Raw genomic sequence first — 144,179 nt, 5'->3', positions numbered from 1 at the left:
TCAATTTTTATTTTTCATTCTTATTTTTCATCAAGGAAAAATCAATATTTAATAGAGTAATGTCTACAAGCATATTGCTTTATCAAATATAGTGATCATATGGTTTCATTATATAAGAAAATTTCAATTCTGAGTTAAATACAACAATTCTTTCACTCATTCATTCATTCATATATATATTCTTATTTTGGTTCATGGCTATACATACTTACATATTATTGGTCTACTGAACATAAATTAATAAAGTTTTAATACTAAATATCAGCACTTGTTACATAAAAGACATACTGACATCTATGGGTTCAAAAAGAAATTACACCTATGACATAAAAATGTCCAATCACATGAAGAATATGGTTAATAATATACTATCATTTATTATTATTATTATTATTATTATTATTATTATTTTATTTTCCAAATATAAATTCCATTTTAATATCATTTAATAATTATATGGATAATATTGATTGCTATGGTACGCTGTGATATTATAAGTTAGGAAAATTACCAGATTTGGTATAGAATAGGGAATGAAGACTTCAATCAAGATACCGGAGATACGTTAATAAAGACTTTTCATATTTTCAATTGATTCTAAAAAGTTGCAAGAAGAAAAGCCGTTATCCAGAAGTTCCACAAGGTAACAATGCTATGATTTCTGAGTAATAGACTGTGTCAAATACAATTCATGTCACCATTCACAACTACAGCATCCATCACTGACTATGAGTACAGTATCAAAGATGAACTGTGTTATTACGTTCCAGTGGTTTCCTATCACCTATAAGACTTCCATGAAAGCTGGTGAACACTCAGGTAATTGTCAGGACGCTACAACCCTGACATGTGTCCTGTGCACTAAGGACAGGTTATGGTGCTATGTTTAGCAAGGAAGAGTCAATGTAACCCTTGCTGTGCTGACCAAAGACGTCACACCTGTTCCAACACCAGCGTGGATGATTTGAGGATTCCAATTGATTTCCGAGGCGAGCCAACGTAAGTCCAGGTCTCTAAAGGTGACACTGCACAGATATTAAAGCTACATTTCATCTATGAACTTTGTTTTCTTATCAACATTTGAATTTATGGACTTTGACACATGACACACGGTCTCTACATATCTACATGCTATCATCTATTTCAAAGGACTTATATTAAAGAAGAAGAACCAAGATGAAGACCAGATGACATCAGACCTGAGATGCTTCAAGTAGATATAGGGAAGTATTATATATATTTTATATGAATATTAGTCACGGCTTACCATAACATGAAGTTACATATCATTATATTATTGAGAACATATAACAATATTATTATTGATATTATTTATTACATCATTTTGCCAAAGAAGAAAGAAGATTCTATTATTATTTTAATTTGAGGGTTCCAATCAATGTCTGTCACCCTCAAAAGGGGGAATTGTTAAATATTAATTATTCTTATTTTTATTCTGTACCGAGCACATGGTTTCTTGCTGACACTATCAAAAGCTATTTCTGTGTATGTAGCTCAGAGTATAAGTTAACTCCATATACAGAAGACACGTGATCAGTGTTGAACATATATAAACGTCTCTTAGGAGGGTGTGGGGGCTTTTTGTCACGTGGGACGGTCACCTCCCTTCCTTCACCATCATTCTCCATGGACATGAGACAAGACACGAGGAACAACAGCTGTTAGCTACTCCATGCTATGATGACTTCAGACTTCACACAGACAGATGACTTCTACCATTCAGGACCCTGGAAAGATGAGTAACAGGAGAAGCGCTGATATCTACACATGGACACTCTGTTTGTAATTGTTTCATCTACCTTTATGTTTTTGCTGCGATGGTGGATAACTCAATAAACCACTATACTTTCGTCAGAATATCATGACATTTTTCTTTTAAGAATAACGCACCTGGTTAAGTCTTGATTAGATATTTTTGCGCAATAACGATTTTTAACAATGGCACCAAACAAAAGTTCCAGCATCATCACTTTGCCCAATGCGGATTCGCGATTATCACTGGATATGACTTTCATCCAGTCATCCAGGGTCCACGATTGCTTTTCTTTAGTCCATTGTAACCTTGTTTTTTTCTGTTTAGGTGTTAATGAGGCTTTTGTTTAGCTTTTTTGTATGTAAATCTCATTTCCTTTAGGCGATTCCTTACAGTTCGGTCACAGACGTTGACTCCAATTTCCACCCATTCGTTCCTCATTTGTTTTGTTCTGCATTTCCTGTTTTGGAGACATATTGCTTTAAGTTTCCGGCCTTGACGCTTTGATGTCTTCCTTGGTCTACCAGTATGTTTGCTTTTAACATCCTTCCCATGTTGTTTGTATTTGGTCCAGATTGTAGACACAGCTGACTGTGAACAACCAACATCTTTTGCAACACTGCGTGATGAGGAACCTGTAATATATACACACAGACACATATACTATATATATATATAAAACATACAAAGGCACACATACTATATAAACACACAGGCACATACACATGTATACAGGCACACATATTATATATACACACAGGCACATATATAATATATACACACAGTCACATGCAGTGGTGTGAAAAAGTGTTTGCCCCCTTCCTGATTTCCTATTCTTTTTCATGTTTGCCACACTTAAATGTTTCACATCTCCATACAAATTTAAACATTAGACAAAGATAGCACAAGTAAACACAAAATACAGTTTTTAAATGAAGGTCTTTATTAAGGGAAAAATAAATCCAAACCTGCAGGGCTCTGTGTGAAATAGTGATTGCTCTCCCCCACCTCCAAACTATAAATTCACTGTGGTTTATCACATCTTTGGGAAGCTAAGCTAAAATTTCATAGCCACACCGTGGCCTGATTCCTGCCACACCTGTTCTCATTCAAGAAATCACTTAAATAGGACCCGCCTGACAAAGTGAAGTAGACCAAAAGTTCCTCAACAGCTAGACCGGCAGCATGGTGGCTCAGTGGTTAGCACTGCAGCCTTGCAGCACTGGGTTCTTGGATTCAAATCCCACCAAGGACAAGATCTGCAAGGAGTTTGTATGTTCTCCCCGTGCTTGCTATTATTAAACCTCATGCTCCAAAGAAATTCTGGAACAAATGAGAAAAAAAGTAATTGAGATTAGGGTTGAGCGAAACGGATCGTTCATTTTCAAAAGTCGCCAACTTTTGGCAAAGTCGGGTTTCATGAAACCCGACCCGATCCCTGTGTGGGGTCGGCCATGCGGTACGCGACTTTCGCGCCAAAGTCGCGTTTCGTATGACGCACTTGGCGCCATTTTTTTCAGCCAATGAAGGGGCGTGGGCAGAGTGATGACATAGGTCTTAGGGGCGTGGACGCCTATCGCCATGTTGTCGCTTGTGCGCTGTAGCGATTTGCACTGTGTAACACCAGTTTTTCAGTTCAGGGACGGACGGAGGGGAGAGAGAGAGAGAGAGAGAGAGAGAAAAAAAAAAAAATCCCATTGGCTTTGCATTGGGTTTCGTGTTTCGGTCGATCCTCGACTTTTCGCCATAATCGGCCGATTTCACTCGACTCGACTTTTGAGATAGTCGGGTTTCGCGAAACCCGGCTCGACCCTAAAAAAGTCAAGGTCGCTCAACCCTAATTGAGATCTATTAGTCTGGAAAAGCCATTTTTCAAGTTTTAGGACTTCAGCGAACCACAGTGAGAGCCATTATTCATAAATGGCGAAAACATAGAACAGTGGTGAACCTCCACAAGAGTGGCTGGCCTACCAAATTTACCCCAGGAGAACAGCTGTGACTCATCGAAGAGGGCAAAAAAGACTCCACAACAACATCCAAAGAACTGCAGGCTTCACTTGCCTCAGTTCAGGTCAGTATTCATGACCCCACCATAAGAAAGAGACTGGACAAAAATGGCCTGCATGGCAGAATTCCAAGACAAAAACCACTGCTGAACAATAAGAATATAAAGGCTTGTCTTAGTTTTTCCAGAAAACATCTTGATGATCCCCAAGACATTTAGGAGAATACTCTATGGACTGATGAGACAAAAGTTGAACTTGTTGGAAGGTGTATGTCTCATTACATCTAGCGTAGAAGTAACATAGCATTTCAGAAAAGGAACATCATACCAACAGTAAAATATGGTGGTGGTAGTGTGATGGTCTGGGGCTGTTTTGCTGCTTCATCACCTGGAAGATTTACTGTGGTAAATGGAACCATGAATTCTGCTGTCTACCAAAAAATCGTGAAGGAGAATGTCTGGCCATCTGTTTGACTACTCAAGCTGAAGCACACTTGGGTTATGCTGCAGGACAATGATCCAAAACACAGCAGCAAGTCCACCTCTGAACGGCTTAAGGAAAACAAAATTAAGACTTTGGAGTAGCCTAGTCAAAATCTTAACTTTTATGCAATTGAGATGGTGTGGCATAACCTTAAAAAGGCGTATCATGCTCAGAATCCATCAAATATGGCTGAATTACAACAATTCTGCAGAGATGAGTAGGCCAAAATTCCTCCAGAGTGTTGTAAAAAACTCACTGCTAGTTAGTGCAAACGCATGATTGCAGTTGTTGCTGTTAAGGGTGGTCCAACCAGCTATTAGGTTTAGAGGGCAATCAGGTTTTCACACAGGGCCCTGCAGGTTTGGATTTCTATTTCCCTTAATAATAAAGACCTTCATTAAAAAAAAACTGCATTTTGTGTTTACTTGTGTTATGTTTATCTAACATTTAAATTTTTTTGGTGATCGAAAATATTTAAGTGTGACAAACATGCAAAAGAATAGGAAATAAGAATGGGGGCAAATACATTTTCACATAACTGTATATTGCTTTAAGAGATGCAAGTTTAAAACATAAATTAAAAATAAATCTGATCCAACTTCCAACTTAATAAGGTTTTGGCACCAAAAACGCAGCAACACCTGATACCTGCGTTTTTGCAGTGCTTTTTGAACTATCCATTGCTTTCAATGGCTGAAAAATGCTGAAAGAAGTGACATGCTGCATTTTGCAAAAGCGCAGCTCTTTCACAAAGCTGTCAGGAACAAAAAAAAAGCTGTGTGCATGAGATTTCTGAAATTTCATAGACTTTTCTGGTACTGTGAAACGCAAGTGACAATTTACTTAAAAAGCTGCAAAAAATGCAATGTGTGAAAATAGCCTAAGTGAAATAAGCGCTTTGGTTGTAGTTGCACCCAGGCCTTGGAGCCTAGGGTGTGGGGGGCTTTGCACATATAAAAAGACCAATACAATTAAAGGGAGTCTGTCAGTAGGATCACCGCTCCTAAGCCGTCTATATGCGCATGTAGGTCATAGGAAGCTGAATAAAATGATATCATGACATCTGCGATCTGATGTCTTATTCAACAGAAATCCACGCTTTTCTTAATATGGAAATGAGCTGTTCCAGGCTTTGGGTCGGACATACAGAACTGAGCAAAATTTGGACACACCTTCTCATTTAAAGATTTTTCTGTACTTTCATGACTATGAAAATTGTACATTCACACTGAAGGCATCAAAACTATGAATTAACACATGTGGAATTATATACTTAAAAAAGTGTGAAATAACTGAAATTATGTCTTATACTCTAGGTTCTTCAAAGTAGCCACCTTTCGCTTTGATGACTGCTTTGCACACTCTTGGCATTCTCTTGATGAGCTTCAATAGGTAGTCTCCGGAAATGGTTTTCACTTCACAGGTGTGCCCTGTCAGGTTTAATAAGTCCCCTTCATCAGGAAATACCACACAGAACATACAGGCATCACAGGTATAAATAGTTTTGCTAGGTTACAAAAAAAGGGCACCAACAGGTCAGATGACTCAGTGTCAAAGTTCAATGATGACACACAATTAACAATTCAAACGATTAGGGAGGTATATACAATGAAAAAAAATAATGCAATGACTTTTTTTATATTTCTAGACAATATTTCCAAATTTGAAGCATTTAAAATAAATAAATAAATAAATAAATAAAAAAAAAAAAAAAACGATCTCTACTTAAATGGACAAGAACCTGTAAGAAAAGGAATTACTCCAGTTCAGAAGCAAATGCCTTACAGATGAACTACCGTGTGGAATCAACAAGCTGCTTATTCTTATCGAAAATCCATTGGAATCTTTACATTGAATATGGAATAAAATCATGTTTTATTATTTTACATTAAAATATATAACTATATATATATATATATTTTAGATGTCACCCTTTTTGTTAAAGAAGAAAAGATTTGTAGCAAAACATTTTTTAAAAAAGTAGATACCAATGGTTACATCCATTACAGCAGTGGTCACTACAACAAATGGTTAAATAATATCCCCAGTAACCAATTTAACCGTATCAGAAAGAACTGTTCATTAGACACAGACTTCAAAGAACAGTCTAATGTTTTAAAGAAAAGATTTTGTGCCCAGAAGTATCCTTCACATTTAATTAAAAACGCCTTCAAAAACTCTATTAAGTTAAATCAGGGAACATTATTAGAGCAGAAAGAAAAAAGAGTAACTAATAATAATTATGCACTGAATTTCATTACACAATTCTCCACTGAACACAAGGAAATTCGTAAAATTTTCCACAAGAATTGGCACATACTGCTAAATGATCCTATTTTAAATAGAATTCTTCCAAGAAATCCGGGGATCACATTTCGAAGAGCCCCCACAATTAAGGACTTAATAGCCCCCAGTCGCCTGAGATCTCATACAGGGGCCAATGGGTTTCTCAACAGTAATTCCACCAAAGGAATTTTTAAATGTGGCACAAAAAATTGCTTATGCTGTTCCAGCATAAATCATAAATCTGATTGTATAATTTCCTGCTCCACAAAAGAAAAATTTATGATTCCTTTTTTTCTGAATTGCAATTCTGATTTTGTAATATATGTTATTGAATGTCCCTGCGGTAAACAGTATGTGGGGAGAACTACACAGCCCCTACACCTCAGACTGAATTCCCATCGTCACAATATAAAAAAAGGCTTACTCACTCATGGTCTGTCCAGACATTATGCCCTGGTGCATAATAAGGACTTTAAGCTATTAAAAATCAGCCCTATCGATCATATACCTAAGCATGTACCTAATAGATCCATGAAATTAAATAGGAAAGAAGTATATTGGATCTACAAATTAGGTAGCCTAAAACCACAAGGCTTAAATGAAATAACTGAGGTTTTCATCTGAATAGTGCAAATTTTTTTTTTTTTTTTTTTTTTTTAATACTTTTATTTATTTATATATATATTTAATGAAACTACAAAGGTTTTATCTGAATGTGCAGCCCTCCCCCTTTTTTAAGGATTCGATATTTCTATATTTATATTTATATTTTTATTTGTATAGCTATGATAGATTTTTTAATCCTTTGTGCTTTGAGCCATTTAAGATTTATATATACATTTATTTTTATATTTAGGATTATCTTGGAGTTGTTCATTGATATGTTTTGTTGTAATTTCCGCCTTTAATCCATGTAATTCTTTTTTATATATATTTTTTTATAAGAAAATTCTTCTTCCTTTGCCCTGTATTGATGAAATTCCTCATATAGGCATAGTCTGAGTCTGCCTGGGAGAGGAGCGCTTTCACTCCTTTATCCATACAAATTTTACTCTTGGGATTAATTCCTGGGAGATAGAGCTGATTTTGTCAGCTTCACAGGGTGTAATGACCCCTCCCGACAGGAGCACTTATCTCAATCCTCCTTCACTCTGGTGCTGGGTGTCCCTTCTCATGCTGCTGTTCTTTGTGATCACTGAGTGCTGTGTATTCATTCATTCCCCTCTCTTGGCAATGCCATATTGTCTCTTGCTACATATGATATCTATCATTGATCCCTGGACGGTGAAGTGTTACTTTCACTTTGTTTCTGCGCTCACTTCGAGCGCTGGTTACCGCTGCTTAAATTTTTACTTTTATGTACGTGACACAATTTTAAACTCACTAATTATAATCTTCGGAATTTTAGATCACCACAAACTACCACAAATTAATCTTTATATATATATATATAGTTATATATTTTAATGTAAAATAATAAAACATGATTTTATTCCATATTCAATGTAAAGATTCCAATGGATTTTCGATAAGAATAAGCAGCTTGTTGATTCCACACGGTAGTTCATCTGTAAGGCATTTGCTTCTGAACTGGAGTAATTCCTTTTCTTACAGGTTCTTGTCCATTTAAGTAGAGATCGTTTTTTTTTTTTTTTTTTTTTTTATTTATTTATTTATTTATTTATTTTAAATGCTTCAAATTTGGAAATATTGTCTAGAAATATAAAAAAAGTCATTGCATTATTTTTTTTCATTGTATATACCTCCCTAATCGTTTGAATTGTTAATTGTGTGTCATCATTGAACTTTGACACTGAGTCATCTGACCTGTTGGTGCCCTTTTTTTGTAACCTAGCAAAACTATTTATACCTGTGATGCCTGTATGTTCTGTGTGGTATTTCCTGATGAAGGGGGCATGAGACCCCTGAAACGCGTTGAATAAAACCACTGTGAATCAACTTTACTCTCCTGAAATTCATCTTAGCGGCAGCGCAGAATTTTAACTACAAATCTCCTTTTGAAGACATTATTTTCTCTGGTCGGTGAAGACCTGTGGATCTGCAGCAGCCGCTATCTATATGCTCTAATCTCATCCTAACCAGGTGAGCATATTTTGGTATATATTCTCCTCTGTGTAACGTGGATAAGACCCTATTGCGCTCTTTGTCTCCCCATTCTTTTACAATAGGTTTAATAAGTGGGATTTCTTGCCTTATAAATGGGGTTGGGACCATCAATTGTGTTGTGCAGAAGTCTGGTGGATACACAGCTGATAGTCCTACTGAATAGACTGTAAGAATTTGTATAATGGCAAGAAAAAAGCAGCTAAGTAAAGAAAAACGAGTGGCCATCATTACTTTAAGAAATGAAGGTCAGTCAGTCCGAAAAATTGGGAAAACTTTTAAAGTGTCCCCAAGTGCAGTGGCAAAAACCATCAAGCGCTACAAAGAAACTGGCTCACATGAGGAAAGGAAAGGAAGACCAAGAGTCACCTCTGCTTCTGAGGATAAGTTTATCCGAGTCACCAGCCTCTGAAATCGCAGGTTAACAGCAGCTCAGGTTAGAGACCAGGTCAATGCCACACAGAGTTCTAGCAGCAGACAAATCTCTACAACAACTGTTAAGAGGAGACTTTGTGCAGCAGGCCTTCATGGTAAAATAGCTGCTAGAACTCCACTGCTAAGGACAGGCAACAAGCAGAAGAGACGTGTTTGGGCTAAAGAACACAAGGAATGAACATTAGACCAGTGGAAATCTGTGCTTTGGTCTGACGAGTCCAAATTTGAGATCTTTGGTTCCAACCACTGTGTCTTTGTCTGACGCAGAAAAGGTGAATGGATGGACTCTACATGCCTGGTTCCCACCATGAAGCATGGAGGAGGAGGTGTGATGGTGTGCGGGTGCTTTGCTGGTGACACTGTTGGGGATTTATTCAAAATTGAAGGCATACTAAACCAGCATGGCTACCACAGCATCTTGCAGCGGCATGCTATTCCATCCGGTTTGCGTTTAGTTGGACCATCATTTATTTTTCAACAGGACAATGACCCCAAACACACCTCCAGGCTGTGTAAGAGCTTTTTTTTACCAAGAAGGAGAGTGATGGGGTGCTACACCAGAAGATCACCTGACAGTCACCAGACCTTAACCCAATCGAGATGGTTTGGGGTGAGCTGGACCGCAGAGTAAAGGCAAAAGGGCCAACAAGTGCCAAGCATCTCTGGGAATTCCTTCAAGATTGTTGGAAGACCATTCCCGGCGACTACCTCTTGAAGCTCATCAAGAGAATGCCAAGAGTGTGCAAAGCAGTCATCAAAACAAAAGGTGGCTACTTTGAAGAACCTAGAATATAACATATTTTCAGTTGTTTCACACTTTTTTGTTAAGTATATAATTCTACATGTGTTAATTCAAAATTTTGATGCCTTCAGTGTGAATGTACAATTTTCATAGTCATAAAAATACAGAAAAATCTTTAAATGAGGTGTCCAAACTTTTGGTCTGTACTGTATATCTCCCTGAGAATCTACCTCGAGCTTATTTTATATGTAATGGGGAGTGACCAGTGTGAAACATGGATACGTCTGTGATAGTTGAGGGCCGTGTCAGGGTGCACGGTCAATGGAGGCCTTCGCTTTGTGCTAGCCATTCCATCTAGCAGGCCCCAGGCCTTCAACCTTCAAGGCTACGTTCCCACTGTCAGTAATCGGCAGCGCTTTGAATGCAGCACATGTCCGCTGCATCTAATACGCTGCTGGCTTTTGAACGCAGGCGACTTCACATGTATTCATTGAACTGTGCGGGTCACAGTGTCCAACACGATACTAAGTCTCAGTAATAGACATGCTGAGGTCTGGAAAGACGCGCCACATGTCCGTCTCTGCGGGTGAACCGCAGGCGTCTCAGCACGTATAGTGGGCATGGGGTTTCTTAAAATCCCATCCACTAGGCTGTAACATGTGGCCGCTGTGGATGTACACGAGTCCTCACAACCCATGCAGCAATCTCGCTGTGAGGATTCTCTGTTGCTGGCAATGGCAGTCATGTGACCACAAGTGTGTGACATACTGGGGCCACATCCCGACTAGAGGGGCGCAGCCTCGCTAATACAAGTGAACCGAATGAGTCCAGCAGCAGTCTAGCCGGGATATGGCCGTGTGCACAGCGCCCACTTGTGGTCACATAACCGCGGCTCGGCGCACAAGCTGGCTGCCTGGTAGTTGTGCCCTGGTCAGTGCCATATGGCGCACATGGGCTCACTGAGATTCCTGTGCTTTTGATAACGGCTATGTGCCGCATGGAACGGAAACCTCCATAGCCTCCTTTATAATTCACTGGGGTCCCACAGTGACGCGCTGCGGTACTGGAGTGACAACACCCGCACTAAATACTTTGCTAAAAACTTTGTATGTAACAAACATGGCACCCGGCCCCTTTATGGGGAAACCCAGGAAGCATGTGTACGTGACGGGAACTCCGCCCCGGACACCAGGAACCGAAACAAAGGCCCCTACCGCCTCCACGTCCGCACCACTAGCTGAACGCGAACTGCGTCACAGAGCTCGCCATTGCGCATGTCAGTGTTGGAACCCGATGGGCGGAGTTTATTGCGGAAGTGTGACGTCCGGAACCCGGAAGCGTGTGTGACGTGATTACGTGAGCTACCAAAATATCCAGAGCAATCATGGCTGCCAGGAGAGGTGGGAGACGAGCGGTCATTTGGGTTGTGGCTGTGTGAGCGGCGGGCGGGGTCGTGGGGTTCTGTTTTATCGGTGACCGCATTCAGGTCATGCTTTCTGGGTGTCAGATTATAACGCAGCTGTGTGAGCGGAGACTACACCACTTGTGCGGCTGAGGAGCGGGTGCGATGTGCGGGCACGGGGTGTATCGCCTAGTATGTGTGTGTACATAGTGTGTGTGTATGTGTGTGTACATAGTGTGTGTGCTGGGGCAATGGGCTGCGCTGCTGACACCTGTGCTGCACACATGGGGAGTTTTTTTTCCCAGTATAACCAGTGGCTAACACCCTTCACCCCACGTGACCGCATTCTATTATGCTCCATGGCCCCAATTCGCCCTGGAAGGTAAAACCCCCTCTTTTATTATACTCCCCTATGGGGCGGTCCAGTCCGGTTGGCATCTCTGGGCTTGGTCCGGTGCCTCCTCTCTTCCTGCGGTGCCGTCCTCCTCCTGTGCTTCATGGGGATGATGCATCCTATGTCATCCACGCAGTGTTCACCTTTGTGCTTCTGCGCTTTCCTCCCTACCAAGTGCAGAGCCAAGTACTGTTCTGCGCATGTGCTGGAAACGTCTACACAGTTGTTGCCTTCTCACCAGAGCAGAGTAGCTGTGAATCCAGCCCTGGGTTAATCTTAGAAGATTCTGCACATAATGTTTTGCTTCCTCTCTCCTTTTCTCTCTCCTCTTCTTAGACTTCAGTAGTTAACTGATGCCTCACTATGCTAGCAGAGGAAGGAACCTCAGCACAACAAAAGAAAATGAGACTGTAGTTTATTTTGATTTGGCAAGGAGTCAAAAACATATGATCCAAAGTTTCGAGCGGGAACAGTTTTTGCCAAGGACATCCGTTTCGGGTAGGCTGAAATTTAGTTGGACAATAACGTAAATCATAAGAACTCTCATGCCAAGAATACCCTGCTTGCCATGTTTCTTGATTCCTGGGTCCTGCTCCTCACAGGTCCTTGACATGAAAGATCTTATGTTACTGCTCTACAAGACTTCTGCTTACCTGCAACAGATATCCCTGACAAAGACCGCTTCCGGACGAAACGTTGGACCATATCTGTTTATGACTTGCATCAAAATCAACTATCTCTGCAGCATGACCTACAGCCTCACTTTCTTTTGTGGTGCGGAGGCTCCTTGCTCAACAAGTCAGGACCGCGCATCCCTTCCTCAAGCACACCATTTTCTTAGGATGATGTTCTGGACTTGCTCCTTTTAATTCAGTATGCCAGCAGTCTGTCTTGTCTTTGTTGTGCATACCGAGTTCAGGAGGAAGAGGAGAGTGGAATACATGGCTCAAAAGTGTATAAAGAAGTTGATTTCTTGGACAAGATACATTTCCATATATTTGTTTTATGGTTTTATGCAACATTTCTTGAAAGCCCAATTCCCATTAAAGCGAACCTGTCAGCATGATTTTGCTAAGTAAACTATAGGCATTGTAATGTTGGTGATGTCACACTTATTAAAATGATTCCTGGGGGGAAGAAATCCGTCTTGTGTAATCAGTGTTAGGCTGCCGTCACACTAGCAGTATGTGGTCAGTATTTTACATCAGTATCTGTAAGCCAAAACCAGGAGTGGAACAATCAGAGGAAAAGTATAATAGAAACATATGCACCACTTCTGTATTTATCACCCACTCCTGGTTTTGGCTTACAAATACTGATGTAAAGTACTGACAAAATACTGTTGGTGTGACGGCAGCCTAAGGCTATGTGCACACGGTGCGGATTTTACTGCGGATCCACAGCGGATTGGCCGCTGTGGATTCGCAGCAGTTTTCCCTGTGTTTACAGTATCATATAAACCTATGGAAAACGGAATCCGCAGTGCACATGGTGCGGAAAAAAATGCGCGGAAACGTAGCGTTGTATTTTCCGCAGCATGTCAATACTTTGTGCGGATTCTGCAGCAGTTTAAACCTGCTTCTTAATAGGAATCCGCAAAAAAAAATGTGGTAATTCCGCAGGTAATCTGCAGTGCGGTTTACCTGCGGATTTACCAAAATCAGTCCGGAAAAATCCGCAACGTGTGCACGTGGCCTTAGAAGTTTTCAGTTAGGGTACATTCACATTTGCGGTGCGTCGGGCGCAACCGCGGCGACGCATGCACCATGCACCCCTATATTTAACATGGGGGGCGCATGGACATGCGTTTTGTGATGCATGTGTTTTTTGGGCGCAAGCGTCAGGGCGCACAGGACACTGCTTGTTGCATTTTTTTTGCGCTATAAACATGAACGCATGCGTCACAAAACACAGCGTTTTGCGTGCGTTGTGCGTCGCGTCACCGACGCAGCACACAACAACGCAAATGTGAACGTAGCCTTATTGATATGCCCGTGCTCCGGGGCTGGACTGTAGGCAGAGTCTTATCTTCCTACTCTAGGCAAGAGAATCCAAGGAGAGACCTGCCCACAGGCCGCCCCGAAGCACAAACATGTTCCACATCATAGAGACAGACTGTTTGTGCCTGACAATGCCTGTAGTCTAATTGGCAAAGTCCTACTGACAGGTTCGCTTTACATTCTTGTAAACTACTGACCATCCTTGTCCCATTTATACGGGGTCTCTCTTCCCTTACACTTTAGATAAAATGCCACATTTCATGTTCATTGAAGATTATTTTTCTTAACTTATTGCTAATGGGGGAAAATATCTTAGGGCTGGAGAGATGAGTCCATTCCAACTCTGCTGTTTAATGTGTGTGTTTGGCCTGTTGTTGGCTGACCACTAGTGAGCGAACGCACTAGGATAAGGTGTTATCCAAGCATGCTTGGGTGCTAACCAAGTGACTTTGGCGTGCTCGAATAATATGTCCGAGTCCCTGCAGATGCATGTCCTGTAGCTGTTTAACAGCTGCAACACATGGGGATATTGCCTAAAAAACAGGCTATCCCCACATATGTTGCTGCTGTCGAACAGCCACGGGGACTCGAACATATTGTTTGAGCACGCTGAAGTCACTTGGTTAGCACCCGAGCACGTTCACTCATCACTAGTGACCACACACTGCTGAAAATAAGAGTTAACAGGGACGTTGCTGTACAAGGTGCAACTGCCACCTTGTTCTAGTCATCAGTTACTCATGCAGGGCATTGACAACTCATCTATTGCGTCTCCCTCAGGTCCATCTTTATTTTTCTACATAAATAACATAGCGTACATCAATACGACCGCTGCAGCCAATCGCTGGACTCAGTTATGTTAGCATGTATGGCATGTCGTTACTACTGGAAAAAATATGGAGTTGTCAGGAAGCAGTGGCATTGGAACGCGAGGGCATTTATTGTGTGTTATGGGGGGTTCCTCTCTGTTTTCACATTTTCTCCTGTTACTCCTCTCACCTTCCAATGATCCCTGTAGAATGAACACACTGTATGTTTGTTCCAAAGATCCCAGCAGTGATGATGATTCCTATGAAGTATTGGACATTACAGAATATGCCAGACGGCACCATTGGTGGAGTCGAGTTTTTGGCCGGAATTCTGGACCCTTGACAGAAAAGTATTCTGTAGCAACACAGATTGTCATGGGAGGAGTAACAGGCTGGTAAGATGTTCTGTGTGTAAATCGGTAATGAGTCAGTTTACAGCTACAAAGGCTGAATATAAGGCTATGTGCACACGTTGCAGATTTTGCTGCGGGTCCGCAGCAGCTTTCCATGCGTTTACAGTACAATGTAAACCTATGGAAACCGCAATGCGCAGGCCCATTCCAGTGGAAAAAAACGTGTGGAAACGCAGTGGGTTACATTCCGCAGCATGTCAATTCTTCCACTGCGGTTTACACCTGCTCCATAATAGGAATCTGCAGGTGTAAATCCGCAGGTGGAATCCACACAAAATCCGCATAAAAACCCCGGTAAATACGCAGGTAAAATGCAGTGCCTTTTACCTGCAGATTTCTAAAATCCGCTGCGGAAAAATCCGCAGAGCTCCTTTCTACGTGTGCACATTCCCTAAGAGTGTGCACACAACACTAGGTGTACGTCGGTATGCATTTATTCTTGCAGTATTTTGAGGATGCATATTTCACAGATATTTTAGTAGTTGTTTACAACACCAATGGGGTTCATACATGGAAAGGAAAAGCTTAGAGGTTGGGCAGTTCTTGGGTGGTGGTCAGGTAGCAAACGACTGAAAACACTGGACACCTTCAGTCCCCCACTTAATAAAGTCCGTAGCTGTGCCACGTCACAGCGGGGCACTTGAGCATAGTACAGCGTATCATAACGGGCAGCTTGTCTCCAATGACTGGAGCATCTGTGGGGGATTGTCAGTAAGTAAAAAGTGGAGTTTAGTTTTTTTTTTTTTTTTCTTACAACAAATACATGTACTGTTGGGGTATATTTACACACAGAAGAATAGTTAGAGATTTGGCTACTTAAAATAAGCTTCATTTACCAATGAGATTTTCTTCAGCAAGTACAAGGCGTCTGCAAACACCTATCAGATGAATAGGACGATAACCGAACTTTAGCCAGTTTTTTCCATGTGCATCTACCCGTTCAGATTCTCCCAATTTTTTTTTTTTATCCATTTTATTGCTGTTGCTGCTTCTGTCCCCTGGATTCATGTAATGCACAATGTCTTTGTTCATACTTCCAGATTCACCATTAGTATTGCTTTATACCGTTCACTTTTTATTGATCCATGGTTTTTAACACTTTATAAAAATGTACAATGATTTTACTTTTCTATAACCTTGCAGTTTTATTGATTATGTATTATTTTTGCTTTCTTCCATTCAGGTGTGCAGGGTTTTTGTTTCAGAAGGTTGGAAAGCTCGCAGCTACTGCAGTTGGTGGTGGCTTTCTTTTACTTCAGGTAATACAATAATGCTTCGGGCTTGGCAGTCTAGAAAATCCATCTAGTCTCTTCCGTCCACTCAGGTCCTTATTAACTATATATTAACTTGTATCAGAAGAAAATTGTATGTTTTGGGCATAGAGTTTACAGACAGCAATTACTTGGGAAACCTTTCTTCGTTTGGCACAACAATTCTCATAATTACATCAAATCGTTTATAGGTCAGCGAGCCTATCATTGTATATAAGATCTACAAGAAGGGGTTAATTAAACTTCAATTTCACCAAGACAGTCTACATTAGTTGAGATAATTTATTAAAAACTTTGAGAAATTTGTAATTGAGTACTATAGCATTAACCCCTTAGCGACCGCCGATACACCTTTTAACGGCGGCCGCTAAGGGTACTTAAACCACAGCGCCGTTAATTAACGGCGCTGTGGAAAAAGTAAATAGCGCCCCTCAGAGTTGGATTTTCTCCGGGGTCTCGGCTGCCGGGGGTAGCCGAGACCCCAAAGAGCATGATCGGGGTCGGTTTTACCGACCCCTGTTTTGCGATCGCCGGTAATTAACTGTTTACCGGCGACCGCAAAAAAAAAAGCAAAGTGTAATTCTCTGTCCTCTGATGTGATCGCACATCAGAGGACAGAGAAATAGGGGGATTCGGGGACCCTATCATACTTACCGGTGTCCCTGGGTCCTCCTGCTGCTCCTCCTGGCCGCCGGCGTCTTCTGGGGAAAAGAAAATGGCGGGCGCATGCGCAGTGCGCCCGCCATCTGTCTCCATCTGCCGGCCGGCAGGAGAACAGCAGTTGTGGCTAAAATTAGGGCTAGGGTTAGGGTTGGGGCTAAATTTAGGGTTAGGCTTCTTTCACACTTATGTCGGTACGGGGCCGTCGCAATGCGTCGGCCCGACATACCGACGCACGTTGTGAAAATTGTGCATCCGCTGCCCAATCTATGTCCTGGGGAGGAGGGGGCGGAGTTACGGCCACGCATGCGCGGTCAGAAATGGCAGATGCGACGTACAAAAAAACGTTACATTGAACGTTTTTTCGTGCTGACGGTCCGCCAAAACACAACTGATCCAGTGCACGACGGACGCGACGTGTGGCCATCCGTCACGATCCGTCGGCAATACAAGTCTATGGGCAAAAAACGCATCCTGCGGGCACATTTGCAGGATCCGTTTCCTGTCCAAAACGACGGATTGCGACGGATGCCAAACGACGCAAGTGTGAAAGTAGCCTTAGGGCTAGGGTTGGGGCTAAGGTTAGGGTTAGAGTTGGGATTAGGGTTAGGGTTTGGATTAGGGTTGGTGTTAGGGTTGACATTAGGGTTACGCTTGGGATTAGGGTTAGGTTTGGGATTAGGGTTAAGGTTAGGGTTGTGATTAGGGGTGTATTGGGATTAGGGTTAGGTTTGAGGTTAGGGTTGAGATTAGGATTAGGGGTGTGTTGGATTTAGGGTTTTGATTAGGGTTAGGGTTGACATTAGGGTTGTTTTGGGGTAAGGGTTGTGATTATCATTAGGGTTAGTGATTAGGATTATGGATTAGGGTTAGGGGTGTGTTGGGGTTAGGGTTGGAGCTAGAATTGGGGGGTTTCCACTGTTTAGGTACATCAGGGGGTCTCCAAACACGACAGCCAATTTTGCGCTCAAAAAGTCAAATGGTGCTCCCTCCCTTCTGAGCTCTGCCGTGCGCCCAAACAGTGGGTTACCCCCACATATGGCGCATCAGGGTACTCGGGATAAATTGGACAACAACTATTGCAGTCCAATTTCTCCTGTTACCCTTGTGAAAATAAAAACTTGGGGGCTGCAATATCTTTTTGTGGAAAAAAAAAATATTTTTTATTTTCACGACTCTGCATTCTAAACTTCTGTGAAGCACTTGGGCATTCAAAGTTCTCACCAAACATCTAGATAAGTTCCATGGGGGGTCTAGTTTCCAAAATGGGGTCACTTGTGGAGGGTTTCTACTGGTTAGGTACATCAGGGGCTCTGCAAACGCAACATAACATCCGCAGACCATTCTATCAAAGTCTGCATTCCAAAACGGCGCTCCTTCCTTCCGAGCTTTGCCGTGCGCCCAAACAGTGGTTTACCCCCACATATGGGGTACCAGCATACTCAGGACAAATTGGACAACAACTTTTGGGGTCCAATTTCTCTTGTTACCCTTGTGAAAATAAAAACTTGGGGGCTAAACTATCTTTTTTGTTGAAAAAAAAAAATATTTTTTATTTTCACGACTTTGCATTCTAAACTTCTGTGAAGCACTTGGGCATTCAAAGTTCTCACCACACATCTAGATAAGTTCCATGGGGGGTCTAGTTTCCAAAATGGGGTCACTTGCGGGGCGTTTCCACTGTTTAGGCACATCAGGGGCTCTCCAAACGCGACATGGCGTCCGATCTCAATTCCAGACAATTCTACATTGAAATAGTAAAACGGCACTCCTTCTCTTCCAAGCTCTGCGGTGCGCCCAAACAGTGGTTTACCCCCACATATTGGGTATCGACATACTCAGGAGAAATCGCACAACAACTTTTGTGGTCTAATTTCTCCTGTTACCCTTGTGAAAATAAAAATTTGGGGGCAAAAAGATCATTTTTGTAGAAAAAATGCGATATTTATTTTTTTTTATTTTCACGGCTCTACGTTATAAACTTCTGTGAAGCACATGGGGGTTCAAAGTGCTCACCACACATCTAGATAAGTTCCTTAAGGGGTCTAGTTTCCAAAATGGTGTCACTTGTGGGGGTTTCCACTGTTTAGGCACATCAGGGGCTCTCCAAACGCGACATGGCGTCCGATCTCAATTCCAGCCAATTCTGCATTGAAAAAGTCAAACGGCGCTCCTTCACTTCCAAGCTCTGCGGTGCGCCCAAAAAGTGGTTTACCCCCACATATGGGGTATTGGCGTATTCAGGAGAAATTGCGTAACAAAATTTATGGTTACATTTCTGTTTTTACACATTTGAAAATAAAAAAAATGGTTCTGAATTAAGATGTTTTCAAAAAAAAGTTAAATGTTCATTTTTTCGTTCCACGTTGTTTCAGTTCCTGTGAAGCACGTAAAGGGTTAATAAACTTCTTGAATGTGGTTTTGAGAACCTTGAGGGGTGCAGTTTTTAGAATGGTGTCACACTTCGTTATTTTCTATCATATAGACCCCTCAAAATGACTTCAAATGTGAGGTGGTCCCTAAAAAAAAATGGTGTTGTAAAAATGAGAAATTGCTGGTCAACTTTTAACCCTTATAACTCCCTAACAAAAAAAAATTTTGTTTCCAAAATTGTGCTGATGTAAAGTAGACATGTGGGAAATGTTATTTATTAACTATTTTTCGTGACATATCTCTCTGATTTAAGGGCATAAAAATACAAAGTTTGAAAATTGCAAAATTTTTAAAATTTTCGCCATATTTCCGTTTTTTTTCATAAATAATCGCAAGTAATATCGAAGAAATGTTACCACTAACATGAAGTACAATATGTCACGAAAAAACAACCTCAGAATCAGCGGGATCCGTTGAAGCGTTCCAGAGTTATAACCTCATAAAGTGCCAGTGGTCAGAATTGTAAAAATTGGCCTGGTCATTAAGTACCAAATTGGCTCTGTCACTAAGGGGTTAAAGAGGAGACAAGGTGGTAAGACCCATGGGCCTCTGTTGGATGGAATGGTAGTTTGGCCATGGTAAATTCCCAGCCATTCAGCCTCTTGGGGGCCCTTATTGCACCAATTGGTGCTTGCTTCTTAGTGGAACCTTTAGCATAAATTGACTGTTTATGCCAAGCACAGATGTTTGGTGTACCGCTAGGGTGGGTGCTAGCTCTGCTATTAGCGTAGATGGAGTACAGTGGAAACGATCATAGCAATTGGTTTGAACAGAACGTTTTTTTTTTTCCTAGCAGATTCACTTAAAAAAAGAATAGCAGAATTACCTACATTGATATTCAATGACCATATTTTGTGTTTTCTGCCTCTAGATTGCAAGTCATGGTGGTTACATACAAATAGATTGGAAAAGAGTTGAAAAGGATGTAAACAAGGCAAAGAGAAAGATTAAAAAGCAGGCTAATAAGTCTGTTCCAGAAATTAACAATTTAATTGAGGAGGTAAGAAAATGTCTCTTAATCACTCGATTTAAGCAGGGCTGTGGAGTCGGAGCCTAATTTGGTGGAGTCGGTGTCATGGAAATTGAGGAGTCTTAGGTTTGGCTTACCGACTCCACAGCCCTGGTTTTAAGTATTAACTTAACTAGTTGTGCATTCTTGCATCTACCGCTGCTGGATTTGACAAAAATACAGTTTTAATTGCCTTTTAGCTTTTTTTTATGTCAGAGCAGTGATTTCCAATTATGGTTATTTTCTATAGTGCTTGTTGCCAATCGCTGCCAAACCACAGATTGCCACATGTGACAATCGGTCATTGAATTGAATCATTGAATGCATCTTTTTTTTCTCTTGCAGTCACAAGATTTTATCAAGCAGAACATTGTAGTGTCCGGGGGATTCGTTGGAGGATTCTTGCTAGGCCTTGCCTCTTAGGAAGCTGTAAAGAAGAGTGCAGTGAGAAGTGTTATAAAACTGAAAACTATGGAGGATGCCTGTCTGCTAACAGAGATGCCTAGTTTTATTTGTTTTCTTTAGGGTGGTCTTCTTGTACATGCGCACCTACGGACTGCTTGCAAAAAATGGCTGTGGCCTAGTCTGCACAAACATCTCCAGACTGAACTTTGTATACGTTACACACGAACATTATTTGACATTACTACTCATCTTACTGACATGAGTTTGTTTCATGAGCAGTTTTTTTTTTTGTGAATTTATAATAGATATCATCATGATAGGTTTGAAAAGTTCATGTTAGCGACTATAAATCTTTTTTATATATATATTTATTTAACTGTATTTTTTTTCTTTTCTTGATAGTGCCAAAACTATGTACTGTAATGTCATTTGGAGCCCTATTGGTGAATGTTAGTCTTGAAGGAAGAGAAAAAAAACTATACTGTGCAATAGATTATTACCAAGAATTAGACTAGAAGTCACCGAAATAAAGCTATCATTTAGCCTGTGTACCATTGTTTTTCTTCAAAATTGAATGATTTGATTTGTAAAACTGTATACGGTTTATACAAGTAATAGAAAAAATAACAGATTCCAGCTTCTTTAAAAGTCCAAGATTTATTTATACAAAATTAAATGCTAATTGCATGAATCCATGGTGTGATCACAGAACGTGTTTCCAACTCTCTCCGACGTTCTTTCTCAAAGCTCCAGAAAGGACACATGCCAATAATTAATTTACTTGGAAGTTTCTTCCTTTTTCGACAGAATGTGAAGGGTGCAGCCGATCATTAGCTGGTGATTGGATGAATGCAGCATACATTTAATGCTTCCTCCAGATGATGTCAGGAGACAAGGCACATAAGGAAAAGGATGACAGCACTCACTAAGTTTGGACGCTTTCTCCAAGTAAAGTAGCAGCAGTCAGGATAAAATGAAAACAGCGTCCAGTCCAGGTGAAGAAATTCAGAGGCTTTATTCTGCCATAAAGATACGTTTTGACCTGTAGCAGGTCTTTTAACGTGTCTTTATGATGGAATAAAGCTTCTTTGAATTTCTTCACCTGGACTGGACGTTCTCATTTCTCCTGACTGTCAGGAGACAGTCAAGGGGCACAATATAGAGTGCTGAGGATAGGCGCTACTGCAGTAGTAAGATTCCCATCTCCCCACCACCTCTCTTCTCCCTTCTCCCCACAATGCGGACAGAACATTCTTATTGCTAAAATGTGTCCATTCAAACTGTATTGTTCCCTTGAAATGTCCATAAACAAGTGCAGATGGAAGAACAATCAGGGTCTCCCAGTTTCTTCTGTCTCTCTGAGTTTTGAAGTTACATTTCAATACAAGTAATTTCAGGTCCATGGTGCTGTGATCAGGCACACAAAAATGGTGGGCCACAGGTAGATCCATTCTTTTTTTTGTCTTATTGTGTGGCGGTGAGAATTTATCCTTGTTCTAAGGTTTTGCCCTGTCTCCCCTAGATACAGACCCCCAGTTGAACATTTTGTACATATAATTAAGTACACCACAATAGATGTGATTCAGCTGAAAGTACCTGGGATCTTGTAGTCCTGATGTGAGTTGGGAATCTTTATCTTGTCCGTGGTCATTATAAATGGACAGGTTTTACATTTTTTCTGGTTGCAAGGAAAGGTACCTGCAGCTGTTGGAGAGGACAGGGAGCGTCTGACAATGATGCTTCTTAGATTTGGGGGCTGCCTAAAACACTATAGTGGGGGGTCTGGAAAAATGGATTGTAAGCGGGCATCTTTTTGTAGTAAAGGTTGTAATTTCCGTGCAGCTCCCCTTAGCACCTCCAGATTTGGATTGTAGGTAACCACTATAGGTACCCGGTTATTTTCTTCTTTAGCTTTGTAAGGTAGCAGGTGATTCCTTGATATTCTGGTGGCTCTTGTGATCTGATTTTCAATTGTTCTTGGATGGTAGCCCTGATTCAAAAAGATCTTTCTGAGGCGACCAAGCTGTTCATATCCATTGGGTTGGAACATATACGATTGTATCTGATGTCTTGGCTGTAGACAATAGAGTTTTTTATGTGTTTTGGATGGAAACTGTCCCATTTAAGGTATGTTGGACGGTCGATTGGCTTCTGATGCAGGGATGTCAACATTTCATTGTTCTGCAGCTTAATGATAGTACCAAAAAGTTAATTTCAGTGCAGGAGTAGTTGAGTGTCAAGTTGATGGTTGGATGAAATTGATTAAACTGTTCATGGAACGTCTTTAGCTGTGGCTCAGACTCCGTCCAGATCAGGGGTCCCCAACTCCAGGCCTCGAGGGCCGCCAACAGTGTAGGTTTTCAGGATTTCTTTAGTATTGCATTGGTGGTAATGTGATCATCTGCACAGGTGATGATTCCAACCCCTGTGCAATACTAAGGAAATCCTGAAAACCTGCACTGTTGGCGGCCCTCGAGGCCTGGAGTTGGGGACCACTGGTCCAGATGATTAAAATGTCATCAAGGTAGCGGTAGTACGCCAGAGGCCTGATGGGACATGAGGACAAAAAGTCGCTTTCAAGCTTGGCCATGAAAAGATTTGCATACTGTGGGGCCATTTTACTTCCCATTGCTGTGCCAGTCTCCTGTAGATAGATCTTCTTGTCAAATTCAAAGTAATTGTGGGTGAGGATGAATTTTATAAGTTTCACCACAGAATCAGCATCAGTCTCTGTGTTTTCCAGGAAGAATTTGCAGGCATTTAATCCATCCTGGTGTGGGATATTGGAGTACAAAGATTCCACATCCATGGTGGCCAGGATGGTTCCTTCTGGTAGAGGACCTATTGCTGCTAGTTTATTCAATAGGTCAGAGGACAATAAAACATTCACTCCTTATCTAGGAGCTTTCCAATATTTATGGACACAACTGTTTATCGTTCTCCCATAATGACAGTTCTGTTGTGTATAAATATGTGGTTCTTCAGATGTTGTATTATTCTATGCCTGATGAAGAGGCCTGAGTAGTCTCAAAAGCTTGCAATTTACCATCTTTTCAGTTAGCCATTAAAAGGTATCAACCACGGAGGACTCTCAATTAGAAATATTATTCTGATTGGAAGTTGTAAGTCCTGAAGGAACTTTTTTTTAACAGTCTACATCTATCTTGTAATATTACATAGGGTATGTTTGAGGTGATTGTAGAGAATACCCCAACTCTACCTATGAAATACTGGTGTGAAACTATATATTACCAACCCCCATGATAGATGACGTGTGTGAAGGAGACCTTAGCCATCGTGTGACCTACCCCCCGCCAATAGCTGTTAATGAAGCAGCAGTTGCACATGCGCATTCACACTGGAGGACTTAAGGCCCCTTCACATTAAGCGACGCTGCAGCGATACCGACAACGATCCGGATCGCTGGAGAGCTGTCACACAGACAGCTCTCCAGCGACCAACGATGCCGGTAACCAGGGTAAACATCGGGTAACTAAGCGCAGGGCCGTGCTTAGTAACCCGATGTTTACCCTGGTTACCATCCTAAAAGTAAAAAAAAACTAAACACTACATACTTACCTACCGCTGTCTGTCCTCCAGCGCTGTGCTCTGCACTCCTCCTGTACTGGCTGTGAGCACAGCGGCCGGAAAGCAGAGCGGTGACGTCACCGCTCTGCTTTCCGGCTGACCGACGCTCACAGCCAGTACAGGAGGCAGAGCACAGCGCCGGGAACAGACAGCGGTAGGTAAGTATGTAGTGTTTGTTTTTTTTTTTACTTTTAGGATGGTAACCAGGGTAAACATCGGGTTACTAAGCGCGGCCCTGCGCTTAGTTACCCGATGTTGACCCTGGCTACCAGTGAAGACATCGCTGGATCGGTGTCACACACGCCGATCCGTGTCACACACGCCGATCCAGCGATGTCAGCAGGAGTCCAGCGACGAAATAAAGTTCTGGACTTTATTCAGCGACCAACGACCTCCCAGCAGGGGCCTGATCGTTGGTCGCTGTCACACAACGATTTCATTAACGATATCGTTGCTACGTCACAAAAAGCAACGATATCGTTAACAATATCGTTGTGTGAAGGTACCTTTAGGTTCCCACGTTCTCATTTTTCAGTGGAGGTCTTAGCAGCCCAAACCCTTATCAATCAGACATATCTAACGGATCCTGTGGAAAGGTGATGTGTGTTGTTTGAGAGAACTCCTTTCATGTCAAATGGTATAATTCACAAGTGTATACTAAGGCTACACACAATATGAACACTACGCTTGCACGCTTCAGCAAAGAAGGTGTTAAATCATGTGTATTGTGGTGCTGCTCAGGAGGAGGTGCAGAGGCCGTGGCCTCATATCTTCAGGTATCTGCTGGAGCATGTGTTTGATTACTAAGCACCTGCCCTATTGTAATGAATGTGGAAGATAGCTGAAAAGGTATCGCCCATAGGCAGGGTTCAGACGAGCATATAACATTGTCCCTATTTCATCCAGAAACCTTGGCAGACTTTCATCCATATTGTCATCTGTTTGTCCGTTTCTGTGTAGCATTTGTTTTTATATTTGATCAAATAGATTCCTATGTTAATAATGGTAATAAATCTGCTAAATATCGGATGCTGCAAAGATATTTCGATATTTATTTTTTTGCGTGTAAGAGACTTAAATAGTTGCATGCTGCAATTTTTATACACTTAGGTTTTTCACATGGAACATGGCCTGTCGTCTGAAAATTCCTGTTGGTTTACATTGGTCAGTGTGATGTAGAGCACACGTCCGTGTAATACACACGTCTGAATGAGCCCTGAGCTACATTCTCACACCTGTTCATTCATCTCTGTGTGGTCTGCTATGTCAGAAAGACTTGTGAAGACCACAGCCCATAGGATGCAGCTCTAGTAACAAACAATGTCGTGAGATCACTGGGTGGGGACACCGAACACGGGATGCAAGTATGCAACTTTTTCTTCTTTTTTTTCCCCACCTCTTGGGCATTCAAAAGAGGTTGTTCAGTAGTGAACAGCGCCTCTAAGGCCACGTTACATAGGTTGAAATAAGACCAAGGCCCATTTTATCACTAAATTATCTATACCTCACAATGTTATGTACCGAGAAAAGCATCCAGCCCTTTTTTAAAGGCTATTATGGTGTCTGTCATTACTATCTCTTGTGGTAAGGCATTCCACATTCTGACTAACTGTAAAGAATCCTTATTTACAGTAGTTGCTGAAATCACCTTTCTTCTACCGGTAATGAGTGACCCCTGGTCCTTAGTATGGTCTTTGGAAGGAATGTGCCAGTGTTTTGTATTGACCACATATGTATTTATACATATAAAAGATCTTCTGTGATGCTTCTTTTTTCTAAGCTAAACAAGCCCAATTTGTCCAACCTTTCATATGTGAGGCCTTCCATCCTTTGTAATAATCTCGTTGCCTGCCTTTGAACTGACTCTGAACTTCCGAATATCCATTCTAAAATGTGGAACGAAAAATGGATCCCATGTTTTAGATGTGGCCTTATCAGTGATTTATAAAAGGGTAACAATAAGTTGGGATCACAGGATTTTTTTTTAATAGGCCTCTTTCACACTTCTGTCTTTTAAGATCCGTTGCAATGCGTCGTTTTGGGAAAAAAACGGATCCTGCAAATGTACAGGATCCGTTTTTTCCCCCATAGATTTGTATTAGCGACGGATGGCCACATCTCGCATCCGTCGTGCAACGGATCCGTCGTGTTTTGGCAGAACGTCGTCTGAAAAAAACGTTCAATGTAACGTTTTTTGTCTGCGTTGGGAAAACGTCGCGACGGATCGTCGTGACACGTCGTATGACGGAATCCAGCGCTGGAATCCGTTTTTTTTTTACACTGAGCATGCTCAGAATCAGGAATTTGTAGCCAATTGGCCAGACAGGCCCCAAATCTATATAAACCTGGCCTGGGGCGTCACCCCCAGATGTGCCAGCCTGAAGACAGCCAGCCAGTCAATATATTGGTTTCCTTATTTTCCAGTAGCCAATCACATTTGGGAGACTCCCATTTTTAGGCATGGAAAACGGATCAGTCAAAAAAACGGATGGTAAAAACGGATGCAACGGATCCAGTTTTTTGACGGAACCGTCTAGCGGATCCGTCGAAATACTAGATGTGTTGCATCCATTTTTCACTATTTTTGACGCATACGTCGCGCCGACGCATTGTGACGGATTAAAAAAAACGGAAGTGTGAAAGTAGCCTTACTTGTATCCAGAATACACAAGTCCTTCTCCTGTTCTGTAGTCCCAGGTATGGTCCCATTTAATGTATATGCAGCAATAGAATTACTCTGTCCTAGATGCATTACTTTTTACATTTATCTACATTAAACCTCATTTGCCAAGTGTTTACCAATTCAGTCAACTTATCCATATTGCTTTGTAATATAGTTCTGTCAAGGTCAGATTTTAATATCTTACATAATTTCATACCATCACTTTACTCTCAATCCCATCCACAAGGTCATTAACCCCCTTACGACCTTGGACATCCATACATCCAGGTTCCCTAGTACTTACCGGCCTTGGATGTATGGATACATCATGGCGATCACCAGTGCACAGGGGCAGTGCACGTGCAATCGCCGCCGGGCATCAGCTGATTCTGACAGCTGATACCCGGCTCTCAGTGCCAGGAGCGGTGCCCGCACTGCTACGGCTCTTTAACCCCTCAGCATTTAGAAAGCTAGCAGAGGGAAGAAAGCCGCTCTGCCCTTGGATTGGCGCCCCCGCGACGTTATCAGGAGCCAGATCGTTACCATGGCCGACTTGATATTGTCATGTCAACATCCGCATCACCAGGCACTAGCAAGTTAGATCATGCGCAGTGCATGCACTAACTAACTTGTGTCTGCACTGTTTAGGCACATCAGGGGCTCTCCAAACACAACATGGTGTCCGCTAATGATTCCAGCAAATTTTGCATTCAAAAAGTCAAATGGCGCTCCTTCCCTTCTGAGCTCTGCTGTGTGCGCAGACAGTGGTTTCCCCCCCCCCATATGGGGTATCATGCTCAGGAGAAATTGCACAACACATTTTGAGGTCCATTTATTCTTGTTACCCTTGCAAAAATAAAAAAAATTAAGTCTAAAAGTCTAAATTAAAATGTTTGTGACAAAAGGTTACATAGGTTGAAAAAAGACCTAGGTCCATCAAGTTCATCCTTTCTCCACCAATTGTTCATTTTGTCACTAAATTAACTAAAACCTGCTTAAATGTTCATCTTTTCCTATCACATTCCAGAAATTCCTGTGAAGCACCTGAAGGGTTAATTCACTTCTTGAATGTGGTTTTGTGCACCTTATGGGGTGCAGTGTTTAGAATGATGTCACTATTGGATATTTTCTGTGATATAGACCCCTCAAAGTCACTTCCAATGTGTATTAGTCCATAAAAAATTACTTAATTTTCAATGTTTTGCCAAATTCCTGTTTTTTCCCCAAATGAACGCAAGTCATATCGAAGAACTTTTACCCCTATCATAATGTATAATATGACACAACAAAACATTCTCAGAATCACCGGGATCCAAAGTTATAACCTCATAAAGTGACAGAGGTCAGAATTGTAAAAATTGGCCCGGTCAGGAAACCCGCCTTTGCTGCACGGTTGTTTTCCTGGTTGCTAGGAGCAACGTCCTGCTGTAGTGATCCGTAGCCCTGTGTTCTGTCTCCACATTAAGCGATTGTATCTGATTGATAAGATGCTGTGAGATTTTTTTTCCTACCACAGTATCCAAGATGAGCAGCAGACAGGACCAGCCCAGACTCAGCGTCCCGAGACCTGAATGTAGAACCACAAAGTAGTTTATTAAACCCAGATACAGAAATAATACTTTTCTGTAACAAGGTCGTAACTTTCTCTGAATCCACTGATGTCGGTTGCTGCTGTCTTCACAAGCCCAGCACAAGTGGTCCTGTCTCACAGCAATTCTGGCTATAAAATGGCTAGAGAAAGTGACCCACCACCTGCCGTGTGAAGCCTCGCTCAGTTTGAACCATCTTAATTGGAACAAACAAGAGTGAGCGATAAACAAACACTGGCCAGCAGATGGCGACAAACAGCTGAATAATTATAATTATCTCTGGGGGAACAGTACACCCTGGGCTTGTATTCCTAATAGCCAAACAGGCATATTTACTAGCTTGTTACAGATGTGCCTTTTCTGGGGTGGCTGGGGGCAGGTGTTTTTAGCCAGGTGGGGGGTGGGGGGGCATTAACCGTGGACCGTCTCCAGGCTATTAATATCTGCCCTCAGTCACTGGCTTTACTACTCTGGCGGAGAAAATTGCGCCGGAGCCCACGCCAGTTTTTCCCCGCGATTTAACCCTTTATTTTAACAGCTAGAGCCCCCAAATTTTGCACACACACTCTACTAACATTAGTAGTGAGGAATATGCAAAAAAAAAAATGGTGATATGAGATGGTTTACTGTATGTAAACCAGGTCTCATATCATGTCGGGTTTGAGAAGGAGATAGGAAAAGCCGGTAATTGAATTACTGGCTTTTAAGCTATCTAGCGCTGTATGGAATATTAATATATATATATATGTGTCTCACTGACATATATATATATATATATATATATATATATACCCCTATACTATGTGTAGACATTTATTTTAGCTATTCTATTCTATTCTAACCTGTCAGTGTGATTTTACTGTACACCGCACTGAATTGCCGGCTTTTCTCTCTAACACCGCTGCGTATTTCTCGCAAGTCACACTGCTGGTCCGTGTGTAATCCGTTTTTTTCTCGCCCCCATAGACTATCATTGGCGGATTTTTTGCGCAATACGCTGACAAACGCAGCATGCTGCGATTTTCTACACCCGTAAAATACGGCCGATGGAAGCTGCTCCATACCATAGAGAATCATTGGTCCGTGTGCAATGCGTAGTTTTTGCGCCTCTCATACGTCCGTAAAACTCTCTAGTGTGACGCCGACCTAACAGGCTCTGTGGCAATATGGAGGGAACTTTTGAAGTCAGTTGTGCTTGTCCATGTGTTGCCTTTTTTTGTTCCAAACTTATCAATGTGTTTTACGTAATACTTGATACCGTTTACATATAAAGATTTCAGAAAACTATCACAAAATTCTTGTTAAATTATTATCTCTTATGTATTTTCATTTACAAATAGGACAAATTAAATGTTATAGATTGAACTAATAAAAACATTGGCGTCTCTGTGCAGTTGATCAGGGCATTGTACGTTGATCTTTGTCAGCCTGGTGAACACAATTATCTGGTAAATAAAGTTGCATAGCAAAAAAAAAAAAAGCTGAATAGACGGTCACTAGGTAACCGCCTGAGAAACAATGCTGTCTCCATGGCGGCAGCAGATCAGTGACTTACACCGGAGGCTGATCGGTGTCACAGCCCAGACTGCTGATCACCATGGCGCTGCCACTCTTACCAGGGAACTCCTTTAATAAGAATGTAAGTAAAAAGTGTTCGATATGAAGCAGGGAGGAGATCACTGGTCATAAAGTGCATGACCAGTGATTAGTTCTTAGGTTGGGGCTCTATTTGTCTGTGACCTCAGGATCAGTTTATTTTTCTGTCATTTCTACAGGAAAAAAAGGCCATTAGAAAGAGGCTTCTTTAACATCTGCACTATTTACAAAAGGGTTAATTTAACTAAAGGCAATTAGTATGCAACTACTGTAGAGCGGGGCTGCGGGGACCAGCATTTATTATTATTATTATTAATTTTTTAGCATTTACAAGTGTTACTGAACGTGGAAGCATGGCCAAAGACTGTGCAATTTTTAGTACCTTTGCTCTTTCCTTTTTCTTTTTCCTCCCCTACTTCTGGGGCTTATTTTTTGTGGAACAAGTTATCGTTTTGCATAACCCCATTCATTTTACCATGCAATAACGTCAATTTTTCTTGTTTTAATTCTATGGTAAAAATGACCCTGAAACATTATTCTCCCGGTTACTGCGATTATAGTGATGTCATTATAGTGATACTAAACTATCATAGTGTTTGTCCCCCCCGAAAAATTGAGAAGGTTGTAAGAAGAATATTTTCTGATTGTGTCGCCATAGTACAAGACCTGCAACATTTTTCAGTTTTCAACGATTGATCTGAGCGAGGGCAACTTTTTTACATAGCGACCTGACATATTTATTGATAATAATTTGTGGTACATATAACGTTTTGATTACTTATATTACATTTCTTTTAAGGAGGAATGGTGATAAAAAAGCAGTTTTTTTATTTTATATTTTCTAAGAACAGACTTTTTTTCTTAGAACGTATGAATTTTTTTTTTTATTGCTTCATTTTTCTGGGGATAAAAGGCAGTGAGATGAATTCTTATTTTTTAAATCCGGTACCGATATCTGGCAAACATGTATGGCGCAAGTCGGCGGCAGGTGTGTGGAGTCCCCGACGGGGTGAACACGAAGCAGATCTCAGCCCTCGATTGTTAACTGTTACATGCCGCTGTCAATTCAGGCATGTGGGCAAATCCACCATCGGTGCCGATGGGTTGGTATGACAGCACATGGTTCTGTTGAAGACCCCAGTGTCTGTCATCATGGAGCTTCTTTGAAATTCACCCTGTAGCTGGGCTTCAAAGCAGACCATGATTTTTACTATATGCAACAATACTGTGGTCTATAGTACAAGCAATCAGATGATCACAGCTTCCAGACCCCTGAGGGGACTAATAAATAGAGTAAAAAATTTTTTTAGAAATATATGAATAATAAAAAAAATAATTCAAATCATCCCTTTTGGCACATTAAAAATAACATAAAATACACATATGTGCTATCTGTACATCGAGAAAAGTTCGATCTATCAAAATATAAACGTAAGAAACTCGATTGGTAAACGCTGTAAACAAAAATCAATATTGCCAAATTCTTTATTATTTTCCCACAATACTGCAAAAATGCTTTAGGAAGTGATCAAAATCTCATGTCTATCCAAAAAAGGTATCAATAAAAACCTCGAAAAAAAGCCATCACACAGACCCATAGATAGACAAATGAAAATGTCAACACGATTAATGTACCGTATATATAACATGCATTAATATTGCATAGATTTCTACAAATTTCTTATTATTTTACCACTTAAAAAAAAGGACAAGTTTGAAATTGTCATAATTGCATTGATGAGGAGAATCATATTGACAAATCATTTTTACTATACAATGTATGCTGTAAAAACAATTCCCCCAAACAATGTTAGAATTGTTTTTTTCCTCAATTTCTCAACTCGTAAAAGCAAGTCATCATAAGTCTATGTGGACAGAAAAATAAAAATCTTATGGCTCTTAGAAGAAGGGGAGAAAAAAAAAAGGAAATTGTTCATGTCGGGAAGGGGCTTAATACTTTTTTTCTTTTTTTAGTTCCTTTAGGGAATTAACATGCGATCATCCGATCACTTATACTATATATTGGAATGTCTCATTATTGCAGTGTAGAATAAAAATCTTGGTCTCCGATGAAGCTCAGCCTGGAGATGGAAGCCGATACGCCTGAAGACTGGCAAGAGTTACATTTATGTGAAACTGACAGCTGTTTCCCAATATAATCTATGGCCACATTAATGCCGCCCCTTTTACAGTATTCTAGTAACCTGTATATCAATCCCCAACCCCCTGTGCATAATGCAAAAAATACCTTTTATATTTCCCGGTCCGATGGGCATCACTGGTCTTGCTTCCTCTTCTCTTATCGCAGTCGCCTTCTTCTGGTTGCTTCAGGTCAATGATGCGTCCTATGTCATCCACATAGTGTCCCCCAATCGCCTTCCTGCACAGGTGTTTTTTGCTCTGCCATACTGAGGTCAGAGCCTTACTAACTATGTTACTATGGTTCTGTAGATCTGGGGATTTATTATGATGGAATATAGGCTGAACTGGATGGACAAATGTCTTTTTTCGGCCTTACTAACTATGCTACTATGTTACTTTAATGCACATGCGCCGGCTTTTCTTCCGGCTCACCAGTGCTCTTTGTGCTGTCCCGGCGTATGCGCATCACAGTATTTTGCTTTGAATATCCCCTGGATTCCCCATCTGAGTTAGTAGTCACATGACAACATGTTTACGATTTAGAAATCTGTCAACTGAAAAATAAAGCGTTACGGGTATCAGAATATGGCCAAATAAGAAAAAAAAACTTCACAAAAACGTGGCTTAAGTAGTAATATTTAAATTTGCCATTTTTTAACCACTTCACAACCTTGAACGTATCCATATATCGTGGTTGGAACGGGGATCCTGACCTTGAACATATGGATACAACCTGAGCTACTATCCCTGATCGTGGGCACATAGCCTTATAGATGCAGAAACAGTGTGGAAATTCTGCATCATCAAAAACTCACCAAATACTGATCATGGGAACATAGACTTAGGTCAGAGTCACACTAACGTAGAATAGAGGCCCGCGCTATGCGAGACATTACATAGCACTCGGACCAGTGTTAATCTATGGGGCAGCTCACATCACCGTTTTTTTCCTCAGGCGTATTCGACGTGCGTGTAAAATCGCAAGCCAATGTAAGCCTATGGGTACGAGAAAAACTCGGACACCACACGGGCCATCCGTCTAGCTTGCGACAAATACGCACACATTTTCCTCATTTCAGCCCATTGAGTAATTTAATTCAATGGGGAAAAGCAGTGAGAAATGTAAAGCCATACGGATAAATAGGTGCAAGGAAATCACATCATTGCATTGCAAACAAATTACACACAGATAACCATACGGAGAACACTCGTGCGACTCTCGGCAGGGAGACTCAAATCGATTTTTTATACATTTAGTCTGACTCCGGCCTAACACGACAGCTGACACCCGGCCCTCACAGTCAGGTGTTTAACCTCCTAAATGCCGTGATCATTATCGATCACATTATTTAGTGGGTTGGGAGAGGGAGGTGGCTCCCTCCCCTGTCCATTCGGCACCCCCGCAATGTCTTTGCAAGGGCTCGATTGTTGCCATAGTGACCCGAAGTCATCAAGACAACCTTCAGTTCACCAGGCTATGGAAAGCCTGTTAGACCATGCTCTGAGCATGGTCTAAAAGGCATCTGTCAGTTCAGTACTGACAGGTATAAAGCATTGCAATGCAACATACCAGCGATCAGAGTGTTGAAAGTTAAAATCCCATAGAGGGACTAAGTAAAAAAAAGTAGAAAACATTGTAAAAATATATATTTTTGAATTCACTAAATAATAATCATAAAAAATATTATACCCATAAATATGTATTTTTATGTAGAAAAAAAGCACACATATTTGGTATTACAGCTCATTACAGTATAATGATCCCACATAGTACTCAATATAGTATAATGTTCCCCACATAGTGCTCCACACAGTATCATGGCCCCACATAGTAATCAATACAGAATAATGGCCTCACATAGTACTCACTACAGTATAATGTGCCCTATATAATGCTCAGTGCAGTATGATGGCCTAAAATAGTGCTCCACACAGTACAATGGCCTCACACTGTGCTCCATACAGTATGGTCACCACATAGTGCTACATACAGTATAATGGCCCCACATAATGCTCCATACAGTATAGTGGCCCCACATTGTGCTCCATACAGAACAAAGGCCTCACATAATGCTCCATACGGTATAACGGGCCCCACTTAGTGGTCCATATAGTGCAATGGTCTCACATAGTGCTCTATACAGTATAATGGCCTCACACAGTTCTCCATACAGTATAACACACCCCACATAGTGCTCCATACAATATGATAGGCTTTACATAAAAAATACTTCATGGTGTCTTCAGATCCTTTGCACATCTTGGTACAGCGGGTGTGTTATAATTACGTCATTACACCTGCTGCCAAGAGATGTTATACGCAGAGGGGGAATGATGGAAGAGGGAGTATCAGCTTACACTCCATCATCCATCATTGCTTTTAACCGTATCGGCATTTATGATGCCGATATATTTTAAAGTACGATACCCGGTGGGGGCATCATGGGACAAATATACTAGGGGGCCAGGTTTGACCCACGTGTCATTTTTTGACGTATGTGGATTAGGCGATAGCATTTGTCTATTTATCTTTTATTGTAGAAGGGTGCCCGCAGCAATGGAAGAGAGGATTATTGCAGACTCCAGCTTATGTCATTATACTATATCACACATGTAGGAATACTCATTGTTGGGTTTACACCTGCACTGTGAATCCCATTATTTCATTATTCTGTTGAAGAGTGGCAGAAAATGTTAGCATATCAGAGGTATGAAATGCCATTTAAAAGACGCACCCTACTTTACATGAAATATAAAAAATGTTTGTGTCTCAATAAAAGTCAAAATTGAGGTTTTTCAATATGTGTTTCATATACCATTTTTTTTATTACTCCCATTATGGCAAAACTTTATTTTTGATGCCCCTGTATTACTTGAAACTCTAATAACCATTATCTGGTTATCAGGGCCGGCTCCATGTTTTCGTGGGCCCCGCGCGAAAGAGTCTCAGTGGGCCCCTTTAACACATACCACGATTCATAATGCACAGATACAGCAGAGGTATAGTACAGTGACAAAAATGTCCCATATTTCTTACATTACATGAGTGATATCTATTGTAAATTCTATAATAGCTCAGAAACCGGCGAATCCTCGCAGTGCACAGTGCATGTGACTGCAGACTTTTCATATTAGACCGGTCAAACTCTTTAATATTCTGAAAGTTATGTGTTTTCCAGCTTTGTTTTTACCCTTGAGCAGTGAAAAAAATCCTTTTCACTTAAATGAGTCGTCTCATCTGCCTAAATAGGTAAAATTGCAAAGTGATTCTTAAAACAAGCAACTTTGAAATTTACTTTTTAATTAAAAGCATTTTTAGTTCTATTGTGTTCTGTATGCTGTTCCTGGCCACCTCTACAATTTATCAGCTGGGATGTAGAGAAATGGTGCGCTCCTGAAGAAAAAAGATGATCAGTCCTCTGTAAGAAGTACCTATCACCCCCAGAGAAACTTTATTGTGTAAAAGGAAATAAAAAAATAAAATCTCCCAAATAACTAGTTAAGAAAAAAGATGTTTTCAAATTCAATAATGAAATCTTTTTCCCCTTGGGAAATGGATTTCTGGATCTAAGATGAAAAGTCTGCAGTCATTTTATGTGACAGTAGAATCATGACAGTGTGCAATGTGCGCACAGTCACAATACCCCTGTATCTCAATATGAGTGGGTGGTCACAGGACAGTATGCATGCGATATGCACAGTTGTGGTGGCTTGTCTCAATGGACGAAAACTGAGAAAAGCCAGATGAGGTTAGTCAATGCGTGACCGCCCACTTGCATGGCGAATCGTGACAGTGTACACATTGCACAAAGTCACGATTCAGCTGTATGCAGTCACACTGAGTGACTGTAAACTTCTCCTCTTAGATAGAAAACTCCACGTGTGCATTGAGGGGTGAGAGGGGCAGATGACGTCATGTCTCCAGATGTCTGTTGGTTTGCTTGTGTGTGTGACAGCCGGTATCATGCACCAGTCCTATATTGGATCCTATAGGGACAATACAAGGCACAATCTGGGGCACTGATCCATCACTTGTGGAATATTATTTTTTGGCGCTCTGTATTTCTGCACCAGATTTTGAGCGTTCTGACCCAGGAATCTGCAGAAATCATTCCATGATGTATTCTATACTATTAGCAGGAAACTATTGGCCTGATCTTTGTGTATTTGCTGAGCTTAAGGAAATTTAGACAAAATGTTATTCTTTACTCTGCTGCAAAAACCCAGCAAAGCGCCAATGTTTTACCAAAATCACATTAGCCGCCCATCCGATAGCACCAGAACCAGTTCTAATATAGTAAATCTCATGCAAATCACCAAGGGCACTGGGGACTACAATAACCAGAAGGCATCTCCCGGCCTGCGGGATATGACACAAAGTAACAGCAAACATAAAGTGCAGGTAACCCGGCACTAACCACTAGCTCTGCTACATTCCCAGGCCTGGGCACTACAAGTGTCAGATCCCTACACTGCAGCACTCTGCCCCATTGCTGTGCATTTGCTTAGCAGATCCTGCCTGGGTCAGTGCGAGTGTATACCCTATAAAGCGCAGCTCGTGTTTATATAGTGATGTTGCTTCTCACCCCCTGCACGCCTCATCAGCGTCCTGCGCTCACTTTTCAGCACAATTGTACCTAAAGGACCCCCACAACAGCCCCAAAACTGCTCACTCTCCCACCTGTGCCTCTAGCAGCACTGCTGTACCTGCTGTTCTACATCCCGACACTGTCCGGATCCCCCAACACCGCTGCCTACACGGCTCCCTCCCTCACACAGCACGGCATCACCAAACAAACGGTCAGTGGGTTCCCCCATTTGTCTAGGGTCCTGACTATTGTCTGGATACGCTGGGTGATTACGCTGACCCTGCTGGTAATCCTGAATTACTGAAACTTTCGGATGCATTTTTTTTTACAAGTGCCTGATTTATTCACATTTTCTCAGAGCTATTAAAAATAATAACTTTATGATTCTTCATTAATATGTATAGGTGTTGTTTGTTGTCATTTTTAGTACTTGTGACAATTTTAAATAAAGTTGTAGAGTTCAAAAAGAAAAAAATAGAGGGAAAGAGTAGACTTGTTGTTACCAGGTAACCAGAAAAAAAACAATGCCGTCTCCACGGTGGCAGCAGGTCAGTAAATGACACCCAGGTCACTGCTGCTGATCGGTGTGACAGCCCAGACTGCAGATCACCATGGCGCTGCCACTCTTACCAGGGAACTCCTTTAACCGGAATGTAAGTTATAAAGGGTTTCTATTTAAGATATAATACAGATTAACAGATTTGTCTTTTTTCTATATCTTTATGAAACCGTCCTGTTACTGCTCATGCAAACTTTGCTCCCTTTTTGGGTTGTGCATTTTGTCTATATAGCTTTCCATGGGTAGGTGAGACACAGTCAGGCCTGGGTCCTGCTCTGCCCCTGTCTATTTTGAGTCCTGCTGACACAAAGTGAGGTAAACTACAAGCATTATGGACCACCCTGATTGGGTCACCTTGTCGTGGTGGAGGAGCTTTTACGCTTTGTTCATCAAAATAGCGTCAACTAAGTGCCCTATGTTATGTACATGCACTACTGCTATTTATTTACTTCTTCCAGATTATTTGCTCATTTGTTTTTATCTTAGGTCCTGTCTGTTAAATGGCCCCTGTGTGAACGTGCACCAACACATTGCACTCATACCAACAGTTATGGTGGCCCATTTCTTCGGTTTTGCAAAATCTATTGAAGCATTTGCCGGAAATGTTTTTTTTATTATTATTTATATATGCTAATAAGGTGCTCAGTGCACCCTAGGTGTCGCTGAGCAGTTTAGTGCCTCTTCCCACCTTCTTGTTTTCCATCACCCTTGCTGCATCCCTGATTGACAGCTCTGGCATTACAGGGGCAGTCATTTGTGTCTCCTGACTGCAGGTCAATGGCGTAGGCCACATGAGCGTTTTTAAACATGGACTGATTGCACGCATGCACAAATTTGCAGAATGCACTAATTTGATCAATTTTTTAAATCAAACTCCCCTCTTAAACTCAATGGGTGTGTTAAAAAAACTGATGCCGTACAGATACCATCTGTATAGTGTTAGCTTTCTATGGATCCATTGCAATTAGCTGTATTTGGTCTTGTAAGTTTCTCATGCTTCGGCCACCAAACCTGAAAATCAGACAGCACAAGGATGCAACTAGGATGTGTCATGATCCGTTCCAGGGTTTATTAGTGTCTGCCCTTTTTTCTGAATGGATCATGTCAAGGGTTAACTTTGCTCTGCCTCATTCTGGGTTCAGGTTTGCTATTTAGCTCCCATGAATTTTGCTGGCAGTGTCAGTTATAGTTCTGCCTTTGGCGTGTTAACCTGACCCTGCTGGTAGCTCTTCATTTGCCCTGCTGTGAACTCTGACTTGTCCTGTGTCTGTTAACTCCCCCTGTCTGCCCTTTTCCCAGTATTTCTCTGTCTGTCTGCTTGATTCTCTGGTTTTGATCTCCTGGCTTGGTTATTTACTTCGTTGCTGTTTGTCCCTATTGTGCTGTATATTGCCCGTTCTGGTTTACTGATCTCTTGCTACGTTCTGACTATCCGTCTGTCTAATCCTATTATACTGTCGTGCTATCTCGTGCTTTTGACTCAGCTTGTCTGACCATTCTCTCGCCAATTGGTGGCGTCTGTTCTGCTGTCCTGTGTGTGCAGTCTCACTTTCCTCTCAAGCTCCCCCTGGTGGAGGTTGCGCTGTACTGCACTGCAGCAGCCTGACAGGATGTTATCCAAGGATGGAGTTTTTCACGGACTCATAGGCTTCAATTTTTGATGTTGCAGATTTTCTGTAGCATTTCTACATCTTTTAGGTAAATTAGGTTACTTGTGTTTTTTCATTGCGTTTTTGAGTGTTATTTTACAAGCATTTTTATTGAGTTTTCTGTGCTATGGTTTTTACCTATTTTTTGTTTCATGTTTTAAATAAAGTTGCTTTTATTTTTTATACTTCTTGATATTTGCCTTTGACAAAACTTTATTGATACGATCATAAGTAGATTACATGTGTTCTTAGTGTGTTGTCCCAATGGAAATGTAGAAAAAACACTTGGGACAAGCCATCATTAAAATGTAATTTTAGATGCGGTTGCATTATTCTAAACAGAAAATAAAACGTCAAACTGGTCAAAATAATACATTAAATTGATATCAAATGTTGGTATATTATTGAGACTAAATATTTAGAATCCAAAATTGGAATGTTAGAAAAGACAAGCTGGGTAATGATCTGCTATAATAGAGACCAGATTGTAATATATCATTTTTGTTTCCAGCTTGGAAAAGAGAAGTTTCATAAGTCACAACATTTTGGTTACTCCAATGATGTCTCCTTATTGCTGGGTGAAGACAAGCCGGGGATCGGAGGAGAACGGCTTCTTGGACAGAAGTTAAAGCCTAAATTTAGTGTTTTCCCCCGAGGAGTGGGCAGCGATGCTCCATCTTGGGTTGCTTTTGACAAACAGGTTTGTATAGGTGTTTCCCTTCTATGCATGATGAGAGCAACCTTTGCTTGTTTTGTGGTTTCCTACATTGCTTTACTCACTGAAAATGGCATTAATACCATGAAACTTAACTTTTAGTATAAACCATGTTCATAGACAATAAAAATGACATACTATATATACTGCACTCAAATCATATATAACATAGGATAATATGTCTCACAAATAAAACCCGGATTATAATTCACCTTTACGACCTTTACATCCTAATGTCTCTACACGTTTCATCCCCCCTACTGTGCGCGAATCATCAGGAGACATTATTCTCTAATCAAGATTCTCATACTATACCCCCATTAAAAACACATATATAACAATGGTTATGTGTATTTCTATTTATAAATCTTGATTAATACAGACCATATATTGTCCAAATACTAAGTGACTACATGAGCCTCCTATATGGACTCTTTTTGACTTTTTACTCGATACTACATAAATTTTCATGTTTCAAAAATTTTGTTTCCAGTTTTTCACCTTTTACATATCATTAACATGTCAATCAATCTTGTGATTTCCATAATGCCATGACTTTTCCTTCTTGGTTTTACAATTTCACTGTTGAGGTGTATAGTCTTTATCTTTATATTAACCCATTATCTACCAATGTCCTTTTTTTGGAACTCCTAATCTTTAGCTTCTAGCAACTAAGATTTTATAATTTTTATAATTAGGTCCAATTTTTTGTGTTAAGTTTGTAAAATGAATGTTTTCAAAATAGGAAATCATGTCATTGTCATTTTTAATTGAATATTGGGATGCCCTTTTCTGAAAAATCCGTACTTGTAAAAATTTTAATTTGGCAAGTAATGGGTTAAGGTACTGAAAAGTGGAAAATCTCCTTAATAACTTAGGCTACCTTCACACTTCTGTCGGTACGGGCCCGTCGCAATGCGTCGGGCCGACGTACCGATGGACGTTGTGAAATAACTGCATGACGTGGGCAGCGGATGCAGTTTTTCAATGCATCCGCTGCCCATTCTGCAGTCCGGGGAGGAGGGGGCGGAGTTTCGGCCGCACATGCGTGGTCAAAAATGGCGGACACGATGCACAAAAAAAGTTACATGGAACTTTTTTTGTGCTGACAGTACCGCCAAAACACGACGCATCCATCGCACAACGGATGCGATGTGTGGCAATCCGTCGCGATCTGTCACTAATACAAGTGTATGGGAAAAAAACGCATCCTGCAAGCACATTTGCAGGATCCATTTTTTTCCCAAACTGACGGATTGCGACGGAGCTCTAAAGACGGAAGTGTGAAAGTAGCCTTATACGTATTATCAAGATCTGCTAATATGCTATATCATACTAAAGTTAATCATTACATTTATTTTTGAAATAATGTCATATTATTTCATTTTATTACATTACTTCTTATTTACTTTATTTCAGGTGTTATCATTTGAGTCATATTTTGAAGAGGACGTTCATCAGAGGAGAGAAGAAGTTTACCGTGTCCGGCAGTGTAAAATATATTTCTACTTAGAAGATGACACAATTCAAGTAGTAGAACCTGAAATTAAAAACAGTGGAATTCCTCAAGGTTTGTCCTTTTGGATGTTTTTTTTTTTTTTTTTTTAAATACTGGCATTTGAATTACTAGGCTCACATGTACAGAGCAAAATTGTGAGCACAGACCTCTTACAGCTGCACACCTTGTTTGCTAATGAGCTCTGTATTATTCTTTAGATGAAGGGTGGACATTTAATTTTCTTGAGGGGCCACATGAAAGACTGTGACTGTTGGGGAGGGCCAAATCAATATGTTGAAATTAATTCTGTTCAATATTACAAGAACATATTATTGTTTTATATTAATACTAATTGTATTGCTTTTATTAAGAAGATTAAAACCATATCATTTACAAATTTGTATAAAGTTTAGAAAATACAATAAATAATATTACTCCTGTCGCTTAGCCTTTGTACTATGATCAACAGCTATCCCAAAAACTGTATGATGTCCACACAGCCTCCACACACAGTATGATGGCCCCATAGCTCTCCACACAGTATACTGGACCCTACAGCCATTCCCCACCACAAAATGATGATCCTTCAGCCCTACATACTGTATTAGCTCACACAGTATCACCAAATGTTTGACACCAAGCACAGTATGATGGCCCTCACAAAGTATAATTGCCCACACAGTCCCCCACCACAGTCTGATCCCCGACAGCCACCAAATCAGTATGATGGCTCCCACAGCCCCCAAAAAATTATGATCCCACACACAGAATGATCCCCTATAGCTCCCTAAATACACAATGATAACTCTCACAGTATCATCCCATATAGCCTCCAACACGTCAACACGTTATGATGGCCACCACAGCCACCAAATGGTATCATTGCCTCGCAGCCCCTTAACACAGCATGATGTTCCCTAATGTTTCCTCCTCAGTATGATCCTTCACAACCCACAAACAAGGAATTAGGACCCCCACAGTATGATCCCCCACAACCCACCAACACAGTATATTTGCCCTCACAGCACGCCCAACACAGTAAGATCTCCCACAGCCAACACACGGAATAATGGCCCCCACAATATTATCTCCCAAAGACCCCTAAAACAATGATGACCTCTACATGGTCTCTCCACAAAGTATGACCACCCACTGCCCCTCAATACTGAATAATTACACACCAAATAATGATCCCCTCCAGCCCCCTCAACGCAGAATGATGATCCCACAGTCCAATCCAATTATGACCACCACAGTATGATCCCCCACAACCCACCATGACATTATCATGTCCCCCACAGTATGGTCCCCCACTGTCCCAAACACAGAATGAAGAACTCAACAATATGATCCCCACAATCCTCAAAGACACAATGATAGACCCACATATCCCCAACAAAAATTAATGATAAAAAAGCCAAATAAACGTTGCTCACATCACCCCCATGCCTCCGGCATGCTGCTCTGTTCTTTACTGCACACGATGAGGCTCCACAGCAGGTGCCATTGTGCCTGCTTCTCTGAGACAGTCACACAGGCTGAATGGTGGAAGACAGAGCTCACAGCTCCCTCCTCCACCATGATTTTTACCGGTATCTGCATCTCGAGGATGCAGATGCCAGTGTAATTGGGATGGTGGATGGATATGGGGAGAGTGTCCTGTGGGCAGTTGCTTCTAGCCCTTTTGCTGTCTTGGTCTGTGGGCTGATTAGGAACAGCCATACTGCTGGATCTGGCCCGCAGGCTGTAGTTTGCCAAGGTCTGCTCTAGAACCATCACTCCATAATATGGCATGCAATCATTTTTATTTCAATGGACTTAAAGTGAACCTTTCAGCCTTATCTAACCCTATAATTTGTTACCAGAGCTACATCATCTCCTTAACATTGCAGCAATTAGCAAAATAATAAAATGAAATATTGCTACACTCCATTTTTAAGTTGACTGGTCACAGAAGCAACCGCTCGCGCTGGGCCAGCCAATCTGAATTAACCGTTATCACGCCCACAGCCTGCGTTCAGTCTAAGGCCGGCGTCACACTAGCGTATTGCATCCGATATGAGAGCATCGGATGCGATATGCTAATGACACTCGGCTTCTGCTCGCAGCAGAGCAGGAGCCGAGTGTCATGCGTCTGTGCTCCGATTCTCTTGCACAGGGAGGATCGGAGCACAGCTGCGGAGGAGGCGGAGGAATGAATTTCTCCATCTCCTCCATTGCCGGGGTCCGCTTATAGCGCACATCACTCGTATGATATCAGAGTGATGTGCGCTGTCTCACTCGCACCCATAGGCTTATATGGGTGTGAGTGAGCCGAGATTTTTCCTCGGTCCGAGACAATCGCAGCATGCTGCGATTGTCTCGGACCGAGGAAAACGGCTGACAAAAAGTCGTCTGCTGGGAGCGGCCCCATATGTTAACATTGGTCCGAGTGCAATGCGATTTTTTTATCGCATTGCACTTGGCCGTTTTAAACGCCAGTGTGACGCCGGCCTAATGATGTCTTTCCACCGCACCATGTTACAACAATCCTAATAACGTTTTATTTTCTAAAATGAAGGTACGATAATCAGACGTCATCGTATTCCACTTCCACCCCCTAATGATGACCAGTTTTACACTGTGGATCATTTCAACATCAACAAAGATATCGTATTTTACTCCAAAACTTTCAAGATTGTAAACTGTGATGAATTTACTAGAAACTTTCTGCGGAAACTCGGAGTCAGAATAAATCCACCAGGATCAGTTCCTGCAGATGCATACTCTATTATTCGCAAACAGGTAAAAACAATTGCCAGTACGGATCCTGGTTCCACAGTGAGGTTTTGCCATTGTTAGATTTTTGTAGTATAGTATGTGTAAAGCAGGAAGTATTGTCGCAACATTTAGCACTTATTTCTTAAGTAAACTAATGTGGAAATGCCTGTCTCCAACTACACATTGTCATAATCCAGCTATTCGGTAATTCATGCATGAGAGGAAACAAGTATTTTACATTTCAGGATACCTATTATAGTACCGTACTTTCACATCTCCTTTGTGATCTGCACCAGTGATGTCTACTACTGTCACCAGGTGCCACCTTATTCATTGTATAACCAGTTCTAGGGGTGCCATTGGAGACTAGGTCTCTGGGACTTGTAGTATAATATTTGGAATTGAGAGTCCTCAGTGGTTGATACCTTTTATTCTTTGCCTGATGAAGGGACCTGCGGAGTCTCGAAAGCTTGCAATTTGTTACCATCTTTTCAGTTAGCCATTAAAAGGTATCAACCACTGAGGATTCTCAATTCAATATATTATTCTATCTACTGGCTAACACGGTACAAAGATATATATCTTTCCTGGGACTTGTGGTGTTATCTATTTATTATTCTCACTTATACAGCACCATTTATTCGACTCCACAGGGCTTTACAGACATCATTGTCACTGTCCTCATTGGATCTCACACTCTATCAGTATGTCTTTGGATTGTGGGAAGAAACTAGAGTATTCAGAGGAAACACAAACAAGCAAGGGGATAACATACAAACGCCTTGATGATGTTGTCCTCAGTGGGAGTTGAACCCAGAACCACAAGGCTATAGTGCTTACCACTGAACCGCCATGGGTGTACTGTCCAGCTGGAGTAATCATCTCCATGCTTTGGTCAATACGACAGTACCAACCTTCTTATATTCCCATCATACTGCTGGGAGATGCCAGATATAGTTTCTCTTTCCTGGTTTTTATCCATAGATTTCAGCTGCTATAGTTCTTGAGCTTTTTCCTGTTAGAGACCTAGGTCCATTCCATGAATGCTCCTCCATTTTCTGATTATTGTACTTGGACTGTCCTCCTGTTTCTGACCTGGCTTCCTGTCCACTCATGCAATCCTGCACCATTGGCCAGCAGCTGATTCCGTGGCCTTAGCCCATAGGTCCCTGTATAAGTCCAGATCTCTGTACAAAAATTAAAGGGTGAAGGCCTGGGAAAGCCCTTGGATATGTTAAACGAAGTAGCTTGTACTAAGCCTGTCTGTGGTAGCTACTGTATTTTTAGAGCTGCCAGGCAACCACTGACAGACCAACGTTATACTATGCAGAATATGTTCCCCCTAATACAGAGGTCTCAAACTGCATTGCTCGAGGGCCGCAAACAGATCATGTTTTCAGAATTTCCTTGTATTGCACAGGTGATAATGTAATCACCTGCACAGAATGTTTCCAGCACCTTGTGCAAAGCTAAGGAAATCTTGAAAACACGCATGGTTTGAGGCCCTCGAGAAATGCAGTTTGAGACCCCTGCTCTAATATATACTGTGCATACAAGCACATTGTTCTTAGATTTCTTTTGGTGAGCATTTTGATGACTAGTGTCTCTCCTTCCTCTTTGTAGATCGCAGATAACATGAAGCCACTACGCCCATATGAGCGTATGGACACTCTGAAACAATTCCTAGATCATGATAGACAAGTTTTGCGCTTTTACTGTCTATGGGATGATACAACTTCAGCTTTTGGAGATGCAAGAGAACTTATATTACATTATTACCTAGCGTATGACACAGTGGAAATTATAGAGGTCATTCCACCAAATTCCGGACGGGATACTGTTCCAGTCTTTCTCCATCGAGGAAAACTACCTAAGGTAAAAAAAAGTTACTGGCAGAAAAAATGCCCCTGATTTGTGTCGCCTGCAGTTTACTTATGGGTCGCTTCTACAATGCACACGTGGTCTTCAGCAGGTAGAGGAACGTGTGTAACATGATTGTAACACATATGTGATATTATTATTATTTATTATTATAGCGCCATTTATTCCATGGCGTTTTACATGTCAAATGATTCTGAGTTATCTCTGTATCCTTTCCAGCAAGGTTCAGCAAGAATGCATAATCCTGGAGAGATCACGTCTCGCACTGTCCTCAATGTTTTTGGCCCAATGGGACATGGAGGTCGTTATATTTTGGATAATCTTAAAGTAAGATTTTCACATCCTTGTATACCTAATGATATCTTCATTGTCTTTAAAAATAACCATATATTAATTTAACTAGTTAACGGCCGATGATGTACATTTTCGTCATTGGTCAGTAAGCAAAGTATGAAGCCGGCTCAGGAGCGACAGAAGTGCTTTTCGATTGCTGTAGTTTAACCACTTAAATGCCACTGTCAATTTATGACAGCAACATTTAAATGTCACCAATGCTGTCCAGTGCCTAAGAAGGTATGCTGTGCCATATGTCACTATATACTCTCGTAAGAATGACACAAGTTTTGATTTTCACAAAGTTTGCTGCTTCAGTGTTTCTAGATCTTTTGGTTCATTTCCTTTGTTCTGCTTTGTTATAGGGGCAGAACAACAAAAATGACCACAGTGCCAGATCCATCTAATTACAGACATCAACTGTCCTCGATGAACCCCATTGACTAAACGGGGTCTGTTGACTTTAATGTGAGCCGTTTGGGTTCTGTTATGATGTGTGTGATTGGGTTCTGAACACAGCCTCATCACTGGTATAAGCAAAGACTAAGATGAATGTAATACATGCGGATTTGTCTGCAGATTTACTGTGGTTTTCACCTGTTCCATTGCTTTGGACAGGATAAGACTAAGTTCACACAGGGCGTTTTTGCTGCGCTTTTTTTATGTGTTTTTTATGCTACTTTTCATCTGCTTTTTACACTACCAGCAAAGCCTATGAGATTTCAGAAATCTCATGCACACACATAGTTTTTTTTGTCGTCAGTATTTTATGCTTTGCATGGTTTTTTGGACATAGAGCATGTCATTTCTTTCAGCGTTTTTTTCAGCGTTTTTCACATTGACTGGAATGGGTGGTGAAAAAACACTGAAAAAAGTACCAAAAAGGCTGGTATCCTGTTTTGCAGTGTTTTTTTGTGCCAAAGCCTCTTTGGAGTAGGACATTTTTCACCACTAAACTTCATCAGCATTCACAACAGACAAATCTAGCATGCCAAAACCACCACAAAAACCACGCGAAAAACCAAGGAAAACATGCTTTTTTTCTGTAGTTTCTTTCCTGCCAAGAGGTCAGGTTTTGCTGCAGAAAAAAATGCTGAAAAATGTGCTGAGTGTTAACTTACTCTTATAGACATGCTGTAGATTAAAAAATCCTCAGGATCCCCTGAGAGCCATAGTTATTTTTTTGCTTCATTAGAGAACTTCAGTAATATATATTGTACTAGATGGTGACCCGATTCTAACGCATCAGGTATTCTAGAAGCAGTGTTTAAATCCCGCGCCAATATCGCTGATTGGTCGCGGCTCGCCGGGCGCGACCAATCAGCGAAGTGTGGTTCAAATCCCGTGCCAATTCGTGGCAGGACTGCGCCTGTCTCTGATTGGTCACGGGCGGGATTTCCGTTACAGACAAACAGACAGAATTAGACGATTATATAGTAGATGGTGAGTTGTTGTGGATTTTTACTAGGTAATGTGCACAAGAAATCTGCATGAAATTCCCAACCCTTTAAATGGGTTTTCCACTACTATTTGCCTCCTTTCACAAGTTCTAACTCTGCATAACATTTGCTTTTTTAATATATATGGTATGAGCACATCTCGGTCTGGGTTACATACACTGCCTTGCGAAAGTATTCGGCCCCCTGGAACTTTTCAGCCTTTTCCCACATATCATGCTTCAAACATAAAGATACCAAATGTGCATTTTTGGTGAAGAATCAACAACAAGTGGAACACAATTGTGAAGTTGAATGCAATTTATTTTGTTATTTTAAATTTTTGTGGAAACTCAAAAACTGAAAAGTGGGGTGTGTAATATTATTCGGCCCCTTTACTTTCAGTGCAGCAAACTCACTCCAGAAGTTCATTGTGGATCTCTGAATGATTCAATGTTGTCCTAAATGCATAATGATTATAAATATAATCCACCTGTGTGTAATAAAGTCTCCGTATAAATGCCCCTGCTCTGTGATAGTCGAAGGGTTCTCTTTGAAGCACAGAGAGCATCCTGAAGACCAAGGAACACAACAGGCAGGTCCGTGATAGTGTTGTGGAGAAGGTTAAAGCCTGAATTGGATACAAAATGATTTCGAAAACTTTAAACATCCAAAGCAGCACTGTGCAAGCGATCATATTGAAATGGAAGGAGTATCATACCACTGCAAATCTACCAAGACCCGGCCGTCCCTCTAAATTTTAATTCAATTAAGTTCAAACAAGGAGAAGACTGATCAGAGATGCAGCCAAGAGGCCAATGATCACTCTGGATGAACTGCAGAGATCTACAGCTGAGGTGGGACAGTCTGTCCATAGGACAACAATCAGTCTTACACTGCACAAATCTAGCCATTATGGAAGAGTGGCAAGAAGAAAGCCATTTCTCAAAGATATCCAGAAAAAGTGTCGTTTAACGTTTGCAACAAGCCACCTGGGAGACACACCAAACATGTGGAAGAAGGTGCTCTGGTCAGATGAAACCAAAATCGAACTTTTTGGCATCAATGCCAAACTATATGTTTGGCATAAAGGCAACAGAGCTCATCACCCTGAACACACCATCCCCACTGTCAAACATGGTGGTGGCAGCATCATGGTTTGGGCCTGCTTTTCTTCAGCAGGGACAGGGAAGATAGTTAAAATTGATGGGAAGATGGATGGAGCCAAATACCGGACCATTCTTGAAGAAAACCTGTTGGAGTCTGCAAAAGACCTGAGACTTGGACGGAGATTTGTCTTCCAACAAGAAAATGATCCCAAACATAAAGCAAAATCTACAATGCAATGGTTCACAAATAAATGTATCCAGGTGTTAGAATGGCCAAGTCAAAGTCCAGACCTCAATCCAATCGAGAATCTGTGGAAAGAGCTGAAAACTGCTGTTCACAAACGTTCTCCATCAAACCTCACTGAGCTCGAGCTGTTTGCCAAGGAAGAATGGGCAAGAATTTCAGTCTTTCAATGTAAAAAAAACTGATAGAGAGATACCCCAAGCGACTTGCAGCTGTAATCGCAGCAAAAGTTGGCGCAACAAATTATTAAGTTAAAGGGGCCTATAATATTGCACGCCCCACTTTTCAGTTTTTGATTTTACACCAAAATTTAAAATAACCAATACATTTTGTTCAACTTCACAATTGTGTTCCACTTGTTAATTCTTCACCAAAAATTTACATTTGGTATCTTTATGTTTGAAGCATGATATGTGGTAAAAGGTTGAAAAGTTCCAGGGGGCCGAATACTTTCGCAAGGCACTGTAATCCTTTGCTGAGATGCAGGCACTAGTTTTTGTCTGTTACGTTTGTTCTGCTCTCTTCCGGGCACATGATTTGGACAATATGAAGAGCATGTCACTCTGCTTCTGATCGGGGCCTTTGTATGAAAGGAGCTGCATTGAAGTGGTTGATAGGACGTCTGATTACAGTAGTTCAGATGACAAACATCCCTGTATGGATTCTGTCAATGTTTTAGAGGGCTGGCCCTTTTTAGTAGACAATCACTATGATCGTCTTGTCATTGGAAAGCACATTACAGCGCTAGTCTATTGAAGGAGACATAATTTTCGCTTCCAAGCATTGTCAGGGTACAGAGGATTATAAAGTTTGTCATTTGAGCTTGCCAAAGTGTTGTGGTATCTGACATTGCCGTGCTGGACTCTTCAACTGACAAGTGCCGAATGGACTGGTTCTCAAAAGCGTGTGTACAGTGAAGAAGAAAGTTAGCGCCACTCACCAATGTCCATAAAAAGTTTTCTCTTTATTTCAAATCTTTCTTAAAACCATCTCTGTGGTAGAGGGAGAGGGGGAGGGCGACAAGTGCAGCAGAACTGATGTCACACCAAGTTCACACAGAAGTTCCCAATTTTAATTATATGATAGTGCCAAGTCCATTGCCTTCTTTGTGTCACACTGGTTCTCAAAAGTTCTGGTAGGATCTGTGAAGACTGATCTGAGCTTGTGTGCTCAGACATGCTGTCAATCATTTAAAGGCAGCTTTGTCCTGATCAGGAGCAGAATGATGTGCTTCAGCATCGTAGCTAACGAGTGGTAGCAGAGGGGGCGGTTGCCTTGGGCCCCGCACTCAGAGAGGCCCATCCGGAGCCTGGCATGCACAACATACGGTCCGAAAAAGAATCAGGAGTAGAATGACGTGCGCCAGCAGTGTCTCTCTCGGGGGAGCAGAGGCGCAGTTGCCCTGAGCTCCGCACTCAGAGCTTCACAGATATATTTAAGCTAGGCCTGCACAACTTGTGGCCCTCAAGAGGATCTCTAGCGGGCCGCAGTCGACTCCCTTTCCCTGTATTCAGATGGAGTGCAGTGGAGTGATGATGTCAGCAAGCTGCTGATCTCATCACTCTGCTACTGTAATCGCTGGGCAGCAGATGTGGCAATGACGCGTCTCACACAGCCAAACCAGGTCTCACACTTTGCACTGATGAGGGGCAGTACCCCAAACCACAGTGCCTGCAAATTGAGATACTGGTTATGGCTTTTATCCTAAGTCATGTGACAAGGCTCGTTAAAGAGTCGATATTGACTTTTACGATTGCTACTTCCAATAGGTGGAACTTAAGTTCTAGTCCTCTTCCTCTCTGAAGTGACAATTTGCATATTCTGACAGTTTATAACTCATACCCTCATTTTTCAGAGCTCCTCTCCACTGCTTTCTGACCACAAAGTTCAGCTCTACTTTCATGTGTTCATAAATCAGCTGAGTAGAACTAAGAAGAAAGAAGGTAACAGTTATAAACTCCTGTGAGCTCACTGATGGGTTCTTGGTTAACTGTGCAGCCAGCAGTTGACAGAGTATAATATAATGCAACACAGACACTATAGCAGGCAAATGGTGCTAAATGTTTAATAAATCCCAATTGCAAATATGATTTTTGTCCTTTAATCATTTAAAAAAGGTAATCTTACATATATTCAAATATACTGTAAGTTTCCACATTTGAACATATTTAACCCCTTAGTGACAGAGCCAATTTGGTTCTTAATGACCAAGCCAATTTTTACAATTCTGACCACTGTCACTTTATGAAGTTATAGCTCTAGAACGCTTTAACAGATCCCACTGATTCTGAGATATTTTTTTCATGAAATATTATACTTCATGTTAGTGGTAAAATGTCTTTAGGAGGGAGCACCGTTTGATTTTTTGAACGCAAAATTGGCTAGAATCAATGGTGGTGCCATGTCACATTTGGAGACCCCCTGATGTACCTAAACAGTGGAACCCCCCAATTCTAACTCCAACCCTAACCCCAACACACTCCCAAACCTAATCCCAACTCTAACCATAACCATAACAACAACCCTAACCACAACCCTAACTTTAGCCCAACACTAACCCTAGCCCAACCCTAACCATAGCCCAACCCTACCTTTAACCCAACCCTAACTTTAGTCCAACACTACCTTTAGCCCAACCCTAACCCTAATGGAAAAATAGAAATAAATAAAAAATTTTATTTTACTATTTTACCTATCTAAGGGGGTGATAAAGGGATTTTTATTTACTATTTATTTATTTTGATCATTGTAATAGGCTCTATGACAGTGATTGAAATGAACCAATAGGAAAAATTTCCTATTGTTGCCAAGTGCTGGCCGGCAGATCTAGGAGGGCGCACTGAGCATGCACCCGCCATTTTCTTCCTGGAAGAAGAAACCGCCGGCCGGGGGACATCACGGGGAAATGCAGGAGGATCCAGGGATACCGAAGGTACCAGGGAGGGATCGGGGAAACCCATTTCTCTCTCCTCTGATGTGCGATCGAATCAGAGGAGAGAGAAATTTAAATGGGAAATCAGACTTTTTTTTGCGGTCTCCGTTATTTAGTTAATAATGGCGATTGCAACACTGGGGTCTGTAAAAACCGACCTAAATCATGTTCTGTGGGGTCTCGGCTACCCCTGGTAGCCGAGACTTCGGAGAAAATTCCGACGCCTGGGAGCGCTATACAGGTCCTTCTCAAAAAATTAGCATATAGTGTTAAATTTCATTATTTACCATAATGTAATGATTACAATTAAACTTTCATATATAATAGATTCATTATCCACCAACTGAAATTTGTCAGGTCTTTTATTGTTTTAATACTGATGATTTTGGCATACAACTCCTGATAACCCAAAAAACCTGTCTCAATAAATTAGCATATTTCACCCATCCAATCAAATAAAAGTGTTTTTTAATAACAAACAAAAAAACCATCAAATAATAATGTTCAGTTATGCACTCAATACTTGGTCGGGAATCCTTTGGCAGAAATGACTGCTTCAATGCGGCGTGGCATGGAGGCAATCAGCCTGTGACACTGCTGAGATGTTATGGAGGCCCAGGATGCTTCAATAGCGGCCTTAAGCTCATCCAGAGTGTTGGGTCTTGCGTCTCTCAACTTTCTCTTCACAATATCCACAGATTCTCTATGGGGTTCAGGTCAGGAGAGTTGGCAGGCCAATTGAGCACAGTAATACCATGGTCAGTAAACCATTTACCAGTAGTTTTGGCACTGTGAGCAGGTGCCAGGTCGTGCTGAAAAAATGAAATCTTCATCACCATAAAGCATTGACCCTGCCCTTGATGAAACACAGTGGACCAACACCAGCAGCTGACATGGCACCCCACACCATCACTGACTGTGGGTACTTGACACTGGACTTCAGGCATTTTGGCATTTCCTTCTCCCCAGTCTTCCTCCAGACTCTGGCACCTTGATTTCCGAATGACATGCAAAATTTGCTTTCATCAGAAAAAAGTACTTGGGACCACTTAGCAACAGTCCAGTGCTGCTTCTCTGTAGCCCAGGTCAGGCGCTTCTGCCGCTGTTTATGGTTCAAAAGTGGCTTTACCTGGGGAATGCGGCACCTGTAGCCCATTTCCTGCACACGCCTGTGCACGGTGGCTCTGGATGTTTCCACACCAGACTCAGTCCACTGCTTCCTCAGGTTCCCCAAGGTCTGGAATCGGTCCTTCTCCACAATCTTCCTCAGGGTCCGGTCTCCTCTTCTCGTTGTACAGCGTTTTCTGCCACATTGTTTCCTTCCAACAGACTTACCATTGAGGTGCCTTGATACACCACTCTGGGAACAGCCTATTTGTTGAGAAATTTCTTTCTGGGTCTTACCCTCTTGCTTGAGGGTGTCAATGATGGCCTTTTTGACATCTGTCAGGTCGCTAGTCTTACCCATGATGGGGGTTTTGAGTAATGAACCCGGCAGGGAGTTTATATAAGCCTCAGGTATCTTTTGCATGTGTTTAGAGTTAATTAGTTGATTCAGAAGATTAGGGTAATAGGTCGTTTAGAGAACCTTTTCTTGATATGCTAATTTATTGAGACAGGTTTTTTGGGTTATCAGGAGTTGTATGCCAAAATCATCAGTATTAAAACAATAAAAGACCTGACAAATTTCAGTTGGTGGATAATGAATCTATAATATATGAAAGTTTAATTGTAATCATTACATTATGGTAAATAATGAAATTTAACACTATATGCTAATTTTTTGAGAAGGACCTGTACACTTATTTCTGAGCGCCGTTAAAAAGCGGCACTCAGGCATAATTACCCTTAACTGCCGCCGTTAAAAGGCATATCGGCGGTCGTTAAGGGGTTAAGACCACCTTCAGTGGTATTTTTTTAACTTATTGACTGTATTTTTGGCAAAAAATCATATTTGCAATTGGGATTTATTAAACATTTACCATTGCTACGTTTGACAAAAAATAAAAGTTTTATATCCTCACTAATAAATAATATTGCTGCATACACATTAAATGGAAATATACAAGGGATTACAGGGATCATACAAGGAAAATATACTTGGAATTATAGAGGCAAACATGATATTAAGGTGTATAAATAGAGAGAGAAAATCCCATGATTCAAATGTATTGTTACCCCTTTATAAATCTCTTGTGAAGCTACATCTAGAAATGCAGTTTTGTTTTCCAGATTTTAAAAAGGATATTGGCTTGATAGAATCAGTTCAAAGGTGGGGAACTAGATTATTACAAGGGATGGAAGGCCTCTCATATGAGGAGAGGTTGGAAAAATTGGGCTTGTTTAGCTTAGAAAAAAGACGCCTCAGATGGGATCTCATTTACATGTATAAATCTATGTGTGGTTAGTACAAAACACTGGCACATGGGTTATTCCTTCCAATGACCTTACAAAGGACCAGGGGGAATTCATTACGGGAGGAGGAAAGGCAACTCTAGCAGCTAAATAGGAAAGGGTTCTTTACAGTTAGAGCAGTAAGACTGGGTAATTCCCTACTACAAGAGGTAGTGATGGCAGACATTATGACAATGTTTATGAAAGAGCTGGATGCTTTTCTCAGAGGAAATGGTATTGTAGGGTCTAAATAATCTAGCGATAGAGATTGTATAACTGGTGGAGAAAGATTGAACTGGAAGGATCTGTGTCTTTTTTCCACTTATATAATTATATTACTATGTATTTTATCACATGTCGTATAACAGACAGGATTTGTGCATCAAGAATTTTACAACGATAATGATCTGACGATTGGTGCTGCAATCAATGCTTGGGGACGAAAGATAATCTTATGTGACTGTGATGAATTTACCAAGAACTATTACAAAACAAAATATGGGATTGGTAAGAACAATATAGAGTATAATCTAGATGGGATACTTTATTGTCTATGTAAATTACTGTAGTATTTTCTAGAGAAAAAAAGTATTTTCTAGAAATCCAGCAGACAAAGTCAGTTGTGCATATGAAGCCTTTATGTAATTGAGGATTATGTATATAATTTATAATACTTTACACTATTTTAATCCAGAATATAATATTCAAGATAATCTGCAAATTGTTTCAAGCACTAAACTGCAATAAAAGATTTTAATAGGGGATCAAATGTAAAGGATTTAACCCCTTTCCAACATTTGATGTAACTGTATGTCATGATCGGGAAGGGTTTCCCACAAATTGACCTCACTGCTCCTGGCTTTTAACCCTCTAAATGGCACAATCAACAGTGACCGCAGCATTAAGAAGGCTGGGAGAGGGTTCCCTCTCCCACCCGATCAGCACCTCCACAATGTAATCGCGCATGGTAGTAATGGCAATTGGAGGTCAAATAATTACCTATGAGTCTGCCAGCTATGGTGGCCTGTTAGACCATGCAAGCAGCATGGTCTAAAAGGCATTTGGTCAGTGTAACACTGACAGCTATGATGCATTACAGTACATGAGTATTGCAATGGGTTGCAGCAATGATAAGAGAATTAAAAGTTGAAGTGCTATAGGACTAAGTAAAAAAGTACAAAATAAAATTGAAATGTCACATTATTTAACCTCTTTCTTGAATAACGTAAAAACAAAAACGTAGCAAAAACAAAGTTTTTTCATCATACAGCCATTCAAAATATGGAATGAAATGTGATCAAAAAGTCGTACGTAAGTATGATTGTTATCCCTGAAAATGTCATCTTGTCCTGCAAAAAACAAGCACCCATGCAGCTCTGTCAGCGGAAAAATAAAACTGCTATAGCTTTCAGAATATATCGATGAAAAAACATTTTTTTACAACATTGTTTTTAAGAATTAAGCCTTTTTATGACTTTTAACACATGGTGAGCAGCATAAAAAAACAACAACAAAAAAATTCCTAAATTGATGTTTTTGCTAATTCTGCCTTCCAAAAATCGCAATAGAAAGTGATCAAAAAATGTCATGTGCCAAAAATTAATGCCAATTAAAAACTCCAACTTGTCCCACAAAAAACAATAACTCTGTCGGCAGGAAAATAGAAAAATGATAGCTCTCAAAATATGGTGATACAGAATAAAGTGGGGGGTTTTTTGCTAAAAAGTGTAAACAATTCTTCACCTTCTTTTGATTTTTTCATTCTGCCTTCCAAAGATTGCAGTAAGGCTCTGCTCACATTTATCCTGTGCTCTGCGCTGAGCGCTTGCACAGGGGTTTCCTTGTAAATCTCTGAAATACGTTATTCAGACAGAACCCCAAGGAAACATTCCCTATAATGAGGCAGATAGAGTTATTTTGGACTCCATCTGGACTATGATGTAACGATGTTCCTCATTTTAGGAGTGCACACTGCTGAACAGAGGCCAAATGAAGTCAGGAGTAGCTCTGCTTGCCTTATTAGTGAATGGATCCGTCGGGGGTCTCATCTGAATCACACATTTCAAAGATTTAGATGGAAACCCCAATGTAAGTGTTTAGCATAGAGCGCAGGATAAATGTGAACTGTTCCAAAATGTTCTGTACCAAAAATGCCTCCAATAAAATCTTCATCTCAATCCACAAAAAACAAGTCCCCACTCATGTCCGCCATCTGTTTATGGAAATGTAGGGGTGTCCCCAGTGCAAGTAGCATAAAGGCCCTGGAAAAGTGATATGCCTCCCACTAAAAGAAATCCAGTGATCTCTTTGCTTCCAAATCCAAATGCCCCTGTCCGTTCTGAGCACCACCTAAATTACAGAGTCCACATGTTTGGCATTTCTCTTAGTGAGAAGAGTCCTCTTAATTTATGGGTTCGTTGCACCAGAAGGCCGGTTTCACACGTTAGTGTCTCCGGTACGTGAGGTGACAGTTTCCTCACGTACCGGAGACACTGACACACATAGACACATAAAAATCAATGCATCTGTGCAGATGTCATTGATTTTTTTGCGGACCGTGTCTCCGTGTGCCAAACACGGAGACATGTCAGTGTTCGTGGGAACGCACGTATTAGACGGACCCATTAAAGTCAATGGGTCCGTGTAAAACACGTACCGCACACGGACGTTGTCCGTGTGCAGTCCGTGTGCCGTGCAGGAGACAGCGCTACATTAAGTGCTGTCCCCCCCACTGCTGCTGAAGCCGCGATTCATATCTTCCCTGCAGCAGCGTTTGCTGCAGAGAAGATATGAATAATAGTGTTTAAAATAAAGATCTATGTGCCCCCCGCCCTCCCACCCCCTGTGCGCCCCACTGATGTGCCACAGAAATGTAGGGGCACATGGACACGATATTTTTTTTCCGGTACCGGAATTATCTGGACGTGTGAAACCGGCCGAAGCACGAGTTGGGCACAATGAACTGGGCATAAGTAATGTGTGCAAACTGTAAAGCGCTGCAGAATATGTTGGCGCTATATAATTAAAAGATTATTATTATCTTATGTGCATTTTCACTCTGCAACTTCCACTGTGTGTTACAGGAAATCACTCAAAGGGCTTGTTTTCACTTGCGAGGAACACGTCCGTGTCTCGCATGTGGAAACGAAGCTCTGGTGCCGGCACTCTGGAGCGGAGCGTGCGGCTCCATGTGTTGCTATGCGGCCGCACGCTCCGCTCCACAGTGCCGGCACCAGAGCTTCGTTTCCACATGCGAGACACGGACGTGTTCCTCGCAAGTGAAAACAAGCCCAAAGAGTCAAAATCGTCACTACACCAGCAAATGACTTCCCAGAGGGGTGTAAATTCTAATAAAGGGGTCACTTGAGGCTTTTTTTTTGCTGTTCTTGCACTTAGGCTTTCTGCAAATAGAGTGTGCAAACTATTGTAGGAAAATCTGCACTGCAAAAGTCAAATAGCACTCCTACCCTCCCATGCCCTGCCGTGTGGCCAAACAGTACTGTACAGTCACATCTAGGGTACTGCTAATTTCAGAATAAATTGTGTAACAAACTACGCGGCCAAAAATGTTAAATATGAGGCTAAAATAGTATTTTATTAATCAAAATGCAATTATTATTTGTTAACTCCCCAATGTTATAAAATTCTGTGACACACAAGCGGTATCAATATCCTCACTGCATCACTAGATGTATTTACTGAGGGGAGCAGTTTGTAAAATGGTGTCAGTTATGGGGGGAGTTCATTGTTCTGGCACCTCAGGGGCGCTGCCAATGTAACATGGCACTCCCAAACCATCCCAGCCATATCTGCATTTCAATATGGCTCTGTTTCCCTTCTGAACTTTGTACTGTGCCTGAAAACTAATTTCCAATCACATGTAGGATATTGGCAAACTCAGGTGAAATTGTGTTTATAAATTATTTGGTCCATAGTTCTTTTGAAAATTAAAAAATGGGGCTAAGAGGACAGGGTGCATCAGGAAAGTAGCAGGGGGCAGGCGAAGAACATGGGACAGAGGAGGCAGTGGGCTGCTGCACATAGAGAGACGGAAGGTAGGGAGGTAATGAGAGAGAGATCAGGTGGGGAGGACACTGAGGGCTGCGGTGATGGTGGGCTGAGGGGTGGAAGCAGGAAAGAAGAGGACACATGGGGATGGAGAGGGGGGACAGAGGCAGGTCAGGTGAACAGGAGGGGGCAGGCATAGACGAGAGACTGATTGCTGCCGCTGTCAGATATTTAAATCCAGCAGTTCGTGCTCCTGTGAAGACATGCCGCCCCCCCCGCCCTCCTCCTGCACATGTGCAGGCTGGGTGCCAGCACTGGTGCGGTGAATATGATGTCACCGCTTCGGGCACAGGCATCCCTGCACGCATCTGTGGGTGTGCTGGCAGCAGGGCTATTTGAAGCATCGGGCACCTGCACTGATATGATGCAAATACAAATATACATGTAAAAACCTGGGGCACTTTCCTTTACAGGTCACTTGTGGGGGGTTTCTGCGGTTTTGTCACCTCAGCGGCTCTTCAAATGTGGCATGGTGCGAGCAGTCAATTCCTGCCAAATCAGTGCTCCAAAAGTTAAATGGTCATCCTTCCCTTCTGAACCCTGCTATGTACCCATACAGTAGTTGTCCACGACATTTGATTATATTCAGGGGAAATTGCACAACAAATTAAGTGGTCCAATTTCTCCTGTTACCCATGTGAAAGTGAAAAATTTGGAGCTAAAAGAACATTTTAGTGAAAAACACGCATTTTTTTCATTATTTTTCTCCACTTAGCTATTATTCTTATGAAGCACCTGAAGTGTTAGCAAACTTCTTCAATGCGCTTTTGCATACTGTGAGGGGTGCCATTTTTTTTTACAATGGGGTCTAATTTGAGGGTTTTCTGACTTATAGGATCGTCAAAGTTACTTTAAAAATGAAGTGGTCCCTAAAAAAATAGGATTTCTTAATTTCGTTGGAAAATGAAAAACTACTGGATTTTTTTCACCCTTCAAACTTCCTAATAAAAGGAAAATATCTTTCAATAATGAAGCTAACATCGGGTAGACATGTGATAAATGTTATTTATTAATTCTTTTGTGTAGTTTGATTTTTTTTAGGACATAAAAATTCAAAGTTCAAAAATTGTGAATTTTTCATAAGTTTTGTAAAATTTTCCATATTTTCATAAAATACGCAAATCATATCGACATAAATTTACTACTATCATGAAGTAAAATGTGTCACAAAAAACAACTCAAAATCATTGGGATATGTTGAAGCGTTCAAGAGAATCACCTCATAAAGTGACACTGGTCAGGATTGTAAAATATGGCCTAGTTAGGGAGGTGAAAACAGGCAGGTGGTTACCCTGCTGGTGGTTAAAGGGCTTGTTTAGGAAAAACATACCCTGCTGAGGTCATAGAGCCAGTGCTTGATACATTCTGACAGTGGATCGGGCAGCATGTATCAGCTGTCAGGTTCATTTTAGTTATCATTTTAGCGTCTTTTTAGTAGTTGTTTCCTGAGTGCTGATGGTTTTTTTAAAAGTGTTTTTCGTTGTTTTTTGTATTGCCATTTTATGTTTTAACTCCATTCAAAAATGACAAAATCACTATTGGTTTTTGAAGCAATGACGCTGGTAAAGGTCTCAACAACCACATTATGTCTTCAGAGACATGAAGTGTGTAAAGGAAGCTCAAAAGCCTGAGCATGTGAACAGCAAGTCGTTTTTACCTGAGATGAGTATGTTCATTCTTTTGACCTTTTAGCCCTTTTTCAAACCATTTTCAGAGCAGAATCCGCCTGAAAAAATATGTTTTCTGCACATTCCCTAAGAATGTGGTTTTTATGTAAGACAATGGACAGAATTTCGCTCTGCTCCAAAAGAAGCATTTTATGTATTGGAACATTTAGTAAACTGATCTCCTATTGATCGCAAGCTTTCTGTAACAGAGGCTGAGCTTTCATTGCATTAATATTGATTATATACACATCAACACAACCTAAATCAATTATATTTGTGAAGTGTAAGGTTAATCTAGTACAACCAAATTACCGCTCTGCTCGGGTCAATTCTATGGTTTTGTTTTCCTTGTCCTTGTAAAACTCTTTGCTAGAATACAGAAAGGGGTTTTATTTTAGGTAGTGTGCTTAGTTATTATGGTTCATTCTGTTTTAAAGATCATTTCTCACTATAATAACAATTAGAGAATTATAAAATTATAATTTGTTTTGGGCTTCATCAACTTTGATGTATATGGATTATATAGATTTTTGGTGTCAGCAGTTCGACTATGGAACAATCACTCATTTAATTGTCCCCTCATACAACTTTCTCCTTTAATTACTTGCGTTCACTTTTTTACGGATGCAACATGTACCCATTATATAGTCTGTGGGGCTGTTCACGTGTCCGTGTTTTTCCATGAACCGTGAGTCCGTGCAATACTTACAGAGACGTGTCCATTATTTTCTCATATCACAAATGAAAAGCACCAGCACAAGTCTTTGGGTCCATGAAAAACACGTTGTGCACACAAATATCATCCGTGTAATGTCTGTGTTTAACATTGCAAGGTATAGTTGAAGGCATGTAATTTACAGTGGCTTGTGAAAGTATTCACTCCCCTTGGCATTTTTTTCATGTTTTGCTACCTCACAACCTGGAATCTGACAGTTTTTGTGAGGGTTTGCATCAGTTCATATAAAGAACTTGCCTATAGCTAAGAACATTTGTTTTTATTTTTTTGTCTGAAGCAAACCACAAATAGGACAAAGTCACTGAAAACTTCAGTGTGCATAACTATTTACCCCCCAAAAGTCAGTACTTTGTGGATCCTCGTTTTGCAGCAATTACAGCTGCAAGTCGCTTTGGATAAGTCTCTGAGCTTTCCACATCTGACCAGTGGGATTTTTGTCCATTCCTCAAGGCAAAACTGCTCCAAATCCTTCAATTTAGAATGTTTACTCTGGTAAACAGCAACCTTCAAGTCTGACCACAGATTCTGCATGGATTAAGGTCTGGACTTTGACTAGATCACTACAACAAATGTACAACTTTCCCCTTAAACTACTCAAGTGTTGCTTTAGCAGTATGCTTTGGGTCATTGTTGGGGGGGAATTTAAACCTCCGTCCCATACTCAAATCACTGAAAGACTGAAACAGGTTTTGTTCATGAATATCCCTGTTTTTGGCACCATCCATCTTCCCCTCGACCCAAACGATTTTCCCTTTTTCTGCTTCTGAAAAACATCCCCACAGCGTGATGCTGCCAACACCATGTTTCACTGTGGGTATGTTGTTCTTGGGGTGATGAGCTGTGTTGGTTTGACACCAGACAGAGTGCTTACCTTGTTGGCCAAAAAGTAAAATTTGGGTTTCATCTGACCATAGCACCTTCCTATCTTTTGACAATCAAATGAGCCTTACAATTTTTGTGTGAAAGGAAAGGCTTTTTTTCTGCCCACTCTTCCTTAAAGGCCACCTCTATCGAGTGTACAGTTTATTGTGGTCATATGGACAGATACTCAGTCTCTGCTTGGGAACTCTGCAGCTTCTTCAGGGTTACTTTTTGGTCTGTGCTGCATCTTTGATTAATGCCCTACTTACCTAGGCTGAGAGTTTGCGTGGGCAGCCCTACGGCAGGTTTTTGTGGTACCATGTTCATTCCATTGGATGATAATGCATTTGATGGTGCTTCAGGGGATCATCATAGATTGGTTTATTTTTTTATAACCCAACCTTGACTTCTTATCAACAACTTTGTCCCTGACTTGTTTGGAGATCTCCTAGGTCTTCATGGTGTTATTTGGTTAATTAATGCAACTTAATTAATTACAATTAACAAATTAGTGCAACTTAATTAATGAGGATACAGCCTCTTTGGCTTTTCAAACCCGTGACACTTAGATTGCACACAAGTGGACTTCCTTGCACTAAACATGGGACTTATGAAGGTAATTGCTTCCACCAGAAATGCTTAGGGACTTCATAGCAAGAGGGCAAAATACATATGCCATGCCAATTTTTATTTGTTTTACCTCTTAAATTTAATTTTTGCCTCTTTTTTCTCACTTCGCCAACTTAGACTATTTAGTGCTGATGCATCAGACACAAATCAGTTAAAATAATATTTAAACACAGTTTGTAATGTAAAAAAATAGGTAAAGAGTCAAGGAGGGGGTGGGGAGTGGATTCCCTGTGTATATCTCTGTACCCATCTTTGAAAAACATTGATGACACATTAATCGTAAAATTGACAAACGAATGACACACTGATGGTATAAATGGACACATAGATGACACACTGATGGTAAAAACAGACCCTGTACACTAATGACACATTGATGGTAAACTCTGATCCAAAACACTGATGATATCAGTACTATTTTTTCATGTTAGTGTTTAAACATGGATCTTGTGAATCAGACTTAAAGAGTATTTGTTTGGCATACTTTTGGTTTGAATATTTTTTTTTTTACTTTATTAAAATGCATGGTTTACTACCACTTAAGTTTGTTGTGAATATAACTTTATGTTTGATTGTTAAAGGGAATCTGTCACCAGATTTTTGATACTCCATCTAAATACTAGCCCCTTTACCCCCGAGGGTGGTTTGCACGTTAATGACCGGGCCAATTTTTACAATTCTGACCACTGTCCCTTTATGAGGTTATAACTCTGGAATGCTTCAACGGATCCTGATGATTCTGACAATGTTTTCTCATGACATATTGTTCTTCATGATAGTGGTAAAATTTCTTTGATATTACCTGCGTTGAAATTTGGCAAAAATTTTGAACATATCACAATTTTCCAACTTTGAATTTTTATGCCCTTAAATCACAGAGATATGTCACACAAAATACTTAATAAATAACATTTCCCACATGTCTACTTTACATCAGCACAATTTTGGAACCAACATTGTTTTTTTGTTAGGGAGTTATAAGGGTTAAAAGTTGACCAGCGATTTCTCATTTTTACAACACCATTTTTTTAGGGACCACATCACATTTGAAGTCACTTTGAGGTGCCTATATGATAGAAAATACCCAAGTGTGACACCATTCTAAAATCTGCACATCTCAAGGTGCTCAAAACCACATTCAAGAAGTTTATTAACCCTTCAGGTGTTTCACAGGAATTTTTGGAATGTTGAAAAAAAAATGAACATTTAACTTTTTTTCCACAAAAAATTTACTTCAGCTCCAATTTATTTATTTTACCAAGGGTAACAGGAGAAATTGGACCTCATAACTTGTTGTAAAATTTGTCCTAAACACGTTGATATCCCATCTCTGTTTGGGCACATGGCAGAGCTCGGAAGGGAAGGAGCGCCATTTGACTTTTCAATGCAAAATTGACTGGAATTGAGATGGGATGCCATGTCGCGTTTTGAGAGCCCCTGATATGCCTAAACATTGACGCTCCCCACAAGTGACACCATTTTGGAAAGTAGACCCCCAAAGGAACTTATCTAGATGTGTTGTGAAAACTTTGAACCTCCAAGTGTTTCAATACAGTTTATAAGGCAGAGCCGTGAAAATAAAAATTCTTTTTTTTTTCACAAAAAGTATTTTTTAGCCCCTAGTTTTGTATTTTCCTAAGGGTAACAGGAGAAATCGGACCCAAAAAGTTGTTGTCCAATTTGTCCTGAGTACGCTGATACCCCATATGTGAGGGGAACCACCGTTTGGGCGCATGGCAGATCTCGGAAGGGAAAGCGCGCTGTTTGGAATGCAGACTTAGATGGATTGGTCTGCAAGCGTCACGTTGCATTTGCAGAGCCCCTGATGTACCTAAACAGTAGAAACCCCCACAAGTAACCCCATATTGGAAACTAGACCCCCCAAGGAATTTATCTAGATGTGTTGTGAGAACTTTGAACCCCAAAGTGTTTCACTACAGTTTATAATGCAGAGCCGTGAAAATAAAAAATCATTTTTTTCCCATACAAATTATTTTTTAGCCCCCAGTTTTGTATTTTCCCAAGGGTAACAGGATAAATTGGACTCCAAAAGTTGTTGTCCAATTTGTCCTGAGTACGCTGATACCCCATATGTTGGGGTAAACCCCTGTTTGGGCACACGGGAGAGCTCGGAAGGGAAGGAACACTGTTTTACTTTTTCAACGCAGAATTGGCTGGAATTGAGATCGGACGCCATGTCACATTTGGAGAGCCCCTGATGTGCCCGAACAGTGGAAACCCCCCAATTCTAACTGAAACCCTAATCCAAACACACCCCTAACCCTAATCCCAACCATAACCCTAACCACACCCTTAACCCTAATCCCAACCCTAATCCCAACCGTAAATGTAATCCAAAACCTAACTTTAGCCCCAACCCTAACATTAGCCCCAACCCTAACTTTAGCCCCAACCCCAACCCTAACTTTAGCCCCAACTCTAACCCTAACTTTAGCCTCAACCCTAACCCTAACTTTAGCCTCAACCCTAACCCTAATGGGAAAATGGAAATAAATACATTTTTTAAAATGTTATTATTTTTCCCTAACTAAGGGGGTGATGAAGGGGGGTTTGATTTACTTTTATAGCAGGTTTTTTAGCGGATTTATATGATTGGCAGCCGTCACACACTAAAAGACGCTTTTTATTGCAAAAAATAGTTTTTGCGTCTCCACATTTTAAGAGCTATAATTTTTCCATATTTTGGTCCACACAGTCATGTGAGGTCTTGTTTTTTGCAGGATGAGTTGACGTTTTTATTGGTACTATTTTCGGGCACATGACATTTTTTGATCGCTTTTTATTCCAATTTTTGTGAGGTAGAATGAACAAAAATCAGCTATTCATGAATTTCTTTTGGGGGGGAGGGCGCTTATACCGTTCCAGGTTTAGTAAAATTGATAAAGCAGTTTTATTCTTCAGGTCAGAATGATTACAGCGATACCTCATTTATATCTTTTTTATGTTTTGGCGCTTTTATACGATAAAAACTATTTTGTATAAAAAATAATTATTCTTGCATCGCTTTATTCTGAAGACTATAACTTTTTTATTTTTTTGTTGATGATGCTGTATGATGGCTTGTTTTTTGCGGGACAAGATGACATTTTCAGCGGTACCATGGTTATTTATATCCGTCTTTTTGATCGCGTGTTATTCAACTTTTTGTTTGGCGGTATGATAATAAAGCGTCATTTTTTTGTCTCGTTTTTTTTATTACATTGTGTTCACTGAAGGGGTTAACTAGTGGGACAGTTTTATAGGTTGGGTCGTTACAGACGCAGCGATACTAAATATGTGTACTTTTATTTTTATTTTTATTTAGATAAAGAAATGTATTTATTGGAACAATATTTTTTTTTCTTTATTTAGGATTTTTTTTAAAAACTTTTTTACATTGCCCCAGGGGGGACATCACATCATAGTGACAGATCGCTGATCTGACACTTTGCAGTGCACTGTGTCAGATTAGCGATCTGACAGGCATTGCAGTGAGGCTTCCTGGCGCCTGCTCTGAGCAGATGCTTGAAAGCCACCTCCCTGCAGCACCCAGAAGGCCCCCCACGGCCATTTTGGATCCGGGCCTGCAGGGAGCAGGAGGTAGGAGACCCTCAGAGCAACGCGATCACATCCGAAGGTCTCAGGGAAGCACGCAGGGAGTCCCCTCCCTGCGCGATGCTTCCCTGTGCCGCCGGAATGCTGCGATCATCTTTGATCGCTGTGTTCCATGGGTTAATGTGCCAGGAGCGGTCCGTGACCACTCCTGGCACATAGTGCCGGATGTCAGCTGAGATAGTCAGCTGACACTCGGCCCCAATCGGCCGCGCTCCCCCCGTCAGCGCGGCTGATCGGTGATGACGTACTATCCCGTTGGTGGTCATACGGGCCCATATCACCTCTACGGGATAGTACGTCAGATGTCAGAAAGGGTTTAAAAACTGATCATCACTTCCAAACAGAGACCAGGTGTGAACAGTTTATAAGGAAGCTGTAGGACACCTAGTGGATGGGAGATAAACCTGGATTAATGCTTCAGTACAGATAGGACTAGAAGGAGTTAATCGGCCATGACAGGTTGATTGTGAGCAGCTGTAGAGTTGGGAGAGATGGCTATTCTCCACTTCTGAGTGTGGTTCACTTTGTAAAATCAGACCTGTTTGTCTCACACATAGTTCTGTGTATGGAAGTGTGCAGATCTAACATAGTAACATAGTAACATAGTTATTAAGGTTGAAGGAAGACTTTAAGTCCACCTAGTTCAACCCATAGCCTAACCTAACATGCCCTAACATGTTGATCCAGAGGAAGGCAAAAAACCTCATGAAGCAAAGAGTAAGCTCCACATTGGGGAAAAAAATCCTTCCCGACTCCACATATGGCAATCAGACTAGTTCCTTGGATCAACACCCTAACAAGGAATCTAGTATATATAACCTGTAACATTATACTTTTCCAGAAAGGTATCCAGTCCCCTCTTAAATTTAAGTAATGAATCACTCATTACAACATCATACGGCAGAGAGTTCCATAGTCTCACTGCTCTTACAGTAAAGAATCCGTGTCTGTTATTATGCTTAAACCTTCTTTCCTCCAGACCTAGAGGATGCCCCCTTGTCCCTGTCTCTGGTCTATGATTATAAAGATCATCAGAAAGGTCTCTGTACTGTTCCCTCATATATTTATACATTAACATAAGATCACCCCTTAGTCTTCGTTTTTCCAAACTAAATAGCCCCAAGTGTAATAACCTATCTTGGTATTGCAGACCCCCAGTCCTCTAATAACCTTGGTCGCTCTTCTCTGCACCCGCTCTAGTTCAGCTATGTCTTTCTTATACATCGGAGACCAGAAATGTACATAGTATTCTAAGTATGGTCGAACTAGTGACTTGTATAGAGGTAAAATTATGTTCTCCTCATGAGCATCTATGCCTCTTTTAGTGCATCCCATTATTTTATTTGCCTTTGTAGCAGCTGCCTGACACTGGCCACTGAATATGAGTTTGTCGTCCACCCATACACCCAGGTCTTTTTCATTGACGGTTTTGCCCAGAGTTTTAGAATTAAGCACATAGTTATACATCTTATTACTTCTACCCAAGTGCATGACCTTACATTTATCCCCATTGAAGCTCATTTGCCATTTATCAGCCCAAGCTTCTAGTTTGCATAAATCATCCTGTAATATAAAATTGTCCTCCTCTGTATTGATTACCCTGCAGAGTTTAGTGTCATCTGCAAATATTGAAATTCTACTCTGAATGCCCCCTACAAGATCATTAATAAATATGTTAAAAAGAAGAGGACTCATTACTGACCCCTGTGGTACCCCACTGCTAACCGCGACCCAGTCCGAGTGTGCTCCATTAATAACCACCCTTTGTTTCCTATCCCTGAGCCGGCTCTCAACCCACTTGCACATATTTTCCCCTGTCCACATTATTCTCATTTTATGTATCAATCTTTTGTGTTGCACCGTATCAAAAGCTTTTGAAACGACTGCGTTCCCTTGGTCCAGTTCGGAACTTACCTCTTCATAGAAGCTGATCAGATTAGTCTGACATGAACGGTCCCTAGTAAACCCGTGCTGATACTGGGTCATGAGGTTATTCCTCTTCAGATACTCCAGTATAGCATCCCTTAGAATGCCCTCCAGGATTTTACCCACAGTAGAGGTTAAGTTTACTATAATTTCCGAGTTCAGTTTTTGTCCCCTTTTTGAATATTGGCACCACATTTGCTATACGCCAGTCCTGTGGTACAGACCCTGTTATTATGGAGTCTTTAAAGATTAAAAATAATGGTCTATCAATAATTGTACTTAATTCCTGCAGTACTCGAGGGTGTATCCCATCCGGGCCAAGAGATTTGTCAATTTTAGTGATTTTTAGACGCCGCCGCACTTCCTGCTGGGTTAAGCAGGTGACATTTAATGGGGAATTTTTGTTATCTCCTGGATTGCTTGCCTTTGCTAAAAAACTAAAAAGCTGGACTCTAAGTCAGGAGGGCTAACTAGCACTAATGTATGGACTTGTTACTTTATGTTTCACTTTGAGCTGGACAAAGGCTGTATTTAAGTTTTCCTGGGATGTGATTTATGTACAGAAATAAACCAGACGAACTTTAAATAGAAACGGTTCCTGTGATAGCTCATATCACTTCCAAGTGAGCAGCATTTTTAACAGGAGTAGCCACCTCGATATATAACTGACAAAGAAAGTTGCAGTCTGTAACGCTATAGCATGCAAATATGAAATATATGAAATGGGAATTGCATTACTGCTATAGAAAATAGGAAAAGCAGTAAAGCAATTCCAATTTCTAAATTTCATGTTTGCACGCTGTAGCGTTGCAGAGTGCAAATGTATTTGTTAGTTATGTATGGACATAGCTTCTCTTAGTATTCACCTGTTCACACCTACTCTCTGTTTGGTGGCAGTCTTTGATATTTGTATGCATAGGCACTCCACCCATCAGCCCTGCCAACCCATATAAATGTAGGCTATCAGCCCATGAGAGGAATCACATTAGGCTAGGTTCCCAGCAAAGGTGATTGCCTTGTCGTTGGCTGTTGGGCCTACATTAATTGGCAAATTTATGCACTAAGTATCTTTTTGTTTTTTTCTATTTTCTAGAGCAGTAATGCAATTCCCATTTCATATATTTCATCTTTTCATGCTATAGGGTTACAGAGTGCAACTTTATTTGTTAGGCCACGTTAACATGTTCAGTAATTGGTCAGTATATTACCTCAGTATTTGTAAGCCAAAACTAGGGTTGGGTGATAAATACAGAAGTGGTGACATGTTTGTTTCTATTATACTTTTCCTCTGATTGTTTCATTCCTGATTTTAGTTTACAAATACTGAAGCTGCCCTTAGTTTGACACGACATTTAACAGTAGTATGATTTAGGAGCAGAAACGCTGATTCTAGCAATGTGTCACTTACTGGGCTGCTTGCTGCAGTTTTGATAAAATCACTACTTTCTATGCAACTGAGCTCTGTTTAACCCTGCCCGCTCACTCTATTGATTTCTCAGTCTTCTGCCTAGGCGCAGTATACCCAGAAAGCTGCCAATTAGTGATGGGGAGGGATTATATAGAGCTCATGAATATGGATGACTACATGGTAGCAGGTTAAAATAGTGATTTTATCAAAACTACAGCACTACTAGTAAGTAACACATTGTTAGAATCAAGGTCTCTGTCTCTGCATTATGCTGCTCGCAAAAACCTGGAAACAAAGTCCTTTTAAATGATTTCACTGAAAAAGATTTTGGCCTTGTCAAGATGACTGCTGTAATACTCTAGCCATTCATATCTGCAAATTGGAGCTATAGCTCACTCTGTGTGCAGCTCCATGCACTTCTCTGCTTGAAGAACGGTGCAGGCGCTACCTGCCATTACATACACTGTTCTGGTGTGTAAAACAGCCCAAACCAAAGCAGTCAACATTTTTATTCACCTGAGATGAATGAAAAATCGTTCATGTGCAATATCGCAAAGGCTATAATTGGTCCTTGTTTGGTCCTTTGCACACTTTGGCAGGTCGCGGACCGTAAATACGTGCGTCCGAATATAACCTTATAATACAAGAAAACACTGTGATACAGAGTGTTTAAAATAACACTCCACTAGGGGGCATCATATCTCCATTTATTCCCTTCTACCATTTTTTTACACTTACAGATGTTTTCCATCCCCTGTTGTGGCGTTTTACATTACGGAAACTAATTTCCATAAATATAGTCTTATACATTAATTTTTCATACCCTGGATTAGAGAATGGCACAGTGGCTGTAAATCATAGACTGCAAACATTATCTGGAAATTAGAAGAGATTTGTTTTTCAAAGACATTAACACTTCATACTTTTTTTTTTTTCAAAATCTTCAAAATTGGCTTGGTGCCTTATTACAAATTTTACTTTCACGCGTTAGAAAAAAAGGCCTGTTTCTTCGAAATCTGGTAGTTGTGTTCTAATGGGTCATCATGATGCTACATACGTCCCACAAGATACCGTCCTAATATCCGATATAGTTAATTTATTTATTTTTTGGCTTTTAGAGGATTTTACACCTGTTCAATACAAAGTTTCTCAACATGCAAAGATCGAGAAGAAGATTCCACCTTACAATGGCTTTGGTTCCGAGGAAGACTCTCTTTGTTCATGTCTGGGACTCCTACCAAAACCACCACAGCGAGATTTCAAGATATTTATGGAAAAAGACAGGTATTTTTTGTCTTATCTTTAAGTTGTTATTGTTATAGTGTAGTCCCTGCTTAAACATCAGGGAACAGTCTTAAGTGTGAAGAATACGCGAATCCGTCAGCTACAGTGGCTTGTGAAAGTATTCACCCCCTTGGTATTATTCGTGTTTTTCTACTTCACAACTTGGAATTTCACTGTTTTTTTTTGAGGGTTTGCATCAATTAATGTAAAGAACACGCCATAACTGTGGAAATTTGGTTTTCTTTTTATTATGAAGCAAACAACAAATAGGACAAAAAACTGAAAATGTCACTGTGCATAACTATTCACCCCCTAAAGTGAGAACTTTTGTAGAGTCTCCTTTTGTTTCCATTTCAACTGCAACTCGCTTTGGATAAGTATATGAGTTTCTATATCTTGCCACTGGGATTTTTGCTCATTCCACAAGGCAAAACTGTTTCAGCACCTTCAAGTTAGATGGTTTTCCTCTTCAAGTCTGACCACAAATTCTCAATTGGGTTAAGGTTTGGGCTTTGACTAGGTCACCCAGAACATTTACACGTTTCCCCTTAAACCACTTGAATGTTGCTTTAGCAGTATTATTATTATTGTTATTATTTATTGTTATAGCGCCATTTACTCCATGTCGCTTTACATGTGAAAAGAGGTATACATAATAAAAAGCAAATACAATAATCTTAAACAATAAAAGTCACGACTGGTACAGGAGGAGAGAGGACCCTGCCCACGAGGACTCGCAATTTACAAGGGATGGGTGAGGATACAGTAGGTGAGGGTAGATATGGTATGCTTTGAATCCTTGTCTTGTTGGCAGGTGAATCTCCTTCCCAGTCTCAAATCACTGACACACTGAAACAGGTTTTGCTCAAGATTACCCCTTTATTTCCCACCATCCATCTTCCCCTCATCGTGGACCATTTCCCCTGTCCCTGCTCTGAAAAGCATTCCTACAGCATGATGCTGCCACCACCACCATGTTTCACTGTGGGGTGGTTTTCCTGGCGTGATGAACAGTGTTGGTTTAGCACCAAACATAGTGCGTACCTTTGTGGCGAAAAAGTTCAATTTTGGTATAATCTGACCACATCACCTTCCTCCATACATTTGGGAAGTCTCCCACATGTCTTTTGGCAAATTCAAAATGAGCCTTACAATTTTTTTGTGTAAGTAGAGGTTTTTTCTGCCCACTCTTCCATAAAGGCCACCTCTATAGAGTGTGTGACTTATTGTAGTTGTATAGACAGATACTACACTCTCGGCTTGGGAACTCTGCAGATATTTCAGGGTTTTTTTTATCTTGATGCTGCCTGTCTGATTAATACCCTCCATTCCCAGGCTGAGAGTTTTGGTGGGCTCCATTTCTAGGCAGGTTTGTTGTGGTACTATGTTTTTTCCATTCAATGATAATGGATTTGATGGTGCTCCAAGGGATCATCAGAGATTGGGATATTTTTTTTTATAACCCAACCCTGACTTTTACTTCTCGCCAAACAACTTTGTCCCTGACTTCTTTGTAGATTTCTTTGTCTTCATGGTGTTGTTTGGTTAGTGATGCCTCTTGCTAAATGGTGTTGCAGCCTCTGTCACCTTTCAGATAAGGTGTGTATGTGTGTGTATATTCTGACAGACCCCAAGATATTTAGATTGCACAAAAGTGGATTTCTTTTCACTAAGCATGTGACATATGAAAGTAATTGCTTGCACCAGATAGCAAGTGAATACATATGCACATGCCAAGTCTTAGTTGTTTGATCCCATAAATTTAATGTATGCCTATTTTGTTCTCACTTCCCTTCACAATCTTAGACTATTTAGTGCTCATGCATCATAAACTAATCAGATTACAAAAATATTTAAACATGTGTTGTAATGTAAAAGGCCATGCCAGAGCCGTAGTCGTGGCTGAAGTTAACTGATCACACATGCCCTGGCCCCCAATTACATACAAACACTGTCCCTTCTGCAGCATACCTTTCTTTCACCGTCTGTTCCATCTGGGTCCCATAAGGTTGGCTGAAGTTCCGCTGCTTCCCATTGAACAATAAGAGACAGAGTCCTTTTCCAACTTAAAATGATGAACTTTACTATTTGTTTGTCTCAGCATATTCCAGTCAGTTACATCATTAGCATTAGGTTCCAAGCAGTTCTCCGCTCTCCCTACACTTTCTCCTACGTCCTGCAGTACAGTACGGGGACATACCGCCTCTTGCGATAATGCAGCGTACTCCCTGTGCAAACTCAATACACCTGAGAATTCCTCTGTCCGATTCGCCCCTGTACAAAAGGCATCAGTCCAAGCAATGATCTGCCATGTGGTGAGCAACCTGTGTCCCTGTACTGTTCACGGACCACTTCTCTAGCTTCTGTCCTGATCTGTGGTAATGCTGCTGCCTCAGCTGTACTTCTGTCCGTCCGGACTCTGAATGTCTGGGTACCTTGCTTAACGTTACGGAGCTGTCATTGTGCGGTCCCGGGCATTAAGCCCCAGGTGAGCGACCTGTGTACCTGTACTATTCACCGATTACTTCTCTAGCTTCTGTCCTGAACTGTGGTAATGCTGCTACTTCAGTGGTACTTCTGTCCATCCAGACTCTGAATGACTGGGTACCTTGCTTAACATTGCGCAGCTGTCATTGTGCAGTCCCGGGCATTAAGCCCCGTGGGACTATCTGGGCACTAAGGCCCTCCTGAACTGTTCAGCTCCCAGGCTCTAACTAGCTAAAAACAGGAAGTCACTTTTACTTAACACAGACAACCCCTCCTACATGACTATATACAATGTAGTGCCCCATCTAGTGTCTGATAATAGGTCCTACACTTGCCTTATACTACAATACCCAAAATGGTAAATATGTACATAGCAGCATAACCAGTTTACACATTTAAAGGAGTTGGAAAGTGACACCCCTTTACATTCCCCTTCCTTTAACAATGGTCGTCCCTGACCATTTACCAAAACTTTAATAATTACAACAATTACTCCACTCAGAAAGATAAAACGAGATAGATTAAAACTGCGCAAAATCAATGAACCAGAGTCTTGTCTCCCTTAATAGGTACCTGGAAACAGTCCTTCCATTAGCACCGCTAGTTACCCAAATCCAACGTATTTATAGGGGTATGACCTTTCCATAAGTTCAACAGTTCTTTAAGGGAGGCGTCCCCCCTCCATTTATGTATTGCACTGTCTTGTGTGCCACATGTGCGCTGCCTGGTCATAGAGCACAGTCTGTTGCTGCAGCCGCACCCGGTACATCAGTCCAAGGACCCTTCTTTTCCATAGTATTGGAGTTCCTGCTTTCCAGCAGAAAGGGCGCAACAGGTGCAACAAAACTTAACCAACAACTCAATGTACTTCACTGACCATACCGGCTGCATTACTCCCACTTCAGGGAGTGCTATCAGGGCTCACTTGCCCGCAGGGATGCAGAACTGTCCCATGAGTTCCTTAGCTGCAACAAGCACAACTTTATTTATCAGTTACCAAGTTCTCGCATTTCAACGGCATGTATCCTGTGCCGCTCCATCAGGGTAGTTCCACACCCTCGTTCAAGCTGAAGGGGACTCTGCAGCAGCAGAGTCCGTAGGTTGCAAGGATACAGCAGAAGCAGAGCTGGACTGGGAGGTGGACAGAATACAGGGGACCGACCTAGCCTGGTCCAGGCCTGCATACAGTCCCAGGTCATCATCCTCTGAGCAGAGGGTCACTGCCACCGCATAGTATCCCCTAGGACAGTCTTCTTTTATAAAGGAGACCCAATCCCCTTCAGGGGTCTCACGAATTTTATTGAGGCGGCATTTACATAAATTTTGTTGTTGGCTCCCGACTCACGGATGAAGCCGAAACCCCTTCCCACCTCTGTATATACAAGCTGGCCACGAGTACAGCAAACTGCGATAGCACTCTCTCCATGTCGGTGCAATTCAACACTTATCTGTCTCTCTCGCTGCTTCTTCTTTTCAATGATCCCAGCAATCCAGGCCGACTGCCTGGGAGATTGGACTGGGCCCATCATGGCCTGATAAGAAGGGCCCAGCACTGTACTTGTACTGGATGTGAGCTGGCTCTCCCGCTCTGGACAGCAGCAGAATGGATCAATGAGCTCAGAAAGTGGAGGGACAGTCTGGCCTGATGGAGTGGAGGGCCGTGGTAGGGACCAACCGTCTGGGGTCAAGGGCCAAGGTGCACTCACCGCTGTTGACGGCAGTGATCCATCCTGCGATTGGTGGATCCTGCTGATGAAGTCCCGGCTGGACGTTCACTTCCAGTCTAGGCTCCTCCAGGGCTGTCATTGATCCCCATGCTGTGGAGGGAAGTATTCCAGACAAGGTGGTTCTGGTCTCCGCTGCTGTCCTGACTCCCGAAGACAGGCTCCCGATCAAGAAAACGTTGAGGCTCCATTTCCCGCTGATGCTCCAACTCCGCGTGACGTGGCTCAGGATCCCCTGGATGACGCTCTGGCTCCGGCAGCCGCCGGCAGGTCTTTTCCGCAGGTAACGGGGATGTTTCCACAGTGTTATCTCTCTGTCGCCCGGGTTGGGCCCTCTTTTCCTCCTGCCGCCATTTTCATTCAATGCGGCCTACGCCCCCGCAGTGACAAGCGCAGGAGTGATGCATCACTGCCGATGCTGTGTCTCGTAACGACACCACGCAGCTGCAGCCAGGATTTTCTTGCGGGCCCCACCTGTTCCACGGTGGGGTCAATTCCATCCTTTCCACCCATTTTCTAGTAGCATGCTCCGGGGGCGAGTCCTCCTTCTTTGACACACCCACCATGGGCGAGGCAAGGGACATGATGGGACAGATTTTCACGCCATCACTAGGGAGCCACGCCCACGAAGGATGAAGTCACAGCTGCCGTTCTCCTGGTTGGTGCCAAAGTCCACAATCTTTATAGCCGTCATCTTTTCCATCACCACATCAGTCGCATTCAGGGTTTTAGACATGTCCATAGTATCAGTCACATCCAGTATTTGAGTAACATTCACAATATCTTCATCTTCACTCTTTCTGGTAGCATCAATAACATCTTCCGTGATATTCCTACGCTGCACAGTTGTAGGATCCTGCCGCACTATGCCAAGTGTAAAAGGCCAGGCCAGAGCCATAGTCATGACTGAGGTTAACTGATCACATGTGCCCTGGCCCCCAATTACATGCAAACAATGTCCCTTCTGCAGCATACCTTTTGTTTCATCCTCTGTACCATCTGGGTCCCATCGAGTTGGCTGAAGTTCCGCTGCTTCCCGTTGAGCAATAAGAGACAGAGTCCTTTTCCAACTTAAAATGATGAACTTTACTATTTGTTTGTCTCAGCATATTCCAGTCAGTTACATCATTAGCATTAGGTTCTAAGCAGTTCACATTCTCCGTTCTCCCTACAATTTCTCACACGTCCTGCGGTACATTACGGGGACATACCGCCTCTTGCAATAGTGCATCGTACTCCTTGTGTGATCTCAATACACCTGAGTATTCCTCCGTTTGTTTGGCCTGGTACAAAAGGCATCAGCCCAAGCAATGATCTGCCACATGGTGAGCGACCTGTGTCATGATCCCAATGGCAGGGGATCACAAAAATGACAAGCACAGATACAAACAAGCTCTAGGGCGATGGAACCTGAGCTGACCGCGACCCTAAACCTAACACACAAATAAAAGTAGCCGGGGAACGTGCCTACGATGATCCTAGACGTCTCGCTCCAGCCGAAGATCTAACTTCCCCTATCAGAAGAAACACAGACCTCTCTTGCCTCCAGAGAAATACCCCACAGCAAATAGCAGCCCCCCACATATAATGACGGTGAAATGAGAGGAAAGCACATACGTAGTATGAAAACAGTTTCAGCAAAATGAGGCCCGCTAAAGCTAGATAGCAGAGGATACAAAAGTGAACTGCGCGGTCAGCGAAAAACCCTTCAAAAAACCATCCTGAAATTACTTGAACTCATGTGCCAACTCATGGTACATGAAAAGCAATTTCAGCCCACTAGAGCAACCAGCAGCAGACAATCACATATCTGCAGGCTGGACTAAAAACCAAATTAAGCAAAACACAAAACAGGAATATCCAAACTTAGCTTGTCCAGAAGGTTCTAGGAGCAGGGAGCAGAGGTAACAAGACACACTGCATACATTGATAACCGGCGAGGAAATGCCAGCAAAGCCAGGTTAAATAGGAAACTCCCATATGCTGATGGAACAGGTGGAACCCAGAAACCCAGGAAAGACAAGTCACCCAGTACCATCAGTAACCACCAGAGGGAGCCCAAAAACAGAACTCACAACAGTACCCCCCCCTTGAGGAGGGGTCACCGAACCCTCACGAGAACCACCAGGGCGACCAGGATGAGCCCTATGAAAAGCGCGAACCAAATCCTCAGCATGAACATCCGAGGCAACCACCCAAGAATTATCCTCCTGACCATAACCCTTCCACTTGACCAAATACTGGAGTTTCCGTCTGGAAACACGAGAATCCAAGATCTTCTCCACAACATACTCCAATTCTCCCTCCACCAGCACTGGAGCAGGAGGCTCAAGCGAAGGAACAACAGGTACCTCATACTTCCGCAACAACGACCGATGGAACACATTATGAATAGCAAACGATGCCGGGAGATCCAAACGAAACGACACAGGGTTAAGAATTTCCAAGATCCTATAGGGACCGATGAACCGAGGCTTGAACTTAGGAGAAGAGACCTTCATAGGAACAAAACGAGAAGACAACCACACCAAGTCACCAACAAGAAGTCGAGGACCCACGCGGCGACGGCGATTAGCAAACTGCTGAGCCTTCTCCTGGGACAACTTCAAATTGTCCACCACATGACTCCAAATCCGATGCAACCTATCCACCACCATGTCCACTCCAGGACAATCAGAAGGTTCCACCTGACCAGAGGAAAAACGAGGATGAAACCCCGAATTACAAAAGAAAGGAGAAACCAAGGTAGCAGAACTAGCCCGATTATTAAGGGCAAACTCGGCCAGCGGCAAAAAGGTAACCCAGTCATCCTGATCAGCAGAAACAAAACACCTTAAATAAGTTTCCAAGGTCTGATTAGTTCGTTCAGTCTGGCCATTCATCTGAGGATGGAATGCAGACGAAAAGGACAAATCAATGCCCATCTTAGCACAGAACGTCCGCCAAAATCTAGACACAAACTGGGATCCCCTGTCAGAAACGATGTTCTCAGGAATCCCATGCAAACGAACCACATTCTGAAAAAACAGAGGGACCAACTCAGAGGAGGAAGGCAACTTAGGCAAGGGTACCAGATGAACCATTTTAGAAAAGCGATCACACACAACCCAGATGACGGACATTTTTTGAGAGACAGGGAGATCCGAAATAAAGTCCATGGAAATGTGCGTCCAAGGCCTCTTCGGGATAGGCAAAGGTGACAACAATCCACTGGCCCGAGAACAGCAAGGCTTAGCCCGAGCGCAAACCTCACAAGACTGCACAAAAGAACGCACATCCCTCGACAAGGAAGGCCACCAAAAAGACCTGGCCACCAAGTCTCTAGTACCAAATATTCCAGGATGACCTGCCAACGCAGAAGAATGGACCTCGGAGATGACTCTACTGGTCCAATTATCCGGAACAAACAGTCTCTCAGGCGGACAACGATCAGGTTTACCCGCCTGAAACTCCTGCAAAGCACGTCGCAAGTCTGGGGAGACAGCAGACAAAATCACCCCATCCCTAAGGATACCAGAGGGCTCAGAATTTCCAAGGGAGTCAGGCACAAAACTCCTAGAAAGAGCATCCGCCTTCACATTCTTTGAACCTGGCAGGTATGAAACCACAAAATTGAAACGAGAGAAAAACAGTGACCAACGAGCCTGTCTAGGATTCAGACGCCTGGCAGACTCAAGGTAAATCAAATTTTTGTGATCAGTCAAGACCACCACACGATGTCTAGCACCCTCTAGCCAATGACGCCACTCCTCAAATGCCCACTTCATGGCCAAAAGTTCCCGATTACCAACATCATAATTCCGCTCAGCCGGCGAAAACTTTCTAGAAAAAAACGCGCATGGCTTCATCACTGAGCCATCGGAGCTTCTCTGTGACAAAACCGCCCCCGCTCCAATCTCGGAAGCATCAACCTCAACCTGAAAAGGGAGCAAAACATCTGGCTGACGCAACACAGGAGCAGAAGAAAACCGGCGCTTAAGTTCCTGAAAGGCCTCCACAGCCGCAGGAGACCAATTAGCAACATCAGCACCCTTCTTAGTCAAATCCGTCAAAGGCTTAACAACACTAGAAAAATTAGTTATAAAACGACGATAGAAATTAGCAAAGCCCAAGAACTTCTGTAGACTCTTAAGAGATGTAGGCTGCGTCCAGTCACAAATAGCCTGAACCTTGACGGGATCCATCTCAATAGTAGAAGGGGAAAAAATATACCCCAAGAAAGAAATCTTCTGGACTCCAAAGAGACACTTTGAGCCTTTTACAAACAAGGAATTGGCCCGCAGGACCTGAAACACCTTCCTGACCTGCTGAACATGAGACTCCCAGTCATCAGAAAAAACCAAAATATCATCCAAATACACAATCATAAATTTATCCAGATATTCACGGAAAATATCGTGCATAAAGGACTGGAAGACTGAAGGAGCATTAGAAAGTCCAAAAGGCATTACCAAATACTCAAAATGGCCCTCAGGCGTATTAAATGCGGTTTTCCACTCATCACCTTGCTTTATTCGTATAAGATTATACGCACCCCGAAGATCAATCTTAGTGAACCATTTAGCCCCCTTAATGCGAGCAAACAAATCAGTCAACAATGGCAAAGGATACTGATATTTTACGGTAATCTTATTCAAAAGACGATAATCTATACAAGGCCTCAAGGAACCATCTTTTTTGGCCACGAAAAAAAAACCTGCTCCCAAAGGGGACAAAGATGGACGGATATGTCCCTTTTCCAAGGACTCCTTAACATAATCCCGCATAGCAGTATGCTCTGGCACTGACAGATTGAACAAACGACCTTTAGGAAATTTACTGCCTGGAATTAAATTTATAGCACAATCGCAATCCCTGTGAGGAGGAAGCGAACTGAGCTTAGGCTCCTCAAAAACATCCCGATAATCAGACAAAAACACAGGAATCTCAGAAGGAATAGATGAAGCGATAGAAATCGGAGGTGCATCATCATGAACCCCCTGACAACCCCAGCTTAACACAGACATTGATTTCCAGTCAAGGACTGGATTATGAGTTTGTAACCATGGCAGACCAAGTACTAGAACATCATGCAAATTATACAGTACCAGGAAGCGAATCACCTCCTGATGAACGGGAGTCATACGCATGGTCACTTGTGTCCAGTACTGAGGTTTATTCATAGCCAAAGGTGTAGAGTCAATTCCCTTCAAAGGAATAGGGACTTCCAGAGGCTCCAGACTAAACCCACAGCGATTGGCAAATGACCAATCCATAAGACTCAGGGCAGCGCCTGAATCCACATAGGCATCGACGGAAATGGATGATAATGAACAAATCAGAGTCACAGACAGAATGAACTTAGACTGTAAAGTACTAATGGCAACAGACTTATCAACCTTTTTTGTGCGTTTAGAGCATGCTGATATAACATGAGCTGAAACACCACAATAAAAGCACAACCCTTTTTTCCGCCTATACTTTTGCCGTTCACTTCTGGACTGAATTCTATCACATTGCATTATCTCAGGTGACGGTTCAGACGACACCGCCAAATGATGCACAGGTTTGCGCTCCCGTAAACGCCGATCAATCTGAACAGCCATAGTCATAGACTCATTCAGACCAGCAGGCGCAGGGAACCCCACCATAACATCTTTAATGGCCTCAGAAAGGCCATCTCTAAACTTTGCAGCCAGAGCGCACTCATTCCACTGAGTAAGCACCGACAACTTCCGAAATTTTTGACAATAAATTTCTGCTTCATCTTGCCCCTGAGAGAGGGCCAACAAAGCTTTTTCAGCCTGAATCTCTTGGTTAGGTTCCTCATAGAGCAAACCCAATGCCAGAAAAAACGCATCCGCATTAAGCAACGCAGGGTCCCCTGGTGCCAATGCAAATGCCCAATCCTGAGGGTCACCCCGCAGGAAAGATATAATTATCTTGACTTGCTGAGCAGGGTCTCCAGAGGAGCGAGATTTCAAAGAAAGAAACAACTTGCAATTGTTCCTAAAATTCAGAAAACGAGATCTATCTCCAGAAAAAAACTCTGGGACAGGAATTCTAGGTTCAGACATAGGAGCATGTACAACAAAATCCTGTATATTTTGAACCTTAGCGGCAAGATTATTCAGGCTGGAAGCCAAACTCTGGACGTCCATGATAACCAGCTGAGATCAGAGCCATTCAAAGATTAAGAGGAGGAGGAAGTAGCCAGGCTGCAATAAGGCTAGGCAGCAAACTCTGAGGGAAAGGGGAAAAAAAAAAAAAAAACTTCCTCAGACTACTTATCCTCCTACTTCAGCCAATACAATTAACACTTTGTGGGCCGGTTATACTGTCATGATCCCAATGGCAGGGGATCACAAAAATGACAAGCACAGATACAAACAAGCTCTAGGGCGATGGAACCTGAGCTGACCGCGACCGTAAACCTAACACACAAATAAAAGTAGCCGGGGAACGTGCCTACGATGATCCTAGACGTCTCGCTCCAGCCGAAGATCTAACTTCCCCTATCAGAAGAAACACAGACCTCTCTTGCCTCCAGAGAAATACCCCACAGCAAATAGCAGCCCCCCACATATAATGACGGTGAAATGAGAGGAAAGCACATACGTAGTATGAAAACAGTTTCAGCAAAATGAGGCCCGCTAAAGCTAGATAGCAGAGGATACAAAAGTGAACTGCGCGGTCAGCGAAAAACCCTTCAAAAAACCATCCTGAAATTACTTGAACTCATGTGCCAACTCATGGTACATGAAAAGCAATTTCAGCCCACTAGAGCAACCAGCAGCAGAGAATCACATATCTGCAGGCTGGACTAAAAACCAAATTAAGCAAAACACAAAACAGGAATATCCAAACTTAGCTTGTCCAGAAGGTTCTAGGAGCAGGGAGCAGAGGTAACAAGACACACTGGATACATTGATAACCGGCGAGGAAATGCCAGCAAAGCCAGGTTAAATAGGAAACTCCCATATGCTGATGGAACAGGTGGAACCCAGAAACCCAGGAAAGACAAGTCACCCAGTACCATCAGTAACCACCAGAGGGAGCCCAAAAACAGAACTCACAACAGACCTGTGTCCTTTTACTCTTCAGGGACCACTTCTCTAGCTTCTGTCCTGAACTGTGGTAATGCTGCTGCCTCATCTGTACTTCTGTCCATCCGGACTCTGAATGGCTAGGTACCTTGCTTAACGTTACGGAGCTATCATTGTGCGGTCCCAGGCATTAAGTCCCACGTCACTATCTGGGCACTAAGGTCCTCCTGAGCTGTTCAGCTCCCAGGCTCTAACTATCTAAAAACAGGAAGACACTTTTACTTAACACAGACAGCCACTAGCAGCATAACCAGTTTACACATTTAAAGGGGTAGGAATGTGACACCCCCTTACAGTAATGTAACGAAATTGATAAAAAGCCAAGGGGGTGAATACTTTTGCAAGCCACTGTAAATAGGAAAGTGTTCTTTACAGTTAGAGCAGTTTGAGTGTGGAATGTTCTACTACAAGAGATACTAATGGTAAATACTATGTCTGCACTTAAAAATAAAGGACTGAATTATTTTCTCACAACAAATGGCATTGTGCAATATTATTCGGCCCCTTTACTTTCAGTGCAGCAAACTCACTCCAGAAGTTCATTGTGGATCTTGAATTATCCAATGTTGTCCTAAATGCCTAATGATGATAAATAGAACCCCTGGCAAAAATTATGGAATCACCGGCCTTGGAGGATGTTCATTCAGTTGTTAAATGTTGTAGTAAAAAAGCAGATCACAGACATGGCACAAAACTAAAGTCATTTCAAATGGCAACTTTCTGGGTTTAAGAAACACTAAAAGAAATCAAGAACAGAGAATGGGGAAGTCAGTAGTGGTTATTTTTTTAACCAAGCATAGGGAAAAAATTATGGACTCAATTCTGAGGAAAAAATTATGGAATCACCCTGTAAATTTTCATACCCAAAAATAACAACTGCATCAAATTAGATCTGCTTGTTAGTCTGCATCTAAAAAGGAGTGATCACACCTTGGAGAGCTGTTGTACCAAGTGGGCTGACATGAATCATGACTCCAACACGAGAGATGTCAATTGAAACAAAGGAGAGGATTATCAAACTCTTTAAAGAGGGGAAATCATCATGCAATGTTGCAAATGTTGGTTGTTCACAGTTAGATGTGTCTAAAATCTGAACCAAATACAAACAACATGGGAAGGTTGTTAAAGGCAAACATACTGGTAGACCAGGAAAGACATCAAAGCATCAAGACCGGAAACTTAAAGCAATATGTCTCCAAAACAGGAAATGCACAACAAAACAAATGAGGAATGAATGGGTGGAAACTGGAGTCAACGTCTGTGACCAAACTGTAAGAAACCGCCTAAAGTAAATGGGATTTACATACAGAAAAGCTAAATGAAAGCCATCACCTAAACAGAAAAAACCAAGGTTACAATAGGCTAAGGAAAAGCAATTGTCGGAACTTTTGTTTGGTGCCGTTCCAATGAGATTTCTAAAGATGACTACCTGAAGAGAACATGCAAACGCTGTGCAAACATTCCTTGAAAAAAGACACATAAGGTCAATGCCATGGCCTGCAACTAGTCTGGATCTCAATCCAATTGAAAATCTTTGGTGGAAGTTGAAGAAAATGGTCCATGACAAGGCTCCAACCTGCAAAGCTGATCTGGCAACAGCAATTAGAGAAAGTTGGAGCCAGATTGATGAAGAGTTCTGTTTGACATTCATTAAGTCCATGCCTCAGAGACTGCAAGCTGTTATAAAAGCCAGAGGTGGTGCAACGAAATACTAGTGATGTTTTGGAGTGCTTTTTTGTTTGTTTGTTTTTTATGATTCCTTAATTTTTTCCTCAGAATTGAGTGATTCCATAATTTTTTCCCTATGCTTGGTTAAAAAAGTAACCATTACTGACTACCACATTTTTTGTTCTTGATTTTTTTAGTGCTTATTAAAGTCAGAAAGTTGCCATTTCAAATTACTTTAGTTTTGTGCCATATCTGATCTGCTTTTTTTCTACAAAATTAAACAACTGAATGAACATCCTCCAAGGCCGGTGATTCCATAATTTTTGTCAGGGGTTGTATAATCCACCTGTGTGTAATCAAGTCTCCGTATAAATGCACCTGCTCTGTGATAGTCGAAGGGTTCTGTTTGAAGCACAGAGAGCATCATGAAGACCAAGGAACACAACAGGCAGGTCCATGATACTGTTGTAGAGCGGTTTAAAGCCGGATTTGGATACAAAATGATTTCCAGAACTTTAAACATCCCAAGGAGCACTGTGCAAGCGATCATATTGAAATAGAAGGAGTATCATACCACTGCAAATCTACCAAGACCCGGCCGTCCCCCTAAACTTTCATCTCAAACAAGATCAGAGATGCAGCCAAGAGGCCCATGATCACTCTGGATGAACTGCAGAGATCTACAGCTGAGGTGGGACAGTCTGTCCATAGGACAATAATCAGTCGTACAGAGCATAAATCTGGCCTTTATGGAAGAGTGGCAAGAAGAAAGCAATTTCTCAAAGATATCCATGAAAAGTGTCCTTTAAAGTTTGCAGCAAGCTACCTGGGAGACACACCAAACATGTGGAAGAAGGTGCTCTGGTCAGATGAAACCAAAATCGAACTTTTTTGGCAACAATGCCAAACTATATGTTTGGCGTAAAGGCAACACAGCTCATCACCCTGAGCACACGATCCCCACTGTCAAACATGGTGGTGGCAGCATCATGGTTTTGGCCTGCTTTTCTTCAGCAGGGACAGGGAAGATGGTTAAAATTGATGTGAAGATGGATGGAGCCAAATACAGGACCATTCTTGAAGAAAACCTGTTGGAGTCTGCAAAAGACCTGAGACTGGGACGGAGATTTGTCTTCCAACAAGACAATGATCCCAAACATAAAGCAAAATCTACAATGGAATGGTTCACAAATAAACGTATCCAGGAGTTAGAATGGCCAAGTCAAAGTCCAGACCTCAATCCAATCAAGAATCTGTGGAAAGAGCTGAAAACTGCTGTTCACAAACGATCTCCATCAAACCTCACTGAGCTCCAGCTGTTTGCCAAGGAAGAATGGGCAAGAATTTCAGTCTCTCCATGTACAAAACTGATAGAGACATACCCCAAGTGACTTGCAGCTGTAATCGCAGCAAAAGGTGGCGCAACAAAGTATTAAGTTAAAGGGGCCGAATAATATTGCACGCCTCACTTTTCAGTTTTTGAATTTCCACAAAAATGTAAAATAACCAATAAATTTCATTCAAGTTCACAATTGTATTCCACTTGTTGTTGATTCTTCACCAAAAATTTACATTTGGTATCTTCATGTTTGAAGCATGATATATGGGAAAAGGTTGAAAAGTTCCACGGGGCCGAATACTTTCGCAAGGCACTGAATACTGTATAACAACTGGGAAACTGGCTTATCTGATGTAGAAATCCTATCGCAATTATTCCATCATTTATGCTTCCTACAAGACCCAGAGTATGGTGCATGTGGATCCCGGGTTTATATCAGATGTGTCATGTATATGCCAGGGGGTCAATGCCAAGATACCTTTGTTATGTATGACAATTTTGGTGTCATGTATAGAACCGTGCTGAGGGCAATCTTTATCTGTCATTTTGGTGCCATAGAGCTCTTTTCATCTGTCTGAGACAGACACCTGCGCCGTATCTATTGGGCATAAAAAGGGGCTCAGCTGTATTTTTCATAATTAAGACCTCGCTGAGAGCTACTGACTTTTATTATCGGACTGCCTAAAGGCATAAACACAGTGGTGCAGTAGATGCCAGTATACACATTGTACATGATGACATCTTCAAATCAATCACTTCTCTCTGTTTTAGGAATGGTTTGGACAGCAATGTTCTGAGGTTTGTTGCAAAACTTATCACTGACAATCCGATTGAAAAAGAAAGAACGTTCATCGTCTCCTTCTTCTTAAGTGATGACACCATATCTGTGTTTGAGCCGGTGCAAAGAAATTCAGGTACTAAAATCAGACTGTCATATAAGTTTGTGTATATAAGATCTATTTCTACATCAAATATTTAAAGGACCATGTCATCAGAAAATGGACTACTGTTAACATCAGATTTTAATGTTAAATGGTTTGTCCTGGGGATGTTGCAACGCCAATGATCGGATATCAATGACCTATCCTAAGCATGGGCAATCAATGTGAAAGACCTCCGGAAATATATTTTTAAACATTTATTTTTCATATCTTGTCCTTTTCACTCTGGCCAGTAGGCCTCCTATTACGATAACATGTCTGCTTGGCCAATCCAACAACTATCTTGTGCCTATTGCCTGTGTAAGAAGTGTTTACCCCCAAAATGATATATGTGTGAATTCACTTATCGCTTCTTTATGTAAAACTTGGAATTACTGTATTTTTGAACCAATAGACATTTTTGTTTCTTAACCCCTCCCAACATATAACTTACTGGTATGTCATATTATGCAGGAGCTTTGCGTAAATTGATGTACTGGTATGTCATAATGATCATGAGGGCACAGGAGGCCGCACAATCACGGCTGGAGCGCAGCTTTACTGTTAGCCAAACTTCTGCTGTAACAGCCAGGGTCGGTGCAAGTATGGGAGCGGTGAAGAATAGATAGTATTCACTCTCTGGCACCCCAATCAGTTAGATGTGTTTTACAGTAAAGTATGTTATCTAAATGCAAAACTCCAGGGGTTGAAGTATAGACTAGACAGGGTTAACTATAACAAGATTGGGGAGCAGAATTGAGGGTAAGTGTCAAGAACAGGAAGTTGAGTTCAGTTGGAGGATGTGATGAAGTGACAGCAGAAGTCATATGCAGTGGGCTGCTAGGGACAGCATGATCCTATTACTCGGGACAATGAATTGCCATATAACCATTCCGTGTGGACCCTTCTCGGTCCTGAAACCTCAAGATGGACGTCAGGGACTTTGGAATCGTCAAGCCTGGAGACACAGGCTCCATGAAGATAACGGAATCCGGGTGAACTGCCTTTGGTAGAGCAGAATCCCCAATGCAAGTGGACTTAATAGGAAAAGGGAAGCCTGGGACCATTGGAGGCCTAAGTGTGATGTACCCCACACATAGCCACGCACCGTGACTGGGACTTGATTTTCTTGTAGGGTGCCAGAGTTTGCAGGAGCAGCAGCTCGCCCACGACTACCCCTTTTGGGCATTTTGCACAAGCACTATCTCTGTCTGTTTAACTCTCTCAATGCCACGGTCAATTGCAAATGTGGGATATAGAAATTACTTAGATCTAAATTTACCACTAACATGAAGCACAATGTATCTTGAAATCACTGATATCCGCGGAACCATTACACAGTTATTACAACATAAAGTGATACTGTTCAGCATTAAAAAATTTGGCCATGTCAGTAAGGTGAAAACAGGCTTTGGTGTTAAGCGGTTAAAGAAAAATGTATTCCTCTGTTTGTTGCTGGACAGGTCATAGCAGAGTGGGATTTGTACCTCTATTTCTTATTTGTGTGTGATTGTGTTTTTAGGAATCACGGGTGGCAAGTTTTTGGAAAGATATCGAGTTAAGAAACCTGGACAGGAGTTATTTAAGTCTGAGATGTCTGAATATTTCAAAGCAGAAGACCTCTTTGTTGGTGCCCGAGTTAACTTCAATGGACACATGTTTATCTTGGTGGATGCAGATGAGTATGTCTTCTGCTACATGGAAAAGAATGCTCAGGAGGTGATTATAACATTTAGATTTTATAAAATTTAATTTGCTGTGTAAATTGGAGTGTAAGACTATGTTCACATTTCTGTATTTACGGAGTGTTCTCCACAGAAAAAAATTACCTGATATAGTCAGCACTATTGTCAATGTTATTAGATTGTGCTGTTCAAATTCTTTTTTTATTTATTTTTTTACACTGACTGGACGTCTGTATGCATGAACAAATCTTCTGCTATTCAAGTCTATTTGCGAGCAAAGAAAAATCAGATCCCATAGGGATCAACCCAAGTATGGCCTGGGGCTGAAATTTAGCCCTGGCATTTGCAATCACACAGGCCCATGTTGTCCCCATCTCCAAGCACCAGATGGGGATATATTACTAATATTACCCTGGATGGAGGAAAGCAAGATTTACTACAAGACCAATATTTCTAATGATACCTGTGGCCTGCTGGGCTAAGTGACAGCGACTGTAATCAGTCACAACTGTTAACAGTATGGGGGTCTTGAGAACACCGATCTATTAACAACATAGCAGACAAGGCAGCCCACGACCAGACAGGCCCGTCTGGCATTTGCCAGAATTGCCAGATGGCCAGTCCGGCCCTGGATCAACCATGTAGCAGCCGATTGTTACGGATTTTTTCCTGGCAGATGATGGCTGATTTAACCTGCTGAATACCCCCATGCCTGTCATGGTGATTTGTCGGTGAAAGCCAGCCTGTAGCTGGCCATCATAGAGGATCATGATATTAGCTATATTTAGCAGTGCTGATGCAGAACGATCACAGCTTCAAGTCCCTTATAGAGACTATTAAAAACAATAAAAAATGAAAAAAAATGTTAAAAATATGAAAAAAAGTAGAAGTTTAAGTCACCCCCCTCGTTCCCCATTAAAAGTAAAACAATTTAAAAATTTACCCATATTGACCTGGAGAATCATATGGGGTCAGTTTTACTGTATAGAGAATATGGTAAATAAAAAAAAAAATCAATTGTGAAATTGCACTTTTTTGCAGTTTCAACGTGCTTGAAATATTTTCCTGCTTTCCAGTGCATCACATAATAAAATGAATGGGGTCAATCAAAAGTTTGACTGTCACGGGGCTTCCGCGACAGAGAGGTTCCAGAGAACCGCAGCGCTCTGGGCCTCATTCACACACGATGAACAGAAGCTCTTCTCCTGAATTCTGACCTGGCTGTCTTTTGCCAGCAGGTCAGGAGTTAAACCTAGTTGCTGACGTTGCTGAGAGCTTGGTCTCTCAGCTGAATTGATTTTTGTAATCTCTCCTATATAGACTCAGCTTTGTCTACAACTGTTGTCAGTGATCAGTTCAGCTGCCTGGCTTGGAGGTTGAAGGAGCGTGGTGTATTAGGAGCTTGGAGGTTTATTTACAGAGATTGGTGTCTGCTGTTTTGGTTGCATGTTAAACCTGTTTTCCTTCCTTTCCTTCTATGTGTTACCTCTGTGGTTGTGTGAGCATTTGGTGAGTTTGAGACTTTTAGTTACCTTGTCTGTATACCCTGTTAATTGTTGTATTTATACATTGGTGCAGTCCACCTCTTTGGGGGGTGAGGGGGCCATTGATAGGGCCTGCACAGGAGACAGGGATACGTTGGCGGCTCAGGCTTCCTAACCATCATAGGTACCCCTGAGATAAGGGAAAGTCAGGGCCTCATTATAGTGGCAGGGACAGGTGCGGGTCCCAGTATGCCGTCCTGCCCCTTTATCGCCGTTAACGGCGTGACAGTGACTTGTGCCACATAAAACAAGTTCTAATATGGCTATGTGGACAGAAATATAAAAAAATAATGGCTTTTGGAAGAAGGGGAGGAAAGAACGAACGACATGTCTGTTTTAGTAAACACTTGTATCCTTTATGATATAACAATCCCAAAGCACATATTCTTAAATCTCTGTATTCCATTGTCATGTTCCTGTTATTCCTCCCTTAAGTTTATAAATTGAGTTTTTCTATTTAGGAGTGTGTCCCAGCATAGTCAGATACTGCCCAATCAGTGATGACATTGTCAGAGAGTGCAGAGTACACCCAATTGTCAATTTATTCTTAAAGTTCCTGGAAGAGAAACAGAAAAACAGTACAATTTCTGAGATCAGCGGAAATATGCTTTAGGATTGTTATTTCATGAGGTATGGCTATAACAGACATATCAAGGCAGTGGGCTGGTCCTCTTCAAGTAAGCTATGATCCGTGCAGGTCTAGCACCTAATAACCCAAATGATAAGCTGTTATCTTTCCATACATTTGTGGGTTGCCATCAATTTCCAGATAATACAAGGGAAATGTTGTATTCCACGGTGCCCATTAAAATAAACAGCTCCACCAGAGTGGGTGGCATTGTTTGCAGTACAGTTGCACTTTATTGTGGCTAATAGAGAGGAGTGTTTAGTGCCCTTTATTATAGTGCTGGTATTCCTTTAAAGAATTAAAGGAGTCAAAGAGCACAGTTGGCTTGAAGGGAATGTGTCGGAACAATCCAACCCCTCAAACTCTTTATATGGTCTGAAAGATAACACAGGTCTCCAAAAAGAAAATTTCAAGAGCCGTTTTCATTATTCCACGTAATCTTAAGGTTTTTTGGTGAGCTGAATCTGAAAATGACCTCAGTTTTGTCATAGGACATCACATTTCCTGACAATTTAGGTAACTATGTTAAATAAGGCAATACCACAAAATAAATGAAAATAGACTTATAAAATTAATTTTTATTACAAATTTTTCATGAAAATAATTTTTGAACTGAAATGAGCTCACTAACACTTCTCTGTGAGGCTCCTATTGGTACATTTACGCTTGTGAGTAGCATCTGGAATGTCTCTCTGAAGTATCCAACAGTAATCTGCCTTGATTGTAATGCTCCATTTTCCCTGGTATCTACTTTCTGTCACTTTAATGTCCTGGTGGAATCGTTCAACTTGCTCTTCATTCACAGCTCCCAAATTTTCAGGAAAGTAGTCAAGGTGGGAATGGAGGAAATGCACTTTCAAACTCATCAGGCAACCTAAAGCTTGAAATGCTTTCAGCATTCGTCCGACTATCTTTTTGTAGTCAGTATCTTTTTTATTACTTAAAAATTTCTCTATGACCTCTTTAAATGCAATCCACCCTTCTTTTTGTGGATCCATGGTATTGACAAACTCGTTACCAGCTATAAACCGTTAAATGTCTGGTCCAATGAACACATCTTCATTCAATTTTGCCCCCGAGGCTTGGAAACTTGGTGACCAAGTATTTGAAACATTCCCCATGTCTTGGAAGTGATTTTATGAATTGCTTAATCAAGCCCAATTTTATGTGGAGAGGTGGTAGAAGAACTTTATAGGGCAGTACCAAAGTTTCTCGGTGGAGATTTTTTTACCGACTTTGAGTACCCTCGGCTGCCAACTCTTCTTGGTCCAGTGATTTTGTTGGTCTCGACTGTCCCTCGGACACAGAAAACAAGGGTATTTGGTATATCAAGCTTGTTGTCTGAGCAGCATGCACAAGTTCTTCAAAACCAAACACACTTTCCAACCATGGTCTTTGTATTTAGGTTTATGAAGAACCATTTCCAAGTTCTCATAGCTTTCCTTCAAGTGTACGGAATGACCTACAGGGATGGAAGCGTAAAAATGCCATTCTGGAGTAAAACTGCTTTGAGAGTTCTTTTTGAAGAATCTATAATAAATGGGCATAAATAACAAAATGTCCAGGAAGGATGGGAAATCTTGAAAAATGACATTCTCAAAGCACAATCATTAACAATTCCAAAAAGTGGGAAGAATACAAAGCATTTAAGGAAACCAGGATGGATAAACACAGAACTTAAACACATGCTAAAAAGGAAGAAAGAAATGTTTATCAAGTGGAAAGAGGGAGGCATATCTAAAGAAGAATGTAATGCTGTCTGCAGAACCTGCAGGGCACGAATCAGATTATTTAAAGCTGACAATGAATTAAGGTTTGCAAGAGCCATCAAAAGCAATAAGAGAGGATTTTGGGAATATGTCAAAGTAAAAGAAAAGTCAAAGATGCTATCGGATTTTTACAGGATATTTTGTTATATATCCTTTGTTGGCAATGACAAAGGTCAAACTTTTTCTGTAAGTCTTCACAAGGTTGGCACACACTGTTGGTATTATGTTGGCCCATTCCTCCATGCAGATGTCCTCTAGAGCAGTGATGTTTTGGACCTGTTGCTGGGCAACATGGACTTTCAGCTCCCTCCAAAGGTTTTCTATTGGGTTGAGATCTGGAGACTGGCTAGGCCAATCCAGGACCTTCATATGCTTCCTACGAAGCCACTCGAGTCTTCATTGCCCTGGTGGTGTGCTTGGGACATTATCATGCTGAAAGACCCTTCCATGTTTCATCTTCAATGCCATTGCTGAATTAAGGAGGTTTGCACTCAAAATCTCACAATACATGGCCCCATTCATTCTTTCATGTACACGGATCAGTCATCCTCGTCCCTTTGCAGAGAAACAGCCCCAAAGCATGATGTTGCCACCCCCATACTTCACAGTAGGTATGGTGTTCTTTGGATGTAACTCAGCATTCTGTCTCCTCCAAACACGACGCGTTTTGATTCTGCCAAACAGTTCTACTTTGGTTTCATCAGACCATATGACATTCTCCAATACCCTTCAAGATAATCCAAATGTTCTCTAGCAAACGTCAGACAGGCCCAGACATGTACTGGCTTAAGCAGGGGGACACGTCTGGTGCTGCAGGATCAGAGTCCATTGTGGCGTAGTGTGTTACTGATTGTAGCCTTTCTTATGGTGGTCTCAGCTCTATGCAAGTCATTCCCTAGTTCCCCCCGTGTGGTTTTGGGATTTTTGCTCACCGTTTTTGTGATCATTTTGACCACACGGGGTGAGATCTTGCATGGAGCCCCAGATTGAGGGAGATTATCCGTGGTCTTGTATGTCTTCTCTTTCATTTTCTTATTATTGCCCGCACAGTTGATTTCATCACACCAAGCTGCTTGCCTATTGAAGATTCATTCCCAGCCTAATGCAGGGCTACAATTTTATTTCTGGCGTCCTTGGACAGCTATTTGGTCTTCACTATAGTGGACTTTGGAGTGTGACTGTTTGAGGTTGTGGACAGATGTATTTTATACTGATAACAAGTTCAAACAGGTGCCATTACTACAGATAATGAGTGGAGGACAGAGGAGCCTCTTAATGAAGAAGTTACAGGTCTGTGAGAGCCAGAAATCTTATTATTTCCACCATAATTTGCAAAATAAAACTTGCCAAATCAGACAAGGAGATTTTCTGGATTTGTTTTCTCATTTTGACGCTCATAGTGGTCTGCCTATGATGTCAATTACAGCCCTCTCTCATGTTTTTAAGTGGGAGAATGTGCACAATTGTTGGATGACTAAATGCTTTTTTTCCCCACTGTATGGTCATTTGTATATGAATTAAAACTTTTATTTTTTCTATCAGAGAGCAACAGATTGTATCAGTAAAGATGTTGATGACATTATCTTTCATAGAGCAGCACTACCATGTAGTGAGGAGGAAAGGGGTGAATCATTCTGACATATTCTCTTTAAGCCTCTTAACGTAATCAATATTCCTGTGTTTAGGCTCAGCAGATGAGGTGGATCCTCTTAACTTTGGGTCCAGGTGACCACATGGGAACACCAAACATAGGACTAGGCGTCTTAATCTCAAGACACAGAAGTGTGTCAGTGGGCCTTAAATAGGTCTAGGGAGATGATGTAACTGATCTACTCGGGGCAACTAGAAAAACCCGACGTGGAGCACAACAGGGGGCAGCAGACCCAGTAGAAGTGAGCAGAGCCCAGGATACCTGGGACGGGTGTGTAACATCCTGTAACAAATTATTGCTCTGTTTGTTGACTACCAGAATGTTTATCAGTGAGTACTTTAGACACTCCTACTTAAACACACATAGTAAGGAAATGTCACGATTCCTCTGCTCAGAGTTTCTGGGACTCACTGATGGACTGCTCTGTCATCCTATCCTGTGCTGGGGTGTGCTGAGCTGTCAGTGCTTTGATTAACTGCTCAGTTGACCTATCTGAGACTGGGACATGTAGAGATTTCCATAGGTGTTCCCTGTTCTTAGTAATTGCCTGCTATTTAGGTGAGCCGTCTAACCCAGATCACTGCCAGTCAAAAGCTTGTACTCTCTGGTGTGTGTTTGCCTGATCCCTGTGCTGTACGTTCTGCTCTTCTGCTGCTGACCTTTGGACCCTGTTCTGACTAACCGTTTGTTATTGCCCCTTTGCTTCTGATCTTCTGCTGCTGACTTTTGGACCTTGTTCTGACTATCCATTTGTTATTGCCAGTTGGCTTATCCACTGTTTCTCAGGTATTCTGACCCTGGATTGAAACCTGATTTATGACTATTTTCCCTTTTTTTAACTATGTGCCCTTTTGGTATGAACCCCGGAACTTCTGACTTTGCTGACTCACGGCCTGTTTGTAGGTTGTGACTAGCGTCACAGAAAAATTTTGAATATGATGTCAAATATACCTGCATATATTCAAACAGTATGCATTAGCACACTACGAATATTGAATACATAAATTATGATATTCCTACGCATCAAAAAATATTACTTAGTTCTAACATTTTTTATCAAAAAGTGATTAAGCTCATCTACCATTGACAAGGTGCACATCATTGATAGTCCCTATCTCTAGTGACTTACCTCTCTATGTGTCTAGCCTGGCCTCATATGAACTGGAAAGAGAGAGGTTCCAGCTTAGCTCGAATTAAAACAAGTCTGAGAAAGATGTTTGGATAAGGGTATGTGGCCCAATATTATTACTACACGTCAAAAAATTTGAGGTTCTTAGTTGACATTTTTTGACCAAAAACTAAGTTCTCATGGATGTGCCTCATGGATTGTCCCTCACTAGTGACTCACCTCTCTATGGGATGGTCACAATCACAATCCACAATTCAGAAAGCATACAGACAAGTCTTGCCCTCCTAAAGCAATAGATTAATGTCACAATCAGCATAATGTATAACAATAGGGTTTTATGTACAAGTAAAATATGCCTATATATCAAGCGGTCGTGTTATTTAATTGGGTTTCAGATGAAAAAATTATTTTCATAAAGAAGAAAATGAATTCTGAATGGAAACAATTTTAGGAACTGTAAACCTATATTTGAGAAACAATTTTAGGATATCACATAGCGGACACAGGGTAACATGAGAGCCCAATACACCTCATAACCCAGGCATTCCACATCAACTCTTACCCAAGGCATTGACATTGGCTCAAATGTGACAGTTAAAAATAACCCCTCAAAAATCTGAACCATCATTTAGAAGTTGAGCTTGGCTGGGATGTGAACAAGATCAGAGAAGTTTAGATGCTTTATCTTAAAATATTCACAATCTATAAAAACAACACCGAGCAATGACATTCCATGGTTTATTAATGCATTTTTATGGCCAGAAACAGCTCATTTCGTCCCTGAGATATATACATTTGGCGTTGGTGTTTCTGTTTGGTATTTTGACAAGTAGACAATTTCTTATTTTACAGTTGTTGAAATATTTTTGCATATCTTATATTTTTGGAAGGTGAAATCTTCAGATGTTTTACATACTTGCCCATTCGGTCTTTATCGTACTAGTCACCTGAGAAGGAATTAAATTGGGGAAGGTTAAGAGCTGTTTATTTGCAGGATTTTTCTTATCAATTCCATATGCTCATTTTGCTAACAGGAAATATTAAAAAATGTGAAGGTTTTTTGCATTTCTAAAAAATTACTGTAACCCTTTAGCTCTGGAGTTAATTACCATTTCATGCAATTATTTTTCTCCTCTTCTTCTAAGAGTCATAACTTTTTAGACATAGCCATAGAAGATGGCAAATTTTTATGCAGGATAAGTTGAAATTTGGAGTGACACCGTTAATTTGATAATGTACTGAAAAATGGGGAAAAAAATTCTAATTGGAGTGAAACAGTGAAGAAACTGCAATTCCGCTATTGTTTTTTTTGTTCATTTTCACATTACATGTTTTGGGTTTAATATGTGGTAAAATGACCCGGTCAATATGTTTGTGGGGATGCCAAACTTGGTTAGGTGTGGCAATAAAGCGGACTGTTATCGATGCGGCAATATCAAATATGCTTCTTTTTTTGGGGATTGGGAAATGGGGGGAGGGGGATTTAAACTTTTATTTTGTGTTTCGTTTTTAATTTATTGTAAGTTTAAAATTTTGATTATATTGTGGTGGGTAATAAAAAATGATAATCTACTCGGAGTACAAAGATGGTTGAAAGCCATTGGCACTCTGTGATTGCAAACTGGACCTTAATCTGTTTTTGCTTTTTCGTTTTTTCCTCCCCTTCTTCCCTGAGCCATAACTTTTTTTTTTCAGCTTACATAAACGTATGAGGGATTGCCGTATTTTTTGGGAGTTGTACTTTTGAATGACACTATGCATTTTACCACATGGTATAATGGAAATCTGGGAAAAAATTCCAAGTGGGGTGAAGTTGTGAAAAACCCCCCACAATTCTGACATTGTTTTTGGGGAATTGTTTTTACTGTGTACATTTTCTGGTAAAGAATTACCATGAAATATGATGTTCCTCATCAGCAATTATGGTGATACCAAACATGTCCATTTTTTTTTTATTTAGCGGTGACAAAAAAATCTGAAGTTTGAAGAAAATGTTTTCTTTGTGTTGTGTCGTCATTTTCTGTGACCCGTAACATTTTCATTAAAAAAAATAGCCATTGACTATCACAGTTTTTACACATGCAGCTTCAAATTGGGTCTCTTGACATTTGAATGCTATGTTAGACATATACGCCGGGAATGCTATAGACTTACTCTTAACATATCTATAAGGCCCTGTCAAGCTTGATGTATGCCAAATGAGTGTCCTCACCTTTCTGAAGTGACTCAGCATGACATTTTTTATATATGGAACTGCATAGAAGACAGAAGCATCCAGGAAAAAAAGCAAGATATATACCGTATTTTCCGGCGTATAAGACGACCCCCAACTTTTCCAGTTAAAATATAAAATCTTCTCAAAAGTTGGGGGTTGTCTTATATGCCGGGTGTCGTCTTATAGGGTGGGTGCGAAGCAATCTGCGGTCGACGTATATAGTGGGGGGAGTGGTCCCGATGACGAGGTGAGGGAGCGCCTCACCAGAAGGTGTAAGTGAAGCAAACTGTCAGTGTCTGGGATGCCAGGGTTATGCAAAAAAGAGAGAGAGAGCGGTGCTGTGCCTAGAGAAACACTCCTCTTTCACTCATCTGGCTCGCCCTTGTATCCTATTATCTCCTTCTCTGCCTCTGCTTCACTTACACCTTCCCGTTGAGGCGCCCCCTCACCTCGTCATTGGGACCGCTCCCCCCACAATATGCGGCGACCGCAGATTATCCGCATCTGCCCTATAAGACGACACCTGGCGTATAAGACGACACCCGACTTTTGAGAAGATTTTCAGGGGTTAAAAAGTAGTCTTATACGCCAGAAAATACAGTAAATTTAGTTTAATTATGATACAGTGAAAATATTGGAGTCTTCCTCCAGAGGTATAAAAAGTGAAAGGCTCTTACCGTATGAATGGGCAGACATAATGAGCACAGAGCCTTACCTGTGCATTGTAGAGCAGGTTCCAAACCTTTTATGGCATTTGTTAAAGCGATGGGCTCTTCAAGACATCTCCTTCTCTAAGGGCATGTGTCCTGGTGATTAGCTGATGTCTCTGGCTAGACAACGTATAACAAGGAAGCTATACGAATAATTTAGTTTTTAATATTGATATAAACCTTATTAAAAGAGGATCCGTTTCTTGCAGTGTAATTTACAATGACGACTATAAACCACCAGGTGGAGCATTAGCACAAGTTATGATAGGACACGTAGCGCCATCTCTGTCTTCTCTTCGTGGCTTAGCCCAATGTCATTGTGCAGTCATGCTGGCTTCATCCATAGACAAATGAGCTCATAAAAACGTACTGGCAAACTGTAAATTCATTGCAGGGAGTGCGTATAATGAATGAATGTAAATCTGTTTATGGCAATGTGTTCTGCGCTTGTTCCTTCTTGAATTAGACGTGATTGCTCAGCACATGCTACAATCTCAGCAAAATGAAAGCCCTCGGTTATATGAGACCTAAGGCTTATCAGAACATTGTAAGCACCAGGGGAGGTCTGTGTGCACCACGCAACAGATATGTTAGGTCTTGTTTAAAGAGTTGTCCTACCTTGTTAAATGGTAAAAACAAGCAACTATGCAATTTACCTGCTACTAAACATCATCTCAGTTCTCAAGAACAGGTCACTTTTTACATCTATAGTTTACTGGGTGCATTGTGTAAATTACTGGCTGCTGCAGCAGTCTGTCAGAAGTAGCCAGTTTCCTGGGCAACAAGTGTGTTTTTCACGCGCTTTGATTTAGAACTTGTAAGGGCTGAACTGGAACTGGACAGACTGCTGGTTCCACATTCCGATAGATGCTACTGCAGAGGTGCCACCGCCAGTGGCATTTTCGTAGAGAAAAAAAATTAGGCTCCATCAAGATGGCGCCGGCAGCACCTGCGCAGTAGCATCTATCCCGTTCTGATAGATGCTACTGCGCAGGTGCTGTCAGTGCCATCTTAATGGAGCCTAATTTTTTTTTTCTACCAAAATGGCGCCTCTACAGTGGCATCTATCACATCCCAGATGGAGGGGTGAGCAGTGAAAAGCATCTTCTGTCACACCAGCCCCATGATAATGTCTTATTCCCGGGGTTACTTGAAGATGCCCCAGCCACGACCCCTCACATCAGACTGCAGACAGGAAGCCAGTCTCCTGATAATAGCCATTTCTGTGCAGACAGCAGGGGTATGGCCACACCCCCTATTCTCAGGATGGCTGTTCCTTATAAGGGGAGAGGCACTTAGTTGGGGGGGAGCAGTGAGGAGCAGCTCCTGTCACACAGAGTTGCAAGTGTTATAAAAATCATACAAGTGCACTGAGCATCTAATGTTTATAGTGTAAGAGAGCAGGGACAGTACAGCATTTTTTGTAATCTCCCGGAGTACCCCTTTAATGAATTTGATGCATCTTCTAACTACTGTACTACTGTGTGTCTTGTCAGAAATGTAATTGCCTTTGCATACGTTGCAGATTTGTCACAGATTTGTCATTTTTTTTTCTGTGCAGATTTGTCACAAAATCTGAAGGGTTTCCTGATGTCAGTGAAGTGAATGAGAATCCTGAAGTCTCATGCACACGTAGCTTATTTTTGACTTTCAGATTTGTTGTAGATTTAAATCTGCAGCATGTCAATTCTTTCAGTGTTTTTGATGCAGATTTCACTCAAAAATGCAATTATTTTACGCTGCGTTTTTCCTGCCAAGAGATGGAGAAATTTTTGCACCAAATACTTGATGTGTGCACATACACCTACTCCAGTCAGGGAAGGAGTGATTTATTTGATGAAATATTTCCTTTGGTGTTACTTCACAGTCCCACCCTGGCTTCTCCCCTGCTAGTGGCCGCGCCCACTGGATGGCGGCGTCACTAGACTGGGTGCCGCATTGGTCAATACAAGTGTTTGAAGCGAGATCTCGCCCACTGGCGGGAGTATATATAACACATACATACCCTCCGGTCCCAGGTCAGAAATCAACGAATCCCCACAGCTCACAGCAGTCACATAGAGTGACTGCAGACTTATCGATTGGACAACCCCTATAAAACAGGCTTCCACAGGCAGTCATTTCAATCTCCAATCTGTTTGCAGAACTTAATGAGCGTGCCCCTAAACTCTAATCCTGTCATCTGGACTTTGGTGCAGAGACTCCAACGTTTTATCTGCAAAGTAGTCTCTTAAGGTACCGTCACACTCAGCAACTTTTGAATGAGAATGACAGTGATCCGTGACGTTGCAGCGTCCTGGATAGCGATCTCGTTGTGTTTGACACACAGCAGCGATCAGGATCCTGCTGTGACATCGCTGGTCGGAGCTAGAAGGCCAGAACTTTATTTCGTCGCTGGATCACCCGCTGTCATCGCTGGATCGGCGTGTGTGATGCTGATCCAGCGATGTGTTCACTGGTAACCAGGGTAAATATCGGGTTACTAAGCGCAGGGCCGCTTAGCATTCCGGTGTCTGTCACGTCCCTCGCCGTCAGCTTCCCGTACTGACTGTGAGCGCCGGCCGTAAAGCACAGCGGTGACGTCACCGCTGTGCTCTGTTTTACGGCTGGCCGGCGCTCATAGTCAGTGCGGGAAGCTGACGGCGAGGGACGTGACAGACACCGGAATGTGAGTATGTAGTGTTTTTTTTTTTTTACATTTACAATGGTAACCAGGGTAAACATTGGGTTACTAAGAGCGGCCCTGCGCTTAGTAACCCGATGTTTACCCTGGTTACCCGGGGACTTCGGCATCGTTGGTCGCTGGAGAGCTGTCTGTGTGACAGCTCTCCAGCGACCACACAAGGACTTTCCAACGATCACGGCCAGGTCGTATCGCTGGTCGTGATCGTTGGAAAGTTGATCAGTCTGAAGGTACCTTTAATGGTGGAGCTAACTTAAAAATTACACCACACAAGCTGGGATTAGAATGTGAGAGTAGCTAGACTATGACAGCCAGGCAAGGCCTGGTCAAAATTTAGGAGAAAGGCAGCACAATCAAGCCAACACAAGGTCAGGCAGTCCAAGGTCAGAATTAAAGTCGGAATTCCAATTCCCTTGGGTCAGAGCACAAAATAGCAACCCAGAATTGTGCACATTGGGTATCCCAACAATACAATAATTGCCACTAGGTATAAAACACAGAAAAGATAAATGGGACAATGGGACCGCTGAGTGACGATCATTCTGAGAGGACAGATAAGAACAATCTGCACTCCCTATTCAGCATCTCCATGATTGTCACCTAGAAGACTGGAGCAGTGGCTAATGGCAGAGAACATCGTAGGTGCGCAGCGCAGTGTCTATCAGTCCATCTATCTATTATCATTCTTTCTGTCATTGTTCAGCTATTCCTCTTTTTTGTAGTTCCCTATGGCGGATATTGCTTCAATCATGGGTAAACTAAGAAGTATCAGCGAATCCAACTCCAGAGAGATAAAACAACATTTTGTGGCTAATGATCCAAGAAATAGGAATGAGATGACGTATGAAACCTTCAGGTATGGAATGTGAATGTAAAATATGGCTGTGTGATCCTAGGGTGGGCTATTTTTATCATGTTTTAAGGGAGTCTATCACAGAAATGCTTTTACTGTGTGTGATGACTTCATGGTGACCAGAGAGGTGTCAGAGGTTACACTTGCCTCTCTGGTTTCCCCAATCTCTCTATTTAGAATACAGTGCTGAGTGGTCTGATCTATCAGCATGATTTAGGAAGTCATGGGATGAATTAATCCACCGCCATACACCACCGGCGTGTTCTTGAGTGTATTCACAGCTGCACTAAGTACATAACTATAACTCTTGAATTTTGTGGGACACGTAGCACTTGGCATTCCATCTATGTAGCTAAGAAGTCAACACGTGGAAATGTTTGACCAACTACTGACTCTATTGCACCACCAACAAATTGCATCTTACTGTTTGTGCAAAACCTATAATATAATATTTGTTTTTTAATAATGTTTTTAATTATTAGTGTTTATTTTTCATTGAATGTATATTAAATCATATTTACTATGTACAAAACATACATTAATAAGTGTAAGGACAGAGCGACAAGTCTCTCCCCATACATGCACTAAGGGATAAATATGTCTTCGGCTATTAAACTATGTTTTTCTCCGAAAAACTGCAGTCTTTCAGAGGTAAACATATATGGCTGAAATCATGGAGCCACTGTCAGGTTCCCTTTAAATATTTTACTTGGGACACACACCAGCCATTGTGTTCATCATCACAATATGGAGAATTACAGATAAAACTAGGCAAAAAAAACAGACAATACAGTAGCACAATCTGCTCTCTGTTTAGGGTAATCCCTCCTTAGCATAAGCCTGCAGTTGCTGTGTACGACCAATAACCCTTCTCAGCAGTAAAGGGTTAGTTCATTAGATCCAGCCCCTTGATCAGCCCAAAATCTCTCTCTCTGCAGTCAATAACTTTGCAGAAAAATCCATCATGGCTTGTCTAAGTTATCTATTTTTCACCTATACTGCCTTGAAAAGTATTCATACCACCTGAACCTTTCCACATTTTTTTAACATTACACTCACAAGCTTAAATGTATTTTATTGGGATTTATGTGATATGCCAACACAAAGTAACAAGTGTTTGTAAAGGGTAAAGGAAATGATATATGGTTTTCTAATTATTTTAAAAATATAAATCTGACAATTGTGACATGCATTTGTATTCTGCAAACCCACCCAAGCCAATATTTTGTATGGCTACCTTTGGCTGCAATTACTGCTGAAAGTCTTTTGGGGTATGTCTCTACGAGTTTTACACATCTAGAGGCTGAAATTTTTGCCCATTCTTGTTTGCAAACTAGTTCTAGCTCAGTGAGATTGGATGGAGGTATCTGTGAACAGAAAGTCTTGTGCTGTGAATTCTGTGGCTGAATTCACTCCTGTGGTCACAAGTGGTACTGCAGCTTCTGAGCTTCCTCCCTCAGGTGTTCTGGTGAGCTCGTTGGCTGCTTTGTTATTTAACTCCACCTGATTCTGTCTTCCTGGCTCCTTGTCAATGTTCCAGTGTTGGATCTGAGCTTCTGGATCTTTCCTGTGGCCTGCTGCTCTGCTTAGATAAGTGCTTCTTTGCTTTTGTTGCTGTTTTTACTGTCCAGCTTGTCTATTCGTTTTTGCTGGAATCTCTGAGACGCAAAGGGTGTACCGCCGTGCCGTTAGTTCGGCACGGTGGGTCTTTTTGCCCCCTTTGCGTGGTTTTTTGCTTTAGGGTTTTTTGTAGACTGCAAAGTTCTCTTTGCTATCCTCACTCTATCTAGAATATCGGGCCTCACTTTGCTGAATCTATTTCATCCCTACGTTTTGTCTTTTCATCTTGCTAACAGTCATTATATGTGGGGGGCTGCCTTTTCCTTTGGGGTATTTCTCTGAGGCAAGTCAGGCTTGTATTTCTATCTTCAGGCTAGTCAGTTCCTCAGGCTGTGCCGAGTTGCATAGGTAGTGTCAGGCGCAATCCACAGCTGCCTTTAGTTGTGTTTAGGATAGGTTCAGGTATTGCGGTCTACAGAGATTCCACGTCTCAGAGCTCGTTCTATTGTTTTTGGGTTATTATCAGATCACTGTATGTGCTCTGATTGCTGGCACACTGTGTCACTGGATTGCTTTCATAACAGTACAAGGAGCCAGACTAATGATTCTCAATAGAGGGAAAAAAGAAGTTCTCACATCATTTTTTTTTTCTCAGCTCTGTGTTCAGTCTTTTTTTTCCCCTAGACATTTGGGTGTTTCAGGACACAGGTGTGGACATGGATATTCAGGGTCTGTGCTCTTCAATGGATAATCTACTTACAAATGTACAAAGGATTCAAGATACTATTGATCAGAAATCTATGTTAGAACCAAGAATTCCTATTCCTGATTTGTTTTTTGGTGATAGAACTGAGTTTCTTAGTTTCAAAAATAATTGTAAGCTATTTCTGGCCTTGAAGCCTCATTCTTCTGGTAATCCTGTTCAACAGGTTTTGATTATTATTTCTTTTTTGCGCGGCGACCCTCAGGACTGGGCATTTTCTCTTGCGCCAGGAGACCCTGCATTGAGTAATGTCAATGCGTTTTTCCTGGCGCTCGGATTACTGTACGATGAGCCTAATTCAGTGCATCAGGCTGAGAAAAATTTGCTGGCTTTGTGCAAGGGTCAGGATGATATAGAAGTATATTGTCAGAAATTTAGGAAGTGGTCAGTACTCACTCTGTGGAATGAATCTGCGCTGGCAGCTTTGTTCAGAAAGGGTCTCTCTGAGGCTCTTAAGGATGTCATGGTGGGTTTTCCTATGCCTGCTGGTTTGAATGAGTCTATGTCTTTGGCCATTCAGATCGGTCGACGCTTGCGCGAGCGTAAATCTGTGCACCATTTGGCGGTATTTTCTGAGATTAAACCTGAGCCTATGCAGTGCGATAGGACTATGACCAGAGTTGAACGGCAAGAACACAGACGTCTGAATGGGCTGTGTTTCTACTGTGGTGATTCCACTCATGCTATTTCTGATTGTCCTAAGCGCACTAAGCGGTTCGATAGGTCTGCCGTCATTGGTACTGTACAGTCCAAATTCCTTCTGTCCATTACCTTGATATGCTCTTTGTCATCGTATTCTGTCATGGTGTTTGTGGATTCAGGCGCTGTCCTGAATCTGATGGATTTGGATTATGCTAAACGTTGTGGGTTTTTCTTGGAGCCTTTGCGGTGTCCTATTCCGTTGAGAGGAATTGATGCTACACCTTTGGCCAAGAATAAACCTCAATACTGGGCCCAGCTGACCATGTGCATGGCTCCTGCACATCAGGAAGTTATTCGCTTTCTGGTGCTGCATAACCTGCATGATGTGGTCGTCTTGGGGTTGCCATGGTTGCAAACCCATAATCCAGTTTTGGATTGGAACTCTATGTCGGTATCCAGCTGGGGTTGTCAGGGGGTACATGGTGATGTTCCATTTTTGTCAATTTCGTCATCCACTCATTCTGAGGTCCCAGAGTTCTTGTCTGATTATCAGGATGTATTTGAAGAGCCCAAGTCCGATGCCCTACCTCCGCATAGGGATTGTGATTGCGCTATCAATTTGATTCCTGGTAGTAAATTCCCTAAAGGTCGATTATTTAATTTATCCGTGCCTGAACACGCCGCTATGCGCAGTTATGTGAAGGAATCCCTGGAGAAGGGACATATTCGCCCATCGTCATCACCACTGGGAGCAGGGTTCTTTTTTGTAGCCAAGAAGGATGGTTCGCTGAGACCGTGTATTGATTACCGCCTTCTTAATAAGATCACTGTTAAATTTCAGTATCCCTTGCCATTGTTATCTGACTTGTTTGCTCGGATTAAGGGGGCTAGTTGGTTCACTAAGATAGATCTTCGTGGTGCGTATAATCTGGTGAGAATCAGGCAAGGAGATGAATGGAAAACTGCATTTAATACGCCCGAGGGTCATTTTGAGTATCTAGTGATGCCGTTCGGACTTGCCAATGCTCCATCTGTGTTTCAGTCTTTTATGCATGACATCTTCCGTGAGTATCTGGATAAATTCCTGATTGTTTACTTGGATGACATTTTGATCTTCTCAGATGATTGGGAGTCTCATGTGAAGCAGGTCAGAATGGTTTTCCAGGTCCTGCGTGCTAATTCTTTGTTTGTGAAGGGATCAAAGTGTCTCTTCGGTGTGCAGAAAGTTTCATTTTTGGGGTTCATCTTTTCCCCTTCTACTATCGAGATGGATCCGGTTAAGGTCCAAGCCATCCAGGATTGGACTCAGCCGACATCTCTGAAAAGTCTGCAAAAGTTCCTGGGCTTTGCTAATTTTTATCGTCGCTTCATCTGTAATTTTTCTAGCATTGCCAAACCATTGACCGATTTGACCAAGAAGGGTGCTGATTTGGTTAATTGGTCTTCTGCTGCTGTGGAAGCTTTTCAGGAGTTGAAGCATCGTTTTTGTTCTGCCCCTGTGTTGTGTCAGCCAGATGTTTCTCTTCCGTTCCAGGTCGAGGTTGATGCTTCTGAGATTGGAGCAGGGGCGGTTTTGTCACAGAGAGGTTCTGGTTGCTCAGTGTTGAAACCATGTGCTTTCTTTTCCAGGAAGTTTTCGGCTGCTGAGCGTAATTATGATGTGGGCAACCGAGAGTTGCTGGCCATGAAGTGGGCATTCGAGGAGTGGCATCATTGGCTTGAAGGAGCTAAGCATCGCGTGGTGGTATTGACTGATCATAAGAACCTTACTTATCTCGAGTCTGCCAAGCGCTTGAATCCTAGACAGGCCCGTTGGTCGTTATTTTTTGCCCGCTTCGATTTTGTGATTTCGTACCTTCCGGGCTCTAAAAATGTGAAGGCGGATGCTCTGTCTAGGAGTTTTGTGCCCGACTCTCCGGGTTTATCTGAGCCGGCGAGTATCCTCAAGGAAGGAGTCATTGTGTCTGCCATCTCCCCTGATTTGCGGCGAGTGTTGCAAAAATTTCAGGCGAATAAACCTGATCGTTGTCCGGCGGAGAAACTGTTCGTCCCTGATAGGTGGACTAGTAAAGTTATCTCTGAACTTCATTGTTCGGTCTTGGCTGGTCATCCTGGAATCTTTGGTACCAGAGAGTTAGTGGCTAGATCCTTCTGGTGGCCATCTCTGTCACGGGATGTACGTACTTTTGTGCAGTCCTGTGGGATTTGTGCTAGGGCTAAGCCCTGCTGTTCACATGCCAGTGGGTTGCTTTTGCCCTTGCCGGTCCCAAAGAGGCCTTGGACACATATTTCGATGGATTTCATTTCTGACCTTCCCGTTTCTCAAAAGATGTCAGTCATTTGGGTGGTCTGTGATCGCTTTTCTAAAATGGTCCATCTGGTGCCCTTGGTTAAATTGCCTTCCTCCTCTGATTTGGTGCCTTTGTTCTTCCAGCATGTGGTTCGTTTGCATGGCATTCCTGAGAATATTGTTTCTGACAGAGGTTCCCAGTTTGTTTCAAGGTTTTGGCGAGCCTTTTGTGGTAGGATGGGCATTGATCTATCTTTTTCCTCGCCTTTCCATCCTCAGACTAATGGCCAGACCGAACGAACCAATCAGACCTTGGAAACATATCTGAGATGTTTTGTTTCTGCTGACCAGGATGATTGGGTGTCCTTTTTGCCGTTGGCTGAGTTCGCCCTTAATAATCGGGCCAGCTCGGCTACCTTGGTCTCTCCATTTTTCTGCAATTCTGGGTTCCATCCTCGTTTCTCTTCAGGACAGGTTGAGTCTTCGGACTGTCCTGGTGTGGATTCTGTGGTGGACAGGTTGCAGCAGATCTGGACTCAGGTAGTGGACAATTTGACCTTGTCCCAGGAGAAGGCTCAACTTTTCGCTAATCGCAGACGCCGTGTGGGTCCCCGACTTCGTGTTGGGGATCTGGTTTGGTTATCTTCTCGTCATATTCCTATGAAGGTTTCCTCTCCTAAATTTAAACCTCGTTTTATTGGTCCGTATAGGATTTCTGAGATTCTCAATCCTGTGTCTTTTCGTCTGACCCTCCCAGACTCCTTTTCCATACATAATGTATTCCATAGGTCGTTGTTGCGGAGATACGTGGCACCTATGGTTCCATCTGTTGAGCCTCCTGCCCCGGTTTTGGTGGAGGGGGAATTGGAGTATATTGTGGAGAAAATTTTGGATTCTCGTGTTTCTAGACGGAAACTCCAGTATCTGGTTAAATGGAAGGGTTATGCTCAGGAAGATAATTCCTGGGTTTTTGCCTCTGATGTCCATGCTCCAGATCTTGTTCGTGCCTTTCATGTGGCTCATCCTGGTCGGCCTGGGGGCTCTGGTGAGGGTTCGGTGACCCCTCCTCAAGGGGGGGGTACTGTTGTGAATTCTGTGGCTGAATTCACTCCTGTGGTCACAAGTGGTACTGCAGCTTCTGAGCTTCCTCCCTCAGGTGTTCTGGTGAGCTCGTTGGCTGCTTTGTTATTTAACTCCACCTGATTCTGTCTTCCTGGCTCCTTGTCAATGTTCCAGTGTTGGATCTGAGCTTCTGGATCTTTCCTGTGGCCTGCTGCTCTGCTTAGATAAGTGCTTCTTTGCTTTTGTTGCTGTTTTTACTGTCCAGCTTGTCTATTCGTTTTTGCTGGAAGCTCTGAGACGCAAAGGGTGTACCGCCGTGCCGTTAGTTCGGCACGGTGGGTCTTTTTGCCCCCTTTGCGTGGTTTTTTGCTTTAGGGTTTTTTGTAGACTGCAAAGTTCTCTTTGCTATCCTCACTCTATCTAGAATATCGGGCCTCACTTTGCTGAATCTATTTCATCCCTACGTTTTGTCTTTTCATCTTGCTAACAGTCATTATATGTGGGGGGCTGCCTTTTCCTTTGGGGTATTTCTCTGAGGCAAGTCAGGCTTGTATTTCTATCTTCAGGCTAGTCAGTTCCTCAGGCTGTGCCGAGTTGCATAGGTAGTGTCAGGCGCAATCCACAGCTGCCTTTAGTTGTGTTTTGGATAGGTTCAGGTATTGCGGTCTACAGAGATTCCACGTCTCAGAGCTCGTTCTATTGTTTTTGGGTTATTATCAGATCACTGTATGTGCTCTGATTGCTGGCACACTGTGTCACTGGATTGCTTTCATAACAGTCTTGTCACAGATTCTCAATGGGATTTAAATCTGAACATTGAGTATGCCATTTAAACACATGAATATGCTTTGATCTACCGTAAATCATTCCATTGTAGCTCTGGCAGTATGTTTAGGGTTGTTGTCCTGTTGGAAGGTGAACCTACACCCCAGTCTCAAGTCTTTGGCATCCTCTAATAGGTTTTCCTCCGAGATTGCCTTCTATTTAGCTCCATCCGTCTTCCCATCAACTCTGACCAGCTTCCGTGTCCCTGCTGATGAAAAGCATCCAAACAGCATGCTGCCACCACCATGTTTGAAGGTGGGGATGGTGTTCTCATGGTGATGTGCAGTATTAGTTTCCGCTACACATAGCGTTTTGCATTTAGCTCAAAGCGTTCTACTTTGGTTTTATCTGACTAGACTTGCAGCAGTAATTGCAGCAAAAACAGGTCCTAAATTGACTCGGGGGTTAAATACAAATGCATATCACAATTTTCAGATTTCTATTTTTTTATTTTTTTTTTCATTTCCCTTACACTTCACAAATACTTCCTACTTAGGTTCCAATATAAAACATTTAAGTTTGTGAGTGTAACATGAAAATATGTAGAAAAGTTCATGGGGTATGAATATTTTTTCAAGGCGCTATATTTTGGTCTCTTGCTGTTTATATGCCAATTTTTGTCTCAGCTGTTTTATGTGTTCCTTCAGAAGTTTCATCTGACTTTCCATGCCTTTTGATTTTCCTTTAATCTTTGAGAGATCTTTCAATAGTTGGAATGCTTTATTTTTCATTGCAGTATTGTCTTCCTCATCAGGTTTAATCCTTTTAATTGTACCCCTTCTTAAAGCTGAGAAGTGTCTTTTGATTTTTTTATTATCAAAAGCATTTAGTTATGTATCTGGATTAGATTGTGTCTGCTTTCTTGTAGTATTTGGGGGTCACAATGACTTTAGCCATATTTTTCACAAGCCAAATTTTTCTTCTGTTCTTATTTTCAGTAGTGTCATGACACTGTCCTTCTGTCAGGTTCCATTTTGATGTTTCTTAAAGAGACACTGTCACCTGAATTTGGAGGGAACAATCTTCAGCCATGGAGGCGGGGTTTTCGGGTGTTTAATTCACCTTTTCCTTACCCGCTTACAATCTTGCCTTGCGCAGGCGTGTACTACGGAGGACAGAGAATGAACTTCAATCCAATATTGCAGCCAGCATGCAGCCAGCGGGTAAGGAAAGGGTGAATCAAAAACCCAAAAACCCCGCCTCCATGGCTGAAGATTGTTCCCTCCAAATTCAGGTGACAGTGTCCCTTTAAAGGTTTTTTGATATTTGTTGCTCAGTCCTCAATGCTATGTGTGGCTATAGTCATGGCATCCCTTCGTGCGGCGTCTCACCTGTTCCTTTAACTGTGTTAAGAAAATTGAGGACTCTCAATTCTAAGAAAATATAATACGCTTATGTACTTTGGCAAAGATTATCACCTGCTTTCCATCCTAGATTGCACTCATCAACTTGGAATTTTACAATGAGTTCTTTAGCTTTCCTTCACTTTACATCTTCTAGACTGGGAACATACAACATGTCTTTTACTGGTATGGATATGTTCTGTTAAATTTTTTTCTGGGGCACATTAGGACTCTTTATCCAGTTCCTATTGTTATTCTGCTTCCTTTATCAAGATAGATTGTTTCCTGGATATTTAAATCAAGTTATGTGAAAAATTATTCTATAATTTGTCAGGAATCAATGCATCAACTTCGTAATCGGAGATCACTTTGGTTGCTACAGTCACAAGCATATGCCGGCTATGTAACACAGCATGCATGTACTTAGTATGAAGCAGGTTGTTATTTTGACTTGAATTTTCATAGCAAATACATATACAGTATATTCAGGTGTAAGATCTATTTATTAATGTTTATGCTTTAATCAAGGCATTGGAACATTGCAAAAGATAAATATGTAATTGGCACGATTACATAAAAGTCTGTATTGATGCTGGTGGTCCAGCCAATCTCTGACGTTATGTCTGCTCTCATTTGAATGGTCGAAAACTGATTTCATGATTAGTTATGGCTGCTGCTATACTGTGAGCCATGATACAGATGGCAACATCTGCCAAGCTAGATAATTTTAAAGATTATCATTAATGCATTCATGTAGTAGCAGCAGCTTGGTAATCCACCTCTAATTGTGTTAATGATTATATATATTATATATCAGTGTATAAATACATATTTACATGTATTTACACACACACACACATATATATATATATATATATATATGTGTGTGTATATACACGATAATATATTTACAAATGTAATATCTATATCTATAGATAGGTATTTGTGTATACAGCATGCATAGATATGGAAGTCAATGAAGAGTAGTTGGAATGTCGGTTAAATTTGGTCATATTTTTAATATACTATTCCTATGTTTTTGACTTTGCTGACAAAACAAATAAGGGAAAGAGAAATAGAGGAAAAATACCACATGCGTTGTCAGCTGTGGATATGATGTCATGCAACAATAGTTTCTGTGTTAAATATGGTATGGGCAGCAAATATTTGGCTGGGTCACGTCTCGTCTTCTGGGTGGTAGTGCAGCGCTTTGGAATAGCTCTCACATTCTTCTTCAACAGAGCATTGTACTTGTACAGCGGTTCTATATTCATCTTGGCTTAGATACAAAGACAGCTTCCTCTTTTAAGTAACCAGCTTTCTTTTTCTGACCTTCCCTGGCATCCTGAGGGCGTTATGAGACACACACTGGCACTGCTCAAGTGTCAGTGTGAAAAGGTGGACTAGAACATTGTGTTCCATGTACTGTCTGATTTCTTGCATGCAGTCCTTTCATCTTTTGTAAAGATAGTATAATCGATAGGGTAGGATGTGTGTTTTTGTATGCTACATGCTCTCATTCTATAGAAGTACACTTGCAAGTCCGATGAAATTAGGTCATTGAGCAGTTGAAGAACGCTTTTGATGACAAGTAGAAATACTTACAATATGAACTTTTAAAGAGGTCCTGTAATATTTTTTACCTGGTGTAAATGTTGCTCTCCTGAATATGGCATTTTTTGTTCCTGAAACCTTTCCATTATTTAGATATGACCCCTTCATCACTGGTCTTCAAGAAAACAGCCATAGACAAAAGTTGTGGATCATGCCCCCTTACCTGATAGGACTAGATTTATATACAGGGAAGAGGTGGCTATTTCTCAGCAATCGAGAGACTTGGGAACAAAAGCAAAACATGCCAGATTCAGGAGGACATCAGCTTTTATACCCGATAAAAAAAACAAACAAGTGAGATAGGGCTTCTTTAAAGGAAATCTGTCGTGTCCCAAAACACAATAAATCTGCATATATGAGGTTAATCTGCAGGTTAATATCTTTTTAAAGGTGCCCTACAGAACAAAAGCAAAACATGCCAGATTCAGGAGGACATCAGCTTTTATACCCGATTAAAAAAACAAACAAGTGAGATAGGGCTTCTTTAAAGGGAATCTGTCGTGTCCCAAAACACAATAAATCTTCATATCATATATGAGGTTAATCTGCAGGTTAATATCTTTTTAAAACTGCCATACAGCTGCACTGAAAGTCTGGCTACCAGGAGGAAATGATCTTTATTTTTCCAGGCAGCCTCCAGCTTTCAGTCATCGAGGCATGTCGGCGCGACTTCATTCACTGCTCAGTACATAGTTAGGTAAGAATGCCCTGGCACATTAACTGAATGCCATCTCTGCAGCATATTCAATCAGGGCATTATACCAGCTGTATTCTTGGCAGTGAGTGAATCATTTGCCAGTATCACCTCTATGACTGAAAGCTGGAGGCTGCCTTGAAGAAGAAAGTAAATTTCCTCGTGGCAGCCAGGCTCTGGCTGCCACGAGGATGGACATATAGTTAAAAAGGCAACCATTGCCCTAATTCAGGTCACCTTATTCTTCTCTAGTCAGTGTGAACCAGCAAAAACTCCATCTTTCCATAATACATTTTAAAAATAGAAAAGGAGAATTATAAACAGTCTTGGTGGTTTGTTTCTGATATAAGTGAAGGGGTGTAAAAGAACTGGTTTCTTCTGGACCATGGCTAGCTGGACTAGTTTTTGTTTCCTACAGAATGAGATTCCTAATTTGGTTTGATAACATACAGATCATATAATCTGTGCAGTTATTCCTAATTCTACATGCACTGAATCATTAGAAACCAAGAGTAAGATAAAGTGGTCTTAGGTCTCTGCCACCTAATTCTGATAAAAGTGGATTGTAGGTGTAGGCTCTTAGTATGTTAGGTGGCCTTTTAATTTAATTTTTATATTTTACCATTTTAGTATGGTAACTTTATTCTGATTTTATTCAGAATAGTTTCTTGTAGCCAGTGTTGAGAAGTGTGTGTGTTACTGGGTGTGATTTCCAATGCTGAAACCAATGATTTATTGTTAGGTTTACTTAATCTTCGACCACACGGACCTCCCTCACTTACCTTCTTCTTAAAAGATAAATTATTTTGTTGGGAGAAAATATGTCTTGTTAATCAGCTAGATTTGCTTACATCCCAAGTGGGTCATTCATTACACCATACATGAGTATTTCCAGCTTGTGATGGGTAAACATGGCCTACAGGTTCTGCTTAGTGATTACTCGAGGCACCGTGCATTCACACATTTTTTCACTTTCATGCCAATTGGCAAAACATGTTTGTAAAGTGTTCATGAAGAACAATATATATTGTGTGAGCAAGATGAAAATGACAGATGTTTTTACTGTCAAAGTTTATGCCTTTTGTTGCATTGTTGTAGTTCATGTTATAAATGATATCTGTAGGTTATTAACGGGATCATGTCATCAGCGATAGCCATGTTCAGAATATGGAACCCCTGACAATCTGATCGCTAACAACTGATTTCACAGGGGGGAAACTGTGGTTAGCCCGGCATAAACCAGTAATTGCTCCTTCAGGGAAAATGTGGTATTAGATGGCAGTGTTTCCAAATAATTTGTTATACAAGAATGATTTGAGTCTGCCAGATATGGAGTCCTTTTTGTAGCTCTGATGTCTCTTCTTGCTCATAGAAGTGGCATCAATATGCCCTACCTTTAACTATAATAGAGGTGACTTTCTAATATATGATAGAGGTCACTGGCGGACACAGACAGAAGAGGCCCCCTGTGCATGAACAGTATATGGGCCCTTTACACTCCAATAGTTCATCATAATGTACAATATCACCTGCTTTGGAGGCAGAAGTGGGCCCCATTACCTCTTGGGCCCTGTGCGGCTGCACAGGTTGCATCAATGATATGTCTGCACCTGATGGGGGTACAAAAGTGTTATTAAATTATATTACAGGTTACATTTTCCTACATATTATTACATTTTTTTGTATATTAATAAATATTTAACCATGCTTTTATTTCTAGGAATGTCCTGGTGGAAATCGGTGATAGAAGACTCACAGAACATGAAATAATGACCATTGGACGCCATTACAGTGCACAAGAAAACCTAGAAGTTGACATAGGTCTTCTGATGGCTGTAGCACAGGAGCATCTAAAGAAAAAGTCATTTGAAAACTTCAGTAAACTAAATGATGCCTTTGTGTACAATGATCGTGAAAGGTAAAACAAAACCAGTCTTCAAGAATGTTAGACATCCAATCTAATTTATTTGCCTATCTGTTAAAGAGGTTGTTCAGTCTAAAATGACAAGTCTAATGTCACTCTGTGTGCATGTTGACTTGTGAATCCTCACAGAGCTCAGTGTGTACCCTGTGAGGATTCTCCTATGTCACCACTAGGAATACTGGTCACATGACCCCAAGTATGCAAAATGCATACTCTCAGCCAGAATCTGACTAGAAATGTATTTCTCGATGAGATTAGTCACATAGAGTGACTGGAGACTTGTTGTTTTAGGCCGCACAACCCCTTTAAAACTATATGGACAAAACTATTGGGACACACCACTTGATCATTTAATTCAGGTTTTTCTTTCAGTCTCATTGCCGCAAGTGTATAAAATCCTGCCCTAGCTGTCATGTCTGCCTTTACTTTACAAACATTAGTGAAAGAATGGGTCATTCTAAACAGTTCATCGAATTCAAGCATGGTGCAGTAAATTCCTTCCCTCCTAAACATTTCATGATAAATTGTGAGTTGTATTATTGAAAAGTAGAAGCGTTTAGAAACCACAAAAACTCATCAATGAAGTGTAGATACTGTACAGTTACTGAGCGGGACCGCCAAGTACTGAGGCACGTAATGCATAAAAGTACCCAAAGCTGACGCAACTGCAGAGCTCGTGACCTCCTCTGGTATTAACTTCAGCTTTTAACAAGCAGCTACATGCAAGCCTGACATCACCAAGTGCAATGCCAAGTGCCTGATAGAGTGGCATAAAGCAGCTATCACTGGAGTCTAGTGATGAGCGAGTGTACTCATTGCTCAGGTTTTCCCGAGCACGCTCGGGTGGTCTCCAAGTATTTGTGAGTGCTCAGAGATTTAGTTTTTGTCGATACAGCTGCATGATTTATGGCTGCTAGCCAGCCTGAGTAGATGTGAGGGTTGCCTGGTTGCTAGGGAATTTCCACATGTATTCAGGCTGTGTAGCAGCCACATCAACAAAAGCTAAATCTCCGAGCACGCACAAATACTCGGAGACCACCCGCGCGTGCTCGGGAAAACCCGAGCAACAAGTATACTCGCCCATCACTACTGGAGTCTGGAGCAGAGGAGACATCTTCTGTGGAGTGCAGAATCACGCTTCTTTATCTGGCAGTCTATGCCTACTGTTAATTTTGGCGGAAGAGGGATAATGCTACCGGGTTGTTTTGCACACTTTTTAAAACTGTTTTTTTGGAGCGCTGCCTCCTTTTTCTCTAACCTAATCTAGTTAGAGATAAGAGAATGTGCTTGGATAAGTTGTTATCTGAGCATGATCGTGTGCTAACCGAGTGTCTTCGGCGCGCTCGAATAACATTGTTCGAATCCCCGCACCTGCATGTTTCGCAGCTTCAACAGACACAACACATGCAGGGATTGCCTAACAAATAGGCAGTCCCTGAATCTGTTGCGTCTGTCAAACAGCCGCGAGACATGCAGCCATGTGGACTTGAACATATTTTCGAGCACGCTGAAGAAACTCGGTTAGCACACGATCTTATCTATCTATCTATAGGAGGAAAAAGAGGTCACACTCCAAACATAGCAAAAAGCTTAAAAATTTTTTAAACAAGGTGTGAACCTTTCTCAACAAGAACTCCTTGAGCTGAAATGTTTAGCTGTTTGGAGTTGAACCTCTTTTTTTCTCCTATATAATATTATTAGTTATTATTATTATTATTATCCATTTACCAGTGGATTTGGAGGACTGCACTTACTCTATCTATCTATCTAAAGCTGTTTGTGCTTTGCAGGAAAGGATTGCTCCCACTCCAAGAAACCAGAACGATTTTGAAAGCCTTTAAAGTACCTCTGGCAGACGACCTTCTTCGAGTTATTCTAGAACAGTAAGTAATTAAATTTAGGCCCAGGGAATAGCTAATGTCAAGACATATTTCATATGTGGAAGATGAAGTGAAGATAGTAAGATTATGATTTCTCAATCTATACATCTGGGCATAAATACGGTAACATAATGAAATATGTGAAATAATACAAAAATGTGTGATGTAAAATAAAAATAACTGACATATATAACATCACTCTGGGGAGACTGAATTAAATATTGCAACTTTTTAAAAAGTCACCATTGTTGAATCAGCCGAAAACTTCTGGAAAACGAAAATCCAGCCCATAATATCGAACATAAAGGTGCAAATTAAACAGTGAATACCAAAAACTAGACAAATAAATCCACAAATCAGGCCCAATATTTTTTATTTTTGATTGAGGTTATTACCAGCCAAACATTTTGGAAACTCCATAGTTTTTTTTTATTGCTGTGACAAGCAATTATGTGAAAAAATAGCATTTTCCATGGTATTTTACCTTGTTATGAACTACGGTATATAAAAGGCTAATTTTTAAATCGATATTTAATATCCATGATTTGAAAGATTGGCCACAAGCATAATAATAGAAATATCTGCGTATTAAACATGTGAACGTAAAATTCTTATTAACAACCCAGCGTCTTTTGTAGGCTTTAGTTGAAAAGATCTTGGTAGCCAAATGGCCTTCTTGTTATAGAAAAGCATGAACTATTACAATTCATGGCTCGATAGGACACAGACAAGAAGTGATGATAGAAAGAAAACAGTACAAAGGCACACTAGACTCCAACAGTGTAACAAACTCACCATGTCAACAAATGTAACTAAATACGTGTAGTAAGCAACAACTCCTCTGTGCTCACATGTGTTTCTAGTTTGGGAAATTTTTTGGGATTGGTACTAAATCAGATAGCAAAAAAAGTTATGAAACTGTAACCTCGGCCTCTGTGATATTCATTGGTCTCAATGCTGGAGAGGAGCCAATGTCCACAGTCAAACATTTAATTACTTACACGCGGCTGCAGTTGTTTCATTGAGTCTTACACGACCATGTAATATCTCTTGTTTACTCCTTCCAGACATCAAGAAAATGATGGTCAAATTAATTATATGAAGCTGGCATCGGGCCTTAACTGGAGAGAAAATCCAAATCTGGTACAGCAGAGCATGCCTATTAAGGTAAACTGAATGAGCAACATATTTGGTTATGGCTGCTGATAGTAGTCCTATGTATGTTTTCTTTGTCTTTTGCAATGTTCGCCAATCAGTGAAATTCAATGACATTGATTATCTCATTCCAAATAATACTTGTTAAGGGTTGAGATCTTTTCAGTGACATATTAAACAGCAAGTGAACAGCCACTTCCTGAAGTTGTTGTGTCGGAAGTGGTAAAAGTAGGTACAGTTTGATGGCTACAAGATTAATTCAGATCACCTCCAATTTAGTAGATCCTACTGTTAACTATATGCTGTGATTAGAATCGGCCAAAAGTGTAATGAAGGATAGATGGTGAACCTGCGGCAGTGTCAGGGACATCCAAAGGCTAATTGTTTTGCATGATAATTAAAAACTGACCCATCTTGTTCTATTACATAGAAGAACTACTGTATCAAGAATTGTTGATAGTGATGGGCGAACCAATAGATGTTTGGAACGGTACCCGAGCTCGAACCTGGACCCCATTCAGATGAATGGGAGGTCGAACATCCATTGTTTTCCACTCTGTCATCTACATAACAGTCTGGAAACATGGGCTCTGATGAATACTCCCATCAGTGGTGCCTCAATGTTATCAGCGACAACAGGCGTAGGCTGTTGGGAGCAGTACTCTCTCATCAGCCAACGCATGTTACTGGAGGTAAATGTTTTTCCGCCGGTCTCAGCTGCTGTCTCACGCTGTCATCTGCAGCTCTCTGACCGGCGGTAATGATCCTACCACTGATCAGAGCCACCGGTGTTTCTCATACTGTCATGCAGATGACAGCGTGGGAAACACCCAATGTTCTGGGTGCTGAACCCGACCAGTAACACAGACTTCCTGGAGAAGTCTGTGTTCGAGGTCCGTGCCCGAACACTAGGTGATCAGTACAGACCCCGAAAGTTACCGTTTGCGGTCGCCCATCTATAATTGTTGATAAACTGACAGCTAAATATGGTGGAAAGCCAGAAACAGAATCAGATGCATTTCAGTTTGCCGCGTCTGACTGCTTAACCACACATCGAGTGCCCATACTAATTCACGACTTGGACCATGGAACAATGGAAGGTGTCTTAAACCGGCGTCACACTAAACGTATGGAAAATCGGTCCGAGTCTCCCTGCCGAGAGTCGCACAAATGTTCTTCATATTGTCATCCGTGTGTAATGCATTTGCAATGTGATGATGCGATTTTCTCCCACCCATTTATTGGTATGACATCCGTATGGCTTTACATTTCTCACTGATTTTCCTCATTGAATTAAATTGTTCAATGGTCTGAAATGAGGAAAATGTGTGCGTATTTTTCGCAAGCTAGACGAATGGTCCGTGTGGTATCTGAGTTTTTCTCGCACCCATAGGCTTGTTTTGGCGAGTCTCAGATGATATACGCGAACAAACTCAGCATGCTGCGATTTTGCACGCACGTCAAATACGCCTGAGAAAAAATACGGTGATGTGAGCTGCTCCAAAGATTAATACTGGCCGGAGTGCTATGCGATGTTTTCTCGCATAGCACTCGCCCATATTCTACAGTAGTGTGACTCCGGCCTAAGTCTGATAATTCACTGTCTTGTTTACATCATGTGGATGGCCATGTGTCACTTACCTGAGAAGATATGGCTGCAGGATGAAGGCAAGCTAGTGAAGGTTATGTGATGCTCTGGACAGTGTTCTGCTAGGAGGTTTTGAGTTGTGGCATTCATGTGGGTGTTACTTTGACATAAATGACCGGCCTGAACAGTACTACAGACCTAATCTACCACTTCATGGCAGAAAAATTTCCTAACAGCAGAGGCCTTTTCCCGCAAGATAAGGCACCCTGCCACACCACAAAAATTGTTCATGACTGATTTGAGGAACATAAGTTCAATCTTATGACTTAGCTTTAAAACTTCTATATTTTAATCGGATTGAGCATCTCTGGGATGTACTTGAAAAACAAGTCTAATCCAGGAAAACCCCACCTAACAATTTGCAAGAGATAAAAAGTAGCTCTTATTTTAATATTTTGTTTCATTAATCAATAGTACAAATGAATATAAAAAAGTCATATATATTAGCAGAGAAATCAGCTTCTTTCTCCTCCTGGACTAATCATTCACTCTCAATTCATGAGTACAATTTGTATTCATTGAAGACTGATTTTCCCATTACTGAGATAGGAGATGTCAGTTGCTGCTTATAGATGTCTATGGAGAGGGGAGGAGCTAGAACAGACACTCTGCTTCAAGTTCTCCTGAAACATCAAGTACATTTTAAACAAAAGCTGTTAGCTCCTTGGTGCCAGATGCAGGATACTTTCGGAAGTGTTGTTAAAGGGAACCTGTCACCATTTTTGTGTTATACCAGCTAAAAATATGATCTTGCTAAGCGTTTGCTATGCATTCCCTAAATACTTATGTAACCCCCTGACTGCCCCTGTATAGCTCTGAAAAACTTTTTTTGATTTCTCCCACGCTGTATTCTAATCGGGTCCGTCCAGTCCAATGAATGTGACTTCGGTCCATTCCACCCCTCCTCACGGCTGCTGCTCACCATCCTGGACATGGGTAACAACTCCTGCATCATCCTCATCACCCAGAGAGGTTTTTCCGCCTGCGCAGACAAATAGTGTCTGGCGCTTGCGCAGTATGCTATGCCCAACTATGGGCAAAGCCGAAAAGCAGAAATGTGCATGCGTTAACAAACGTATTTCCGGTACATGGAAGTAGTTCCAGTACATGAACCGGAAATACATTTATTGGCTTATCTGCACTTCTGCTTTTCGGCTTTGCCGATTAGAATACAGCACAGGAGAAATCAAAAAGATTTTTCAGGGCTATACAGGGGGGAGTCAGGGGGTTATATAGAAACCCTGGCAAAAATTATGGAATCACCAGCCTTGGAGGATGTTTATTCAGTTGTTTAATTTTGTAGAAAAAAAAGCAGATCACAGACATGGCACAAAACTAAAGTCATTTCAAATGGCAACTTTCTGGCTTTAAGAAACACTAAAATAAATCAAGAACAAATAATGTGGTAGTCAGTAATGGTTACTTTTTTAACCAAGTATAGGGGAAAAATTATGGAATCACTCAATTCTGAGGAAAAAATTATGGAATCATGAAAAACAAACAAACAAAAAACACGACAAAACATCACTAATATTTTGTTGTGCCACCTCTGGCTTTTATAACAGCTTGCAGTCTCTGAGGCATGGACTTAATGAGTGTCAAACAGTACTCTTCATCAATCTGGCTCCAACTTTTTCTGATTGCTCTTGCCAGATCAGCTTTGCAGGTTGGATCCTTGTCATGGACCATTTTCTTCAACTTCCACCAAAGATTTTCAATTGGATTGAGATCCAGACTATTTGCAGGCCATGACATTGACCTTGTGCGTCTTTTTTCAAGACATGTTTTCACAATTTTTGCTCTATGGCAGTATGCATCATCATCTTGATGTCATTTCATCATCCCCAACATCCTTTCAATTAATGGGATACAAAAAGTGTCCAAAATATCAACATAAACTTGTGCATTTATTGAAGATGTAATGACAGCCATCTCCCCAGTGCCTTTACCTGACATGCAGCCCCATATCATCAATGACTGTGGAAATTTACATGTTCTCTTCAGGCAGTCATCTTTATAAATATCATTGGAATGGCACCAAACAAAAGTTCCAGCATTGTCACCTTGCCAATGGAGATTCGTGATTCATCACTGAATATGACTTTCATCCAGTCATCCACAGTCCACGATTGCTTTTCCTTAGCCCATTGTAACCTTGTTTTTTTCTGTTTAGGTGTTAATGATGTCTTTCGTTTAGGTTTTCTGTATGTAAATCCCATTTTCTTTAGGAGGTTTCTTACAGTCTGATCACAGACAATGACTCCAGATTCCACCCATTCATTCCTCATTTGTTTTATTGTGCATTTCCTGTTTTGGAGACATATTGCTTTAAGTTTCCTGTCTTCATGCTTTGATGTCTTCCTTGGTCTACCAGTATGTTTGCCTTTAACAACCTTCCCATGTTGTTTGTATTTGGTCCAGATTTTAGACACAGCTGACTGTGAACAACCAACATCTTTTGCAACATTGCATGATGATTTACCCTCTTTTCAGAGTGTGATAATCCTCTCCTTTGTTTCAATTGACATCTCTTGTTGGTGCCATGATTCATGTCAGTCCACTTGGTGCAACAGCTCTCCAAGGTGTGATCACTCCTTTTTAGATGCAGACTAACGAGCAGATCTAATTTGATGCAGATGTTATTTTTGGGTGTGAAAATTTACAGGGTGATTCCATAATTTTTTCCTCAGAATTGAGTGTTTCCATAATTCTTCCCCTATGCTTGGTTAAAAAAGTAACCAGTACCGACAACCACATTTTTTGTTCTTGATTTCTTTTAGTGTTTTTAAAGCCAGAAAGTTGCCTTTTGAAATTTCTTTAGTTTTGTGCCATGTCTGTGATCTGCTTTTTTTCTACAAAATTAAACAACTGAATGAACATCCTTTAAGGCCAGTGATTCCATAATTTTTGCCAGGGGTTGTAAGTATTTAGGGAACGCTTAGTAAGATAATATTTTTAGCTAGTATGACACAAAAATGGTGACAGGTTCCCTTTAAGTCCACATCATGGCTGTTTTGGCTGAACATAGGTTTTAATATTATGGCTATTATGGCTGTTTGGGATACTTAGCAACATGACAGCAAAACAAATGTATGATGTTTAACATGAAATCATGAACATGAGCAGCATGAAGAGATTAACAACTGATGTTGTTGAGAGTTCACAAGGAGCGCTGCAATTCTCTGTTTATACCATTGACAGAACACGCTTACAGGTTCACAATTAGTATACAATAATAAATACAGTAAATTTCCGTCACTACAACATTATGATGGTCCAGCAAATGTTACTGGCAAAAATTGTAAAATAGTCTGGAATCTCACAAACTTGAAGTAAAAGGCTAACCGTGCAGAAAGAGCTGCAACCATTTCTATAGTACCTGTCCTCTTAGCATGGGAGTCTTTGACCCCTTAGCAATGACCTTTGATAAGGCACTATTTAAAACTTGAATTCACATGAAGTTAAGATTTACTTTCAGTCAATTAGTGCAATGCTTTTGTATAATGATTAAGGAAAGGTAGCCTGCTACCTGTGTTTCTATAGCTGTTGTACATTTACGTTCATATGGTCAGGGGTAGATAACACCGGTATGCAAAAATTGGGTTTATGAACATTTTTTCAAATCCAATCACAGATTCTTATGTTTTATGCCCTGATTTAAAAAACAAAAACAAAGCGCATCTATTTTTAACCATCTGATACGGATTTTGCACAAAAAGCACGGGAAATTACATATAAGCGAGCTGAAAAAGAAAAATCTTTATTGTAGTCATTTTTTATACAATATTATATAAAAAAAATATTCTGCACCTTTATTGAAAATTCATTCTTACGCCTTTTCCATTTCTATTCAAAGCTGCTCTTGATACCTTTTGTCTTATAGAAGGCCTGCAAATCTTCTCTGTGACGCATCCAGCTGTAGTCCCCCATCATATTCACGTTCCATCTACCTTGGTATCATCATTTCTTCTCATTGATATCCTGATTACATTTTTCTCCTTGCTCTTCGCTTACAGCACCAAGGTTTTCATGAAAGTAGTCCAAATGATTATAATCATAACAGAAATCCAATGTTAAAATTGTGAATTAGCCCCAGAGTAATTCAGTGGAGCTAATTCAGAGCTTTTCATTTGTCAATCTGTCCAAAGTTAGGCCTGAGAGTATACAGTATCACTTAATTTTTCCTAATCTTAGGCTGTCAGAGCCACCTGAAATAGGAAAATATAGAGTCGCAGAATACATAGTTGTTCAGCACTTTGATTTTTTTTTAATTGCTAAAGTCGCACCAATATTTCACACATTAATGTTAGGCCATGTTCACACGTTCAGTAATTGGTGAGTTTTTTAACTCAGTATTTGAGGAGTGGGAGAATAATTCAGAAGTGGTGCATATGTTTCTATTATACTTTCCTCTGACTGTTCTACTTCTGATTTTAGCTTACAAATACTGATGTAACATACTGACCAAATACTCAACGTGTGCACGTGGCCTTAACCCCTTTCCAACATATAGTTATATCTAAGGTGGCCTCCTCCTATTTGCTGCAGGCTCTGGCGATAAGCCCGCAACTTTTCCGACACATGTCAGCTGATTTTATCAGCTCAAATCAAATCAGCTCAAAGTTCAAATCACCCCCCATTTACCCCATTCAAAACAAAACAATAAAAAAATACACATATTTGGTATTGCCGAGTTCAGAAAAATTGGTAAATGGCGTAGCAAGAAAAAAAATCAAACCTCCAGAATTACGTTTTTTTTGGTCACCGCAACATTAGATTAAAATGCAATAATGGTTGATCAAAAATCATATCTACACCAAAATAATATCAATAAAAAACATCAGCTCGGCACACAAAAAAATAAGCCCTCACCCTGCCCCAGATCAGGAAAAATGGAGACGCTATGGGTCTCGGAATATGGCAACTTTTTTTTTTAGAAAATATGGATTTTATTGTCACCACTGAAATAAAAAAATAACCCATAGATGTTTGGTATCTATGAACTTGTAATGACCTGGAGAACCATAATGGCAGGTCAGTTTTAGCATTTAGTAAACATGATAAAAAGCAAAGCAAAAAACAATTGTGGGATTGCACTTTTTTCAATTTCACTGCACTTTGAATTTTTTCCCCCATTTTCCAGTACACTATATGGCAAATCAATGGCGTCATTCAAAAGTACAACTCGTTCCACAAAAAAAAAGTCCTCACATGGCCATATACTGACAGAAAAATAAAAAGGTCTATGGGAAGAAGAAGAGCAAAAAATGGAAAGTCAAAAATGGGAAAACGCATGGTGGTGAAGGGGTTAAAGTGCACAAATACATCAACAAACATATATTTTTTGGAAAAACGCTGTTTGTAGTTGTTCACCTGTACATTACTTTAATACTAAAGGTGTGCGGCCCTATATATTTTTTCAGCATACATTGGGGGCCCTCCAGGTATAAGCACCCTTATTTGCACATCCTTCCCAGACAAGGTTTTAATTGAGAGCTATGCTTAGTTTTCTTTCGATTACCCATTCTGATGAGGCCTGGTTTGGCACATGGAGAGGTAGGACAACTGTGATGGGGACCATCCATATATAGGTATACCTTCAGAAATGCTAACAGAGTACTTTACATTTTTAACTTACTAGCAATATTGGGGTTCATGTATTCATTAATCGCAGTGTGCTGACGCATCGTGTATGTATGTTTGTATATTGACCATATAATATATTTGTACACCTGTACATTAGTTTAATGCTAAAGGTGTGTGGGTAGTGTTGAGCATTCCGATACCGCAAGTATCGGGTATCGGCCGATACTTGCAGTATCGGAATTCCGATACCGAGTTCCGATACTTTTGTGGTATCGGGAATCGGATCCATATTAATGTGTAAAATAAAGAATTAAAATAAAAAATATTGATATACTTACCTCTCCGGAGGCCCCTGGACATCACCGCTGGTAACCGGCAGCCTTCTTTGCTTAAAATGAGCGCGTTTAGAGCCTTCCATGACGTCACGGCTTCTGATTGGTCGCGTGCCGCTCATGTGACCACCACGCGACCAATCACAAGCCGCGACGTCATTCTCAGGCCCTAAACTCCTCATTCTAGGAATTTAGGACCTGAGAATGACGTCGCGGCTTGTGATTGGTCGCGTGGCGGTCACATGAGCGGCACGCGACCAATCAGAAGCCGTGACGTCATGGAAGGCCCTAAACGCGCTAATTTTAAGCAAAGAAGGCTGCCGGTTACCAGCGGTGATGTCCAGGGGCCTCCAGAGAGGTAAGTATATCAATATTTTTTATTTTAATTCTTTATTTTACACATTAATATGGATCCCAGGGCCTGAAGGAGAGTTTCCTCTCCTTCAGACCCTGGGAACCATCAGGATACCTTCCGATACTTGGTGTCCCATTGACTTGTATTGGTATCGGGTATCGGTATCGGCGATATCCGATACTTTTTGGGTATCGGCCGATACTATCCGATACCGATACTTTCAAGTATCGGACGGTATCGCTCAACACTATGTGTGGGCCATCTTTTTGTAATATACAGTACCTTACAGAGTAAGGCCGGCGTCACACTAGCGAGTTTTATGGACGTATGAGAGGCGCAGAAGATACGCATTGCACACAGACCAATGATTTTCTATGGGGCAGCTCCTATCTGCCGTATTTTACGCATCCGTATTATACGGTATTGTACGGCCGTAGAAAATCGCAGCATGCCGCGTTTGTCAGTGTATTGCGCAAAAAATACGCCAATGAAAGTCAATGGGGCGAGAATAATACAGATTACACACGGACCAACAGTGTGACTTGCGAGAAATACGCAGCGGTGTTCTATAGAAAAGCTGGTAATTCAGTGCGGTGTACAGTAAAATCACACTGACAGGTTAGAATAGAATAGCTGTAATAAATGTCTACACATAGTATAGGTGTATATACATATATATATATATATATATATATATATGTAAGTGAGACACACATATATATACATATATTTATATTTCATACAGTGCTAGATGGCATAAAAGCCGGTAATTCACTTGCTGGCTTTTGCTATCTTCTTCCCAAACCCGACATGATATGAGACATGGTTTACATACAGTAAACCTTTTCATATACCTTTTTTTTGCATATTCCTCACTACTAATGTTAGTAGTGTGTATGTGCAAAATTTGGGGACGCTAGCTGTTAAAATAAAGGGTTAAATTGTGGAAAAAAATGGCGTGGGCTCCCGCGCATTTTTCTCCGCCAGAATGGTAAAGCCAGTGACTGAGGGCAGATATTAATAGCCTGGAGAGGGAACATGATTATTGCCCCCCCGGCTAAAAACATCTGCCCCCAGCCACCCCAGAAAAGGCACATCTGTAAGATGCACCTATTCTGGCACTTGGCCACTCTCTTCCCACTCCCGTGTAGCGGTGGGATATGGGGTGATAAAGGGTTAATGTCACCTTGCTGTTGTAAGGTGACATTAAGCCAGGTTAATAATGGAGAGGCATCAATAAGACACCTATCCATTATTAATCCTATAGTAGTAAATGGTTAATAAAACACACACATTATGGAAAAAGTATTTTATTGAAATAAAGACACAGGGTGTTCTAATAGTTTATTATACTCTCAATCCAATTGAAGACCCTTGTCACCTGAAACAAAGTTAAAATAAAAAAACAACAATATCCCATACCTTCCGTCGTTCAGTCTTGTCCCACGCTGTATGTCCATCTGAAGGGGTTAAATAATTTTACAAGCAGGAGCCTGCTAATGCAGCCGACCCTGCCTGTAAAAACCCAGGGAATGAATGGAAAGCAGGGCAATGTAGCTACCTAGACTTGCGGTGCTGCGCCCCCTGCTGGCATAACCTCAGATGAACTCGAGTGTGGGAATTTTTCTGAATATTTTCTCACGCTCTAGTTCATCTGAGGTTATGCCAGCAGGGGGTGCAGCACCGCAAGTCTAGGTAGCTACGTTCCCCTGCTTTCCATTCATTCCACAATTTTTACAGGGAAGGTAAAACGGAAGGTATGGGATATTGTTGTTTTTTTATTTTAACTTTGTTTCAGGTGACAAGGGTCTTCAATTGGATTGAGAGTGTAATAAACTATTACAACACCCTGTGTCTTTAATTCAATAAAATACTTTTTTTCCTAATGTGTGTGTGTTTTATTAACCATTTACTACTATAGGATTAATAATGGATAGGTGTCTTATTGACGTCTCTCCATTATTAACCTGGCTTAATGTCACCTTACAATAGCAAGGTGACATTAACCCTTTATTACCCCATATCCCACCGCTACACGGGAGTGGGAAGAGAGTGGCCAAGTGCCAGAATAGGCACATCTTACAGATGTGCCTTTTCTGGGGTGGCTGGGAGCAGATGTTTTCAGCCGGGGGGGCAATATCCATGGTCCCTCTCTAGGCTATTAATATCTGCCCTCAGTCACTGGCTTTACCATTCTGGCGGAGAAAATTGCGCGGGAGCCCATGCCATTTTTTTCTGCAATTTAACCATTTATTTTAACAGCTAGCGTCCCCAAATTTTGCACATACACACTACTAACATTAGTAGTGAGGAATATGCAAAAAAAAAGGTATATGAGAAGGTTTACTGTATGTAAACCATGTCTCATATCATGTCGGTACAACACAATTATATACAAAAAAGGTTGCACTCTATCGTGCAAAAGCATGTCTAATCTGAAATATATGAAATATGAATAGCAAAATGGCTTTTGAACATTAGGAAAATAGTTTGGATGTGCAAGTCTTTTTTTTTGTCATTTCTATGGTAGCTGACTGACTAAGCACTCCTCCCATCACCATGTGGTTTTTAATTGCATCTCATCACACTTGGTCCCGGCCAACTCATATGTAGGCTTTGCTGAACAGAGGTGTCCACATTCACCCAGGCATACAGACATTGGCCTTTGGTAAGTGTTCACATTTGGACAGGGGGGTCAGGGACCCATCAGTTTTATGAGACCACCTTGACGACGGTTGATGGGCTCACACTATTTGATTATATCAAATTCTGTGCAAAGCGTCTCTTAAATATTTTCCTAATGTTCAAAAGCCATTTTGCTATTCATATTTCATATATTTCAGATTAGACATGCTTTTGCACAATAGAGTGCAACCTTTTTTGTATATTTATGTATGGAGGTAGCTGCTCCTGGTATGCACCTATTCACACTAGTTTGGATGTGCGGTACAACACAATTAGATATTTTTGCATTTCATTTGAAAAAAATTAACTCATTTAGAAATTGATGGCAGCAACTCATATAAAAAAAAAGTTGGGCCCTTGCTATGGCTACCATTGTGTATCATCCAATCTTCTTTTTACAAGTTTGTAAATGGCTGGGAGATGAAGAGACCAATTGTTGGCGTTTTGGCAGAATAATTTTGTCCCATTCTTGACTCATGTAGGATTCTAGCTGCTCAAAAGTCCAGGTTGTCTTTGCTGAATTTTTGACTCATGTAGGATTCTAGCTGCTGAAGTCCAGGTTGTGTTTGCTGAATTTTTTGTTTCGTAATGCTCCAAATGTTTTCAATTGGTGAAAGATCTGGACAGCCATGCTGTTGTAATGGATGCATTATGTGGGTTAGCGTTACCTTGCTAAATTATGCAAGGACTTTCTTGAAATAAATATTGTTTGGGTGAGATCATATCTTCTTCTAAAACCTCTATATAATACTCACCATGGATAATGCCTTTCAATATGTGTCAGCTACTCATGCCATAGGTACTAATGCATACCAATATCATCAGAGATGAAGCCTTTTGAAATGTGTGCTGAAGCAGGATGGTCCCTCTCCTCTTGAGTTTCAGGACACGGCATTCATGGTTTCCATAAAGAATTTAAAATTTCGATTCATCTGACCACAGAATAGTTTTCCATTTTGTCTCACCCTATTTTAAATTAGTATTGGCCCAGAGAAGACGGCAACATTTCTGAATTGTGCGGTTATATGGCTTTTTCTTTGCATGGCAGAACTTTCACATGTATTTATGGATTGCACAACAAACTGTTTTCACAGACTAACATTTCTAGAAGTATTCCTGAGCCAATGTAGCGATTTGCACAACTGAATCCTGCTTTCTTTAATGAAGTGCCTCCAGAGGGCCTGTAGATAAGTTGCATCCAGTATTAACCATCGGCCTTGTACCTTGTACGCATAGATTTCTCCAGTATCTATGAATCTTTTGATGATATTATGTACTGCAGATGGGATATTAAATGTTCTTGCAATTTAAAGTTGAAAAACATTTTTCAGACACTTTTTCACAATTTTTAGATACAATTTTTCACAGATTGATGAACCTTTGACTATCTTTGCTTCTGAGAGACTCTGCCTCTCTAACATGCTCTTTTTATACAGTCATGGGACTGATCCGCTAGCTGTTTCTCATTAGTACCATTTAGTTTTTCAGCCCTTTGTTAACCCTGTCCCAACAGTTGCTGCTCTCAATTTCTAAATGAGTTATTTTTTTACAAATTAAATTAATAAGTGTTTAGCGTTCGCCTTCTAATCTGTGTTCTGTCTTCTGTTGTGAATAAAATATGTCTATAAGAGATTTCCATATCAGTGCATTCTTGTGTTCTTTACATTTTCCAAAGGGTCTCAAATTTTGGGGAATTTGGATTGCAGATTGTGAACTCCAATGGCGACAGTGATAACAATGTCTAAAGTGCTGTGTTTTGGCGCTATATAAGCAAGCATAATAAATATCTTAATCCCTCAGACTATCTGCCGCCACCATAGTTAAAGTAGAGACACTCTGCTCTACCTTAAGCCCAAACACCTAGCATTAACAAAAATAAAACCTGTGTGTACTGACTAATGCAGTATATGCTAATGCAAAACTAACAAAGTACTAAAGTTTTTCCATAGCCCCTTCATCCATGTCTTCTGCCATCTCCAGTTGAACTTGATGGACATACTGTGCGTTTTTTTAAATTTAGACTAGTAACTATCGTTTTTAAAAAGATTTTGATACATCCCAGGATGTGGGAAATGGCTAGTTTCACACTAGCGTTTTGCTGAGCTGCGGAGGGCTGCGGACTTCCTCCGTGAAGCCCTGCCCACGGCCGCACCTCCATCGCTCAGCTCCGCCTATGTCCGCATGCGTATTAAACACAAAAAATGGAGTTCTATACACATAGAAATGTAAAAATTGCATAAACTTTATTCAAAGATACAAAATACATAATAATAGACATTAAACAATAAAAAAGACGAATACCCTAGTAAGGATATATGTAAGACCTCGGCACAACTTTAATGTATTTGATAATACTCACACCAAACCCTGTAATATACTCTGCTCTATAAAAGCCGTATAACATCCAGTTAGTACCTAGCAACAAATATGTATGCAGATCGCTGGATATGCATGTGCATATGTATGCTCTCATGTGCATATGTATGCTCTAATACTGTGTCCTAGTGAACAGCATACATAGAAAGAAAAAAGATAGAGCACAATTACTGAGTAGAATATACGGTTGTCTTACCCATGGTGGAGGGAAATAAGGTGCCGAGGTGCCAGGTCGACCCCCCTGCGTACCTATCTTTAACATTGCAGAAACCATTAAAGAGACAGGTACATGCATACAATTGTAGGATCACCACAAGACAAAGAGATAATTTTCAAAAGAATTTAAATTTTATTAAACACACCAAAGAAAAAAACAGACAATACACACTATTAAAAACATTTAAAACTTGTTCCACATAGAACAAAAAAATAGATCCGAATCAATTACATATAATATATGATGGTGATCCTACAATTGTATGCATGTACCTGTCTCTTTAATGGTTTCTGTAGTAAATTTTTACAAGCATGGTAGTGATCCCAGACAAGTACTTATAGACTATTGTGTGATGGTGCCCACTTAAATAGCTTTTTCCTATCTTTAACATTAGGTACGCAGGTCGTGCGAATGTATGCCTCCGCATGCATCGTTTTGAGGATGCAGCGACCCGCGTCAAACGCAGCTGGTTGGAATTTTTTCTCTGCATCGTCAAAACAATGCATGCGGAGGCATCCGCGTACATCTGCACGACCTGCGTACGTAATGTTAAAGATCGGTACGCAGGCCGCATGCAGACGTAGACGGAGCTGAGCGGCGGAGGTGCGGCCGTGGGCGAGGCTTCACAGAGGAAGTCCGCAGCCCTCCGCAGCGCAGCAAAACGCTAGTGTGAAACTAGCCATACAACACAGCATTTTAGGTTATTTTAATTGTCAAAAATCACTGGAAACCTGATGGAAAAGTACTAACAGAAGTGTGAACAGAACAACAGATTATCACTTGAGGGACAGAGGGACATTCAGTTCTACATTAACCATTTACTGAATTTGATCATGCATCAGCCATTCGTGCAGTGATGTAAGTATATGGTCCAAGAGTAGCAAGGAATGAATGTAACTTGTTCTCTTCTATTCTCGGATACAATTGTGACAATTGATATCAAAAGTTTTGGGATTCCCTGAGCTAAATTTGGTCCAAATATAATATCAAGTATGAAACTGAATTTCAGTGGTATAAAATCATAGTGTAAATATATTTTGCTGTGACTTAAAATACATGACTGCATTTTGTTGTTATGCTCATAGCTAGCTGACAGATCATGTCTTTATTAATTACATAATTCGTTTTCAAAATGTTAATTATTTTAAGAGAACCTTTCCTATTTCAAATTTCCAAAACTTTGCCTTTTCTGCCAACATCTTCATTATCCCAACTCTGTCGCCGTTAAAGTCCAATACATAAAAATCTTTTTTTTTTTTTGTTGTTGCATTTTTCTTTATAAGTTGCTTAAAATTATATTCTTATTTTACCAAGTTATGACAGGATCATTCACAGGGTAAGTGAAAACCTGATGATTGCTGGAGTTCTGACTCTAATGGGGCATTGAAATGCTTTTTTTTTGCAATATAATACATTTTTGTAGATGATTCAATGCATTCAAAGGATAGGAAACTTTGGGAGATGGCCGAGTACAGAGCTCACTGATAATTCTAATGAGCCATTTCAGAGCCCTGTTCTCAGAATCCGTGGGTTCCCAGCAGCCAGACCTCCAGCTATCATCAAATTATTACCTGCAAGTAGCTTAAGTAACTTGCTAAGATGGAAGTAACCTTAGACCTTTCACCAGATTGAGCATGTTTAACTGGTCACATCATGCAATACTGGCTGCAGAGCAGGGTAAAATGAAGTTTATATTTTGAATTTTTCCTCTCCATTATGGAGGTACTAACTTGTAAAGCTTACGTTATAATTTATGTTTTAGTTCAACTGGGTGTTACTAGAGGTTTTTTTCAGGTGAATTATACTTCTTCCCCTGAATGAGGTTGACCAATCATAAGCAGGCTTTATCCTGCAGAGGAGAAAATAATATGCCTCTTTTCCTGATCTCTACAGTTACTGTGTAGAGATACAGCAGAGTTGAGTTTTATGTCATTACAAACACTTCTAGATCTCATCTTAGGGTTATGTCAGCTCTGCAGCCACCATTCCTTGATATGGACAGTTTAACATGCTCAAATTTGTTCAAGGTCCTTTATAAGAGCAGGGAATTTCTATTTGCTGAGTCATTATACTCTGTCCTAAATAAAGATAAATGATCTAAGAAAAAAATACCTCCATAAAGGTATGGGAGCTACACGGTTACTTTGGCCGTGACACAGGTCATGTGGCCAAACATCACCATGTGTAGCTGCTAAATTTTTGCACAAGTTAAAAGGTACACATTATGACCCCTGGAGTCTGAAGTGTTTGTTTTTTTATGACTTGCTTGGCAATGTACTCTAGGAGTTGCAATGTGATACCTTTCACTTGTGTTGTGCTGCGATGTAGTAGCTATACATAGTGAACTTCTGTCGCACAACCTGTGTTGAGGCCAAAGTTGCCATGTAGACCCAGCCTAATGGAAGTAATTTTCCATAGACTTTATGCTCTTAGGAGTAAGTGAAGGTTGTGGAACCAAGACCCCCACAAAACCTCCAATAACGGTTACATGTAAAAGATGGTAATGCATATGATCAACCTCTCAAATAATTCACTTATGCATCGCCAATCTTTCTTGGCTTGATAGAATTGCTATACAGCCATCTGGAATTGCCATGGAGGCCTTAGGGGTGAGAAACCTATGCTTTAGAAAAAATAACACACCTAGGAAATGCAAAGCCTTGTAGAACACCTTTGCCTGTTAAATTTTGGAACCCATAAAAAATGTTGCCACAAGCCTTCCCTAGGTGTACAGAAAGTTCTTGTCCTTAAAGTGTAATTGAATGCACTAGATGTATTGGAAAATGAAAGATGTACACAGAGATATATAAATGGCTTGGGCAGTTGCCGTCTCTGTAAAACAAAAACCAACAAATGAATACACTCTCAAGGTTCTTAGTTATTATTCCACATGATATCAAATATAAAATTAAACTACCGTATATAATTACAAAAAAATGCACTTTTGGGGTTGATTAAAAATAGGAAGGAATGAAGATGATGAAGAGAAAGGGAACGTTCCAGCTAAAGAGATCTCCCACTCGTTTACATATTTAATTTCTGCTCATGAAGAAAAGTGTTTTTTTTTCCTCCATGATTATTGCTGAATCATTTACATATATATTGTATCTTTTGTTTTTTACAGTTTGATGCTGATTGGAGCGGACAGACAACATCAAATGCAGTGAAGATTGTGAACTATCTTCTCCTTCTTGAGGATTTGTTTGGTGTACAAGAATGAGACACTTTCCTATTCTTTAATTCATAATGTACATGTCTGTAGTCCCAATGTGCTGCATATGACTAAAAACTGAAATGTATATATTTGTAGTTATGTCTGTGTGTGGTTTCCATAGGAGAAAATAAAATGTCCTAGGTGATAACCAGAGTTCACCCTGCATTTCTGTTGTTTGCTGCCTGATACCTTTCGTTTGCCATTGTCAGTGTCCATTAAAAAGAAAATGAACTAATGTTTTACTTATTATTATCCAAATGTTTTAGATCTAATTGGATACTCTTGAAAACCTCAGGGCAAATTTCCCATTTGTAGTCTATGCATGAATCCAAGACATAACAAAACTCACTGCGTAGATTATATACTAGGCTTTTATTTGTTTTTTAATATTGTAAGAAAACCATCCAAACGTTTTATCATTGTTCTAAATCTGCTGCAAAATCTGGATTCATTTTCCATCCTAACTTGTACACCATTCATCATGCATTTTGTGCAAATGTTGGACACATGGCAGTAAAGGACTAGGTAGAAAGCTTTATCAGTATCAGTTTTTCTATTTTTACAGCCTGCACATATTGTAATTAGCAATATGAATTAAATGAATTGAAAACATTGGAATGTTTTTGGGAGAAATCTTTCCTGTCTCAATTATTGGTGATCGGCCAATTTTTGGTTCATTGCAGTGAGAACACCAGTAAAGCTCGGTTATATTTCTGTTGGTATTATGTGGGATTTTAGCTCTCTGGTTGTCACTTGGACATGTACAGGCACCAGGTTTTAAGCAAAACAAAGTAAAGTTTATTGTCCTTCATAAATGTTTCAGCTAAAAAAAAAGGAAAATAGCTTTCTTCAGCACAAATGAATAACACACCAGTCCTTTATTTTTGATAAAGCAAAACCAATTAAACGGTCTCACCAACTTTCTGTCACAGGTGCTTCTCAGACTCTACTTAAGACTATCCATCATGGTGTGGATTTCTCCAACCTCAGCATAACAGCATCTATGGAGCTAACTCAGCTGTCTGCTATTAGGCTAGTAAGACCCAAACTGGAGTATGGGCACGACCTTTCCCTTCCAGGCTCTTTTGGCCACTCCTAAATCCCAGACCCAAGATCCGGTCAAAATAAAACCATCTCAGCAACCCATTGTTTCTCCTGGGCCTTACATCACCTCGGTGACACATACTTGCCATCCAGGACCTTACCTCCAACTTTCTTACAGTATATATTACTTGTAATTTATTGTGGCCATTTCAATTGCTAAGCTGGCTGTAACAGAGAAGGGAGCTGGCTTGGCTACTAATATAAGCTGACTCTCTTCTGACACTGGAAATGTTGCCTGTGTTGAAGACCAGAAAACAGGAACCCAAGATGGAGTGACAACCAGTGGATCAGCTGGTATATTGCTTATTATTTTATAGACTAGATGGTGGCCCGATTCTAACGCATCGGGTATTCTAGAATATGCATGTCCACGTAGTATATTGCCCAGTCACGTAGTATATTGCCCAGTCACGTAGTATATTGCCCAGTCACGTAGTATATTGCCCAGTCACGTAGTATATTGCCCAGTCACGTAGTATATTGCCCAGTCACGTAGTATATTGCCCAGTCACGTAGTATATTGCCCAGTGACGTAGTATATTGCCCAGTCACGTAGTATATTGCCCAGTCACGTAGTATATTGCCCAGTCACGTAGTATATTGGCCAGCTACGTAGTATATTGCCCAGTCACGTAGTATATTGCACAACCACGTAGTATATTGCCCAGTCACGTAGTATATTGCACAGTGACGTAGTATATTGCCTATCGACGTAGTATATTGCCCAGTCACGTAGTATATTGGCCAGTTATATAGTAGATTGCTCAGCGACATAGTATATTGCCCATCGACATAGTATATTGCCCGGCGACGTAGTATATTTCCCAGCGACGTGGTATATTGGCAAGTCAAGTAGTATATTGCACAGATACGTAGGTATATAACACTGCCCACGCAGTATTTAGCAGTGTGTGCACCATATCCCTGTTAAAAAAAAATAAAAAAATAAAAAATAGTTATATACTCACCCCTGGGATCCAGCGAAGCTGTGCGATGCGGCCGCCATCTTCCTTTCCCAGGATGCATTGCGAAATTACCCAGATGGCTTAGCGGTCTCGCGAGACCGCTAAGTCTTCTGGGTAAGTTCGCAATGCATCTCTGGGAACGGAAGATAGCGGCCGGCGCGAGCGCATCGTCCGACGACGGAAGGTGAGTATAGCAGGTTTTTTGTTTTTTTATTATTTTTAACGTTACATCTTTTTACTATTGATGCTGCATAGGCAGCATCAATAGTAAAAAAAACTTGGTCACACAGGGTTAATAGCAGCAGTTACGGAGTGCGTTACCCGCGGCATAACGCGGTCCGTTACTGCTGGCATTAACCCTGTGTGAGCAGTGACTGGAGAGGAGTATGGAGCGGGCGCTGACTGCGGGGAGTATGGAGTGGGCGCCGGGGACACTGATTTCGCCGCGGGGAGTATGGAGCGGGGAGTTTGGAGCGGCGCCGGGGACACTGACTGCGCCGTGGGGAGTATGGAGTGGGTGCCGGGGACACTGAAAGCGCCACGGGGAGTATGGAGCAGGGAGTATGGAGCAGTGCCGGGGACACTGACTGCGCCGCGGGGAGTATGGAGCGGCACCGGGGAGTGGGACACTGACTGCGCGGGAGTATGGAGAGGCCATTTTCTTCCGGTCTGTGCCCGTCGCTGATTGGTCGTGGCTGTTTTGCCACGACCAATCAGCGACTTGGATTTCCAGGACAGACAGAGGCCGCGACCAATGAATATCCATGACAGACAGACAGAAGGACAGACGGAAGGGACCCGTAGACAGTTATATAGTAGATGTTTTAGCATTTTTTTTTCAAGAAAACCCCTATAATAAAGGGGTTCAATTTTCAGGACTCTGCTAGTTAGAGAGGAAAGTGGCTACAAATATAAATTTTTAGACTTAAGTGCCCAAAATCAGTAGAGATTTTACATTACATGGACAACCTAGTGAAACACTTTTTACTCTCTACAGTAATGCTGCAGGGAAGTGATACACTTGGTGATATGTTTCCCCACAGAGTCCAATTTATTGGATTTGCAGCTTATCGTGTGTGGTGACCCTTCTAACAACGTGATTTCAATCACCCTTTTATTAATTTCTCATATCAGAGCAATGTTTCTCTAAATTCTCCATATCTGGCTTTTTACAGATAGGATATGTGAAGACGGGTAAGACTGAACACAAAGAATTAAGAAAACTGTATATGGAATCTCATTTACAGTGGGGGAAATAAGTATTTGATCCCATGCTGATTTTGTAAGTTTGCCCATTGACAAAGATATGCACAATCTATAATTTTAAGGGTAGGTTAATTTTAACATTGAGAAACAGAATATCAAGAGTAAAATCCAGAAAATCACATTCTTTAAATTATATAAATTTATTTGCATTTTGCAGTGAGAAATAAGTATTTGATCCCCTACCAACCATTAAGAGTTCTGGCTCCTATAGACCAGTTAGATGCTCCTAATCAGCTTGTTACCTGCATTAAAGACAGCTGTTTTACATAGCCAGCTTTATAAAAAACTCCAGTCGACATACTCACTTAATCAGTCTGTTTAACCTCTACAACATGGGCAAGAACAAAGAGCTTTATAAGGATGTCAGGGACAAGATAATAGACCTGCACAAAGCTGGAATAGGCTACAAAACAATAAATAAGACGCTGGGTGAGAAGGAGACAACTGTTGGTGCAATAGTAAGAAAATGGAAGAAATAAAAAATGACTGTCAATCAACATCTATCTGGGGCACCATGCAAGATCTCACCTTATGGGGTATCCTTGATAATGAGGAAGGTGAGAGATCAGCCTAAAACTACACAGAGAGAACTTGTTAATTATCTCAAGGCAGCTGGGACCACGGTCACCAAGAAAGCCATTGGTAACACATTACACCATAAAGGTTTAAAATCCTGCAGTGCCCGCCATGACCCCCTACTCAAGAAGACACATGTGCAGGCCCATCTGAAGTTTGCCAATGAGCAACTCAATGATTCTGTGAGTGATTTAGAGAAGGTGCTGTGGTCAGATGAGACAAAAATTGAGCTCTTTGGCATTTACTCAACTCATCGTGTTTGGAGGAAGAGAAATGCTGCCTATGGCCCAAAGAACACTGTCCCCACTGTCAAACATGGAGGTGGAAACATTATGTTTTGGGGTTGTTTCTCTGCTAAGGACACAGGACTACTTCACCGCATCACTGGGAGATCGGATGAAGCCATGTACCGAAAAATCCAGAGTAGCAACCTCCTTCCCTTTGCCAGGACATTAAAAATAAGTTGTGGCTGGATTTTCCAACCAGACAGTGACCCAAAACTTGCAAGGCAACAAAGGAGTGGCTCAAAAAGAAGCACATTAAGGTAATGGAGTGGCTTTGCCAGTCTTCAGACCTTAATCCCATAGAAATCTGATAGAGAAAGTTGAAGTTCCGAGTTGCCTAGCGACAGCCTCAAGATTTTAATGATTTAGAGATAACCTGCAAAGAGGAGTGGACCAAAATTCCTCCTGACATGTGCGCAAACCTCATCATCAACTACAAAAAACAACTGACTGCTGTGCTTGCAAACAAGGGTTTTGCCACCAAGTTATAAGTTTTGCTTGCCAGAGGGAACAAATACTTATTTCTCACTGCAAAATTCTAATTTATATAATTTATGCAATATGATTTTCTGGATTTTATTTTTGATATTCAAATATACCAATGAGCCAAAATCATTATTTGAATTTACAATAATTTGATGCTGACACACTAATCTTATATAGTAAGAAGTGTTTTTCAGTAGTCCACATAAGACTCCATGCACAACAGCCCCTCTGGAGTCCCTATATACTATATTATGGCTCTGTAGGTCATACAAAAGAACATAGTAGAAAAAAAACAATATTTTTCTTTGTGAGATTCTTAGAAATGAGTCCGTGTGGTCACAGTCAATTTGCATGTTCTTGATTTAAGGATTTATTTTGTACTTTCTTCAAAACAGAGAAACACAGGAAGATTGTCTAAAATTTGTCTCCAGTTGATGAAACCCATCTGTAAAGTAAAGGTTCTGCTTTATAACAGTGTGGTAGCTTTGAAGTCATGCCAAATCAGCAACATTGGGAAAATTAGAAAGGTTACTTCATGTTTCCCCTGCCGTTATTGCTTATTTGTCTAGTATGTATACAGCCCTGATCTTATCTAAGCTTGCATTACATTTCCCCAACACCTCCTAATTTTCCATACATAGTTGGGCCTTGCTACTATTTATGGAGTAACCAAAGGTGACCTCTCCCATTCCGCTGATGAATTTGAAATCTTTGGCTGGTCTGATTAGAAACTAGAATGTAAGCATATTTTATGGAAAATACTGACATTTGTCTAAAATAGATCAGAATAATCAAAACAACTACGAAGATTATCTATAACACCTTGCATGTAATAAACAGAACTTTATTTCCCATAAGTCTGGAGATAGCATTCGTCCAACAAGTCAGTAAGACACCCTGCACCTTCTGTTCCGTGCATTAGCAAGAAACTAAGTAACTTTATTGTAACATAGTTACATAGTTTTTAAGATTGAAGGAAGACTTTAAGTTCATCTAGTTCAACCCATAGCCTAACCGAACATGCCCTAACATGTTGATCCAGATGAAGACAAGAAAAACCCATGTGGCAAAGAGTAAGCTCCACATTGGGGAAAAAAATTCCTTCCCAACTCCACATACGACAATCAGACTAGTTCCCTGGATCAACGCCCTATCAAGGAATCTAGTGTATATACCCTGTAACATTATATTTTTCAAGAAATGTATCCAGTCACTTCTTAAATTTTAGTAATGAATCACTCATTACAACATCATACGGCAGAGAGTTCCATAGTCTCACTGCTCTTACAGTAAAGAATCCGTGTCTGTTATTATGCTTAAACCTTCTTTCCTCCAGACGAAGAGGATGCCCCCTTGTCCACGTCTCAAGTCTACAAGTAAAAAGATCATTAGAAAGGTATTCCCTATAAATCCGTGTTTCCCCAAACTCCAGTACTCACAGCCACCAACAGGTCATGTTTTCAGCATCTCCTTAGTATTGCACAGGTTATGGAATTATTAGTAAGGCTTCAGAAATTGGCACCAGTTTTTAGTTTTGGCCCGAGTGTCAAATTTTGTGATTGTACCACTCCCAGTGGCCACATACAATTTGAAGGGGTACACTTCTCCAAGGTACGAATCAACAGTACTGTATATGCCATCATCTAAGGAATGTGTGTTAAACTTCCACTGTAGGAAAAGAAGGTCCTCTGCTCCCTATTTAGCATTTCCCAAAAAAAAGTCATGAAGACCATGAGTGTAACTATCCCCATAGTTTGAGAGTTACGGAACACACAGAATGGCATTGTTGGCTGTATGTAGACCCCGGACTGCAGGTTGGGCCCCCCTTTTCAAATTGTATATTCCTGATCTGTAGGTTGAGTTACAGGAAAACAATATATACCATGTTCCTTATATCCTTCAGTAATTGATTACTGGCCATTTTGTAAGAATCATTCTATTATTAGAGGGGTATTCCCATCTCCAAGATCCTATCTCAATATGTAGTAGGTGTAATAATAATATTAGCAACTAGTAGTAGTATAGTTCTTCTGTAGGTATCTATGGTTATGACCACTCATATATTTACAGTTCCAAAGTTGTTGGTGGTTGTAACCATGGATACCCAAGCAACCACAATGCCCTGCACATGGGGAAAGTGACATAGCAAATTAGAAGGACTATACTACTTTGCTAATTGGAGGTATTATTATATACCTACTATATATTGGAATAGCATCTTAGAGATGGGAATACCCTCCTACGTTCCCGCATACATTGAAGATTGCTGTTATAAATGCAGGTTCTACTCAGCCATCTTGCCTGTAACTGACAGCAGTTCTTTTCTAGGGCATGTTCTGTCCTCAGAACATGAAGAAGCACTCATTTTGTGCCTCATCCCGGTACTGAGTTACATTTTTTTGCTAACCAGTGCTAAAATATCCTGATGCTTTGGTGTATGATAATGTTCCAATCAGGAAAATGGTGAGGATCATGTGATAGGAGAATATGAATTGATTAAAATAAACAGTTATGACATATACAGTAAAGTAGAATCCTCCCATTTAAAGATAACCTGTCACCAGAAAAAAACACTATTAATCTGCAGATACGGGGTTAATTTGCAGGTAAATAGCGTTAATAGTTTTACTAACCAGCCTGGCGCCTGTATGCAGCCAAATGCTGCGGGGAGAAAATAAACTTTATTTCCCCCAGCAGCATTCTGGGCTCAGTCATGGGGGTCGGCGCAGGCACAGGTTCAGTCACCGAGTGATGTCTGTAACTACGCATCTGGCCCTAATTGTCAGCCGGCCGCAATGCAGAGCCAGTGTCAGTCAGGGTCTGGGGCACAGTATACTCAGAATGGTGACTGAATCAGTGCCACCCCCATAACTGAAACTGGAACACTGCAGGGGTGAATAAAGCTACTTTTCTCCCCGCAATGGTCAGGTAAGTTAAGTACCATCACTGGGCGGGTTAGTAACACTATTAACCTGCAGATTATCCCCATAACTGCAGGCTAATAGCCTTTTTTTGGTGTCAGGTTCCCTTTAATCCCATATGTCAATGATTATAAATCTGCATTACGGGACGGCGGCAACAAACTTCCAATATACAGTGGGTATGGAAAGTATTCAGACCCCCTTACATTTTTCACTCTTTGTTTTATTTCAGCAATTTGTTAAATTCTAAAAAGTTCATTTTTTTCTTTATTAATGTGCACTCTGCACCCCATCTTGACTGAAAAAAACAGAAATGTAGAAATTTTGTATTGAACAGCTGACATGTGCCGCTATCAGCCGCAGGAGGAATTATGATCCACCCGCGGCTGATCGCGGGTCTGATGGGTTGGCATGACAACCAGAGGTCTCCTGCAAACCTCTATGGTTGTCACTGCTGGATTGCTATGAGCGCCGCCTGGTGGTCGGCGCTCATAACAAGTCAGCAATTCTGCGACATACAGGCAATCTGATCATCACCTGTATGTAGCCAAGCTGATCAGGTTATGGCAGCTTCTAGAAGCATGCCAAAAGTAAAAAAATTTTTTAAAAATATTAAAAAAATAAAAACTATAAAAGTTCACATCATCCCCCTTTCGTCACATTCAAAATAAAACAATAAAAAAAATCAAGCATACACATATTTTGTATCGCCACATTCAAAAATCACCCGATCTATCAATATGAAAAAATGGCGTAGCAAGAAAAAAAAAGTCAAAACACCAGTTTTTTGGGCGCCGCAGCATTGCATTAAAATGCAATAACGAATGATCAAAAGATTGTATCTGCACCAAAATGGTATTTTCAAAAACAGCAACTTGGCACACATAAAGTAAGCCCTCACCCAACCTGAGATCACGAAAAATGGACACGCTACAGGTATCGGAAAATGCCGCAATTATCTATTTTTTTCACCGCTTCAATAAAAAATAACCTAGACATGTTTGGTGTCTATGAACTCATAATGACCTTTAGACTCATAATGACGGGTCTGTTTTAGCATTTAGTAAACATAGTAAAAAAGCACTTTTTTTTGCAATTTCACCTCACTTGGAATTTTTTTCTCATTTTCAGTGCATGACATGTTAGAACCAACAGTATCATTAAAAAATACAACTCGTCCCGCAAAAATCAAGCCCTCAGATGGCCATATTGACAGAAAAATAAAAAAGTTATGGCTCTGGGAAGAAAGGGAGCAAAGAATGAAAACGCAAAAACGAAAATACCTCCGTTCATGAAAAGGTTAATATTTTGTAGAGAATCCTTTGCAGGTAATGACTACTTGAACTCTGGATACAATTTAAGGCCGGTTTCACACGTCCAGATAATTCCGGTACCGGAAAAAATCGGTACCGGAATTATCCGTGTCCATGTGCCCTACGTTTCTGTGGCACATCAGTGTGGCACACGGGCGGCACACGTGTGCCGCCCGTGTGCCCACTGGGTACCACACGCACCGTGCTGGGTACCACACGTACCAGCATCTGGTGCTGAAGCCGCGATTCATATCTTCCCTGCAGCAGCGTTTGCTGCAGAGAAGATTTGAATAATAGTGTTTAAAATAAAGATCTATGTGCCCCCCACCCTCCCACCCCCTGTGCGCCCCCCCGCTGTTCTGAAAATACTCACCCAGCTCCCTCGTTGGCTGGCGCTGCTTCCTGTTCTGGCCGCATCTTCTCCTGTATGCACATAGATCTTTATTTTAAAAACTATTATTCATATCTTCTCTGCAGCAAACGCAAACGCTGCTGCAGGGAAGATATGAATCGCGGCTTCAGCACCAGTGGGGGAGACAGCGCTTAATGTAGCGCTGTCTCCTGCACGGCACACGGACTGTTTTACACGGACCCATTGACTTTAATGGGTCCGTGTAATACGTGCGCTCCCACGAACACTGACATGTCTCCGTGTTTGGCACACGGAGACACGGTCCGCAAAAATTCAATGACATCTGCACAGATGCATTGATTTTTATGTGTCTAGGTGTGTCAGTGTCTCCGGTACGTGAGGAAATTGTCACCTCACGTACCGGAGACACTGACGTGTGAAACAGGCCTAAGGTGGTGACTACTTGAACAACCACTTTTGAATCCCTATGTCTGCCTCCTGTAATTTGATAACAATTATGCTCACCTCCGGTGTCGGTGCTGTTCCAGCAGTTTTGGCACTGGCTCTCCCAGGGCTTGCATCACATTGTTCTGTCACACAATCCCTGTGGCCAGTCAATGCTATCTTCACTCCTCTGCTATGGACAAATCAAGATATCTGGAGGAAGTAACAGCTGAAGCTGTCCTCTCAGCTATGTCCATAGGAAGGGAGAGTGAAGTCACCATTGACTGGCTGCAGAGATCAAGTGACATAACAATATGATGCAAGCCCTGGGAGAGCCAGTGCCGACAGTGCTAGAATGGTGCTTGCACCGTTGGTGATTATAAGGCCGGGGTCACACTTGCGAGTGTAATGAGAGAAACTCGCGCGAGTCTCTCACCTGAATACCGGGCCCTGCCACCAGCACTTGGGGCTGGAGCATTCTGCTGCGTAGAAATACACACAGCCACACACCCCTGTCCTGAATGCCAGCAGCAGTGCAGGGTATTGATGTGAGACTTGCGTGAGTTTCTCGCATTGCACACGCAAGTGTGACCCCAGCCTTACTGTTATTATTTTCCTGGGGACAAACAAGGGCATTCTGAAGGGGTTGTCATATTATTGGACAACACCTTTAAAAATTAAAATCTGAATATCTAGAATTGGTATTAACACCAAGAAATAGATTTTTCGAGGAACCCGTGAAACAATGTCTCTGTCTTTATATAAAATACAAGCTGAAGAGCCCGGCGTTGCCTGGGCATAGTAAATATCTGTGGTCAGTTAAGTTTTCCATGAGGTGAGTTTTGCACTTGTGGTGAGTTTTGCGTGAGCCTAGTTTTTGCATGTGGCGAGTTTTGTGCGTGGTGAGTTTTGAGCAGCGACTTTTGTGTTTCGAGGTTGGTGTATGTGTGGTGAAATGTGTTCTGAGGGTGGTATATGTGTTCAAGCACGTGGTAGTGTGTGGCGCATTTTGTGTGTGTGTGTTCATATCCCCGTGTGTGGTGAGTATCCCATGTCGGGGCCCCACCTTAGCAACTGTACGGTATATACTCTTTGGCGCCATCGCTCTCATTCTTTAAGTCCCCCTTGTTCACATCTGGCAGCTGTCAATTTGCCTCCAACACTTTTCCTTTCACTTTTCCCCATTATGTAGATAGGGGCAAAACTGTTTGGTGAATTGGAAAGCGCGGGTTTAAAATTTCACCTCACAATATAGCCTATGATGCTCTCGGGGTCCAGACGTGTGACTGTGCAAAATTTTGTGGCTGTAGCTGCGACGGTGCAGATGCCAATCCCGGACATACACACATACATACATACACACATATACACTCATTCAGCTTTATATATTAGATTGGAGCTTGTGCAAATTTCAGACTGGTGATTTGTACCATCACTTTGCTGTGCAATTTGTATTCTGGGGTCAGGGGAGGGTCACATATTATAATGAAAGATTATTGCCATTTTAAGCCATGCTGCTTTCCAAGATATTTAGCACTGACAACCCGTCATTAGCCAAAATGCCCATGCCAACACTGATTGGCAAATGAACAGCTGTTTTACTTCCAGAGATGCCTGTTCTGATGAGGAGAGATGTATTCCCAGAAATATTAGCCTGCTATGTGAGGTGACAGAACTGAAAAGTTTCTCGTAGAGT

At 41.3% G+C, this 144,179-nt stretch overlaps 2 protein-coding genes across 3 annotated transcripts; both read left to right on the top strand.

The window, feature by feature from the left end:
* Nucleotides 1-11,111: 11,111 nt before the first annotated feature.
* On the top strand, nt 11,112-21,195 carry FUNDC1 (FUN14 domain containing 1). Its single transcript, XM_069761662.1, has 5 exons — nt 11,112-11,250; nt 14,694-14,850; nt 16,052-16,127; nt 20,104-20,232; nt 20,587-21,195. Exons 1-5 carry the CDS (start codon nt 11,235-11,237, stop codon nt 20,662-20,664), a joined length of 456 nt encoding a protein of 151 aa, XP_069617763.1. The 5' UTR covers nt 11,112-11,234; the 3' UTR covers nt 20,665-21,195.
* An 8,800-nt stretch (nt 21,196-29,995) lies between these two features.
* On the top strand, nt 29,996-133,007 carry EFHC2 (EF-hand domain containing 2). Of its 2 annotated transcripts, none has more exons than XM_069761660.1 (15): nt 29,996-30,124; nt 39,532-39,720; nt 41,155-41,305; nt 43,794-44,017; nt 45,617-45,868; nt 46,094-46,201; nt 54,691-54,829; nt 70,352-70,517; nt 85,592-85,734; nt 87,263-87,459; nt 100,477-100,610; nt 113,121-113,318; nt 115,115-115,207; nt 116,272-116,371; nt 132,683-133,007. In XM_069761660.1, the coding sequence occupies exons 1-15, from the start codon at nt 30,083-30,085 to the stop codon at nt 132,776-132,778; spliced, it is 2,232 nt and encodes a 743-aa protein (XP_069617761.1). In that variant the 5' UTR covers nt 29,996-30,082; the 3' UTR covers nt 132,779-133,007. The 2 variants fall into 2 exon arrangements, with proteins under 2 accessions (XP_069617761.1, XP_069617762.1); XM_069761661.1 differs by lacking the exon at nt 29,996-30,124 and adding an exon at nt 37,346-37,465.
* Nucleotides 133,008-144,179: the final 11,172 nt, after the last annotated feature.

Source organism: Ranitomeya imitator, chromosome 3 (genome assembly GCF_032444005.1).
Source record: "Ranitomeya imitator isolate aRanImi1 chromosome 3, aRanImi1.pri, whole genome shotgun sequence".
NCBI lineage: Eukaryota > Metazoa > Chordata > Amphibia > Anura > Dendrobatidae > Ranitomeya > Ranitomeya imitator.
Note: the sequence above shows the minus strand (reverse complement) of the source record. Positions and strands in the feature narration are given on the sequence as shown.

What these genes read in the sequence shown, in the direction of transcription:
- FUNDC1 (XM_069761662.1), top strand. An exon ending in GTGGCTTTCTTTTACTTCAG is followed by an intron (nt 16,128 to 20,103) that starts GTAATACAATAA and finishes TTCTGCCTCTAG; the next exon opens with ATTGCAAGTCATGGTGGTTA. An exon ending in TTAACAATTTAATTGAGGAG is followed by an intron (nt 20,233 to 20,586) that starts GTAAGAAAATGT and finishes TTTCTCTTGCAG; the next exon opens with TCACAAGATTTTATCAAGCA.
- EFHC2 (XM_069761660.1), top strand. Translation starts at nt 30,083, where the DNA reads ATGGCGCTGCCACTCTTACCAGGGAACTCCTTTAATAAGAAT. An exon ending in ATCGAGGAAAACTACCTAAG is followed by an intron (nt 45,869 to 46,093) that starts GTAAAAAAAAGT and finishes TATCCTTTCCAG; the next exon opens with CAAGGTTCAGCAAGAATGCA. An exon ending in CAAAACAAAATATGGGATTG is followed by an intron (nt 54,830 to 70,351) that starts GTAAGAACAATA and finishes TTTGGCTTTTAG; the next exon opens with AGGATTTTACACCTGTTCAA.